Genomic DNA, 135,328 nt, shown 5'->3' with positions numbered 1-135,328 from the left:
ACACCAAATAAATACATACAAATGGGAAAAATGAAACTGCCTGGTGTAGTCCCTTTAAGGCATGCGGTAGGGCGTTTCACATGAACCTTTTTTAGAGACAAGTCTGGGTTGAACGTGATCTGTGGCGCTGCCTCTGGTGTTGTAATTGTGGACATCCTTGACGTTTAGGAAGTATTTTGTCAGGTACATGGGTATCTTAGTGGTGTAGTCGTGTATCTTGTACACCAGTATTTAGTCATGTACATGGGTATCTTAGTGGTGTAGTGTATCTTGTACACCAGTATTTAGTCAGGTACATGGGTATGTTAGTGGTGTAGTGTATCTTGTACACCAGTATTTAGTCAGGTACATGGGTATGTTAGTGGTGTAGTGTATCTTGTAGACCAGTATTTGTGGTGTAGTGTATCTTGTAGACCAGTATTTAGTCAGGTACATGGGTATCTTAGTGGTGTAGTGTATCTTGTAGACCAGTATTTAGTCAGGTACACTTGTACACCAGGTCCATTGCAAGATGCTGTACTCTGTCAGCTACCGTAAGCCACCCCACGCTTATATAATGATAAGTGGTGAGGTGAGCCCGAGAAGGAAGGCCAAGCAGGACCCTAACCAGTTTGTTCTGGGCTGTTTGGAGCTTTGCTTTGAAGGCATTTGGGGCATTGTGATACCATAGTCAAGGAGGGGCAGAATGAGTGCACCTCCTAGAGTCTTCCGCGTATTTCTATATTCACCAGCGGGGCCACCCTCTGCTAGAAATGTATTTGTTGGTTGCCTATTTTTTATTACCTTATTCATAATTTTTTCACTGGAAAGGTTTGCCTCTAAGATGCAACCCAGTTAGGAGATTTTTATCTTTTCTTGTTATTACATTATCACCCACTTTGATTGTGAAGTTATCGAAGGTTATTAATTGACCCAAAAAGGGTTGATTTGGTTTCGCCTAGGTGTATTGATAGTTTGTTGTCATTGAGCCAGTTGCAGATCTTATTTAGTTCACAGTTGAGGGCCTTTTCGACCTGCAATTTATAACTGCCTGAGACTAGAGCTGAGTCCAGGGCATACGAGCGGAGTGGAGCGCGAGCGGCCCGGAGAGCGGAGCGGGCCATATTTTAGTTGAGCGAGAGCGAGTGACTTTTCAAATGGGTCTGAGCGGCTTTGGAGCGATGAATTTACTCCGCTCCTTTGAGCACCGACCCTCCTCCACTCCTAGCCGATCCTGTTGGGGCCACGCTCCGCATGTTTCCAACAAAACAGTGCCGAGTGCAGTCTGTGGCAGTGCAGCCATGTCGCAGGAGGGAGAAAGCACCGCGGAGAGGAGAGCAAACCTTTATCAAGATTTCACTCAAGTCAAATGTATCTATATCATCCACACAAGTAGGCTATGTTTATAATACATAGCCTGCCTTGTGTCAGTTAAGTTATAGGCACACGTACCAGCCAGTCAACGGATACGATTTGAAATGCAAGTGAGACTGATTTGGCTGAATGAAAAACACACGCCACGAGTCGCCTCCCTCTCTTGGTTGTGGTGATTAATCAATAACCAACAGGATTCAATATTGCCCGTCTTATTAAAAAATACAATGCCCGATGGCGTCTTTTGTAACATTGAAGGCTGGACTGTCTGGACAGCTCTTCTTCAAGCTGAGGCTCACGTTACCGCAGGCATTTGTGTTGGGAACACACTGGCAAAGGAGAAAGTGTTTCGGACATGGTAGCAAACTACTTTTATTATTTTGGCTGCTGACTCTGATTGACGACCCTGAGCGGAGCGCGGAGCGAGAGATGTGAAAATCAAGGTGAGCGGCGGGGAGCGGAGCGGAGCGGCGGGGAGCGGCGCGGTGGCCGACCAGAGCGACAAGCGAGTGGGACAAGAGCCCTCTGGAGCACAGAGCGGCTTTTGTTCCTGCTCCACTCTGCTCGTGTGCCCTGGCTGAGTCATCTGCGAACTGGAACAGATTACACTCACAAGCAGATGGCATGTCGTTTACATATAGTATATTAGGAACAATATGGCCCAAGTATGCTTCCTTGTGGAACTCCACAGTTTACTGGGGGGGGGGGGGGGGGGGGGGGGATATCTGGTTCTTCCCTTCGGGATGTCATTGAGCCCCAGAGTTGTTAAGCGTGCACAAAACTGTTCAAACAAGGAGCCTTAGTATACTCCCGTTTCAAACATGCATGAGAATGCAGGGGCTTGGCTTCAGCCATACACATGAAATGGTTGGGGAGACTGTACATGAAGCCTTTTCAGATGGGTATGTGCACTGGGAATCCCGTGCACGATCCCATCACGTAGTGTTGTGATAACCATAAAGTGTGTCAACAAGATGTTCTGTTGGCCAGAGTGGACACGGGGCTCGTCACCTCCTGGAAAGTGCGTGCCACTCAAGCAGGACCGCCAGATACACCAGTGTGTATTGGCTGGCTGTAAATACCCTAACCATATTTTTTATTTTTTTTTACTATTCGTTGGAACAATATCCAATCAGCAACTACGTCGCCTACATCACAAGTGACATTTGGAAATACGAGTCAACTGAATCATGTCCGGACTGAGAAGCGAAGTGACAAAACAGATCCACGGAACGTAGTGTAGCAGACTGGTACCCAGGCTACCTCATGGTGGCGCTATAACAGAAGATTCACGTTTTGGCCCATAAATCTTTTTTCCCTGGATTTTGTGGGATCCTGCTGTGGGGGAGAACACACCCACTGCAAATGTAAGAAGATTTCTATTTCTCCACCTTGCTCGCTTTCCACTTCCTCAGATAGGGAATAATGTCCTTAGTGGGCAAAGAATATTGGTCCTTGAACGAGAGAAGCTTCTCTCTACTGCACTGTAATCAGGCGCCTCTGGGCGGCGGAGATTGTTGTCTACGCAACCCGCGCGTAAAAGCATCGGCCATTGCCGTCCTCTGCGCCTCGCTCCGCGCTTCCCCGGCTCCTGCAGCAATGTTCGTGTCCATGGTTCCCCGCACCTAATGATGGCGACTACCACAAGTTTGTGTAGCTGTGTTTCTTCTTTCTGGTTGCAAATGATGCAGACTCCAGTAAACTTCCAACAGCCTGGATTGTGTACAAGGCGCACTGAATGGCCAAGCTCCTCTAAACTCTCAAGCTGGCTTCAATGGAGCAGCACAACTTAGGCATTTGCCAACTTCATTAAGCACATCTACGAAACATGGTGGCTGGCCTGTAACACAGCCGTAGATGCTGCATGGAATAACCTCAAACTCTACCACAACCTGTACGAGTAGTCTGTTGACGAGGGCTTTGCAACATCAGCCATGAAAGTGCTGGAGAGGCACCTCTAGTACCTGACCGGTGAGATGCTGCCCCTGGCACTCCTCAGCACCAAGATGCCAGCTGATGAGCAGCATGTACTTCTTGGAGCATAAACCACATCATCTTCCCCTGCGAGCCCCACAGCAGTGCTTTGGCCCTGGTTTTGGAAAGCCAAAGTTTGCAGTCCTCTCACTGACCACCAGGATGGCCGACCTCGCCAACCTAGGCTGCTGGTTCGGTATGCACCAGCTGTACATTGAACCAGCATTTCTATCACTCAATATAGAGGCTCACCTCACCACTTATCATTATATAAGCGTGGGGTGGCTTACGGTAACTGACAGAGTACAGCATCTTGCAATGGACCTGGTGTACAAGTGTACCTGACTAAATACTGGTCTACAAGATACACTACACCACTAAGATACCCATGTACCTGACTAAATACTGGTCTACAAGATACACTACACCACTAAGATACCCATGTACCTGACTAAATACTGGTCTACAAGATACACTACACCACTAACATACCCATGTACCTGACTAAATACTGGTGTACAAGATACACTACACCACTAACATACCCATGTACCTGACTAAATACTGGTGTACAAGATACACTACACCACTAAGATACCCATGTGGAACGCCCAAGCACCAGGGCACCATGAAGGGTTAATCCTTCCAGGCAGGTGTGGTGAATGTGTGTGCCATCAACGGAGCCTGGGGTCAGACTTTGTGGCAGCAGCCAAGAGTGGGGGTTAGAATTAGCTCTGGTCCATCGCGTCACCTCTAGTGACGATCTGACAGACCCATCGGCAAATGAATAGACCGTGATTTCTCAGCCCCTACCAGCGCTCAACTTCAGTCAAAATAAACAAAACTATTTCACTACGCACCAAACCAAAGGTAGTTTTGCGTTGTTGAAAGTCTAATCTCTGCGGTGGTGAACCCCTCAGCACCCCACCCACTCTGTAAAATACATTATTTTTGTCATGAAATAAAATGCACCCACCTCGAGCCACCTAGCGGCCACCGCAGATACAATGGTTCACAGCCCGGAAATAAGCGGCGGTCGAATTGGATGTGTTTTATTTCATGACAAAAATAATGTATTTTACAGAGTGGGTGGGGTGCTGAGAGGTTCACCACAGCAGAGAATAGACTTTCAACAACGCAAAACTACCTTTGGTTTGGTGAGTAGTAAAGTAGTTGTTTATTTTGACTGAAGTTGAGCACTCGTAGGGGCTGAGAAATTGCGGTCTATTCATTTGCCGACGGGTCTGTCAGAGCGTCACTGCAGGTGACGCGATGGACCAGAGCTAGGTTAGAATGTGCTTGGACAGCCCGATCGTTGCTCCAGTAAAATGATGGACTGGACACGATTTTCAATTTTTTTAAGTGATGTTCAATGAAAAGTCAATGTTTCTTCTTTAATAAACACATTTTGCTCTTTTCAAAACCATCTTCTCAAAAACTATTTGTTGTCGAATCAAATTCATTAAGATTGAATTTAATATACTCACATGATACTAGGTAGGTTGGTGCAGATGTCATCGTGGAGAACGGCATGAAACAGACTGACTGACTGACTGACTGAAGAGTGAAGACCCCTCTGCTCTTTGTGGCTCACCTATTTCCTGCTTGCTTGGTGAGACGCTCACTCAGCCACACCCACACACACACGCACGCACACGCACACACACACGCACACACACACACGCACACGCACACGCACACACACAAACACACACACACACACACACACACACACACACACACACACACACACACACACACACTGTCTGTCAGTGTTAGACCGGGAACACAGTACTTTGCATAGGATATCATCAATAACAAAAGGGAAAGCAGTCATAAAGAAGAAAGAATAAAAATAAAATAACAATAAAATAAAAAGAAGTACAAGATATTTACAGTGTTAATGGGGAGGTAAGTATGGGTTTAGTCTTTTACAAGTTTTGAGTAGCAGCCGTCTCTAGGTGACTTTTCAGACCGATTTTAAAGGAAGTTAGGGATTTACACTCCTTTAAGGCCTGCGGTAGGCATTCCACATGTTGGTAGCAGGAGAACGAATTAGAGCCTTTTTTAGAGTCAGATCTGGGTTGAACGTTTTGATTGATTGATTGATTGATTGATTGATTGATTGAAGGCTTTATTAGAAGTTTGCATAGGAAAATGTACAGATTCATGACGGTACAGTTCACTGGTACAAGGTCTACTAAAAGGAGATCCATGAAAAGACTAACCTTATTTCAACAGGAAACCATTTAAGTATCTCATATAACATTGAATGACAGACAAATAGAACACAGTACTATGCAGTAGATATGTAAAGAAAAGGGGGGAAAAAAAGAAAAGAAAACAGTAAATCTAAACAAACAGTAAGTATATACAAGGGATATACAGTAAATCTAAACAAACAGTAAATATATACAAGGAATATACAAGTATACAAGTATATACAAGGAAGGGGCAGGGAGGGTAGGGTTTGGGCTAGGTTTTTTACCAGTTGCGAACGGCTGCTGCCTGTAAGTGGTTTTTCAGGGCAATTTTAAAGCATGCTAGTGATCCACACTCCTTTATGGCCTTCGGTAAGGCATTCCACATTTTTGTGGTATAGCAGAAGAACGAGTTCGACCCTTTCTTTGAGTTGACTCTGGGTTGAACGTGATCTGTGGCACTGCCTCTGGTGTTGTAATTATGGACATCCTTAACGTTTATAAAGTATTTTGACAGGTACTTGGGTATCATAGTGGTGTAGTGTATCTTGTACACCAGGCCCATATCAAGTTGCTGTACTCTGTCATCTACTCTGAGCCACCCCACTCTTAACTGGTGAGTAGCGGTGAGGTGAGTCTGATAGGGAAGGTTAAGCAGGACCCTAATTAGTTTATTTTGGGCTGTTTGGAGTTTAGTTTTAAGGGCTTGTGGGGCGTCACGATACCATACGTGGACTCCGTAGTCAAAGAGGGGCTGGATTATTGCACCAGCTATGGTCTTCAGTGTGTTGAAGTTGACCATTGGGGCGATCCTCTGTAGGAAACGAGTTCGTTGGTTGATTTTTTTTATTACTTTTGAAGTCATCTTTTCGCTGGAAAGATTAGCTTCAAGGATACATCCTAAGTAAGAGATTTCGTTTTTTCGTGTTATGACCTTGTCACCCACTTTGATTGTGAAGTCATCTACCTTTTTGAGGTTATGATTTGATCCAAAGAGGATGGACTCGGTTTTTCCCAGGTGAATTGATAATTTGTTGTCGTTAAGCCATGTGCAGATCTTACTCAGTTCAGAGTTAAGTGTCTTTTCAACCTGCAAGTGGTCCTTGCCCGAGACTAGGAGAGCCGAGTCATCCGCGAACAGGAACAGGTTGCAGTCGCAAGCAGATGCCATGTCGTTCACGTATATTAGGAACAACAGAGGTCCCAGTATGCTACCTTGAGGAACACCACAGCTTACTGGGAGGGGGGGGGACAGGGTTCCGTTAATCTCCACCACCTGTTCCCTCCCCACCAGGTAAGATTGCATCCAGCTCACTGCTGCGCTGTCAAGACCGATGGCTTTTAGTTTCTCAATCAGAATAGCATGATCCACGGTGTCAAATGCCTTCTGGAGGTCCATCATGACCATGCCACTATATTTGCCCTGATCCGCTTCGCGTTTGATTTGGTCAGTCAAATAGAGAAGGCATGTGTCAGTGGAATGGGATTTTCTGAATCCAGATTGGAACTCGTAAATCAGATTATTCTCATCGAGATATCTTGCAATCTGTTCGTAGACTATTTTCTCCATGACTTTGGATATGGAGCTAAGAATGGAAACGGGGCGGTAGTTTCCAGGGTCTAGTTTGCTACCTTTTTTGTGCAGGGGGGTTACTTTTGCTAGTTTGAAGTCCTGGGGGACATGACCCTGTTCGATGGAAAGGTTAATTATGTGGGTAATGATTGGAGCAATGGTGGCGGCTGAATCTCTGAGAAATCTAGCTGGGATTTTATCAAGGCCAGTGGCCTTGTGTTGAGGTAGGGCGCTCAATTTTTTAAACACTTCATCAGTTGTCACTGTGGAAAGTTTAAAGCTGTCTTTTCTGACGCCCAGTTTTTTGTAGAATTTTTTAACAAATTCTTCACCATACCGCCCAGATGGGGCGACCAGTCTTTCGACCAGTGAACGGGCTGTGGTGGTAAAGGTTTTGTTAAGATGGGTAGCCACTTCACCTTTGTCAGAAATGAGAGCGGCGTCCGTTTTGATGTTTATGTTGTGGCATATGGTTTTTGATTTTAAGCCTAATTGGTTGTTAAGCAACTTCCATAGGTCTCGTGGTTTGTTTTTGTATTCATCGATTTTGTCGTCGATGTCGTTTTTTTTGGCGGATCTAACTAGGGCGGTTGTCTGGTTTCTAAGTTTCTTGCATTGAGCAGTAAGATGCTCAACGTGGATTTTGAGGTCAGGGTTGAATTTTTTACTGAGCTTTTTGCAGCACTTTCGTTTTTCATCGTATTTTTTGTCTCTGAGTTTAGCTGATTCTGCAATATCTGAGTTATACCATGGCTCTTGGCGGGCTTTAACCCTGGTGGTATTCAAGGGGGCCACGTCGTCTAGAGCATTGGTCAATTTGGTTTTAAAACCACACCATTCTTCTTCGACATCTGTACACTGCAGCTCTGGGGAAAAGTCTACACCCGCTAGTTTGAGATTAAAAGCCTCACTGGAGTAGTTCTTCAGGCTTCTAGCAACGACAGTTCTGTGGCCACTAGCCTTGGGTTTGTGTATTTTTCGGGTAGAGTAGATCATATAATGATCACTAAGACCGCATACAATAGCCCCGCTAGCGGTGACGTGATCTGTGGAGCTGCCTCTGGTGTTGTAATTGTGGACATCCTTGACCTTTAGGAAGTATTTTGTCTGGTACATGGGTATCTTAGTGGTGTAGTGTATCTTATACTAGTCAGTTACATGGGTATCTTAGTGGTGTAGTGTATCTTGTAGACCAGTATTTTGTCTGGTACATGGGTATCTCAGTGGTGTAGTATCTTGTAGACCAGTATTTAGTCAGGTACATGGGTATCTTAGTGGTGTAGTGTATCTTGTAGACCAGTATTTAGTCAGGTACATGGGTATCTTAGTGGTGTGGTGTATCTTGTAGACCAGTATTTAGTCAGGTACATGGGTATCTTAGTGGTGTGGTGTATCTTGTACACCAGTATTTAGTCAGGTACATGGGTATCTTAGTGGTGTAGTGTATCTTGTAGACCAGTATTTAGTCAGGTACATGGGTATCTTAGTGGTGTAGTGTAACTTGTAGACCAGTATTTAGTCAGGTACATGGGTATCTTAGTGGTGTGGTGTATCTTGTACACCAGTATTTAGTCAGGTACATGGGTATCTTAGTGGTGTAGTGTATCTTGTAGACCAGTATTTAGTCAGGTACATGTGTATCTTAGTGGTGTAGTGTATCTTGTACACCAGTATTTAGTCAGCAGGGCAGGATTAACCCTTCATGGTGCCCTGGTGCTTGCCCTTATATGAGATAAATAAAGGTTTCCTGTGCAAATAAGCCGAAAAGCTTACTAGGATCTCCTTTTAGTTGACCTTGTACCAGTGAACTTTGAAACTGTACTTTTTCCTATGCAAACTTATAATAGTCTTCAATCAATCAAATAAGCTTAGTCTTTTCATGGATCTCCTTTTAGTAGACCTTGTACCAGTGAACTGTACCGTCATGAAACTGTACCTTTTCCTATGCAAACTTCTAATAAAGTCTTCAATCAATCAAACAATCGGGATAGATAGCACCTTAACTCTGCAGCCGCACTGAGGCGCTCCAACCAGTTATTTTAGATTTGTGCATACTACTAGTAGGGGAGAGCCGGTACTAATAGCGCAGCGGGACTGTTGCACGTCGGCCCATTTAACATGCTTCACATGAAGTGACGTAATTTCCGCCGACGCCATTCTCTTCCTCTTCGTGCGAAACCACTGGAGACCAAGTTTCATCCACGTTGGCAAAGAATTGACGGAGATATCAGCGTTAAGGTGTTTTTCCACACTGTAAGTACAATATATCCCATCTGAGTGTTTTCCGTTTGTAGGGCTGTGTGTATTTGGTGCCGAATGTTAATGGATTTCGTCTTTTAGGCAAATGTGTTGGCTAACTCCCAGTGAAGGTTTCATTGAAAAATATTCATTAGCTTTTGTGCTAGGGGGCTAAACGTAGCGGGAGACACGCTCGGGGCGATCCGCGCAAAACGCATGGTAGATGCGTAAAGCATGTATGTTGCCACTTGCCACTGCTTACAGGAGATGCCCCGGATCAGAGTGAGAAAGACCACCAGGGGTATCTACCCACCTGATGCCTTCCCCCTAGCCTATCAAGCAGTGCAGGATGGCCAGACCATCCGTGGTGCAGCTAGGCTACATGGCGTCTCAGAGTCAACACTGAGACGTTACATGAAGAGGAAGAGCCAGGACCCTGACGCACCCCTCCCAGGCTATAGAGCCCATAATAAAGTTTTCTCCACAGAGAAGGAAGCTGTCCTGAGAGACTACCTTCTCAAGGCAGCTGACATATATTATGGCCTGAGTGCTAGGGAGGTAAGATTAGATGATATAAGTGCTTGTCATAATGCATTTGGCCAATAGCTCAGTGAAACAGCACAATAGGCCTATTTTAGGCTTGTCTAAAGTGTGACCTGTTAAGCTAGTAATAATGTGCTGTTCCACTGGGTTTATCACTATGGTTTATCATGCATGATGAACAGCACTTATAAGGGTCTTCAACAGGGGGTCCAGGGCCTCTAGGGGGTCCTCAGAGTTGGCTACTACAGGGGGTCCTCCAAATCGTTCTGTGATAGAAACCTTTTATCTCCTTTTTTATATCAACCACTTGCCAAAATTAGCAGATCTACAAGCTTGCAATGCACCGCGCTGCGAGGCGTTGTGAGCTTGTAGATCGGCTGTTTTTGGCAAAGAGGTTGGGTTTGGTGTAAAATGTGTATTAAATTAGCCTATTATTATTATTATTTTTTTTTCCAACTCACTTTACTTTCAAACTCATTAGGCCTTTATATAACATTTAGATAGATAGATACCTTTACCTTTATTTATGACTATCACTGACATTTAGCCTACTTTTAATAATTCATCTTCTATGTCATCAGGTCCGAAGGCTTGCCTTTCAGCTCGCTAGGGCGCATGGCTGTAAATACCCGGAGGTCTGGGCTGCCAGAGAGATGGCTGGGAAGGACTGGATGACAGGCTTTATGGAGAGAAACAGTGCTCTCTCCATCAGACGTCCTCAGCCCACCAGCCTCTCCAGAGCCACCAGCTTTAACCCAGTCAACGTGGGAAAGTTCTTTGGGAACCTCTCCAAGGTAGGGATGGGACAATATGAAAATGTCATGTCACGATTATTCTGATAAAAAGAAAAGTTTGATTTGCTATATCGCAACAATCAAATAATGAGCTGTTATTCTGGGGGCAAAACGTCAAAAATTAGCCGCTCTACAAGCTCACAACGTGCCGTGACTCATGAGCTTGTAGGCTAGGCTACTGTAGATCGGCTATTTTTTGGCAAAGAGATAGAGTAGAGTGTGGTCAGTTTTACCATTGTAGAGAGTTTAAATGGTACCGGATATGCAGCTCGGCAAATAGAAAGTGAATTGATCCTAGTGCATGATGTGCATTTCACAATAAATCGAAATCTCCACGATACGATTATTGTGAGTGTTTATCACAATTAACGATAATAATGATTATGGTTCCGTCCCTACTCCAAGGTCCTCACTCTACACCATTTCCAGGCTAAGGACATCTGGAACATGGACGAGACCAGTACGGTCACCGTGCAGGTATTTTTTGTTTATTTCGATCCTCATCAACATTATAACAAAATATTTCACACTGTAATCTGACATTTCTGTCTGGTTGATCGAAAAGGTACCGGACAAGGTCATCGCCAGCAGAGGGAGGAAACAGGTTGGGGCCATGACATCTGCAGAGAGGGGGACCCTGGTCACCATGGCGTTCGCTGTCAATGCCCAAGGCAACAGCATCCCACCCCACTTTGTTTTCCCCAGAAAGAACTTTAAGGACCACTTTGTGCGTGATGGGCCTGATGGCTGCATTGGCACCTGCAGTGGTTCTGGATGGATGCAGGAGAAGGATTTTTTTGTTTTCCTTAAGCACTTTGTCCATCACACAAGGGCTACCAAGGACTCGAAAATCCTTCTCCTGCTCGATAATCATGCCTCCCACCTTTCAGTGGAAGGCATCGATTATTGCAAAAGCAACGGTGTGGTGCTGCTGTCCTTCCCCCCTCACTGCTCCCACAAGCTGCAGCCATTGGATCGCAGCGTCTACGGCCCGCTGAAGCGCTACATCAACACTGCCATGGACCAGTGGATGATGAGAAATCCTGGCAAAACCATGACCATCTATGATTTACCAGGTAGGGCCTATGATTTGTAATGTAGGTGTTAGCTACTGACCTGATTGGTCTGAAATATACAAAGCCAACACAAACACACAATTCACAATCATAAAGCAACATGGTACAAAACTAAATTAACACAAAGTAGCTACAATGACACACAACTCAAAACCCACAACATAAGGACATAGGCCTATTAGTCCCTGGCATCAAACATTTTCAGATGGGGGTGGAATGCATATCAAACCAGGCTAATTCAATGTTTTTTATTTTTTTCTCTTTCTGTTTGTATGTTTGTTTGTCTCAGGGATCGTAAGAACAGCGCTCCCGTCCGCTGCGACACCGTCAAACATAGTGGCTGGCTTCAGGTGCACCGGGATTTGGCCGTTTAACCCAGACATTTTTGGTGACAGAATGACGGAGTTATATCTGTTCAATGTTATATGAGTCATACATAAAGGTTTCCTATGTAAATAAGCTGAAAAGCTTACTAGGATCTCCTTTTAGTTGACCTTGTACCAGTGAACTGTACTGTCATGAAACTGTACCTTTTCCTATGCAAACTTCTAATAAAGTCTTCAATCAATCAATCAATCAATCAATCAATCAATCTCTCTGGAAGAAGTTGCACATGAACTCTGCTGGCGGACTGAGGCGCTCCAACTCGACCACTAGCTAAATGATGGGTGCAGTAAATGTATTTATCTGCATACAGCCCAATGAGCCCATAATATTAACAGCTACATGTTTGCTCCAAACATTCTGATGTATATTTCAGCCAAAGTGCCAGTGGTACAACATTAGTACAACAACAACAACAACAACAACAACAACAACAACAACAACAAAGAGAGAGAGAGAGAGGGTGGATTACCTTTCTGTGCTCTTCTTTTTTGGGAAACAAAACATATATTCCTTTCTTGGTAAGGGAAAGCTAAAGGAGTGCTCATTAACTACATTCCACACAGCTGTGTGGAGCGATGACTGGGCCAGCAGGCGGGGGAGGGGGAGAGAGAATTAGACTGGAGCAGTAGGGAGCATTTGGGTGTGTGCTGTGTGGGGGCCCCCTCTGCTGGAGGCCCCCCTGCATTGCGGGGGTTGCGTGCCCCTCCCCTACGCCACTGCACACAGTGCTGCAAAGTGCATGATGATACTCGTCAATTCTGCGCTTCTTTATTAACTAATTTACTTTGCTCCATTGTTGGCTAAATGACGTTTCATTTCGGCGTCTTTTGGGCAAATCTGAGCTGCAGTTCATCTAACTACTCTCGCCGTGGTTTCATCCACAAGCGTGGGAGGACGGAGGAGTGACGGTGGACCGGAGCGTTCAGTGTGTGTCTGTGAGCTTGTGTATCTGCTATTTTTCTATACCAATGAAACGGGAGATTAGCAGAGATATGTAAATGTAACCATTAAAGCAATAACACCACTCTGAAAACCGGACAATTAGGTGTCCGGCCAGAGGCTGAGCTGGGCAGAGGACAGCAGGGTCGAAAAAAAAAAAACAGATCTCCGATCTCATCTCATGCTTGTGTAACTCGACAGATCTCCATCTCAGTCAGTGCTTGTGTAATTTGCGGGGAATATATTGATCTGACTCTGATTACAAACCACTTGAACTCCGACTTCTATGTCCTATCATGCCAGGGGGGGAACAAACCCAATTGCGAGCTTGTTGATTTTTGGCACTGCATAGATTGGCAAAAATAGATTTGGTGTAGTGTAGACTGAATATGTGGTCAAAGTAAAGAGCAAAATTGGGTCCCGTTTTTATTCCAGAGGTTTTGAAGAGGCAGGAGTAGGCTAACTAGTTTAGATGAGGTGGCGAGGTAGCCTACTGAAGCTCCGTGCAGCCGACAGCAGCACATCGGTGCTTAATAATAAGTGAACTTTCCGACGGCGAAGTCCTTCTGATGGATTTTTATTGGCTGTCAATGTCTCTATAGTCCAAAAAATCGCTCTGAACGTGATTAAAACGATAGTGTACTGTGTACGCTGTATTAACTATATGGAGAACCGTGCATACAGCCAGGCACCAACGCCTAAGCAACTCACACACAGGAGAAAGGAAGACCACTCCCCCTATGAAACCTAAAAAGCAGGGAGGGCAAAATCGATTCGTCGTTTCGAACGACCATCACTTCGACCCTCCGTAGTAAGGTGTCGAAACATGACTTGTAGAAACAGCGAAAAAAGAGGGAGGGCTGGTGGGCTGTGGCGCTCGATTCCACATCTATGCTATGGCGAGGGCACTACATACGAGGAGACAGCCTGGCGCCGCCCGCCCATCCACCTTTTGACACATTTATCGCCTTTCCCAAACCAAAGAAGGGGGGCGAAAAAGCAACTAGCAAAGCCCACGGAAGGAGGAGCACTTGATTCCACATGATCTGCACGCTGAGCGGGGGCGGCGCCCACTGACTTCAATAGAATACGTGGAGGCAGCCTAGATAGACAGGTTCAATTTTCAGAAAATCAGAACCCCGAAGGCATTCTGCGAATATTTATTATATACAACTGTTCTAGGGGTATTAAGGGCTGCTGAATCCAAATTTGCTGTATATAATGCTCAAAAATGTTCCTAAATGGCTCAAAATTGGATTAAAGTTGGGCTCCCATCGACTTTCTATACAGGAGGAAAATACGCAGAAAGAAAATCTGCTTTAAGTAGGATGTGAGGGGTCTAACTATGGGTTTGTCATGATGCTGAATCCATTGCAAGCATTTGTTTTGCACAAAAAACATTCCTTGGCCCCAGAAAACGCCCACAAAACTGATGAAAAGTGATGACTCATTCACTTTTCATCAGTTTTGTGGGCGTTTTCTGGGGCCAAGGAATGTTTTTTGTGCAAAACAAATGCTTGCAATGGATTCAGCATCATGACAAACCCATAGTTAGACCCCTCACATCCTACTTAAAGCAGACTTTTTTTCTGGGTATTTTCCTCCTGTATAGAAAGTCGATGGGAGCCCAACTTTAATCCAATTTTGAGCCATTTAGGAACATTTTTGAGCATTATATACAGCAAATTTGGATTCAGCAGCCCTTAATACCCCTAGAACAGTTGTATATAATAAATATTCGCAAAATGCCTTCGGGACTTTATACAAGCACATTTTCAGAAATTCTGCCTTGTCTAAGAGAGCCGCCCGCGTTTATCATCAAGGGACATTTATCCACTTTCCCATGCTGACGTCACTGTCAAAGTGATTTCCAGGGGTAGGTAAAGACGTTTTGCTTTCACAAAACGTAATAAGTGAAGTCTCTGCATTTTGTGGTGCTGCTGAGTGATGAGGAGAGTGGGTAATGATGGTTTATCCAGGTTAGACTTTACTAAACAACACAGGATCACAGGTGTGACCTATTTTTGTCCTGATGATCTGCAGTCCTGTGTTGTCTGTCATTCAATGTTATATGAACAAAAGATCTGAAGGTAAACAAGCCTCAGCTTTCCTGAGCTTATCCTTTTAGACTAGTTTACCAGTGAACTGTGCTGTCATGAAACTACCTACATTGTTGTGCCAGTAGATGTCGCTGTAACCCCACAAACTAGGCTTTCCAACGCCTTAACTCCGGTTCAGCCAATCACAAGCGTATAACTCTATGCTTGATACACGCCTTTAGTTTCCAACACAGCGGAGGTTTCCATTCCAACCTCACCAGTGTGATCCGGTTTAGAGCCCGCCTTCTGTATCTGGCACTTTGTACTTCATTTACAGATACGCACCGTTTCCGTATCCGGTTATTGACGCAGAACGGATCAACAACCTGCAAAACACTCGTTGGATGTAGAAATCCATGGTGGATGAAACCGAAATTAAAGTAGCGTCAGTTTTATTCCTGTAAAACAAAGTTAATCCTAACTCTTCACGGAGAAGCAGAAGAGACAAGATGTCGGCTCGCTCTGTCTCTCATTGTTGTTTCCAAGTCACTCTGTGGACTCTGAAGTCATGGATGGTGGTTTATCCCTACATGTTATGGACCGACTGTTACAACGCTTCTGACACAGGTAGGTTTATCTTTTACAACATTCATTGATATTAGCCTACTTTTAGGTTATTAGCTGAACTCCTTTCTGAACCTGATCTCCCTCTGCTTGCTATGGCTCTCTGAGCTATAGGCAATATTATATCCACATATTATAATACAGGGCTGCTAGCCGCAAATTGCAAAACTAGATTTTTTTATAATGGGATGAATCTAGGGTTGCAATACCTCCCATAGGCAGCCGATGCATGAAAACAGTTTTTTGCTAACTGATTGTATTAAACACTTCAAACTCACCAATATTGTAGCTCTATGGAAAGCTTGGAATTTACTCTTGCTAACTGCAAAGTGTTTGTTTCTGAAAAATCCACCGAAGAATTGTTATGATTTATTTTCTGTCAAGAAATCCGAGCAGACATGGTTTATTTTCTAAGTGCTGAACTTCGGAAGCGCTCGTCTTCTATAACGCCATGTACCGCTGCCTCCTGCATAATGTGACATTTAGAACCAGGTGGTCACAGGACCGTTGAGGGATTTTCCACGAGCGCTTCCAAACTCCGGGACTTAGAAAAAATTATCACCTGAACCAAATTTCTTGGATAGAAAGTAGCTCCTAACATGTCTACTGTGGATTTTTCTGAAACACACTTTGCAGTTAGCAAGAGTAAATTACAAGCTTTCCATAGAGCTACAATATTGGTGAGTTTGAAGTCGTTTAATACAATCAGTTAGCAAAAAACTGTTTTCATGCATCGGCTGCCTATGGGAGGTATTGCAACCCTAGATTCATCCCATTATAAAAAAATCTAGTGTTGCAATTTGCGGCTACAGGGCTGCCAAGTTTCAGAAAAAGTTAGGAGTGAGACATTGGGGGGGGGGGGGGGGGGGGGCTCGGGGGTACCCTTACTCTCATGCCCACGCGGCGTGGGCGAAAAAAATCGTTTTTTTTTTCGGGTTTTTCTTTGTTTTTTCCGGGTTTCTATGGTTTCTTTTTTTTACCTGCGGTCCTTGGGCTGGAATGGTTGATGAAGTGCAGCTAACCTACAGGCTGAACAGTGAACACTGCTGCTATGCAGGGCTCCAGACAAACCAACATCCCATTTTAAACATATTCTTAATTAATTAGTGGCCAAGGCCACGAAGTGGCAAATGGCCACTCATTGATATTGGACTTCATCATTAGTGGCCAAGGCCACGAAGTGGCAAAAGGCCACTCATTGATATTGGACTTCATCTTCTTCCGCCACTTTTTCACTTGTGGCTTGACCGTGCAGTCGCTTTTTACGAAACTCGGCAGTATGGCAGAGGACCATGCCAAACGGCTAAAACGCGAAGTTCGCAACAATCGGCCAAAGGGTGGCGCTGTAGGAAGCCTTCGAAAGTGCAAACTTTGAACTGGGGTAGCTCATGCCCTGTTTCAGGTACAGCAATGAAACCTGTATACACTTATGCGTCTCCTCATGCCGAACAACTTTTACGCTCTGACTTTTGACCTCTGACCTTTACCTCTCCCACAATTTTGAATTATATGAAAAACAGTCAAAATCTATCTCCTCCTGGGACTTCCGCGTAACGTGCGCGAAACTTTTTTTACATGAACTTTGGACCAACACGGTCATCGCACAGCGGCCGGATTTTCTTTAAAGCGAAACATTATTTTTTAATAATTCACTCAATGTTGCAGTTTTATGCAAATTATTCTTCTGCCTCTAAATCATACATGCAAAGTGACACGTTCATGGCATTTGGCAAATATGTTGAGGGTTAGTCCAAATATCACTGAAAGCAATCTTACTCGAATTGGCCAAAGGGGGGCGCTATACGAAGCGTTTGAAAACTCAAACTTTAAAGGGGCATAAGTCATGCCTCGTTTCGTTTGAAGACATGCAACTTGCTTACATGCGTGCCTTGACTCAAGCTGAAGACATCTGTGTCTTTGTTAAGTAAGCTCCGCCCTTCGATTTTCCGCCTTTTGGAGCAGTTCGTAAAACACTTAAACCCGCTTTTATTCCGGAACTTTCGCGCCACGTGCACAGAACTTTTTTTACATGAACTTTGGACCAATATCTAAAGATCTGTCAGATCGGATTTTTTAAAAATTGAAACATGCTTTTTTAATAATTCAATTCATAATTACGGTTTTATGCAAATTATTCTTCTGCCTCTAAAACAAACATTCAAAGTAATATTTTCTCACTGTGCAGAGCTGTGCATAGTTCACATGGTAAGGCCTTTGTCTATCATTCCAGAAGTCTCCTGTTCAAGCCTTACCTCATGCATTTAAAATACATTTTACAACATTTTGCAGTGAAAACCCTGGTATTGCAACTAAACATGGCAACCCGACCAAACATGGCAACCCTATTAAGCAAGAGAGTATAAATAACGGTTGAGGTGAGGCCACTTCCTCCTCACTCAGTTTGTTTGGAAGCCGCATGCTGCTGCTGGATGCTGCTGGATACTCCATTCTGCGCCCATCTACTCAGCGGTGAGTTGTGGCTTGGGTGGTTAGTTTTGCTAAAGTGTGTTGAAATGTGTCTGCTAGTTGTTTGGTGATTTAGCAAAAAGGCTAACTTTAACATGGGATTTAACATGGAACATAAGCTCAAACCGATTATTTTATTCAACAAAATGGAGAACAGTACAAGTATAGTCAATACAATAGTAATTGTAACCCAGGGTTCAGATTGTATATTTTCATTTTATTTTTAAATGGAATGTTTTCTTCATTTCCACATGCAATGTTTTGGTCCCGGTCAGGGGCGTCACACCAAATTCTGGGCCCTGGGTACAAGGATTCACAGCGGGCCCCCCATGAATGTTAACTATTGAAAAATAGCAGATATACAAGCTCACAGCTTGTAGATCTGCTATTTTTGAAAAAAATGTGAAAATGTGTGCAAGAAACATATGTTTCCATGTCAGTGATGCTCAAACTTTTTCATGTGAAGGACCCCCAAAATTATATGTATTTAGCCACGGACCCCCATCTCAAAATATTTAGTTCCAGGGACACCCCAGAAGCAAAATTTGAGTTACAAATGTTCGCTTAAAAAAACATATATTCAAAGATTTGCACACATTTTCACGACTTTTCAAAAATAGCAGATCTACAAGCTCGCAGCGCGGCACCGACGCGCTGTGAGCTTGTATATCTGCTATTTTTCAATAGCTAAAGTTACTAGGGCCCCTCCAACTTGGGCCCTAGTAACTCAGTCCCACTTTCCTACCCCTTGTGACGCCCCTGGTCCCGGTACCCAAGTCACAATCAGTCACACAGCTTCCCTTTAATTGACAATCATCACCACACCCAGTATAAAACTGTCAGTCTGCAGTTTGCTCAGTGAGGTGCACATCACTGGAGCTGCTGCAGATCTGTACTGTTCATTATTTCAACAACTATTCCTATTTCTAACAGTTTTAATTCATTCAGTTTAATTCATTCACCTCAGCTCACCTCACCTCATTTTTCTCTCCCTCCCCCACCTAGACTGGCTGGAAGATAAATTGGTAAGTGAACATGTGGCTCAGAAATGTTTGTTTCTGGTTTTGGGATTGGAATGTAAAAAGATTCATTTCGGGAATGTAATTATTGCTTGTAGATAAGCTGCTAAGTTGATTATTGATGTGTTTTGAGTTCAATGGCAAGCTTGTAGATCAGCAGATTTGTCGACTTTATTTTGTTTTAAGCTTGTAGATCGGCTGATTAGTTTTTTTTTTTTTAGTTTTTTTGCCTGTGAACTGAATCTAGTTGTTTGGTTTACAGAAAAACTACATTTCCCAGAATGCAGCAGCTAAGATGGTTGCTTGTTGGGCGTCGGCCGATTGAATCCATCTGAACAGTTTGCGCAAAACACTGCTGAGTTGAGGAGGCTGTGTGCTTCTCTGTTAACCGGTAAGACTGTTTGCTTGTGTTTTGTGGTTCTATGGTTTACAGTGAGAATGTGTTTTATATTGTCAGGAGTGTTTAGTTGTGGATGATTGCCTGTGTCCACTATTGTTTGGGGTGTGGCCTCATCTCTTTCTTTAATGTAAGCATTTAACTAAAGAGATGTGAGTATTATTGCGACTGTTAGGTCGCAGTTACTATCGAAACCTCCACCGGCTGTCACTGTCCGTGTGACATCATACTTTTGCCCTATTCATATCTCCGCTACCATTGCCCTTATCCATGCCAAACTTTGCACACACTCCTTGGCTGCCTGATTTCTCATATGGCCCTCCAGCGCCACCATGAGGCCGATTCTTGCAAAACATTTTTCAACACTGCTCCTACAGATTTTGGCCTAAAATCACGCAAATTGGATGGCAAATCACAACCTCCAAATCAGCAGATCTGTTGACTTTATTTTGTTTTAACCTTGTAGATCGGCTGATAAGTTGATTTTTCTTTTTTTTTATCCAGGCCCTGTTTTTTGCATGTGAACTGAATCTAACTGATGGCTTTGTTTGGTTTTCAGAAAAACTACATTTCCCAGAATGCAGCAGCTAAGATGGCTGCTTGTTGCAATCAGTTTGATTTGTCAGCACCTGGCCGCAACACAGCTTCTCCGAGTCGGGCAATCCAAATGTTTTTGCTCTTAACCACCGAGCTCTGCTTCACTGTGTAGCTGGCTCTCGAAGGGACTCTTCCATCGAGCAGTAAGCAAAACTCCACTATGTTCTCCTCTGTCGCACATTTGCTCTGTATTTTGCCACATTGCTAATGGTGGTTCTATCTGTTCCCATTGTAGGCAAATTAGGAGCTGCATCTGAATCTTGGAAGAGAAATGGCATGTGTTAATGGAAGCAACGGCATACTGTGAAACATGTGTTTCGAATGTAACCCCTGTTAAAGGGATATTACACTTTCAAAAAACTTTTGGTCATTGTATGGTCTAATCAGGCTTGTATGAACACCCTGAACAGTTTTTAATTTGCTTCATTCAGTATTTAGATATTTGATGTAAATGTTACCAGCTCCAACACGCCCAGGCCCTCTCCACATACACACCCATTGTAACTTCAAACTCCATTTTAACCATGATAGATTCATTAAAAACACCCATTATTTTTTCTGGTGACTCATAATACCCTCCTAATACGTGAGCAGACCGTGTTTTTTCAATAACTTTTTTCATTTATTTTCAATAAAATATTATTGTATTTAATGTTTTCCATTTTCCCAAAGAATTATTAAAAATAAAAGAAAAAAGTTATTGAAAAAACACGGTCTGCTCACGTATTAGGAGGGTATTATGAGTCACCAGAAAAAATAATGGGTGTTTTTGATGAATCTATCATGGTTAAAATGGAGTTTGAAGTTACAATGGGTGTGTATGTGGAGAGGGCCTGGGCGTGTTGGGCCTGGTAACATTTACATCAAATATCTAAATACTGAATGAAGCAAATTAAAAACTGTTCAGGGTGTTCATACAAGCCTGATTAGACCATACAATGACCAAAAGTTTTTTGAAAGTGTAATATCCCTTTAAGTTCTGGAAAGAAGCATATTTTGAGTTAAAAGCCCCGGTTTTGGGAAGAACTTTATTTCATGTTTTAGGGGAACGCCCCATTGAATAAAACAACGCTTATTGCGTTTTCACCTTGAGAACTGTTTCCGTGTGCTGGTTTGGGTTCAGACTTCACAATACTTAATGTTTAAAAACTTTATTTGAAGACGTTTACTACTTGAATTATTTGAAAACATTGTGATTTAAAAGACATGCCTGAAAATGGCTAGGTTGTTAACCCTCTGTTTTGAAGGTTTACAACCTGATCACCAACTCTTCAACAACAAAGACAACTAATGAAAAAGTTGGAAAATAAAGATATTGAGTTAAAACCTTGAGGAGTTCTTTGGAACTATTTTATGTCTGTTGCATATAGTCTTTTGCATACATGTTGTGTAGAGGTCAATTTGTGCTTTTACCAATAACTATGCCGATTAGTGTAAAATCGGCAGAGTCTGTCATTTATAGTGCCACCAGAAGGCCGAAAACACTCTTCGATATTACTCCTTCAGATTTTATCCGATAATCACAGAAATGGGTACACAGTATCTCTACAGTGATGTAATCATGACGGATTTGTCCGATATCATATTCTATCTAATTGGCTAACATTGAATTCCAAGGTTTGCAGGATTGCTCCTTTTTGAACAAAATGTCTCAAACGCAGCCTGCTATTTGTGTGAGATTTTGCACACACATTCCCACTAGGCCAAGGAACAGATGCCACCCTTCTCACATTGGCCTGTTATAGCGCCACCAGCGGGTCAATTTTTGCAAAACAAATTTTTGGAACAAAATGCTTCAAATCCCGCATGCAGCGTCCGATTGCCGTGAAAGGCCCAAGAACACGTGGTACCCTTTTCACTTTGGCCTATTATAGTCACCACTAGGCCAAAAAAAAAAAAAAACACCTGACCTGCCGGAGACCTGTTCGGAAGAACACTGCTTCCAGTTTTTCTTTGATTTGTTCTTTGCTTTCCCTTGATGCCTTTTTGCTTTCCTGCTTTTTATGCCTTGGCCACTTAATCGCTGCTTGCAGCTATATTTACTATTATTGTGGGCTCGCCTATAAGGCGAGCACACTTTAGATATTGTCAATATTTATTTATCTATCAGGCAGGCAATCAGTAGACGGGATTTTCGGTTCCTTTCTACTCCTACATACTTAGTGAGAAAATGAAAATAAAAACATCAATGTGTTCAGCTTACTGTGGCGCAGTGTGCTATTATTTTTTATAGCAATCGGCCAAATGGTGGCGCTGTAGGAAGCCTTCGAAAGTGCGAACTTTGAACAGGTATAGCTCATGCTGTGTTATACATACAGCCATGAAACCTGTATACACTTATGCGTCTCCTCATGCCGAACAACTTTTACCCTCTAACTTTTGACCTCTGACCTTTAGGTCTCCCACAATTCGGAATTATATGAAAAACAGTAAAAATCTATCTCCTCCTGGGTTTTTTTCGTTACGCGCACAAAACTTTTTTCACATGAACTTTGGACCAATACGGTCAGATTTATCTCGGCGGATTTCTTTTAAAGTGAAATATCATTTTTTAATAATTCAATAGATATTGCGGTTTTATGCAAATTATTCTTCTGCCTCTAAATCATACATGCAAAGTTACACGTTCATGGCATTTGGCAAAGATGTGGAGGGTTAGTCAAAGTATCACTGAAACCAATTTTATTCCAATCGGCCAAAAGGGGGCGCTATACGAAGCGTTTGAAAATTCAAACTTCAAATGGGCATAAGTCATGACTCGTTTCGTTTGAAGACATGTAACTTGTTACACGCGTGCTTTGACTCGAGCGGAAGACATCTGTGTCGTTGTTAAGTAAGCTCCGCCCTTCGGTTTTCCGCCATTTTGAGCAGTTTGTAAAACGCGTAAACCCGCTTTTATTCTGGAATTTTCGCTCCACGTGCACAAAACTTTTTTTACGTGAACTTTGGACCGATATCTAAAGATCTGTCAGATCGGATTTCTTTAAAATTGAAACATGCTTTTTTAAATGAATTCAATGAATATTGCAGTTTTATGCAAATTATTCTTCTGCCTCTAAATCATACATGCAAAGTAACATGTTCATGGCATTTGGCAAATATGTAGAGTGTTAGTCCAAATATCACTAAAACCAATCTTACCCCAATTGGCCAAAGGGGGGCGCTATATCATTTTGAGCAGTTTGTGAAACGCTTAAACCCGTTAGGATTTTTTTTTGCAATTTGCATGAAACATTCTACACACAATCTAAGGACCTTTATCTAATATGCCTATGAAGTGCACACACACAAAAAGATTATAATAATAATGAATATAGCTGCAAGCAGCGATAAAGTGTCCAAAGCCAAAAACACCTCAAATCATGAATACAGCCTGCAATGTGCGTGAAATCTTGCAAACACATTCCCAATAGGTCAAGGAGCAGATACCACCCTTCTTACATTGGCCTGTTATAGCGCCACCAGCGGGTCAACTTTTGCACAACACATTTTTGGAACAAAATGGACCAATCTTTGATGTCAGTAACGTCAAAGAGAGCACTGCCTGCGATCTTGACATTTTGTACATTTATAGCCATTGTTTTCTGGCTTGAAGCGAGCCCACAATTGTTTCGAAGGAACAATATTTTCTAGTTATTATTATTCTTCCGCCACTTTTGCTCTAGCGGCTAGACCGTGCAGTCGCTTTTTACGAAACTCGGCAGTATGGCAGAGGACTATGCCAAACGGCTAAAACGCGAAGCTCGCAACAATCGGCCAAAGGGTGGCGCTGTAGGAAGCCTTTGAAAAATGCCAACTTTGAACAGGTGTAGCTCATGCCCTGTTTCAGGTACAGCAATGAAACCTGTATACACTTATGCGTCTCCTCATGCCGAACAACTTTTACGCTCTGACTTTTGACCTCTGACCTTTACTTCTCCCACAATTTTGAATTATATGAAAAACAGTCAAAATCTATCTCCTCCTGGGATTTTCGCGTAACGTGCGCGAAACTTTTTTTACATGAACTTTGGACCAATACGGTTAGATATGTCTCGGCGGATTTCTTTTAAAGCGAAACATTATTTTTTAATAATTCACTCTATATTGCGGTTTTATGCAAATTATTCTTCTGCCTCTAAATCATACTTGCAAAGTGACACGTTCATGGCATTTGGCAAATATGTAGAAGGTTAGTCCAAATATCACTGAAAGCAATCTTACTCCAATTGGCCAAAGGGGGGCGCTATACGAAGCGTTTGAAAACTCAAACTTTAAAGGGGCATAAGTCATGCCTCGTTTCGTTTGAAGACATGCAACTTGCTTACACGCGTGCCTTGACTCAAGCGGAAGACATCTGTGTCTTTGTTAAGTAAGCTCCACCCTTAGATTTTCCGCCATTTTGAGCAGTTTGTAAAACACTTAAACCCGCTTTTATTCCGGAACTTTCGCGTCACGTGCACGGAACTTTTTTTACATGAACTTTGGACCAATATCTAAAGATCTTTCAAATCGGATTTTTTTAAAATTGAAACATGCTTTTTTAATAATTCAATCAACATTGCAAGTTTTATGCAAATTATTCTTCTGCTTCTAAAACAAACATTTAAAGTAATATTTTCTCACTGTGCAGAGCTGTGCATAGCTCACCTGGTAAGGCCTTTGTCTATCATTCCAGAAGTCCCCTGTTCAAGCCTTACCTCATGCATTTAAAATACATTTTACAACATTTTGTTGTGAAAACCCTGGTACTGCAACTGAACATGGCAACCCGACCAAACATGGCAACCTTCTTAAGCAAGGGTATAAATAGTGGTTGAGTTGAGGCCACTCCCCCCCTCTCAGATTGTTTGGAAGCCGCATGGTGCTGGTGGTTGCTGCTACTCACTGCTACATTATGCAGCAGCTGCAGGTCTGTACACTGTTCATTATTCCAACAACTATTCCAATTTCTAACAGTTTCATTCATTATACTTACCCATACTATAATTTGGCTTTTAGATTTACCTCACCTGACCATACCTACCCGATCCACTCGATACACTAGCTGTGTGTGATGGAGGAACAATGTGACTTGGTAAGCTGACCATGTGCTCTGAAATGTTATGTTTTTGGTTTTGGGATCTAAATGTTAAACGATTTCTTTTGGAATGTAATGCTTGTATTTTAGCTGCAACGTTGATTATTGAATTGATGTATTTTGAGTTTAATGCCAATGCCTAGTTGGGCAGATTAATGGAATTATTTTGTTTCAAGCCTGTAGTGCAGCAGATTATTTGAATTTGTTGTTTTTCTATTCATTTGGCCTTTTTCTTTGATCCAGGCCAGGTTTATTGCCTAGAACTGAATCTGACAGATGGCGAGCATGCAGAAAGACTGACACAATCCTGTCTGACCTATGGTTATTGGTAGGAAAAAGCAGCCGCAGTGACACTCATTCCTAGTTTGATTTGATTTTGAAGTAATGACTTTGAGTTTCTTTATAAAGTAATGATGTTTGAGTGCATTCATTTATTCATTTATTGTTTCAAACCATGCAGGGGAAGCTCAGCCTCACATCTGAAGCCCATCTGACAATCAGCTGACAATCAGTACCAGCTCCCAGATTGCTTCATTGAAGCCGAAGAAAGGCAGTGTAAGTGGGTTCATTATTCTGAACTGTGTGGAACGGGCAGATTGAACACCTCTTCTCTACCTTGTGGCTCAACTGTAATTATTCTGAAGCTCACCTCATTTCTCTCTCCCTCCCCCACCTAGGCTGGCTGGGTTCCAACACCCCCCAATTGGAATCCATAGTCTGTTCTGCCCACAGGACAGCAGCCCCATGTGAGCCCCTAAAGTTCCAAGTTTTGACCCCCAGCCGCCTTCCCCTCAACGTTTTTCAATAAAAACAATTTAAGTTTAGTTAAGTCTGACTCTGCTAGCCACTTACAGAAAATAATGCTGCTATAATATTTTATATTTGTGTAAATAAACTGAAATTCATACTATTGCATGACTATTTCTTTATCATGTTTCACAAGCATCTGGGTCTACAATGCCAGTGGTGTAAAAGTAACTGAGTACATTTACTCAAATACTATCCTTAGTATAATTTTGAGGTATTTTATACTTCACTTGTATAGTCTTACTTCTAGGCTACTCCAGTAAATGCTCATGCGTTGCATTGCATTGTGAGCTTGTAGATCTGCTATTTTCAAAAAATGTTGATGCCAATACCTTTGTACTTTTATTCAGTATTTATCTCTATATATTCATGTTATTCCTGGCACCGCCCCTGTTATCCTGTTCATATCCTGAAAGAGGCGGAGGCTGAAAAAGCTGTCCTGAAAAACATCATTTGATTTCCTGTTGTCCTTGCATTAAAGTGTCAGTAGTTGGCGTTCTGGGCTCTGAATGTACCTGGGTTGCCATGTCTGCTTATAATAAGCAATTTGTGTCTCGTTAAGATTTTTATTTATCCAGCCCCCACCATGCAGTTTTGTACAGTGAAACCCAAAATTCAAAAATGGCAAAAATAAACTTTGCCAAAAATCTAAAAATAGAGAACTCGGGAACGGGAACAAAAGGCAAAACTCAAGAAAAAGGCAAAAATAACAAACACTGCACTAGGCTATGGGGCCCTTGCAACTCTCACAGATTTGTTCATCTCGCTCTGCTGAGCATAACGGAGTTGCCCTGGTTTGCAGCCTCCCTTTAAAGGAGTGGATCCTACCACTAACCTGGAAACCAATTACCTTGAAATGGCTGATATAGCAGCTTACAGTCTCTCTCTCTGAATACATTACCCTTTCAATAAATGTGAAAGTGTTTTACACTACATATACCACAGTATTGGCAACCTCCACCCCTATTTAAGTGGAGTGGTACAGCCCTGTTCTGTTTGACTTGCACTGTCACGACCTGGCCCATAGGCAATGACAAATTGAGGAGGACACATGGTAGGGGTATAAATAATAATAATTTATTAACTAAAAGGGTTAACTCATATTTACAAGAGTATGAGGTGTGTAAGTCAGTAATCAGTAGTGTCAGCAATGCATGTATGTGTGGTAAGTATGATGTGGGGTGTTGTAAAGAGTGTAAACTCAAAGGAACTGAACAAACAAAGGGTGCTGTCGTCTGGGGAGGGAGAGAGAGACTGGCTTTCCACTCAGTCTTTTATGGGGAGCCAGGGAGCACTGGCCAGGTGCTCCCAATGCACCTAATCATCAGGCTCCATTGGCCGACACCCATAGGCTCTGTGGAAGAAGCACAAATACAGGGATCCACCATACATAGGGCTAAGGAGTGCCAGTGACTGCAGATGATGTGTGTGCGCGTGCGTGCGTGTGTGCAATGTCTTTAAGCAGATTGCATATGTCTATAGGGCACGGGCTGCCCTGTGACAAAGTGGTTCCCAAATCCTACAGTCTTTTGCATACATGTTGTGTAGAGGCCAATTTGTGCTTTTACCTATAACCACCGATTAGTGTAAAACTTTGTATGCACACTTCCCAGAGGCCAAGGAAAAACCTGTGCCCTGCATTTTTCACATCTGCCATTTATAGCGCAACCAGAAGGCAGACTTACAGTATGTAAAACACATTCTTCGATATTACTCCTTCACATTTTATCCGAAAATCACACAAATCAGTACACAGTATCTCTACAGTGATGTGATCATGACGGATTTGTCCGATATCATATTCTATCTAATTGGCTAAAATTGAATTCCAAGGTTTGCAGGATTGCTCCTTTTTGAACAAATTGTCTCAAACGCAGCCTGCTATGTGTGTGAGATTTTGCACACACATTCCCACTAGGCCAAGGAACAGATGCCACCCTTCTCACATTAGCCTGTTATAGAGTCACCAGTAGGCCAAAAAAAACACCTGACCTGTTCAGAAGAACACTGCTTCTAGTTTCTCTTTGATGTCTTCTTTGCTTTCCCTTGATGCTTTTGCCTTGGCCACTTTATCGCTGCTTGCAGCTATATTTATAATTATTATAATAATTATTGTTGTTGTTGTTGTTACTATAGCAGCTGATAAAATATCCTGGGCAATCATTTCTATTTTTATATTGTGATTTGTGGCTACTGGCTGTTTGCCAGGCAGGCACTGCAGGCAAGAAGATGTTTTCAAGTCAAGGGCTCCTTAGCTAATAGTCCAGTCATTATATGAAAAAACCTCAAACAAATTGCAATAGTAGCAAACTCAACTGATTCTGTATCCTCATTATGTCCTTAGTGAGGGAAAAAAAGTCCCAAGGAATCCCATCGGGGCAAAGTTTTGAAAACGACCTACCTACCTTCACTTACTATAAACTACAATATAAAGGAAAAAATCTGCTTTAAGTGGGATGTGAGGGGTCAAACTAGGGGTTTTTAATTATTATGAATCCATTGCAAACATTTGTTTTGCATGAAAAACATTCCTTGGGCTAAAAACGGACCCCAAAAGACTGTGAAAATTGATTACTCATCACTAAACCATCGTTTTGAGTGGCCATTTCTTGCCCAAGGAATGTTTTTCGTGCAAAACAAATGCTTGCAATGGATTCAGAATAATTAAAAACCCCTAGTTTGACCCCTCACATCCCACTTAAAGCAGATTTTTTTTCAGTCATTTTTTCCTTTATATCGTAGTGTATAGTAAGTGAAGGTAGGTAGGTCGTTTTCAAAACTTTGCCCTGGTGGGATTCCTTGGGACTTTTTTTCTCTCACTAAGGACATAATGAGGATACAAAATCAGTTGAGTTTGCTACTATTGCAATTTGTTTGAGGTTTAGCCTAATTTTGGCCTAAAATGACTGGACTATAAAGGGAGATGAAGCAGGACCCCCACTACATATTGTATCAAAATTCTGTTGCAAATGAAATCTTAATAGATGTCATAGATAGCTACATAGACTTGTTTGACAGCACTGTGTATTTATCAAACATTTAAAACTCTCATCAGTAGGCTACTTCAGTGGTTCTCAACCTTTTCAGACTGCGCCCAAAATAATCATATTTTAACTGGGGATAAGAGTTCAGGCAACATTTTGTATAACACGGTTCTACTGTGAAAATAGCAGATGTATGTGAGCATGTAGATCTGCTATTTTCACAATGTCTGCCTCTAATACTTGACAATTTGGCCAATGTTTAATTTGTCATTTTAGAGCTATTAAAAAGTCCTTAAATTGTCACTTTAGAAATGTGCAGATACCCTCTATACACTTAAACTTTATGTTGGTTTGTTTACTGATGAGTGAGAAAACAATGTTGCACATTAAGTTAATCATGGCGACCCCCACAAAATAATTTGGGGACCCGGGGTCCCGACCCACAGGTTGAGAACCACTGGGCTACTGGTATTCTTCCCTCTAGTAGAGTAGTAGTGTTGGTAGTGTTAGTGCAAACCGCCCTCTCTCTTCTAAAGTCCTCCTCAGAATATGGGGATATTTGATTGATTGATTGATTGAAGACTTTATTAGAAGTTTGCATAGGAAAAGGTACAGTTTCATGACGGTACAGTTCACTGGTACAAGGTCTACTAAGCTTATTTCCACTGGAAACCATTGAAGTATCTCATATAACATTGAATGACAGACAAATAGAACACAGTACTATGCAGTAGATATGTAAAGAAAAACAAAAAAGAAGACAGTAAGTCTAAACAAACAGTATATACAAAGAAGGGGCAGGGGAGGGTAGGGTTGGGCTAGGTTCATTTTTTTTTACCAGTTGCGAACGGCTGCTGCCTGTAAGTGGTTTTTCAGGGCAATTTTAAAGGATGCTAGTCATCCACACTACTTTATGGCCTTCGGTAAGGCTTTCCACATTTTGGTGGTATAGCAGAAAAAAAGAGTTTGACCCTTTGTTGGTTTTGACTCTGGGTTGAAAGTGATCTGTGGCGCTGCCTCTGGTGTTGTAATTATGGACATCCTTAATGTTTATAAAGTATTTTGACAGGTACTTGGGTATCATAGTGGTGTAGTGTATCTTGTACACCAGGCCCATTGCAAGTTGCTGTACTCTGTCATCTACTCTGAGCCACCCCACTCTTAACTGGTGAGTAGCGGTGAGGTGAGTCTGATAGGGAAGGTTAAGCAGGACCCTGATTAGTTTATTTTGGGCTGTTTGGAGTTTAGTTTTCAGGGCTTGTGGGGCGTCACGATACCATACGTGGACTCCGTAGTCAAAGAGGGGCTGGATTATTGCACCAGCTATGGTCTTCAGTGTGTTGAAATTGACCATCGGGGTGATCCTCTGTAGGAAACGAGTTCGTTGGTTGATTTTATTTATTACTTTAGAAGTCATCTTTTCACTGGAAAGATTAGCTTCAAGGATACATCCTAAGTAAGAGATATTAGGGTTCAAGACAAGTGGATATAATAACCCATGAAATGATTGCGCGTGGGCTCTTTCGTGCATGCTCGCGGGAGGCAAGAGCTGGATTGTGGTCATCTTTCAATCAATCAAATAAACCTTTATTTGTCACATACAATTTAAAAACAAGTTCTAAAAAGCAGTGAAATGTATTCAGGTTAGCTCAGAGATAGTAATCAATAAAAAGACAATAGGACTAGACTAGGAAGATAAGATAATAAAAATATAAAGATAATCAACCACTAAAGTTACTTGAGTCCACATAAGAAAGCCATTTAGGTGTCCATATAGCTAACGTATAACTAACGCCATGTCCATGTATGGGTGTGCGTGTGCACTCGTGCATGCGTGCGCCTGTGCGACTGCCCCTCCTCCCGCGCATTCCTAAGCGCGTGAAGGGTAGCCCAGTCTCAGACGCGACCGGGTATTTCCTGGCCAATCTGTGCACAACGGTGGGGGCTTGGGAGTGTGGGGGACACGCACCACTGACTATTGCTGATGATGGAGAGGTGATAGCTTAGCTTTTATGTATTATGTTATGTAATGTAATCTTGCCGATTTAGTAAGAGACCCCGTCGCCAATTGCAAGATATTTAAAAGTTATTTGGGGCCATGATGAAATCCATTTCTTCACAACTAGACTAAGGATTTTATTGTCTGCGTTATTGTTTACAACCACAATTATTCACGTGTGGCAAGATCGCGGTTCACTAGTTTTTAGTAGGCTATTAGTGTAGGCTTAGAAGCCTTTTCAGAAGTTAATTTAATGTTTTCCATTTAATGATTTCCTTTATCCTCATCTATTCTTGCGCTAATGCACACAACTGTTTTTGCCATGTTTTAAGGCCGTGTTAGGCTTTTCAGAAGTTAATTTCATGTTTTCCATTAAATGATTTCCTTTACCGTCATCTTCCGCTAATGCACGCAACTGTTTTCACCAGGTTTTAAGGTCTTATTTTAGTTGTTTCTCATAAGCTCGCAACCCTCCTTGCCCATCGGCCCCCACCTTTGCGCACAGATTCACCGGGAAATACCCGGTCGCGTCTCTGACGTCTGTCTATGTCCATATCGTCATTCAGGAGCCGAATGGCGTAAGGATAGAAACTTTTTCTATGTCTCTCCAGAGTAGCCGTGAGTATACTGTATCTTTTCCCGGACTTCAGCAGCTCGAACAGCCCATGTGCCGGGTGGCTATTGTCCTCCAGTATCCGGTTACCCTCTCCACCGTGGTCCCACTGATGTTGAGGGGGGCGTAGTTCTTATTGCCCTTTAACCGGAAGTCCACTATCATCTCCTTGGTCTTGCTGGTGTTCAGGAGGAGGCTATTGTCCTGACACCAGTGAGTCAGTCTCTCCACTTCCTCCAGATAGCGGGACTCGTCCTCACCAGTAATCAGTCCAATCACAGCCGTATCATCAGCAAACTTGATGATGGAGTTGGATGCCTGGGTAGCTATGCAGTCGTATGTATACAGCGAGTACAGCAGTGGGCTCAATACACAGCCTTGTGGTGCACCTGTGTTGAGAGTGATGGTGGATGAAGTATGTCTTCCGGCTTTTACAGCTTGAGGTCTACCAGACAGGAAGTCATAAATCCATCGACACAGTGTACTGCTGATTCCTATGTCCCTAAGTTTACTGATGAGCCTGGATGGAATGATGGTGTTAAATGCGGAGCTATAATCAATGAATAATAGCCTCACGTAAATATTCTTCTTCTACCTTTCGCCTACATGGGCAAGAGTAGTGTGAAGAATATGTGCAATGGCATCATCAGGGGATCTATTGGGACGATAGGCAAACTGTAGGTTGTCAAATGACCCAGGCAGTAAGGAGGAAATGTGGCCTTTGATCAACTTTTCAAAGCACTTCATCACTACTGATGTTAGTGCTACTGGGCGATAGTCATTTAAGGCCACTAGGTTTTGGGATCTTGGGTACCGGTATAATAATGGACTCCTTAAAGCATGTGGGAATGACAGACTGGGCCAGTGATTGGTTGAATATTGCGGTGAATACTGGTGCAAGTTGGTCGGCACATGTTTTGAGCACTCGACCGGCAATACCATCTGGTCCTGCAGCCTTCCTGATGTTCACCTTGTTGAACATCCTCCTCACAGAGTGCTCAGATAATGTGAGAGGACTATCCTCTTCGTCTCTGTCCTTTGTGAAATATCGCCCGGCGTTTTGTCCCGGAGCGAGTGTGTTTCTCCACCGCGGGGGCGACGCGATCCCCAGCCCCGCAGATCAAAGCGAGAAAGCATCGCAGCCGTCTGTAGGGCTCTCCGTCTCGCTGCGTCGCCTGCATGTGTGTATGTGTAGAGGGGAGAGAGAGTGGAGGAGCAGAGCAGCTGCATTCACTGCGCTTAGAATTCTCCGTGCGACTTTTACCGAGTGAGAAAACCCCCGCAACTTTCGGGAGAGGTCGGTGGGATGGCTGTAAAAATGCGTGAGAAATGGCATGTGTGGCGTGTGGCGTGAGAAGAGGTTAAATTGCGTGACACTCACGCTCAAAGTGTGAGACTTGGCAGCCCTTTATAGAACGCCACAATACTTCATTGAAGTATTTAAGTAACTTCAACCCTCATCCGAGTCCGAGATGAGGTCCTACGGCGATAGGCGGATAGTCCAGCCTAGCCAGAAGTAGCTAGAAGTCGCTAGGGGTGGGGTGCGTGCGCACAAAAGCGCGTGCACGCCAGGGCTGGCAAGTTTCAGAAAAGGGGGGGGGGGGGCTCGGGGGTACCCTCATGCCCACCCGGGCGAAGCCCACCTGGGCGGGAAAAAAACACGTTTTCTTCAGGTTTTTCCATGTTTTTCCATTTTTTTTTTCTTCTGGTTTTTCCATGTTTTTCCCGGGTTTCTACTTTCTATGTTTTTTTTTGGTTTTTTGTTTTTACCTGCGGTCCGTGGGCTGGAATGGTTGATGAAGTGCAGCTAACCTACAGGCTGAACAGTGAACACTGCTGCAGGGCTCCAGACAAACCAACGTCCCATTTTAAACATATTTTTAATTCATTATAATTATTATAATAATTATTGTTGTTGTTGTTACTATATCAGCTGATAAAATATCCTGGGCAATCATTTCTATTTTTATATTGTGATTTGTGGCTACTAGCTGTTTGCCAGGCAGGCACTGCAGGCAAGAAGATGTTTTCAAGTCAAGGACCCCTTAGCTAAGGGAGATGAAGCAGGACCCCCACTAGATATTGTATCAAAATTCTGTTGCAAATGAAATCTTAATAGATGTCATAGATAGCTCCATAGACTTGTTTGACAGCACTGTGTATTTATCAAACATTTAAAAATCTCATCAGTAGGCTACTTCAGTGGTTCTCAACCTTTTCAGACTGCGCCATAGGGGCTTTTAAGCCGTGACATCATTTTGTAGGCAGAGGAGAATCTGCCCCCAGAGCATTTTCTGTCCCTCGCTATTTTCAACAGATCCGAGACAAAAATAACGACTAAATTATAATTCTAACACTTTCCTTTCAACAACAAAGAGAAGAAAAATGTGTAAATAGTAAAAATAGTAAAAAGATTCACGGAAACTGGGGGCAGAAATGCTCCTCTGCCTACAAAATGATGTCATACTTAACAGCCCCATAAGAGTTCAGGCAACATTTTGTATAACACGGTTCTACTGTGAAAATAGCAGATACATGTGAGCATGAAGATCTGCTATTTTCACAATGTCTGCCTCTAATACTTGACAATTTGGCCAATGTTTAATTTGTCATTTTAGAGCTATTAAAAAGTCCTTAAATTGTCACTTTAGAAATGTGCAGATACCCTCTATACACTTAAACTTTATGTTGGTTTGTTTACTGTTGAGTGAGAAAACAATGTTGCACATTAAGTTAATCATGGCGCCCCCCCAAATATAATTTGGGGACCCCCCTGGGGGTCCCGACCCACAAGTTGAGAACCACTGGGCTACTGGGATTCTTCCCTCTAGTAGAGTAGTAGTGTTGGTGCAAACCGCCCTATCGCTTCTAAATCCCTCCTCAGAAATATAGGGATATTAGGGTTTGAGTCTTCGAGACAAGTGGATACGTATAGTAACCCATGAAATTATTGCGCGTGGGCTCGTCCGGGCTCGTCCGTGCATGCGCTCGCAGGAGGCAAGAGCTGGATTGTGGTCATCTTTGTGAAATATCGCCCGACGTTTACTCGCGGAGCGAGTGTGTTTCTCCACCGCGGGGGCGGCGCGATCCTCGGCCCCGCTGATCTCTCTCTCGCTCCGTCGCCTGCATGTGTGTATGTGTAGAGGGGAGAGAGAGGGGAGGAGCAGAGCAGCTGCATTCACTGTGCTTAGAATTCTCTACTTCAGTGGTTCTCAACCTTTTCAGCCTGCGCCCAAAATAATCATAATTTAACTGGGGACCCCCCCACCCTATAAGAGTTCAGGCAACATTTTGTATAACACAGTTCTACTGTGAAAATAGCAGATACATGTGAGCATGTAGATCTGCTATTTTCACAATGTCTGCCTCTAATACTTGACAATTTGTACAGTTGACAGTTCAATTTGTCATTTTAGAGCTATTAAAAAGTCCTTCAATTGTCACTTTAGAAATGTGCAGATGCCCTCTATTATACACTTTAAATTTATGTTGGTTTGTTTAGCATACTGTTGAGTGAGAAAACAATGTTGCACATTAAGTTAATCATGGCGACCCCCCAAAAATAATTTGGGGACCCCACTGGGGGTCCCAACCCACAAGTTGAGAACCACTGGGCTACTGGGATTCTTCCCTCTAGTAGAGTACCGGTAGTAGTGTTGGTGCAAACCGCCCTATCTCTTCTAAAGCCCTCCTCAGAATATGGGGATATTAGGGTTGAAGACAAGTGGATATACGTGTAGTAACCCATGACATTATTGCGCGTGGGTTCGTTCGTGCATGCGCTCGCGGGAGGCAAGAGCTGGATTGTGGACATTTTTGTGAAATATCGCTCGGCGTTTACTTGCGGAGCGAGTGTGTTTCTCCACCGCGGGGGCCACTCCCCGGCCCCGCTAAGAGCTCGCAGCAACCGCCGTCTGTAGGGCTCTCTCTCTCTCGCTCCATCGCCTGCATGTGTGCTGTGTGTAGAGGGGAGAGAGAGTGGAGGAGCAGAGCAGCTGCATTCACTGCGCTTAGAATTCTCCGTGCGACTTTTACCGAGTGAGAAAACCCCCGCAACTTTCGGGAGAGGTCGTGGGATGGCTGTAAAAATGCGTGAGAAATGGCAAGTGTGGCGTGTGGCGTGAGAAGAGGTTAAATTGCGTGACTCTCACACTCAAAGCGTGAGACTTGGCAGCCCTGAGGTCGGTGGGATGGCTGTAAAAATGCGTGAGAAATGGCAAGTGTGATGTGGCGTGTGGCGTGAGAAGAGGTTAAATTGTGTGTCTCTCTTGGCAGCCCTGAGAGTGGGGTGGCTCAGAGTAGATGACAGAGTACAGAAACTTGCAATGGGCCTGGTGTACAAGATACACTACACCACTAAGATACCCATGTACCTGATTAAATACTGGTGTACAAGATACACTACACCACTATGATACTGAAGTATATCTGATCAGACAATAATGCATAATAATTTGTCATAATATCAAGTGTTATAATCTAAGCGTAAGTTGACCAGTCAGACCAACAAAAGGCTGGCTGCCCCCCCCTCAAACTTTAAGGGTATTTGTGTTTCACTCTATTTAAATCCTGCTCTTTGTCAAGAATGACCACCTGTAGTTAAGCAAGCATCGAGAAACCCTTTGAGGCTTGCATAGGTGTCGGAATTCTCATCTAGCTGGAGGCAAGCTTTGGGGTCTCAGCCCCTGTCCTCTTTTACATACTGTAGATCGTTTTAGCACAGTACTAATTAAGGTTTACACTCTTTTAAATTGTAAGATGCAAACACATGGTTTTAAGGGTTTTGGTTTATATACGTGAGACATATACACATTGAATATTAAAGTAGACATTACATTAAGAGTGAGTTAATTCTCAGGTTTGGGTCTGACATCTTGACATCTTGACATGAGCCACATATGGTAATCTATTTTGGGAAAAGGTCTCTACAGTCAGGGATAACCACAGGGCATCACCAAGCCATTATTTTGTTAGATGGAGATCAAATGCCTGTACCTTTGACCTATGACACAGGGGTTTAGGATCCCTCCTCTTTGTTTGATCTGTACTGTATAAAGGCTATAGCAAAATGTGTCTTAGTGAGAGAGAAACCGGCGAGAGGCGGAGAGGCTGTCGGAAAAGCCGGGAAGCTCGTGCTCCGGTAAGGTTGCCTCATGGAATCGATCTATACTCTGTCAATAAATGGACCAAGGAACAACTCCACTGCTGTCTTCATCTTCCCTCACAAATCCTTCCTGGACCCTTTTCATATTCCGTCTAATTCAGTCTAATTTACGAGCAATTCCGGACACCTCGAAATGGTACCGGAACCCCTTCTCCAGAAACATCAATACCCATGTACCTGACTACATACTGGTGTACAAGATACACTACACCACTAAGATACCCATGTACCTGACTAAATACTGGTGTACAAGATACACTACACCACTAAGATACCCATGTACCTGACTAAATACTGGTCTACAAGATACACTACACCACTAAGATACCCATGTACCTGACTAAATACTGGTCTACAAGATACACTACACCACTAAGATACCCATGTACCTGATTAAATACTGGTGTACAAGATACACTACACCACTATGATACCCATGTACCTGACTACATACTGCTGTACAAGATACACTACACCACTAAGATACCCATGTACCTGACTAAATACTGGTGTACAAGATACACTACACCACTAAGATACCCATGTACCTGACTAAATACTGGTCTACAAGATACACTACACCACTAAGATACCCATGTACCTGACTAAATACTGGTGTACAAGATACACTAGACCACTAAGATACCCATGTACCTGACTAAATACTTTATAAACGTTAAAGTTATACCATGTAACTTTTTTTATAAAACAAATCTTAAAATGGTCCTAACTGTTAAATCGCTAAAGTTTTAGAACCCCCACTACGTTATTTTCAGCTTCAAAAGCCTTCTCTTTATATGTTTTCTATGAGCCGTGAGGGGGGGAGAATTTCGCGGCAATATGACGTCATCATACTACCGGCCAATCACAGCGAGGGTTATACACTGCCGGCCAATCACAGCGCATCTTGGAGTGGTGTCGCTAGGGCGGCCATATTTGTAGTCTCCCATGTGTTTCTATACTCTGGTGCACGGTGAAGCTTGGGTGAAGGAGTGTATCTCCGGAATGGCTGAACGCACAGCAACCAGGGACCCCTCAAAAGATAGATCTCGGCGAGGTGGAGGCAGACGCGGGGGTGTGAGAACCGAAAAACGGCCGAAAGACACGGACGCGACCGAGGTTTGCTATAGAGCTACTGACCACAAGTTGAGCAACTTGCACAGTATAGCTTTAAGGATGTCCACAATTACAACACCAGAGGCAGCGCCACAGATCACGTTCAACCAGGGCTCCAGACTAACTTTTTTCACCTACGTCCCGGGACCGTCCCAAATTACAAATTGAACCGTCCCCAAATGAATGTAATCCGTCCCAAAAATAAAAATAAAAAAAATATTGCAGGTCTATTAGTATCTACTATTATAATAATATTTATTATTATTGTTGTTATTGTTGTTATTATATTGTTGTTGTTGCTGATGAAATTGGCTTGACAATCCTTTCTATTTTTATACTGTCATTGTGGCTTCTAAAAATCTTACCTCAGCCAGTTTGCTGGTGTGATTGTCATATACGGTAAACTAAAGAACCAATCATGCACGACTGTTGGAGGAATTACGGTAAAACTGGGTTTGTACTTTGTCCGTACGAACGTGTTGCGCGTTAATCTACAAGCCTACAACTAGACGCATCCTTGGGGTTTTGAGGGCTTACTCTACAGCTCACCGCACCGCACAACACCGTCGTACTGAAAGAAGTATAACCAGTGCCATGCTTGATCGAGTGGAGACTGGAGACGCGTGCAGTCTGCTTTTTGGGTCCGTTGTGCTTCACAGCAAGCTGTTCAGATGAACTGTAGCCGAAATGGAGTTATTTATTATGAGCGGACCGGTTGTTTTTGCACCACACAGCGCGGGAACTCTGTGAAATGAATGGCAGCTTGCACGGCTGGTTGTGATGAAGTTGATTAGACGAACATAAGTAACGTCTTGTATTTGGGAATATAGGCTATAGGTTTATAGAGATGACAAAAGTTAAACAAACCGTTGATTTAATTACAATGTGTCCTACTCCTATATTCAAACAACTGCTCGTGCTGCTCACTAAACGTAGGCTATGTGTCTGTGCTTGGTGCGTTGACATCGCATTCCGTTTTACATTTTCATTAATAATCACAATCCAAATCATATAACGTTACTCGTCGTGGCGAAGCAGGGGGCGCCGGGGCGGGGATGCTAAGATTTATCTCTCAGCCACTTGTAGATCGGGTATTTTCCACTAGTTGTAACCCAGATTGACAGTCTGTTCTGCTTCATTCTGCTGGTTAATCTCTTCAAATAGCGCAGCATTTTAGCAACTAAGTTCTACCTGAAAAGGATGATCAGCTCTGCCTGTGGTAACTTCTTTAACATTCTGTTTACATCATATTCATTTTCTGTGAGTCTCATGCTGCGATTTGCACACCGTGGTTTGAGCAGTGACATTGATATGCGCCGTTGGCTCAAAAAAATCCTCTACGTCCCGTCTGCGTCCCAGGGGAGATTAATTTGCGTCCCAAATATATATTTTTACGTCCCCGGGACTTCGGGAGTCCCTTAGTCTCGAGCCCTGCGTTCAACCCAAAGTCAACTCAAACAAAGGGTCAAACTGGTTATTCTGCTACACCACAAAAATGTGGAACGCCTTACCGAAGGCCTTAACTGCTTCACAGCCAAATCGCCTTCCATCGCCATTTTGAGGAGGGTGAGGCAGCCAGATCGCCAAACGTCGCCTTGGGGATCATTTTCTGATTTTTTTGGTATTTTTTTTAAATTGTTTGAGCTATAAATGACCATTCTAGGTTCATATAAGCTTAAGCTATGAAAATGCGCTGGAAATGACATCATCGATGACGTAACCCGGAAGCTGTTTGCCCATAACAAAGCATAGGCCTTTTTTTAGCATTGAAAGCTAACGTTTTTCTTATCAAACTTTACCATATTTAGACGGATTTTCATTCGGAAAAAAGTGGCAGAGTGGTAGAGTGGTCACCCAGGAGCAAAAACGAGTGTACACGGCGTGCGCACGACGTGCACGCGCTCCAGGATCGCTCCCGTTCGTCCGGACCGGGACCATAATGGCCGCCCCATAGGCGGCCATTATGGTCCACACGTGGTCCAGGCTTGCTCCAGCCTGGAAGACCTAATCGTTGGGCACACTCTAGTGGTATAGTACGTGTACTACATTCTGCAAATCATATTATCCCTGCTGGGTTTATGTACTCATAACTTGGAAATTAATAATATTCCTGGCAGTATAGGCGCACAAGCATATTGTAAATGGCTGTGTAAAGGAGTGTGGATCATTAGCATCCTTTAAAATCACCCTGAAAAACCACTTACAGGCAGCAGCCATTCGCAACTGGCAATAACGAACTTAGCCCAGCCTCCCCTGACCCTTCTTTGTATTTACCTACTGTATTTATTTTTATTTTCTCCTGACCATATCTACTGCATACTACTGTGTTCTATCCATCTGTCATTCAATGTTATATGAGATACTTAAATGGTTTCCTATGGAAATAAGCTTAGTCTTTTCTAGGATCTCTTTTTAGTTGACCTTGTACCAGTGAACTGTAACGTCATGAAACTGTACCTTTTCTATGCAAACTTCTAATAAAGTTTTCAATCAATCAATCAATCAATCAATCAATCAATCAATCATAAGAAGACCACTGTAATTACATAAACAATATATGCTAGGATTTTTGGGACATCTAGTCACCCTTGTGAATGACCGATGATGTGAATGGATAGCCAACAGTAGAAAAGCACGTATATAAATGTACCGATACAATATAGACCATTTAATCATATTGTATAAATTACTGGACTGTTGTGGACTGCGTCAAAACTATAATTGACATATTGTCAATAATTGATCTGTGTTGAATCCAGATATTATTGTTATTATTGTATTATTATGATGATTGTTATTGTTTTTATGTTATTATAACGATTATTAGAAAACTTTACTTATTAGTTATATAAAACATACATTAATCCACTCTAGCCCCATGTATACCATATATTGTGTAATTAGAGTCATTAACAGGTTGCATAAAGACAAAACAACTTAAATACCTATTTTTCAAACATGTTCTACTTTTACTTTTAGTATTTTAAGTACATGTTTTTGCCAATGCTTTTCTACTTTTACTCAAGTACATTTTGAATTCCGGAATTTTACTTGGAACAGAGTATTTCTACATTGCAGTATTGATACTTGTTGTTAATGATAGGTGTTAATGTATGTCTGAGCTATACACCAACACGGAGCTAGAAAGGAACGCCCATAAACGTCACATCCGGTTTTGTCGTGGGGGAAAACAATGCACTTTTCTCCATGTAGTTAATACAGCGTACACAGTACACTATCGTTTTAATCACGTTCAGAGCGATTATTTTGGACGATAAAACACTCGACAGCCAAGAAAAATCCATCAGAAGGACTTCTGGACGTTCACTCGCCGTCGTAAAGTTCACTTATTATTAAGATAACAAGCCTATTATGGATGACTGATTGATTGATTGAACGCACCGCTGTGCAGCATGGAGCTACTGTACCTCGCCACCTCGTCTAAACTACTACTCCTGCCTCATCAAAACCTCTGGAATAAAACGGGACCCAATTTTATTCTTTATACGTTGACCACATATTCAGTCTACTACACCAAATCTATTTTTGCCAATCTATGCCGTGCCAAAAATCAACAAGCTTGCACATAGGTTGGACCCCGGTTATGTTCTCCCTGGCATATAGGATATAGAAGTCGGAGTTCAAGTGGTTTGTAATCAGAGTCAGATTAATATATTCCCCGCAAATTACACAAGCACTGACTGAGATGTAGATCTGTCGTTTCTGTAGGCTATCCAAGTTACACAAGCATGAGATGAGATCGGAGATCTGTTTTTCTCTCCATCTACTCTACTCCCTGTGTTACAAAAAAAACATGTTTGCACATGCAGTGTTCATTTCAATCCTGGTAGAGACACTAATATTAATATGAGATATGATCAATTAAACGTGCCACAATATAAATCCAACAGCCAGGCCCATTAGTCGTCAATAGATTTGAAACGTGAATATGGTCTAAATCCATTCCCATTGCCTAATACACTTACAATGGCATCCTCCTCCTGTGTCCTTCCCGTACGTGTTCCATGAACAACATTGCTGAATTAATGGCCTTTGTTTTTTGATATTGTGATTAGTGTAATTGATCATGTTCATGAAAATGTGAAAGTGTGTCTCTTACCAGGTGATTAAATCAGTCAGATAACCATGGCATTGATCCGACCAGTCCTATAAGGACAACAATTAATCCCGATGCTACTGCAGATAGTTTTTTGTCCATTTGCAGTAAGGAATCAATGTAATTAAGTGGTTTATAATCAGACTCAGATTATCCCCCGTGCATGTGTCAGAGTTGCACAATATAAGCACCCGTGGTCCCCCTCTTCCCTCTATGCTACAAAACCTGTTTACATTATGTCTTTAATAACCTGGTAGAGACACAATTACAATATATGATCAATTAAACTTACTCTAATATCAAAAAACAACAGTCGTTAAGTCGTCAATGTTGTTTATAGAACACATCGTAGTGAGTTCAAGTAGGATAGAGACCTGATCTTTGAATATATGGCAGGATCGACGCCAGTTTAAAAGTATTTTCTGCAGGTTTGAAACTATTTAGGATAGGATTGTGTTGTGTTGTGTCAGTGTGTAAATCCTTGAATGATAACAAGCTGTTAATGGCTGTAGACAACTGGAATTCATTTAATGTGCTCTATAACCATCATTGATTAATTAATGCTTTTCGTTTTTTGATACGATAATTTTAATTTATCATAAAAAAAATGTAACAGTGTCTAATACCAGACGGATAGTCTAGATAACCCATGGTCTTTGATGATGCGACCTGTCCTTAATAATATCAGACAATATTTAATCCCAAAGCTGTTTAATTTTAAATGCATCATTTTTTGGCCATTGGAAACCAAGGAATCAATGTAAGACATTGCAATTAATTAAAACATCGCTATACTATTAAAAAATCGGATTTGAAAAACACGGAAATACCCATTCTACTAACGGGGGTTGGTGTAATGTTTTCCCCCACGCTTGACTCCGCCCCCAGCTATGACGCGCTGATGACAGAACGCTGTGTTGGTGTATGTTGGTTGTAAGTCAATGGCCATTTTGCTTACTGTCAAGTCAAATGAATGTCCTGTTCCTTGGTGTCAAATATCTCACTTTGGTCTTCCTGATCTGAACAGCTGTCTGTCTAGGCTAGGTGATTTGTGTATTCGACAATGTATGCAAAGCCATGTATTCTTGTAGTTAAAGGACAGTTACCAGCCTGTCGCACCGTGAAGGGGTCAGTGCGCTGCTCATGGGCACTCTGTGCTGTGACTCTGTACAGGCTTTTTGCTATGCTGGACGCTATTCTTGGATTATTCTGTTACTGCCTTCTAAAATAGACGCTTGGACCTACACATCACCGTTCTGGAACCATATTCTTTTAGTTATAGTTAGAGATTTAGAGTGAATTTCCTACTTAACAGTTTTGATTGAATGATTGAAGACTTTATTAGAAGTTTGCATAGGAAAAGGTACAGTTTCATGACGGTACAGTTCACTGGTACAAGGTCTACTAAAAGGAGATCCATGAAAAGACTAAGCTTATTTCCACTGGAAACCATTGAAGTATCTCATATAACATTGAATGACAGACAAATAGAACACAGTACTATGCAGTAGATATGTAAAGAAAAACAAAAAAGAAAACAGTAAGTCTAAACAAACAGTATAAAGAAGGGGCAGGGGAGGGTAGGGTTGGGCTAGGTTCATTTTTTTACCAGTTGCGAACGGCTGCTGCCTGTAAGTGGTTTTTCAGGGCAATTTTAAAGGATGCTAGTGATCCACACTCCTTTATGGCCTTCGGTAAGGCTTTCCACATTTTGGTGGTATAGCAGAAAAACGAGTTTGACCCTTTGTTGGTTTTGACTCTGGGTTGGAAGTGATCTGTGGCGCTGCCTCTGGTGTTGTAATTATGGACATCCTTAATGTTTATAAAGTATTTTGACAGGTACTTGGGTATCATAGTGGTGTAGTGTATCTTGTACACCAGGCCCATTGCAAGTTGCTGTACTCTGTCATCTACTCTGAGCCACCCCACTCTTAACTGGTGAGTAGCGGTGAGGTGAGTCTGATAGGGAAGGTTAAGCAGGACCCTAATTAGTTTATTTTGGGCTGTTTGGAGTTTAGTTTTAAGGGCTTGTGGGGCGTCACGATACCATACTTGAACTCCGTAGTCAAATAGGGGCTGGATTATTGCACCAGCTATAGTCTTCAGTGTGTTGAAATTGACCATTGGGGCGATCCTCTGTAGGAAGCGAGTTTGTTGGTTGATTTTATTTATTACTTTAGAAGTCATCTTTTCGCTGGAAAGATTAGCTTCAAGGATACATCCTAAGTAAGAGATTTCGTTCAGTGTCTAATCACCCAGAAGTAGGGATGCGGAGATTAATCGATATGTATCGTAATCGCGATACAAACGTGCACGATACGAGTGAATCGGTTCATCCAGTGTGTATCGGTACAATTGACGTCTGAAGTGATTGATTGTACCGTGAGTGTCTGGATCGGTAAATTCCACGGCTGTATCAATTCATTCTATCATGTTTTTTCCTAGGCGCCTTGAATGCACCATCCACCAGTCCCCTCCCCAAATTAAAAGCCAGTTTCTTGGCGAATCTCCGAAGGTATTGATTGAGATCATTTTGTAAAAAAAAAAAACAAAAAAAAAAACCTCGCTATATTATCTGCACACACACAACAGCAATGTTGCTGGGTGTTGTAGGACTACTGCTTGCATATAAAACATTAAAACAAGTATTTTTCACTGTTTTATAACTTTTCTGTTGACGCAATCATGCAACCCTCTTTCTCTGCTTCTGTTCTGGGAAAGAAGCCTAATTTATACTTCGCAGTACAAGGGTGTCACACCTAAATTAGCAGACCTACAAGCTCACAACGCGTCGTGGATGTGACACGCTGTGAGCTTGTAGGTCTGCTATTTTAGGTATGTTTTTAAAACATTTTGGCAAAAAATGGCATAATCCTGGATTATATTATATTATAATATCATATCATATCATATAATAATACAAACCAGGGAGGGACTTTGTTGTTTTTCAGGTCAAGGATCCCTTAGCTCAGAGAGAGATCAAGCAGGGACCCTCACTGTAGGCTAGGTATTATAGGCTAGGTATTATAGCCTACTGTAGGCTATTATATAAAACTGTATCACACAAATATGTGGCAGCCCCCCTGTAATAACCCTGCTGAACTGGGTCCCTGACCCCCAGTTTAGGCCTACTATACAGTATGATTAGTTATCAAACAATTCTACAATAGCCAGCACCTTTGTGTTCTCCCAGTAAACTATATGTTGGGTTGTTAGACAGAGCCTAGTAGTGAAACAATAAATTGCCTTGAACTTAAATGTAATGCATTTTTAGTAGCTACATACATGTTTTGTGAAATTAATGTGGGATGTGGGCTTGAATCGTGGTGAATCGTATCGAATCGGGAATTGGGTGATTCGTAATACATCGTATCGTCAGGATTTCAATGTACCGCAATTATATTGTATCGGTGGCATTGTATCGAGATGCGTATCGTATCACCACAGTGATGGAGATTCACACCCCTACCCAGAAGAGATTTATTTCTCCAGCAATTATCCCACTTATTACACAGCTACTTAATGAATTCATTCTGGTAATGAAAGTATTCCATAAGTGTGGATATCATCATATCACTAGCCTTGGTGCCAGCATTTTCGCTCCGTTCCACAATTACTTTTGTCTCTCCGCATCATAGTCTGGAAAGCCTCCTATCTCCAAGGGGAGGTGGGACATAGAACGCGGCTTTCCAGCCACCGTGGCTTCCGATTGGTCTGTGGTGCAGGGAGGGACAAATACACCAGTGTGTATTGGCTGGCTGATGACGTAGCTACTCTAACCCTACTCTGATTTGTTGGAACAACATCCAATCAGCAACGACCTCGCTACGTCACAATGGACGCTCAGAAATACGAGTCAACTTAATCATTTCCAGACTGTGATGCGTAGAGACAAAACAAATCCCGGAACGGAGCGAACAGGCTGGCACCCAGGCTATTATATTACTACACTAACTTCATTCTGTTTTTTTTTTTTTTTCTTTTTTTTTTCAGGACAACATCAGGTGATCGGGTCTTCTCATGATGTGCTGGCCAAAGAGGGAGATGATGTCATCCTTCCATGTTACATTGATCCGCCTGTCAACATGGAGGAGAAGACGGTGACGTGGACCAGACCTGACCTGAAGCCAGAATATGTGTACCTTCACAAAGATGGACGTTACGCATACAAGCATACCAACCCATTGTACAAACAGAGGACAACCCTGTTTCATGAAGAGTTGTCTCATGGTAACATCTCACTGAAGCTGTCCAGGGTGAGGCTCTCAGACGAGGGGACCTACGAGTGTTCTGTAATAACAGACGAAGTTCAACTCCAGCCCAGCAGCAGTTGGATCCAGCTCCGTGTTGGTAAGATTTAGTGTTCAAAACATGGACGGGGAACTAGAAAGCTGTCATTTACCCTTCATCCTCCATCCCATATAGAGCTATTTAAAGTGTAAGCACCATGCAATTTACCTTGCAAAACTGTTGACACACGTCTCTCAAATTCCCCCTAAGTATTTTTAACATATATTTGAGTCATATTTCTTTGACAATACATGGTTATATTTGAGGTTTATAAACTCAAGATCAACTGCAGCCATTTTGTGAAATAACTTCGGAATTAGAGTTGTCGTGGATGAATGACGAGAGGACGGGTGGACAGAGAAAGTCTCGTGTCTCTGTGAAATGCTAACTGCACACACCCATTTCCTGATCAGCAACGCCGCACATCATTGTAGACACGAGCAGTGGTGAAAAAGTACTCACATTTGTTAAGTTAAGTAAATGTCCGCGACGCATTGTGAGCTTGTAGATCGGCTATTTTCAAAAGGCCATAATGTGTATGTTTTGTAATTATAATTAAAATCTCCAAAGTATTTTTTTGAATAACTGCAGGATAGTAAAAGTAGGCTACAATGTTTTGCTCTGAGTGTAGTGGAGTAGAAATAAAAGTACTGAAAATGTGAAACACTCCAGTAAAGTAAAAGTACCTCAAAATTGTACTTAAGTACAGTACTTGAGTAAATGTACTTAGTTACTTTACTCCACTGCAATGTTCCGTTCCAACAGTACTCCATGGCTACAGGTAGTGATCGTTCTTGTAATCGTAATAAATATAATGTCCTTTAATCTTTATGCATACTGGATTAAAAGCTGCCATTTGTCGTGAGCTGAGAATGAAAGTGAATTCTGTGCGACGGTGGCTCCCGTCCTCCGTCCCTCCGTCCCACATGCACACATGTGAAACTCATGGGGCTGATTCATCAAGCACTGTGCGGCCAAATTACGCCCATATTTTGATTTTACCGGCATTTAGGACCAGTGTTGGGTGTAACGGCGCTATAACTAACGACGTTACGTATCGCCGTTAGGTTTGGTGGTAGCGGAGTAACTTAACAAGTTACTTCTGCAATTTAGTAGGATCGTTACCAGTTACATTTCCCAAAAAATAGCGGCGTTAATTTGGTATTTAAGACCTATAATTCCCTGTTTTTTCTGTTGCCACAAAGGAAAAATAAATCCATCTGACACATTTGCGCTGTTTCCTGAATGAGCTCTTCTCTCTCTGTCATAGAAGGAGCCTGAAGAGGCATGCATGCACGCATCATGGGCATTTTTACACGGAAACATGTGACCAACCAGAAATGTGTTGCCAGCCTGTGGTGGTTGCGTAGTCATTCTACAGTTTACGACAGGCTACGAAATTTGGTGTAACTTGGGGTTACTTGCGGTCATCTGACTATTAGCGAGTCAAGAAGAACTTTTTGCGTGTCTTGTTTACTTTAATTTACATGGCAGGGCTTGAGTAAGGCTGTGGAAGGATTCACACTATTTTTGGATTTACTTGGTGAAAGGAATAAAGGATAGATCAACGTCATTACACACAGCTGACAGCCACAACTATCCGGTAGGCTGCACTCTTTTTTATGTTTACCAAACTTTCTCACAGTGGGTTTTAATGGTCGGTAACGGTAACGGGTAGCTTGTTAAGTTACAATTGTCATTGGGTAGCGGAGTAACGTAACGGATTAGTTTTTCAAGTCAGTAACTAAAGTAAACTAACGAGTTACTTCAAAATGTAACGATGCCCAACACTGTTTAGGACAATTCCCAAGTTAGGGGTCAGATTCAGCAAAGTTTTTAGTCGGGAATTTAGGCTCGAAATACGTTGGTAAATACGCCACCTCAGACCATGGTGCAAATCTTGCGTGTATTTAGAATGATTATTTCTTCATGCTAAATCAATTTTTAAAAAAATCTAATAAAATATGTATGTTCCTGTAATGATGAAATTAGACAATCGTGTGCACTGCAGTCGCTCTTGCAGAAGACGGCACAGTCGCCTCCTTGCCGCTGTTTCTCTTCCCCGTTTCTCTTCCCCGCATGAAAACGACTGCCCGTGCGCATCCATTTGGTTTAATTTTACGCTCTCAAGAGTTAAGGATCTATAATAAGGGTCTGTTTGGTTACCAACTCTCCTTCATTTAACAGGAGACACCTGGGTTGAGACCCACTGCGGTACTCACTACTGTATTTGCCACTAGCCTGTATTCTTACCTCTGATGAAGAATAAAGCATATCCTATGTGGTCATTGTGACACTGGTATGTTTTTCTTTCCATTGTCTTCCTCGCACGGTCAAGTTCAAGTTCCTAGTCTGCCGGCGAGAAGGAGGGGGGCGACCGACACTCCCTTGTATTATGGGCTTTTAATTTATAATAGCCTACTGTAGAGTTGACTACTTTAGGCCTAGCCTATATTGATCACATCATCACATGAACGCTACTCACACTAACAAAATAAGTCTTACCTTGGTCTGATATAAACTCAGCACAATCATTGATTTGCCACCTTTACAACAATAGTGAGGTGCCTGGACACTCAGTCATTTCAAATTTGTGTTAAAGTTTATTTTTCACTTCCAATTTGTAGATTATGGTCTATAGAACAATTTTGGTTCGAGTGTCAAGACACCAGATTGAAGGAAAATATATATTTTTTACCCTATTAACTCTTATACCGCTTTGGACGTTCCTGTTTGCCCCAATTCTCAAGAGACCTCCGCGCCAATACGGCGCTCGTTCGCGTTCGTTCGTTTGTTCGTTTACCTTGTTGAAGCTGATGAGGGGTCGCGCCGCCGTGTACTGTAAACACAATTTTCCGCGGTGATGGTGTAAAAAATCCATTATGCGTTAACATCAACGGAGACCAATTCACTTCCTTGTTGATTTCTCTGGCTGTGAGGCTCTGTGGCCAGTGACTGGTCTGAATGTACGGCAACACATAACAGGCAAATTCACATTCATTCTCGCATGACGCCGCCCTCTGCTGCCTGGCAGACCAAAGTGCACTATTGCACAATAAAAAAAATAAAAATAAAAAAAATAAAAAAGAATGTCTATCTATCTACTATAACGTCGCAAAGGTAAGCCGCTTTTTGATGGCACCAGACCCAATAAATAAATAAATAATCTGGCAGTAGGAGAGTTAACATAACCAAAATCGGAATTAAGATTTTTTTACACGTCTTAATTTTCCCACAATTGCTTGTGCAATATATTTTTCTATTGCTATATCAAGTCAATACTGTGTGAGGAATCAACTGGAGTCAAATATTTGTTTTGAATATTCTGATATTTCACACAAATTAGACAATAACATGATTATTACACTCAACATCAACAATACAGTTACATTTGTTTTAACTGTACAACAATATAGTACCATTGGCTTTAACAACTACTAGAACAATATTTTAACAAAGAATAAACATTCTAATCTAATATACAGTCTGCTCTGGTCTAGCAAGTACTCACAAGTACATTTGCACAGACGTGTGCATTTCAACATTACTTTCATGCAACTGCACCGAGTGCAGGTTGGCATACAAGCACGTTTACAAGTGCACTTCACACTTTAATATATTCTTGGCAAGGGGCAGAGTGGTCCAAATGGGACCACTAATCCCATAATCAGTGGGACTGTGGACGGTCATCATGGACCTGAATGAATGAATGAATGACATAGTACTACAATACATATTCATGCAGATACATAGTTATGTGTTTTCGCCCAGGCGCTTGCTTGGAAGACGTTTCTGTTCAGATGTTGATCCAAAGCATCAGTTGGGGGGGAATCCTTTCCACGTCCCTAGTTTTATGTGAGAATTGTGTCATTCGAACATGATCAACATCATTGCCCACTTTTTTCAGCTTTGGAGATGCTTGTGTTGGAGTGTCAGTGAGGGTTACAAATTCTTCCATCAGGGATGGCACTTTGCGCATCACCTTGTAGCAGGATCGCTTACCCTGCCATGGATTTGAATGACGATGTGCTGTCTGAGTCAGTGAATGCATGGATAGAGCCATGCCCTTGCATGTTGTCATGCCCAGGTTTGTGGCGATGGCATTCAAGGAGATCATTCTAGTAATCTTTCCAGCTTTGAAGGAGATCCAGATTTCCGCGGCCACATTCAGAGCCTGGATGTGATTTCTGTCGAGGAGGTTTCTGTTCAGGAGGAGTTAGTTGTGCCAATTGTTTATGACTTTTGTTATTGATTGTGGAGTAGAGGTCTTCACGGGGGCCCCGACCCCGAAATTACCCGAGGACCCGAGAGACCCGTACCGGGTTCGGTCAGTGTTTTATCAGAATCACTCGGAGCCGGGTTGGAAACGGTCGCATTTCCCTCGGAACACTTCGGACACGGGACTGTAATCATCATGTGTATAACCCGAGAGGACCCGTACTGTGTGTGTGACGTGTGTGTACGTTCTGCTTTTTATGCAAGCAAGCAATCAATCAATGTGTGTGTGTGCGCGCTGGCGTGCGCTGCAGCTGCGCTATGATCAGGATACGGAACGGACTGGAGTTGAGTTTAACTTGAGTGCTGTGCTATGTTTAGGCTGACCTACGATCAGATGCAGGTCCGTTATTAGCCGCGAGGCAGCGACATGAAGAATGGCTGTAACTGTGAGTTGATAATGCTGGTCTAAGATTTGGTTTGTTTTTGTAAGTTGATTATTTCGGAACCGGTCGGAATCGGTCGAAATTTGACGGTACTTTTCGATTTCGGTTTGCTTTTTGGATGTCTACATTACTGCAGGTGATCAAGTCCACCACATTGGAAACAGTCCACCAATGGATCAATGCAACCATGAGGAAGCTGACACTTGTGTCCTAGTAGGCCTACATCTTCTCTATGCCCTCCAAACATCAGCACTTGGGATGGTGCATACTGGTGACACAGATGTTGTTGTATTGCGTCTGTGTAATTTTCATCACATCCAGGCTCTGAATGCGGCCATCTCTCTCTAGGTCGTCCTCAGACGAGCCTTCCATCGTCGCTTCCAGTCATCCCGGTTTTCCATACATCCGGCCAGCTTGCTGGTGCTTTGCGCTCCTACGTCTTTCTTGAGTACATCCACATACCGGTATGTTAGTGTGGGACGTCCTCGTGACCGGTGTTGGTTCCCACAGCACCAGTTTGCTGGCTGGCAGCTCCTGGTGTCTTTGTCAGTGTCCTGCAAGTCTCATTCTCCTGGCTGCTATTTTATCACTCACCCTTAAAATGTGGAACTCTTGCTGATGTTGAGCACTACACATAACATTCTGGTGTAGCACCCGTCTAGAGACTTCTGCAGAGCAAGGTCCAGCATTCACTGCCATATAGGAGAACAGACTCTAACATCGCATAGAAGAAGCTGAGTTTGGTTTGTCGGGGGAGGTTTGAGTTCCATACACTAGCCATGCCATTAAGGGCCCTCCATGCAAGTGCCTTCCTCACTTAAAGATCTTGCTCTGTTGAGTTGACCCATGAGCCCAGGTACTTGAAGTCCTTGACTCCCTTCAGAGCAGTGCCTCCTGTTGAATGACACAATCCTCACAGAAAACTAGGGATGTGGAAATAATTCCACCCCCAACTGATGCTTTGGATCAACATCTGAACAGTCTTCCAAGCAAGTGCCTGGGCAACAGCACATATGCATGTATCTGCATATGTGTAGTACTCTACAATCAAAACCTCCACCGGCTGTCAGTCTGTCTGTCAGTCACACGTCACACTTTTGCCCTACTCATATCTCCGCCACCGTTGCCCCGATCCATGCCAAACATTGCACACACACTCCTTGGTTGCAAAACCACAACCTCCACCCCTCATTTCTCCCATGGCCCTCTTCTAGCATCACCATGAGGCCGATTCTTTCAAAACACATTTTTGGACACTGCTCCAACAGATTCTGCCCTAAAATCACACAAAGCGGTACACAGTATCTCTATAGTCATGTCATCAACATTGATCAGTCCCATTTCCCATATTCCCTCCTGATTGGCTACCTTTGCCTTCTAAAGTTTGTGTATGCGACATGACAGTCACTTATCTCCCGATTAGGGAGTCTTACTGGTTCATTCAGGTCCATGATGCCCGTCCACAGTCCCACTGATTATGGGATTAGTGGTCCCATTTGGACCACTCTGCCCCTTGCCAAGGATATATTAAAGTGTGAAGTGCACTTGTAAAAGTGCTTGTATGCCAACCTGCACTCGGTGCAGTTACATGAAGGAAAAGTTGAAATGCACACATCTGTGCAAATGTAGGCCTACTTGTGAGAACTAGCTAGACCAGAGCAGACTGTATATAGGTGTTAGATTTATTTTGTCTTTGTTAAAATATTGTTCTAGTAGTTGTTAAAGCCAATGTCACTATATTGTGTTACAGGAAAAAAAATGTAACCGTATTGTTTTGTATGAGTAAAGTCTCCATGGCGTGACTAATCAATAGGAAAAAAAAGTCATTTTGGGGGTGAACTACTCCTTTAACATTAACAAAGTGTAAAAAAGGCCAATATGTATTAAATTCCTTTATTACTGTGGGAGAGTGCAATCATTCAATGAACCAAGCAACAATGGTGAACACCAAAAGAACAGTATTGCAGCCAGGCCTGCCAGGTCATTTTGAAGATTTTTGGAGGGGCGCTACCCACACGTTTGGCTGTGTTACTCATTCCATGAATGCCTGATGCTTACAAACTGTACCTTGTTGTAAAGGTGACGAATCAACAATAAAAATGATATAAAACACAATACAAATTGGTATTATGAAAGGAGAGATATAATGGACCGAAGTCAAGTTTCCTTTCTTTTTGTGCTGAGTTTATATGAAATGTTGCTGTTCCGATGTAGGACAGTGATGAAATATTAATCCCCCCCCCAAAAAAAAAATAATAATAAAAATAAAATAAATCAGTCCAATGGAAATGGGTCAGCCAATAAAAGCGAATAAATTATGACGTTCTGGTCCATTGTCCTCCAAGTTAACATTTTCCCCTGCCGCTTAGTCTCGCGTAGCCAGACAACTATTCCACAATCTCCGAGTGCTATATATAGTGTCTGGAACTAGCAATAGAAGCTGGCATTTCCATTCACAAAAATATATTTTAAAATGTAATTTCTGATGAGCAGCAAGCTAAATATGCTTCATGATTTGTATTTATAAACTGATGAATGTGTGCGATGTGAGACTCATCTTACTACGTTATTCCAGACTTTATGACGGGAGCATTTCCAAATTGCGGAATCAACATTCTGGCCACGCGAGACTAAAACGTCCATTGTATTAGCATTAGCCCACAAAACAAACTGTCTATGAACTCTGTGTGTAAATTCCTCCCGTTTCACAACGTGCCAGCTGTAGCTCTTTACAGACTGTTGTGCAAAGACAACCTCTGACAGAACTTAAAATGAAGATTTGTTCAATGCAAACTTATAACACAAAGTGTCTCAGTATCACGTTCAGTCTCTGTTTGTGTTGTTTGTTTGTGTCACTCTTCTACTTCTAGTGACATCATCACATTGCGCGTTCTTCTTCTGCAGTTATATAATGTCATAGGACTGAAAAGGTGCGCCACCTACTACTTTAAGACGAACTAACTACACTAATTTGAATGACACCCGCAGATGGAAACAGGTGTAACGGGTTGGGAGCGTTTCGCTGTTACTACATGTCATCTTTTCGACACCCGACTCTAACCCTCACCCTAACCTTAACCTCCGTGGAGTGAGTTGCTAACCCTCCGGTCGAAATGATGGGCATTCGCAAAAGCGAGATTTCCCCTAACGGGTGTGCCTAGCTCTACAGTCTAACTGGCTGGCTGCACATCCGTTAACCCCTGATGACCTCTGCGTTGTGTTCTGGTGGTGGTGTAGGAAGGAGGGACACAGACCACAGGTTGCTGCTGGTTGCACTTTTACTGGCAATAGATTGGTGGCGCTGTACAGTCAAAATAAAAACACACACTGTGAATATGCAGTCTTCCAGGTACACAGGTTCAGCTACTGTACACACAGAAACCCTGTGACATTGGGAAACACATGTCTTCTATAAACATTGCAAAAGCATTTACAACTTTATATTCAACCACAAGACACCTCTGCATAATCACAAGCTTAATAGTAACATTTGTAGTTGCATACTGTTGTGTATCAGTAGTTTCAAAACAAAATAAAAACATGAACTCTGATGGAGCAAACACAGCATACCTCCTCCTCTCAGTGAATCCAGCATTTTTGTTTTCTTCTTTTTGTTTTGTTTGTTTCTTTTGTCAAGTGATCTGTTGTCTAATGTCTTTGTCCTTTTTTTCCTCTGATTTTGATTTTGTGTTTTAGTTTTGTTGTCATTATTGTCTTTCTGTTTTGTTTTGCTCTTGTTGTCTTTTATTTTTCCTTGATTTGTTTCAGTTTGTTTGTTGTCATTATATTTTCTTCTAGTGTGAAGCTACTGAATGACACAAAGGGTAGGCACAATAAGCTTAAGCTTCAGCTCCTTGTCTGTTTATTATTTATGTGAATGAGATGAATGAAAATGTGTTGCATTATTCCAATGACCAAAAATAAAACTACTACTACTACTAACTACTACTACTAGCATGAACTGAAAAGCAGGCACAGCTGTGTGACGTCATTAGCTCTCGACTGCAGTAAGTCTTAACTCATACCCTGCCAAAACGACGGCCTTCCCTGCCAATCGTTTTTCAAAAAAAAAAATAATAATAAATTGGACCTCCAACAATGTATTAGGCATGATCGCGATCGCGAAATTGCATGTTTAACCCCCGTCTTTTAGCACATTTCTGATCATTCGCCTCCTATTTTCGAATAAGCTTCATGGAAACACAATTAATGTTACTGAACAAACACTATAGCAATGACTGCTGTCACAATATAGAGCTATTTAACACTGTTACTGAACAAACACACTAGCAATGATTACTGTCACAATATAGAGCTATTTAGCACTGTTACTGAACAAACGCTCTATAGCAATGATTACTGTCACAATGCAGAGCTATTTAACACTGTTACTGAACAAACACTCTATAGCAATGATTACTGTCACAATATAGAGCTATTTAACACTGTTACTGAACAAACACTGCAATGATTACTGTCACAATATAGAGCTATTTAACACTGTTACTGAACAAACTCTCTATATCAAAGATTACTATCACAATATATCTGCCATTCATTTTCCCCATAGACTTTTATCAGTATCTTAGGTTTTTGGATTTGTCACAAAGACAACATACTTCATTAATTCAAGGTCTTCGTGGAGAGTTATTGAAATAGTAATAATAATCTTAAAGTAAATTATTGCTTTAAGCCTGGGGTTCCTATATTTAGGTGAAAATATCAGATCTACAAGCTGACAAGGCATCTCATTTTCAATGCAGCCTGGTGTGAGCTTAGATCATCTTCTGCTGTTGTACTGGGAACTGACCAGTAAAACCACAGTCTTCTACTGTTGTACTGGGAGCTGACCAGTACAACCATAATCTAGTCGCGTCGCAGTGAGCTTGTAGATTGGTTAGTTTCCAGAACATCTTTGCTCAAGTGAGGTTTTTAGCACACAGCTAAATAATAAGTCCCGGTCAGAAGACCCTGTTGTTGACTGCTTTAAATGTTCACATTGACTGAAATAATCTTCTCTCCACAGCTAAAGGTGTGATTTACATTCCACCACAAGGAGTCCTTCGCCTGCTTCCAGATCCCAGCTCTGTTACTGAACCCATCACTAGCATCCTGTGGAAACATGGACCCAATAAAGCAGCAGAATGGGATCAGGTTCTTGGTCCTGGTGTGGATTACTACGGGACATTTAAAAAACGCACAGAACTGGGTAAAGAAACTGGACAGTTGGTCATCAACAATATGACCATAGAAGATGGTGGAGAATACTCTGTGCACATCAACGGTCGACTGCTGTACAAGACTTACATGGTTAAACAGATGAGTGAGTATGAACTGTGTCTATGAAGGTCATGTGTCATCATGGGTCTATCATAATTAAGTGTGCCTGCCATGCAATGGCAAAACACTTATTGTAATCCACCATACTTAGTTCACAATAATAATAATGATCTTGCAAATTTCTGCACGTAATAACTGCTGCACAATTTACACCACCCCCGCCATATATATATATATATATATATATATATATATGTGTCAAAATTATCGCGTTAACGGCGGTAATTAATTTTTGGGATTAATTGCGCTAAAATATTTAACGCAATTGACGCATGAACCGGCCCATTCACTGCAGCCGAGAACACAGCCTGCCCTGCAACGCATCCTGCTCCCCCCTCCACACACACTCAGTCACTGAGCAGACAGCAGAGAGGGGGAGACGATAGCTGCCTGAAAAAAGTTGTTAAAACCGCTTGGAAACCATTCGCTGCCACTGGATTAATAACTGATCATCAATACATCTCAAATAGGGATCTACTACTACCTTTGAATGTTCAATTGGAGAGGACAACAGCAACACATTGAAATCCACGTTTTTAGGCTCCAACTGCTTGCATTAGATCCAGAGAAATGGTTGCGATGTGATGCGTGATCATTTGTCTTCAACACTGCGCATATTTGCCAGCTATCCTAGGCTGTGTAACATAGGTTAACGAGGCTTGTTGACCCTGATTTGACCGGGATTTGACATAGGCAATAGGCACAGTTCTGGCTTGTGCTGCGTCTGTCGACTGAATGAATTATCTGTAGCCCAGATATATTGTGGGGTGGCATAGCTCAGGGGTAGAGAAACCGTTTTAAGAGCATGAAGGGTTCCCAGTTCGAATCCGGGCTCCCCCTGAGTTAATGTCGAAGGGTCCTTGGGCAAGACTCTGAACCCCACATTGCTCCCGATGAGCTGGTTGGTGCCTTGCATGGTTTCCTCCGCCACCGGTGTATGAATGTGTGCGTGAATGGGTGAATGTGCCCAATCTCTGTAAAGCGCTTTGGATCATATAAATGCTATATAAATGCACCATTTCTTTTTTTTTATCAAGTAATCATGATCTCCCCCTCCTGCTAAAATTACTTTTAAGTTCCACTTCTCCCCAAAATGTATTTTCCATCATGAATGACAAGCCTATACTATTGTTGCATTTAGGCTCTTTATTAAACTATAAGCCTGTGTTTTATTGCTACACAATAATGGTAAATAAGGTAGCTACTCTAAAATAATCCATCCATCCATCCATCTTCAACCGCTTATCCGGCATCGGGTCACTGGGGTAACAGTTCCAACTGAGATTTCTAGAGTTCCTTAATAATAATAATTAAAATAAACAATACTAATGATTATAATTGCGACCGTCAGGTCGCAGTTACTATGAAAACCTCCACCACCTGTCTGTCTGTCCGTCAGTCTGTCTGTCTGTCACGTCACATCACACTTTTTTGCCCCTATTCATGTGAAATTTTCCACACACAATCCTTGTCTGCCAATCCACAACCTCCACCTTTCCAGGGACCCCCGCAGCTCCAGGGACCCCCGCCAAAAATTTTAAAACACATTTTTGAATACTGCTCCTACAGTTTTTACCCTAAAATCACACAAATCGCTACACAGTATGTCTACACTTATCTCATCGACTTGGATCTGTCCCATATAGCGCCACCATCAGGTCGATTTTTTAACACATTTTTGACCTAAAATCACGCTGCAACCTTACGGTCGCTTATCATACATACATACATACATTCAGTACATACTGTATAAATGTATCCGCCTTATTCCGCCTTTATCTTTCCATTTCCACAACAATATACAGACAGAAATGGCATATTAGTTCATAGTTCGATTCGTGATTAATCATGATTAATTAATTTGTTATCATTTGACAGCCCTAATATATATATATATATATATATATATATATATATATATATATATATATATATACACACACACACACACACAATATGGGTTAGATTATGTTTCATAGAGTCTGTTACTGACTGTAGAACAGCGGTGGCCAGTCTGGCCTGTGTGATGTTTTTCAGAAAAGTAAAAACAAACAACCTTTAATGATGCCACTAACCACCCACTGCTTCTATAGAAAAAGAATATAAATATATCTGCACCATAACCCTTAGATCACACAGCCACCGTTTTGTTTTAACTGCAGTCTGGAGACAACATCAGCACTAAGTTATATTCATTGTGTTTCCTCAACAGAGGAAGTCCCAAAGCCACTGGTGAACACCAGGGAACCTTGTGATTTTAACTCCACCAGCTGTGAAGTGGTCTGTTTGCCTGCGCGTGAGGACGTCACAGAGTCAGGGCCAGTCACCTATCTCTGGAAGAAAGATGAAGGGGAATGGATGGTGTCTGACTCCGGACCAAACTCTAATCGGCTGATTGTCACCAAGGATAAAGATGGGAAAGTTAAAACATTAACATGTGAAGTGAAGAACGAGTTCAGCATGGAGCGGAGTGTTCCTCAACTCAACCTGCTTTATGAAGGTATGTAGTTTACTACATCATGTGAACACATTGAATCACTGTTGCAGTCTTCATCATGAAGGTATGTAGTTTACTACATCATGTGAACACATTGAATCACTGTTACAGTCTTTATCATGAAGGTATGTAGTTTACTACACCATGTGAACACATTGAATCACTGTTACAGTCTTTATCATGAAGGTATGTAGTTTACTACATCATGTGAACACATTGAATCACTGTTACAGTCTTTATCATGAAGGTGTAGTTTACTACATCATGTGAACACATTGAATCACTGTTACAGTCTGCAGTGTTGACCTTTTGACATATTTAGGCTCCTAACACAGAAATCATAAAACCTCTACTCCTACACTCAAAGTAATAGGAAATACTTTGTTTTGTTGTTACTTTTGGATCAATGTATGAATTAATGTATTAGTTAACTGTGTAAAGTAAAGCATTACACGCCTCTGCTTCGCCTCAGGATTTAATTATCCTGTCAGGATTATTTCTCAAGGTCAATAATTATCCCTTCATAAAGTCTAGTCTTCATCCATGTGTGAAGCTGCTTTTAAATGAACTCAGAACAAACATTACAGTACATTTATATGGAGATCAGGAATCAAACCTGTGACCACAGGACTGTAACCTTTTTAACTCCCCTGTTGATTTGATGGATTTCATTGTATAATGTTTACAGTTGTGACATACCTGTGTAATTCAGAGGATATGCTTCCCACAGAGGGAGGATCAACTGGAGCAGTGATTGGAGTGATCTTTACACTGATCATCATCTCAGTGGCAGCAGGACTGGGATATAATTACTGGAAGAAGAAGAAGAAGCACCCTGGTGAGTCTTTTTCATACCTTTGTGAAGTTGGCACCTCATATGATGAAAACATGAATATAAATTCTTTAGTAATTTCGATATTTTACACACAACCACTGTTTAGTACTCCTGCTATGTAACTTTGTTCTACTAGAGTAGTACTGGTGCTCTACACCGCCCTCTGAAGGGAACGCCACTGTACTGCTAGCTAGGGCTGTCCTCAACTCAGGATTTATGAAGTCGATGGTTCCGCGCTTATGAAGTAAACAGATGAGAGACCGGCATAGGACCTTTACTTTTTGGATATAATGTTCACAAAAGGCAAGAAGCGTTCGAGAACGGCGGGGCTTTATGTTTTACTACAGACTAGTGGCCTAGCTGCGAGATACGCTATAGCGTTAGCTTCACGCTAGCGCTGGCTGTTTATTATGAGAAGCAGTGGCTAACGGCTAACGCTAACGTTAGCTAGCGCTAGCTGCAGGCTAACGCAGGCATCGTATACACAACTGGAATTGTTGCTCTATTGTTGCTCTTCTACAAGCTCACAACGCGAGGCGGTTAAGCCTGTCAGAACCGTCAGATTATCCTTCTGACTGAAGTTACACAAACACTGATGATGTTACAATTTCGATAGGTCACGAGTTACGGTGTTGCGCACGTGCATTCCCGTAGAGCAACGTGGACTGACGAAAACTGGTGCCCCATCGAACTTTGTGCCTTTGTGGTTAATGTATGTTTTGGACTATTAAAATCAAAATCTACAAAGCAATAACTAAAGTTTAAAACATACATAAACCACTTTAGCCCTATGTTATACCAAGGCTATTTGAAAATAGCCGATCTACAAGCTCACAACGCATTGCGGTGCGACGCGTTGTGAGCTTGTAGATCTGCTATTTTCAAAAATGTTGTACTTTTACTTTTGGTACTTTAAGTACATTTGGATACCAATACTTTTGTACTTTTACTCAAGTAATTTTTTTATTCTGGACTTTTACTTGTAACAGAGTGATTCTACATTGCAGTATTGATACTTTTACTTAATTATAAAATGTAGGTACTTTTGTAATACACTATTTTAGTGAAAAATAAAAACTACAAAAAGAAGAAAATGACAGAATGAGCATATAAGGAGGGGAGGAGGTAGAAAAGACCACTGGCCACTATTTCTGACATGGCTGCAAGCACTATAGCACAATATATGACCACAGGTCTACTACTAAATAGTAGTTTTAAATAATTGTAGTGGAATAAAAGTACATTTGAAGTTGACAGCTATACCACTGTGGGTGTGGTTTGACTTGGGGGGAGTGATTTAGGGGTGTAGGTAAGTACCTATTGTCCCTCCCATTGTCACACCCACTTCTGGCTACCTAGAGGTGTCAAAATGTTCCTTGCATTCAAATGGCTTTTTAAGCACTTTGGGTTTTATGGTGCAACAAGTTTAAAATGTCCATAACTTCTTCAAATATGCTCCAATTTCAACAAATGATACATCATATGAAAGCTTAGATTCTGTACTTGGATAATATGTACAAAGAAGAAAAATGACCAATGCAGACATAAGGAACAAAGTACCAGACCTAGTCACATATTAAGGGTGGGGAAGTTAACACGTTATTAACTAATTAACGCAAAATCCTTTAATCGGCGATATTTTTTTTAACGTGCGATTAACGCGGACCGCGGTAGTGTTTTAAGTTTGAACCTTCGCCCACTCCGTAGTTTGGGGAATCAGGAAGCGAATGCAGCGAGCTAGAGGCTAGTAGTAAACAAACCTGTGAAGTGAGTGCAGTGTGAGCGGCCTGACCACTGAGCAGAATGGAAAACACTAATAGTTCTTCCATTTTGAATGGAAAGTTCAGCTTCAAAGCCCTGCCAGATGGTTCTCTCGACAGGACAAAAGTCATCTGTATTTACTGTAAAGCTGAATTGAGTTACCACCGGAGTACTAGCAGTCTGAAGTACCACTTGTCTGCCAAGCATACAGCTGATGCAGAGAGCCCTACGCCCCCCCCCCCCCCCCCCCCCCCTCCTCGCTTGAGGCAAACCACGCTGGATACGTCTTTGCCACGGAGACCAATGGACTCCTCTACCACCCGTAAACTTTCAACAGCGATCGCCAAATGGGTGGCTACAGCTTGCAGGCCGATTAATATTGTGGAGGACGAGGGTCTGCGTGACATAATACGTATCGCATCCGGTGACTCGACGTACGTATTGCCTTGAGAGACACTATTGTAGTAAGGATCCACGACTTGTATGAAGCAGAGAGAGCCAAAGTGGGGGAGGCTTTGGGGGGGACAAGCTCACCGTCGCTCACAGGCGAACATTGGACTTCATTCAGTAATGACAGCTACCTCGGGGTAACAGGACATTACATTGACGGGGACTGGGAACTACAGTCACATGCGTTGACTGTTATGAAGACGGAAGAGAGGCACTTCGCCAACGCTGTCGCGGAGCACTTCATACTCGTAGCCCGAGCGTGGAACATTGAAAACAAAGTCAGCACGTTGACCACCGACAGTGCACGCAACATGATTGCAGCAGCGAGGGAACTCCCGTTTGAACACATGCCTTGTGCTGCACACATGCTCCAACGATCCATCACAGTTGCTTTACAGAACAGCCCGTTTGATAACGCTCTGGCAAAGTGCAGGAAAGTAGTGGGGCATTTCAAGCACAGCCCACCGAATCAGGCAGAGCTTGAGGAGCAGCAAGTTGAGCATCGTCTAAAAAAAGAGGTGCTCAAACAGGACGTGTCAACTCGATGGAACAGCACCCTGGACATGATCAGGAGTGTTCTGAAAAACCAGGAACCTCTCAGAGCTACCCTGGCCTACATGCAACGAAGGTCGCTATGCCTACAGCAGCTGAGCTGGACAAACTGCAGAAGCTGGAGACAGTGCTGGAGCCCTGCAGGTAAATTATTGATATTTTATTCTAATCTGTAATGTAGTGTGTGTGTGTGTGTGTGTGTGTGTGTGTGTGTGTGTGTGTGTGTGTGTGTGTGTGTGTGTGTGTGTGTGTGTGTGTGTGTGTGTGTGTGTGTGTGTGAGAGAGAGAGAGAGAGAGACAGACAGAGGTAGGGAGAGAAAGGAGACAGACAGACAGAGAGATAGAGAGCGAAAAGGGTCTGTGTGTGTGTGTCTGTGTGTGTGTGTGTGTGTGTGTGTGTGTGTGTGTGTGTGTGTGTGTGTGTGTGTGTGTGTGTGTGTGTGTGTGTGTGTGTGTGTGAGTGTGTGTGTGTGTGTGTGCGTGAGAGAGAGAGCGAGAGCGAGAGAGAGAGATGGGGGCAGTGAGAGAGATGAGGAAGGGGCAAGAGAGGTGAATCCTCAGCCCTTGTGTGGGTGAATGTAACATATTTCTAACATTTTCTCTCTATTACTGCAGGTACATCACTGAACTTCTCGGAGGAGAGAAGTTTGTGTCGTGCTCAGTGGTGCTGCCAGCCTTTTGCCATCTCTCCAGAGTCATGGAGGTTTCCGAGGATGACCCAGCGTACCTGATTAAATTCAAGGAGACCTTGTCAGCTGACCTGGAGCAACGCAAGACCAACACAAACATGAAATGGCTGAAGGTTGCAACAGCTCTGGACCCGAGGTTTAAGGAACTGAAGTGCATGCCAAAACCTGACAGGGCTGAGGTGTGGGGTTCTATCACTGCCTTGCTCAGGCAGGAGAGGCCTGCACAGCCAGAACCCACACAGGTCTCAATGCAGTCCTCCTCTTCATCGTCTGAGCCCCCCAAGAAGAGATCGGAGACCATGAAGGGGCACACAGCTTGCTGGCCAGCCTTGCACGCAAGTACTTGGCAACACCTGCCACCTCCGTGCCATGCGAGCGATTGTTTTCACTGTCTGGGCATGTTGTTCAGAAGAAGCGAGCCTCCCTGTCTCCTGAAAATGTCAATAGGCTTGTCTGTTTGAGCAACTGGCTCAGTCCAAAGAAAAAATAACTGTGTTGTTTCATGTTCATTTTGTCTGATAAAAAAGAAGATGAGAGACTGGATGTTTCAGTCTCTACTGAATACTATGACTATGGGTGACTATGGATGACTATGGGACAGACTATGGGTCTGACAATGGCTGACTGTGGATGACTATATGGGACTGACAAAGAATGACTATGGGACTGACTATGGATGACTAAACAACTGTTTATTATAGGCTACAGCCTAACTGCACTATACAGTTATAATTTGAGTCCTGTTCTGTATTGCACTCCCCCTGTTTGATGCACACTTTATTTATTGATTTTATTTAATTTATTTTGTGTTAATGGCTGCTGAAAGAAAAGTTCAAGTTTAAGGTGAAGTGCTAGTAACTTTTATTTGAGTGTGTTAGTAATCATTACTATGTAATGTTACAGTTATGCCCATCTGTTATTTGTTGGGCTTGAGTATAATTTCAGCTTTTTTTTCTCTTCTTTTTACAATGTGCACCTTCTTTTTTACATCTTTAGTTACTTGGAGATTCTGAACAGTATTTGTTATTGTTGCAATAATAATTAATAAACATGCTGTATTTGCAGAAAGAAAGTATGCGTCTACTACTCCCATATTGATCTGAGTAAAAATATCTGTTTACGGTAGATTTAGAGAAGATAAAAAATATGCGATTAATTTGCGATTAATCGTAATTAACTATGGACAATCGTGCGATTAATTCGATTAAATATTTTAAGCCCTAATATATATATATATATATATATATATATATATATATATATATATATATATATATATATATATATATGGCACGATTGATGATTTCAACAGCACAAATTAGAGCACATCCAGCTCTAAAGAACGAGACAATTTATTTCAGATTTGGAGCCAAAAAATTGGGGGTGCAAAGCTCAGCAAACCTATAACTGAAATATTTCAAAAATGATACTAGTACAAACTAGAAATACTGTTCCTAAGAAACAGTGTGGGCTCGCATGGAACACCATGCCTACACCTCTGCCTTCGTACTATATACAGTACAGTACAGAAATTTTCGTCGCCACAGGTGGCTGCAGGTACCTCTGGCCACCCACCCGTCTCTCTGGAGATGGGTGTGTCTAAAAATAGGAGGCCGTCCTTTCAGCTTATCTTCTGCAATACAGTTAAGTGACACTAGATGGCATAGCAGAGCAATTAGTTTAACTATTTTGCTGAGGATTGAAATGAACCACAGAAGAGACTAGATACTAGAGAGTAATTATACTTTACATGGTGTAAAAATACATTTTGGCATAGGACTTTTTCATTAAATGTTAATTAAATGTCTCATTTGTATTTGTAAGGGTCCATTTAAAAATAAACACTGGGTCATTTTTGTTTCCTAGATTTTGTTTTTCATTATTATTTCAAAACATTTTCAAATCATTACCAATAATTTCATGAAGAAGAAACTAAGAAATCACATAAATTATAAAACAAGTGTTTAAGAAGTTGTGAAAAATAGCTGATCTACAAGCTCACCACACAAAAGCAACATGTTGTGACTTGTGAGGTGCTGTTTTCTCTAACAGGCTCACAACGCCAGCCGTTGTGAGCCTGTAGATCGGCTATTTTCAAATAGTCTGCAGGTATAAAATGTACTATGTTTTATAATATAATAATGTATATCTGCAAAGTAACTAGTAGGCCTAACTAAAGTGTCTCTCTCTCTCTCTCTCTCTCTCTCTCTCTCTCTCTCTCTCTCTCTCTCTCTCTCCCCCCCTTCTTTGTATATACTTACTGTTTGTTTAGACTTACTGTTTTCTTTTTTGTTCTTTCATTTTCTTTTCTTTACATATTTACAGCATAGTACTGTGTTCTATTCGTCTGTCATTCAATGATATATGAGATACTTAAATGGTTTCCAGTGGAAATAAGCTTAGTCTTTTCATGGATCTCCTTTTAGTAGACCTTGTACCAGTGAACTGTACCGTCATGAAACTGTACCTTTTCCTATGCAAACTTCTAATAGTCTTCAATCAATCAATCAAAACTCTCTCTCTCTCACCCTATCCTAACGGCACACTTCACACTGAACAAACACAATAGTGTTTAAAAATAATTTTTGGCATAAAAGCTTTTTCATTTCAAGTAAATGTTGTCTCATTTGTATAGACACACTTTCAAATACACTGTCAGAGTTACAGACTTGGGGTCCATTTAAAAATAAACACTGGTTTTAGATTTTTCATTATTTCAAAACATTTTCAAAGCATTACCAATAATTTCATGAGGAAATCAAAGAAGAAACTAAGAAATCACAAATTGTAAAATAAGTGTTTAAGAAGTTGATCTACAAACTCACAACACAGCACACAAGCAACATGTTGTGAGCTTGTAGATCTGCTGTTTTCTCTAGTTTGGGTCCCGGGCAAACTTATAATTTCTACTTTGGCTCTTGAGCTAAAAGGTTTGGGAACCACTGCCTTAAAAGAACTCCTATAGAGTCCCTGGAATCCACTTTGAGAACCACTGTTCTACAGTATAACCCAGTGCTTATTATTATTATTATTATTATTATTATTACCCTTTTAATTTAAATGACATTGTCTCATATTTATTGTTTTTGTTTACTCCTTTACATGGGTTTACAAACACAATACCGGCTATACTTTTACAATATAGAACTCAATTACAATTAAGTCTGGTATTCAGAATTTACTTTGGTCAAAGTATTGGCATCAACTTAAACTCTGGTGTGTGGAGGAGATTGAGAGGGCCCGTGGGGGGTAATCAGTGTCCTTTTGTTATTTATGCTATTCATCTGACACCTCACCTGGATGTGGTAGCATATACATTCAGTCTCTCTATCGATGGATGCATTGCCCTGCTTCATCTCTCTCTCAGCTAAGGGGTCCCTGCTTTCTCTCTCAGCCAGGGGTCCTTGCTTTCTCTCTCTCTCTCAGCTAAGGGGTCCCTGCTACATCTCTCTCTCTCAGCTAAGGGGTCCCTGCTTCATCTCTCTCAGCTAAGGGGTCCCTGCTTTCTCATTGTCAAGTTGTAGATCTCCTGTTTTCACTAGTTTGGGTCCAGGGAAAACATCTAATTGTTCTTTTGGGTTTCAACCAAAAAGGTTTGGGAACCACTGTGCTAAACATGTACCCTCATAGGAGTCCTGGACCCTCTGTTGAAAACCCCTGGCTTAGGAAGCGAATGACCCCCTACCGGCCCTATATCATCACACTGTACACAGAGAGCTACACTTTTATACTTTGACTAGTAAAAAGAGTAAATTCTGACCACTGCTCTACATCTGTGAGCCAATTGTAGTTTTACTTTAATTAGTTACTAGTTACTTTGCAGATATGATTATATTGTGAAACATACATTAATCCACTATTTCCACATTTTAAACATAGGCTATTTCGAAATTGCTGATCTACAAGCTCACAATGCGTTGCGTTGGGACACATTTTGAACTTGTAGCTCTGCTTTTTTCAACAATTTGTACCTTTACTTTTGGTACTTTAAGTATATTTTGAAGCCAATACTTTCATACTTTTGCTCAAGTACATTTTGAATTATGTACTTTAACAGAGTATTTCTACATTACAGTATTGATACTTTTACTGAAGTAAAAAAAAATGTTTTGATTACTTTTTCCACCACTGGGTATGAGGGCAAATCTATTTACTGCAGTGATTCAATTCTGTCCTGGCCTTCTGGGAGGCCGGGACAATCCCTCCCCCGCGCATAAGTGAAACCGGTTTTACCAAGTATTTGCATTTACTGGTGTGACTACAAGCGAGTCTTGACACTTTGTATTTTCACAAGTGGCACATGAAACATCTGGTAGAATATAAATAATTTTAGGAGCACAATGAAAAGTTATCAAATAATGTTTTCTTTAATCAAGTGATAAGAGGAGGCTATACAAAAAATGGATAATAAAGTCGTATTTGCACTGCATTTTTTATTAACTATGTTCTACAGTAGTGCTTCTCAAACTTCCAAATTTCAAGGTCTCTCTCCCCTTAACTCTGACTGTGTACAAATGACAACCCCCCTAAATGAACCCACAGAGTCTCTGGAAATTAGACATTTTCCCAGGAAACAAACTGGTGAAAACAGCTGATCTACAAGCTCACAAAACTGAACCAAAATAGGAGTATAGGCTACGGTTGACCTGAAAGTTCTCTTAAAGTTTATAAAGAAAAGTGTATGTGCTCAGAGACTAAAAGCAAACATGATATCTATGGTGAGACATGAGCCTTTTAAAGTGAAATAGCCATTTAACAGTGTTGTTTGACACAGATAGACAGCGTTTTGTGTTCTGAAGCAAATGAGTCAATGCAAAGAGAGACCCAGCTATGAGGTGTGAAGAGGGGGAAGGGTAGTCTCGGGAGACACCTTAAGCTACTGTGGAATCATGTGGGAAAAAAAGTTCAATAAGAAAAATACACTAATACAGGGGTCTTCAACGTTTTCAGATCAAGGACTCCTTAGTTGAGAGAGAGATGAAGCAGGGACCCCCACAACCTTTTGTACCTCAACCTCTGTGCTTAGTATGCTCTTTTTTCCCCTCCACACCTAAAGTATTTGCCGAAAATAGCCAATCTGCAAGCTCACAACACTTTGGAGTGTGAGGTGTTGTGAGCTTGTAGATCTGCTATTTTTGACCAAAGTTCTCAGAATATGGATGCTAGAATTCAAGTGGTTAATATAAAGTTTTCTATCACACAAAGATTTAGAGGACCCCTTAGAGTAACTCTGAGGACCCCCCAGGGGTCCCAGACCCCCTGTTGAAGACCCCTGCACTAATACAAGTTAACAAGGGGAGCAGCTGTCCAAAAAAAGGAGAAAAAACAGGCTATTTCACTTCACTGGCTCACTATCTGATATACAAAGGTGTCCACTGCAATCCCCTCCCCCCAACTCTCTTCTCTCCTTTTCTGTCAAACTAAGCGGACATAGACACATGATAACATAAGTAAAATACAAACAATTCTCTCTCTCTCTCTCTCTCTCTCTCTCTCTCTCTCTCTCTCTCAAACTTGGGACTTTAAGAGACAGAGTGTTTCTGTTTCATTGTGGTATTGATACTTTTATTTAAGTAATACATTTGACTGCTTTTTCCACCACTGATTTTAAGATGTTTACTTTGAACTAATTTAGCCTCAGTAAAAGTAGCGTTTTGACCGCAAAAAGTATCATTGTATTATCATGACCTGTGGTGATATACTGTGGACTCTGTGGCCTAGTGGATAATGTTTTGTCTTTTCAAACCATGCGCCCCGGGTTCGCGTCCCGCTTAGCCACTACTTTCTGCCACCACAGACAAGATAACCTCAAGACAACAATACTGATGTAAAATCACCCAGTGGATATCGGTAGCCTATAACATGATCCTATAATCCTTTTTTGCGGTCAAAACGCTACTTTTACTGAGGATAAGGTTAGGAATAACTATAAGTTTAGGTTTTAATTTAGGCATAATTTTACTGTAGTAAATGTCACGTTTTTAGGGGAGGGTAAATATATTTTTTAATGCTTTTACTCCACTATTTGTACAACTTAAGTTACTAGTTACTTTGTAGATTTAGAATATTATCATAACACATAGGCCTATATTAATCTATTCAGCCTTGTCAAACTAAGCGGACAAGATAACATAAGAATAAAATACACAACATTCTCTTTCTCTTTCTCTCTCAAAATTGATACTACAGGAACAGTTTATAATGTATTTTATATTTGTGGCCTGTGGAAATGGAAATACTTATAATATAATACTTACATTATACGGGGCCAGGGCTCATCCCTTTATTTTAAGTTCAGTTGATTTTGAGGGTTGTGGATTCATTTGGCTCTGATTTCAACAATATATACAAACAATCTCCATTTAAGCAAGGCAATTTTATTTACATTTAAACAAATAATTACAATTTGAGTGCAAAAATAACTCACAGAAAAGAAAATAAACTATTTACAAGCTCACAATGCAGATAGAGATAACAAGTAACCAACAAGTAATAGACTCGAATAGTCGACTCATATTGAAGAATCGCCACCCCGTGGCTGTACAGCCACACTACACGTTGAAATACAATATCACATTTCTAGGGGGCGCGGCTAAGAATTTGGAGGCGTGTTTGACAGAGGTACCTCTAGGTGTCGCGAGGTGTCTACTGGTGTCATTTTAGACTTGGCGACGCTAAATGTTGTCCTCCACTGTAGAGATTTGGGAGAACATAGCCTACTTACTTCTTCTAAACATTACTTCTGAGACTCCTACAGAGATTTCATGTGGGTGATGGTCATGAAGTGTGGGTCATGACCCAAAGTATAAGGTCGCGGGTGCAAGCGGCCGAAATGGGTTTCCTCAGACGGGTGGCTGGTATCTCCCTTAGAGATAGGGTGAGAAGTTCAATCACCCGAGAGAGACTTGGAGTAGAACCGCTGCTCCTTCACTTGGAAAGGAGTCAGCTTAGGTGGTTGGGGCATCTAGTATGGATGCCCCCCGAGTGCCTTCCTAGGAAGGTCCTCTATGCGCGTCCCACTGGGAGGAGACCCCGTGGCAGACCAAAGACCAGATGGAAGGATTATATCTCCAAACTGGCTTGGGAACGCCTCGGTATACTCCCTGAGGGAGTGGAGGAAGTTGCTCAGGATAAGGAAATATGGAGGTCTCAGTTGGAACTGTTACCCCCACGACCCGATTCCGGATAAGCGTTTGTAAATGGATGGATGTTGTTGTTTATAAAAGGTCACACTTGTTGGTGATGATGTCACGATGATGTCACTGACGTGGTCAGGCTCCTACGCAAGTCTAACTGTCCCTCTGACAGCATCCCCCCCCCGCCTTCTGAAAGAGGTATTTGGTGCGGTAGGCCCGAGTGTCCTCTCACTCATAAATTCCTCCCTCAAATCTGGTTCTGTCCCCCCTGTTTTTAAACATGCTGTTGTACACCCTTTATTGAAAAAGAAAAACCTTGACGTTGCCACCTTGTCCAATTTTAGGCCCATTTCCCAGCTCCCATTTTTATCAAAGGTTTTAGAGAAAGTTGTTTATTCTCAATTACAGTCTTTTTTACAGTCTCATGGCCTCCACGAGAAATTTCAATCAGGCTTCAAACCTGGACATAGCACAGAGACCGCACTTTTAAGAGTTTTTAATGATCTAATTTTAACAGTGGATGATGGTACACCCGCTGCGCTAGTTCTTCTTGATCTCTCGGCGGCCTTCGATACGGTCGACCACAGCATTTTATTATCACGTTTAGAAAACCTTGTTGGAATCTCAGGCACCGCCCCTCACCTGGTTCCAGTCCAGAGAAGTTTCTCTGTACACCTCTGTGAATTTGCATCACCGGCTGCCCCCCTTTCATGCGGAGTTCCCCAAGGCTCCATACTAGGTCCTATTTTATTTCTTTTATTTACCACTTGGTCCAATTTTAGCTAAACACGACATGGCCTTTCATTGTTATGCTGATGACGTGCAGATCTATCTTCCCCTCAAACCCAACTCTAATAACCCATTCCAACCACTCCTCAATTGTATTCATGATGTCAAGACCTGGATGCACGCAAACTTCCTCACTCTCAATGAAAACAAAACCGAAATCATAATCTTTGACCACCATCCCACCCTACCCTCTGACTCTCTAGGCTCTTTTAACTCTAACATACGCTCCTCCGCCAGAAACCTTGGTGTTATCCTGGACAGTGATTTTAAATTTGATAAACACATTAGCTCGGTAGTGAAAGCCAGCTTTTTCCAATTGAGAACACTTTCTAAGGTCAAACCCTACCTTCCCCCAAAACAGCTGGAGATGGTCATCCATGCTTTTATTTCTTCAAGACTTGACTATTGTAACTCACTGTATACCGGCATTGACCAGGCCTCTCTCAAGCGTCTACAACTCGTCCAGAATGCAGCAGCCCGCCTCCTCACCAATACCAAAAAACGTGACCATATTACTCCTGTCCTTGCTTCATTACATTGGCTCCCTGTTAGATTTAGAATAGATAGATAGTTTTTAAATCCCTTCATGGCCTGGCACCTACTTACCTCTCAGACTTAATTCACCTCTATGTCCCAGCCAGGACCCTAAGGTCCGCAGATAAGATGCTGCTGGTGCCCCTTTCCACCAATAAGAGGAGCAGGGGAGACCGTGCTTTCGCAGCAGCGGGCCCTACGCTCTGGAACTTGCTGCCCCTCTCTAGATTAGATTAGAGTTTATTTGTCATTGTAACAATACAGTACAGGTACAGGCACAGTTTCATTGTCAACGATCAACTCATTTCCAAAGTACAGTACACATACAAGCACCTTCACAGTACAACGAAATGAATTTGTGCATTTAAGGGTGCACGGCTGCTGCCATTGAACGGCGCTGCCACTAGCCCTTTCTTGCTTAAAGGAAAAAGATTTTGAGAGAGGGGGGTGCAAGCTGTGCGTGTGGGTGAGGGGGGGGGGGGGGGGGTGGGTTGCAGGAATGCTTGGGCGATAAAAAACACTGCTCTCATACAACACCTCCTGATTGTGGAGGAACTGCCTGGGAGAAGGAAAAAAAAAGAAGCCCTGACAAAAACGTTGGGGGGGGGGGGGGGTCAAGGCGGGTGTATGGATGTGTGTGTGTGCATGCGTGTAAGTCTGGGATTCATGTTTGTGTTAGCGTTAGAAGTGTAGAAGCTTCCAGATAGCAGCTAGGTCAAAATGTATTTTCGCTGGTGTCAGTGCGATAACACAGCAAAGCCGTGCAGACGTCCTTGGCTCGGCCCCAACCCGAAAGTCAAAACACCAGGTGTCCGTGAGGGAGTAGGCATGATGGGGGTGGGGGGTGGGAAAGGCTTCCTTTCACAGTGTCTTCTTCTTTGGGGGAATGCAATGTGGGGGGGGGGGTCCAATCCGTTTAATTCAACTTGATTTAGAGCGAGTGAATACAATAGAATATTCCCTCTAGTATCTGTTTCCTGGTCCTTCAAATAGGGCAGAGAATCTCTCCATCAGAATGTTGAGTTTCCGATCAATCTCCATGTCGTTGTCTCCGTAACGCCTCAGTTCAGCGATCCACGTAGTGAGTCTGTCCAAGATCATATCCAGCCGTCGATCCATCTCCAGAATCTTTTCCCCATTGCGTTTCACTTCAGTGTTCGCATCAGCCTGGGAGCTCACGGCCTTCTCTAGGATGGTCTCTGTATCACGTTTCAGTTCATTGATCGCCCCGGTCAGAGACCCCACAGCCCTACCAAGGTCAATTAGCATGGCAGGCAGCTTGTTGGCTCCTTGAAGTGCTACCGTCTTGCGAATCTCACGATAAACCAGGGTAATGCCCGTGCCAATCAGCAAAAAACCTGTTATCAAAAGTCTATCAGATCGGCTCAATCGATAGGTGTTTTTAAATCTTTACTTAAAACACATTTTTTTCTCCATTGCCTTTGACTGTATATAGTTTTTGTTTTTGTGATGTTTTTAACTATTTTTGCTTTGTTTTTGTGATGTTTTTAACTATGTTCAGCACTTTGGTCAGCTTTGCTGTTGTAAATGTGCTATATAAATAAAGATTGATTTGATTTGATTTGATTTGATTACTAAGTATCTCTATAGTAAGGGAAAGTTAGCCGAGTATTAAACCAATCTGGGAACTAAATCTAAATCAATATCTTTCTTCACAAATCTGTTCATAAAGGTGTCTACCACAGATATAAAGATGCCTCTTTCGCCTCTGCAGTTAATTGGAGCGATGTGCAAAAGTTCTTGTCCGGACCTCCTGGAAAAACGAAGGGAACGCTGTCAGTCAAAGTGACTACTGGCCAATCACAGCGTGACTTTTCCGGGACTTATCCAAGGACCACAATTCAATTCAACAGAACCAGTTCCGATGTTGCGCGGCTCAGCTGTTCTCACAGGCTGCGTACGTAAAGACCCGCCCCCACCTGCCTCTGATTGGCCTGTCAACTTCCCTATGTCGCACGCGGAAGCAATGAAGACAGAAGTGATGAAGATTCCCTTAGTTGCTAAATGCATACGCCCCCTAGCCGAAGGAGGCGTCTACCTTTCTATGTCTATGGTGTCTACTATCACCTCTGAACTTTCTCAATCACAACTCCCTTGGGGAACTTTGTGGGAACCAATCAAAGTCGGGGGTATCGGGATACCTGGGCCTGGGATTAAAGGGGATAAAATAAAATAATTGCCAATATGAGCATATGGGGTGTGTAATTAGGGTATTTTTGGGCTGCTGAATCCATTCCAACCATTAGCTTTCAGTTTAAATGACTCCTTGGCCATAAAATAGGCCTAATTGGCTAAGGCTTAGCCAATCATGTAATTCGAGTTCACCTGTGTCCTGTTAGTCCCTATGCTTTAAACCCTTTTGAGTGTTCCTTGTCAGATTGTATCATGTTATCATGTGTGTCATGATGTGCGCTTAGCCGCTTACCCGCCTGATCTTGAATAGTTTTCATGAATTCAAACCCTACTCCAAGCATTTTTTTTATTGCCAATATTATATGTCTCGTGGACACAAAAAGGTAGTTTGTTGTGGCCTATTTTATGGCCAAGGAGTAATTTTTACTGATAACTAATGGTTGGAATGGATTTAGCAGCCCCAAAATACCCTAATTACACACCTCATACGCTCATATTGGCCATTTTTTATTTTTCCCCTTTAATCCCAGGCCCTCGGTATTCCCCCAACTTTGATTGGCTCCCACAAAGTTTCCAAAGGGAGTTGTGATTGAGAAAGTTCAGAGGTGATAGTAGACACCTTTATGAACACATTTGTGAAGAAAGATATTGATTTAGATTTAGTTCCCAGATTCGTTTTGAATCTGGGTCATTTGAAAATAGACGATCTACAAGCTCACAATGCGTCTGCCGTTTGCTATTAATAGAGTATTTCTATATTGCAGGATTGATACTTTTTTAATTCATTTGAGTACTTTTTCAACCACTGCATATAGCTGTGGCAGACATACAGCACAACAGCGACTTGAACGTTGCTCTTCTCCCTCCAAATATGCGCTGCCCTGCGTTACTTCACAATAGGGCAAAATGTATGAGGGGCCAATATAATTTGTGATATAATCCATGTGCAGGGATGCGCTCGCCATGAGCACGCGTATCAATTTGACTTGGTGTACATGCCAGTGGAGAGACGGAGCTCTGTCTGTTGACAAAAGACAATACAAGCTTTACTTCCTTACTAGAAACAGTTCGTTTTCATTGGATTCAGGAGCTATGACGTCATTGTATGCAACTATACATTACTTTAGGAACAGTCTACGCATTACTAGTTACGTTGTGCCTTAGGCAGTCGTGGTGCAACACCTGTTAGTAACTCACTTAGTTACAAACCAACTAGTAGTTACTAAGCCTCTAGTAAGGACTTTACTTTGGTTCTGGTGGTGCAACCTGCCCCTGGCCCCCAAACTGTGGAATAAACTCCCTGTCACACTTAGAACCATAGACTCACTCCCTAGCTTCCATTAGAACTGCAGACTCACTCCCTAGCTTCCATTTAGCCTGGGATCACTTCACTTTTCGGGTTTGTAACCGGTCTGGAGCGGAAACCACAAAACGTCATGTAGTACTCAAAGGACTACAATTTGCCGGAAAGATCAAACCTGATTCAGTTTTAACCCCAAATATTCCCCTGCGCTCAAGGACACACCTTTAGGGCCTACCTAATAAACTCCTTGATGCGGAGTAGTTTTGCTTTTGAAAAATTCGTTTGGTATATGCATCTTTTAGGCCAACTTTTAGCCACTGGCAAGACTACACTAGGCTACTCGAGCATTTTAATAGGGATTTGGGAAACAAACGGAGGGAACCAAATCAAAGCGACGCCGCTTCTTATAGTGGTTTCCGCGCTTTAGGCGGAAACCAAACGGCCTGTAGTGAACGAACACCATTAGCTTCCATTAGAACTGCAGACTCACTCCCTAGCTTCCATTAGAACTACAGACTCACTCCCTAGCTTCCATTAGAACTACAGACTCACTCCCTAGCTTCCATTAGAACAACAGACTCACTCCCTAGCTTCCACCGTGGACTGAAGACTCACCTCTTCAGACTAAACCCATAGCACTACTGTAACACTCCCCCTTCCCTCAATGACCATGCATGAAGCTAGATAGCATTTTTAGGTTTTAGACGTTTTTTACTGATTAGGTGCGTGGTCTACTGTACCTATGTTATTGTTTTTCTAGATTGATATTCCTATGCATTTGTTGATTGATATTCCTATGCATTTGTTATATTGTTGTTAAAGTACTGACATATTATCTTGCTTATTATAGTGATATGTATTACCTGCTTATTATAAGTCGCTTTGGATTAAAAGCGTCTGCTAAATGCCTAAACTGTCACGCTGAGTACCGGGCAGGACCCAAAAGCAGACTAGCAGGCAGTAAAGTTCAACTCAAAAGGTTTATTTAGCTAGGCAGAGTGAATAACAGAACTCAAAGTATCAAACACATACATGGACTCATGCAACATAAGTCTACGGACCAACAAGGTAACAATGCACAAACAGGACTTAAATAGACAGGGGGTAACTACACACAGGTGAACTCAAAGACAATCAACACTAGGATAGGCTGAGGGACAAACAGGATACAGGTGGAGAACATAACTAACCAGGGGGAGGTGAGACAAGGCAGGTAAACAGAACTACAGGGGCTGACAGGAAGACACAGAACATACTACAAAATAAGATACAGAACAACAAGGTAAAACAGTAAACCTAGACAAATACAGATACGAGTACAGAATAACAGAACAACAGAAAATACTGATCAGTCAGATACGGAAAAGCAGAAACTAGTACGGTAAGTCCAAAACCTAAATAAGGCGACAGTCAAAGACTGAAGTCTGAGGAGCAGACTGACAAATGCAAAACATACTGAAATGGCTGAAACGTAATGTCCAAAGCACAATACAGACACTAGCAGAAACATCATTAAAGACCAAAACACAAAGTGGACAGTCATTATCCCAGGTCCGCGACGTGGACGTGACAGTACCCCCCCTCCAAAGGGCGGCTCCCAGACGCCCAACACAGACCACCAAACCAGGGCGGGTGGAGGGGGTCCGGAGGAGGGAGTCAGAATCAGGGAAAAAACTAAACAGAATTGGCAGGGCCAGAAGCACTGGGCAAAAACAAAAAACTTAACTGGCTGTACTGGCAGGGGCAGGACAGAACAGAGCACTAACTAGTAAAGGGCATGGGGCAACACAGAAAACGGACAGAAAGAGAGAAAGCAGGAAAAGACAGAAGCAGACAGACAGGCAACATACAGTACATACAGACAACACGAGAGGACAAATACAAAACATTCACATTCAACCAGACAAAAAGACAGAAACAGTCAACAGACATCACACAGACTAGCTGACGGACAGGCAGCTGGCTGTAATGCTGAAGAACCGGACAGATTAACAAAACACAGACGGACAGAGAAACAAACTAACAACCAAGACTGAACCGTAGTACACATCACACAGACAGACAGAAAGAGAGACAGGAGAACACACAGAAATACACATCATACATACAACATGGCAGAGGTCAGGGAGACAGAGGAAAACACAATCACACACCAGGACAGACTCACAAAAGGCAGGTGGGCTGACACACAGACACGCACGCAGAGAGACACATAGATAGGCAGACAGGCACCAAATGAGCCAAACCCATAAACAAACACACTAACTGACACACAGACATGCAAGCAGAAAAACAGGTGACTTCACACAACAACAGGCGGAAATACAAGTCAGGGGAAAGTTTGAAGGGTTGGGGATTAAACAGGTGGACTAGCTGACTAGCAGACAAACTAGCAGATAAACATAGGGGAAGACATGCTGAGAGACAGGCCGGGAGAGAGGAGAATGGGCAGTTAGGCTGGCCAAATAAACCTCTCACTGAGGGGGAGGACATTAACAGAGAAAACAGAGGGGGCTGGTAAGGGGAAGTGGATTGGGGAAACTGAGGGCCAGCTACAAAAGGGACAGAACTACATACCTTGTCGGGGACAGGGCTACATAAAGGGTTGGGAATGGACTTAGGTTTGGGGAAAGAAGACCGGGGATGCAGGGACTGGGGTACCTGAGAACCAAGACCAAGTGGCTGAATAGCAGACCCGGGGTCCAGCGACTGGTGTGCAAGCCCAGAACTCGACACTTGGGGTGCCGGTCCGGGGTCCAACCTCTGGAGTGCAGGCCCAAGGCCCAACGACTTGGATATGGGCCCAGGGGGCAACGGCTGAAGTCCTGCTGTTTGGTACAGCTGTGACAACCACTGGCAGTCAGAAAGTTCAGCCAAGTCAGCAGGGGAAATGGACAAGGGTACAGACAGTTCCTTAGGGATGGCTGGCAAAGGTTCAGATGATTCAGTGACAGTCAACAGGGGTTTTAACGAGACGTTGGTGGGGGCAGCTGACAGAGGATCAGGAGAGATGTCGGCGGGCACAGCTGACAGGGGTTCAGGTGAGATGTCGGCGGGGGCAGCTGACAGGGGTTCAGGTGAGATGTCGGCGGGGGCAGCCGACAGGGGTTCAGGTGAGATGTCGGCAGGGGCAGCCGACAGGGGTTCAGGTGAGATGTCGGCAGGGGCAGCCGACAGGGGTTCAGGTGAGATGTCGGCAGGGGCAGCCGACAGGGGTTCAGGTGGGACAGACTGGACATCGGCGGGGACAGCCGACGAGGAGATCAGGACATCGGCGTAAGCCGCAGGCGATGACGCAGAGTGCACCGGCAGGTCGTCACTGTAGACGGCTGACGAGGGCTCTGGCAGGTCATCAGCTGGCACAGCTACCGATGGGTCAGACGGAGCTTTGGCGGGGACAGCCAATGCAGAATGGGACGGAACGTCGGCGGGAACAGCCGCCGTGGGATGAGACGGATCGTCGGCGGGGGCAGCCGGCGCAAATTCAAACAGAAGGCTGGCAGGTCCAGCCCACAAAGGTTCAGACAGAAGGCTGGCGGGACCAGCCAACACAGGTTCGGATTCAGACTGAAGGCTGGCAAGGCCAGCCAGCACAGGGTGTGTACACTTGTCACCGGATGTTGGTGCACGCTGGTCGACGGACGTTGGTGCACGCTGTTCGCCGGACGTTGGTGCACGCTGTTCGCCGGACGTTGGTGCACTCTCGTCGCCGGGCAGTGGTGCACTCTCGTCGCCGGGCAGTGGTGCACTCTCGTCGCCGGGCAGTGGTGCACTCTCGTCGCCGGGCAGTGGTGCACGCTGATCGCCGGGCAGTGGTGCACGCTGGTCGCCGGGCAGTGGTGCACGCTGGTCGCCGGGCAGTGGTGCACGCTGGTCGCCGGGCAGTGGTGCACTCTCGTCGCCGGACAGTGGTGCACGCTGGTCGCCGGGCAGTGGTGCACGCTGGTCGCCGGGCAGTGGTGCACGCTCGTCGCTGGGCTGCAGTGAAGGCTCACCGTCGCAGGACGTCAGTAGTGGGGACTCGCCGCCTCTGCCACCACCCTCGGACGGCAGCGGAGACTCCCTGTCACCGCCACCATCACTGGACAGCAACAAAGACTCGTCGTCACCACCACTGGATAGCAGTGGAGCCTCCACGTGGCTGGGCAGCAGTAAGGGCTCATCGCTGGACCGCCGAGAGTGTTGGTGGCGGCGCGAGCCATGTCGATGCCGTCCCCTTGCCTGGTTCCCCCTGACGATGGCCAACCGAGACCCACTCCATGGAGTCTTATTGTAGACCGGCTCAGGGAACACAGGGTCAACAGGGGCGGAAACAGGAACAGGAACTGGACTGGCAGGCTGGTTGCTGGCTGGTTGTAAAACGGGCAGAGGGCTGGTAAGGTGGTTAACATCCGGCAGGCTAGCTGGTTGGGGAGCAGGTGGGGAAGTAGGCTGAAGGCTAGCGGAAGCCCTGGACAAAGTAGCCCACAACATCTTAATGGTCCCCTCAAGTTCACCAGCAAGGTTCCGTCTTGAATAAGCCACTCGGAGAGCCCCCTTCAATGCCTCAATTCTTAGTTCTTGGTTGGAGGAGGGCTGCATACAGAGTTCCAAACAAGACTGGATGTAACGCAATACCTTCTTTAAGTCAGCCTCTGCAGTATCGTCCGGGTGTTCCATAATTGGTCAGATTATACTGGAAAAGGCAAAACCTTGTCCGCTGGGTCCTTAACTGGTTGGTCCGTACTGTCACGCTGAGTACCGGGCAGGACCCAAAAGCAGACTAGCAGGCAGTAAAGTTCAACTCAAAAGTTTTATTTAGCTAGGCAGAGTGAATAACAGAACTCAAAGTATCAAACACATACATGGACTCATGCAACATAAGTCTACGGACCAACAAGGTAACAATGCACAAACAGGACTTAAATAGACAGGGGGTAACTACACACAGGTGAACTCAAAGACAATCAACACTAGGATAGGCTGAGGGACAAACAGGATACAGGTGGAGAACATAACTAATCAGGGGGAGGTGAGACAAGGCAGGTAAACAGAACTACAGGGGCTGACAGGAAGACACAGAACATACTACAAAATAAGATACAGAACAACAAGGTAAAACAGTAAACCTAGACAAATACAGATACGAGTACAGAATAACAGAACAACAGAAAATACTGATCAGTCAGATACGGAAAAGCAGAAACTAGTACGGTAAGTCCAAAACCTAAATAAGGCGACAGTCAAAGACTGAAGTCTGAGGAGCAGACTGACAAATACAAAACATACTGAAATGGCTGAAACGTAATGTCCAAAGCACAATACAGACACTAGCAGAAACATCATTAAAGACCAAAACACAAAGTGGACAGTCATTATCCCAGGTCCGCGACGTGGACGTGACAAAACTGTAAACTGTAATCTTTCTCTTCTATTCAAGGGTCCTCCTCCCTGAGCCAGCCATACATCTGGCCGCATACCAATTCACTAAAAAAGCAAAAAACTAAACAAAATAGAAAAGAAAACTAAATAGTAAATGACACAATAAAAATTGTAGCTATGATAGCGCATTCCATAATTTAACTGCCCTAAAGATAAAAGATCGACTTCCCATAACAGTTTTTATGTTAGGTAAAAAATAGTGATCTTTATGTCTTAATCTTGTGTTGACCTTGCGCTTATCACGTAAAGATATCAATTTATTTTTCATGCTAACTGGCTTGTTAGATATTTTGATTTTAGAAATTAAAGCAACAGACTGTTGTCTCACACATTCATTTACAGTGGGCCATCCCATTATACTGTGAAGTTGGCTCGTACCTGTTTCGTACCCACATCTTAAAATCATTCTAGCAGCTTTGTTTAGTGATATTTGCAGCCTTTTCATATATTTTTGATCTGCGTTTCCCCTACTGCACAGCAATAATTTATGTGACTGGTAAGATCTAATGCATACAATCAACTACTGTACTGCTTTGTTATTTTACTATGATTACATCTAATAAATATGGAGCCCGGGACATATGACGTTTTCTAGTTTTATACTCAATTCATCGTCTAGCAGTCTTGTAGCTCCTGCAGTTCATTGCCACTAGAGGGGGACAAAGGTCTCGCACACACGTGCGCGCACACACACGCACGCACGCACGCACGCACGCACGCACGCACGCACGCACGCACGCACGCACGCACGCACGCACACACACACACACACACACACACACACACACACACACACACAAACACATGATGGCTTGGAGCAGCCGTGCATGAGAGCGTGTGTGTGAGCATGCGGCAAGTGCAAACACTCGCATGATGGAGGCGAAGCCACCCGAACTTCTAGTACTAATACATTTCTCTTGTTTTGTTTGCCAGATCCTAACATCCAGCACCCTGGTTTGTGGTGTGACGGCTGTCAGATGGATCCTATCGTGGGGACCAGGTATCAGTGTACTGTGTGTCCTGACTATGACCTGTGCTCTGCCTGTCAGTCCAAGGGGCTTCATAAGGAACACCTTCTGAGGTCCATCCACTACCCAGTCCAGGTCAGAATATAATCATTGCTGTTGGCAGAAACCTCATAATTCCATAATTATGTAAATTCTTTCCCCCCCACCACCCACCCCTCCGTAAATGAATGTCATACTTCACCATACTAGTATCACATAAAGGTAGCACAAATAGCCGATCTGCAAGCTCACAACGCACAGCGTTGCAAAGCGTTTTGAGTTTGAAGTTCTGCTAGTTTTGCTTTTGTGTTTGTGTGTGAAAGTGGTTAAGTGTGTCTGTGCATTTTATAAATATTCAACCAATGAAAAGTATTAATATGAGCTTGTGTGAAAATAATAGCTATATTGGATCCATTGCAGTGATGTTATTAGGTTTTCAATATAATGGGTCCCGGAACCCACGGATGGTCATTCAAGTGGGTCCCAGAAAAAAAGAAAAATGTATGGGTCCCAATAAAATGTTTTTGAGCGTTGTGAGCTCGTAGATTGGCTATTTATAAAATGTTTGTCTCTTTCTTATATTTTTACAATTTGGCTAATGTTTGAACAGTTTTTTATAATGCAGTGCGTTGATTACACAGTAATGGTCTTTTTTATTTTCTTTCTTGTGGTAGGGCCTATTAAAAAGGTATTAAGTAAGCTACCCTATTTAAAATGTGAAGTAATGAGGACTAGCCTATCTATTGTGAGAATGAGTTTAGGTCACACACTGTAAAAGACTGTTAAATTAACAGTATTAACAGCTTAAAATGAACGCACGCACACACACACACGCACGCACGCACGCACGCACGCACACGCACACGCACACGCACACGCACACACACGCACACACACAAAATAATACATTTTCTCAGCAAAGCAAATAGATTAGCAAACACATTTTTAACAATACTTGGGGCTGCAAATCTGCATGGGGACCTATAAATTAATTTCAGAAGAAATTCCAGAGCATACTTGTTAGATTAAAAAATATGCGTGTCTGACGCAGGACGCAGGGTTATTAACATCACTGCATTGGAACACATGTAGTTAACTATGAAAACGTAATGCCTCAATATATATAGCTGCTGACCTGTTGTGACAACATTGTTGTGACATCACATTCTGCCCATATGGAGATTAAGGATGCAGAGATTAATCGATACGTATCGTAATCGTGGTACAAACATGTGCGATACAAGTGAATCGGTTCATTCAGTGTGTATCGATCGAACAGTTGGTGGCTGAAATCGTGGTGTATCGTTCGCTGCGTGTCTGGATTGGTAAACTCCACAGTTGTATCGGTTTGTTCATGTAGTATTTATGTAGTTTCTGAATCGCATTGTATCGCATCGTTTTGCATTGTGCAGGATTGAATCGCAGACAAATCGCATTGAATCGGGAATCATATCGGGAACAGGGGTGAATCGTAGTGCATCGTATCGGCAGGACTTCAATGTATCGCAAATATATCTTATCGCCGGCAGTGTATCGAGATTTGTATCGAATCGCCACAGTGATGGAGATTCACACCCCTAATGGAGATCCCTGATGTCATCAATATTAAGCCCATATATGGACATATTGTATGAGTCTCATGTGGTCTATAAACATAAGACATCTATGATGTCAGACGTCAGTCATATCCATATTTGGGAAGATATTTTGTCCAACTTAAACAACCAACCACATCTCGATTCAAACTTGCAAATGAATTCCGTGCTGTGCAAATTCCAAGGGTGAGGCCGTTTTTTGCCCTTAAGCGTCTTACTGGTTATTATTAGGGCCTGAGCACTGCACAGTAGTGCAAAGCCCTATTGTAATCGCAAAGATTATTATTATTATTATTATTACCCATATTATTATTATTATTATTCCTGATAATGAATCGCATTCCTTTTGGCGCAAAACGTACTGCAAAGGCTGTACTACTTTGCACACATCACCATCACATCACAAGTGGTTGAAAATTACGTATTATAATTGTTAAAAAGGGTTGTGGCCTAATGGCTCAATTTCGCAATTGCATTTTCTGCATTTTCACAGGTCATACTTTAACGAACTCCTCCAAGAGGGATAATCAGATCAACCTCAAACTCGCTCAGAATACACAAGACACATTTTAATGATGAAAAGTTATCAAAAGCCTTAGTTTTCTTAAAATGGTGTGACCATAGCAAAGCGTCAAACTTCTTCTGATTGGTCCATACTTGATTGTTCCTTTTTTGGCAATAACTATTTGTTCAGAGAGCAGAAAAAGAGCAGAAGAGCGACCAGGAAGAGGGGAGCGACTCTGAGAGGATAGAGATGGAGACGACCCCACTGCAACATGATGGAGACACCAGGGAGGAGAACCTACTGCCCCCACGGAGAGAAGGAGAGATGGAGATGAAGCGATTGGAGGAAGGACTGCTAGATGGTGGAGACACCAGGGAGGAGGGGCTCAACCAGGAAGACCCCCACCAAGAGGAAGTAGGCCCACTCACCAATGACAACACATCTGCATCTGAACACCAGGTGTGTTATTTAATTATAACTTTAATATGAAACATTATGAAGATCTTTAACCAAGAACAAAAACGGTTATTTAACTCACGGTTTCCCAAACAGTCGGTTGGAAACCATGTGTGGGTCACATGGAACTGCACAGTAGTGCTGAGCCCTATTGTAATTGCAAAGATTATTATTTTAATCTTCCGTTTTAATCGGATCAACCTCAAATTCACTCAGCATACACAAGACAGCTTAAAGGAGAAGGTTGGGGGAAAACGATGTTCCTACCTTTTAAAAGTATCTTTTAGAAGCTTCCAGGATGTTTCAGCATTTTGTCCGAGCCGTCCTACCCAAACAGGGCTTAAAACAGGGACTATAGGATCGATTGTCAGTTGTTTTTTGGGTTTTTTGGCTTCAAAGTCCATTTTCTCGCTACACATCAGTCATAGACACTGTTAGCAACACATACAAGGATTGTTGTTAAAACGCTGAACTCTGAACTCCCCTCCCACTCCTCTAAAATCAAAGTGGATGAGACGTGGAAGTAGCGCGAGACTTGGTGTCTTGCGGTACTTCCACGACTATATTTCTTCTTTGGAACAAACAACTGCTGGAACATCCTGGAAGCTTCTAAAAGATACTTTTAAAAGGTTTAACGATGAAAAGAGACACAAAGGTGACTCTCAGGAATGTGTTCAACAGGATGGTGGTGATGATGATGATGATGATGATGATGAACACCAACTTGGTAAGCTCCAGATGCACTATTTTTTATTATTTATTTATTTATTTAAAGCCGGTATCACTTTAATTCAAAAGAAAAATGTTAGTCTTATAGAGTGGACGTGTTTCTTCTAGACACACCTGCTATCATAAGCTCAGCCATTAGAACAATACTCATAAACAACATACATTATACTGAATAAATATGGAAAACTATATACAATATCACAAAATTGTGTCTTGGCCATACAGTATATGGAGCATGAGGTGTGACAGACAGATGGACATGAGCTACAAGTTTTCATACTAAATAGCGACCTACGGTCGCAACAATACAATCCACATGGACATTTTAATGCAGCCAACCTGATAATATTATTGTCTCCACCAGCCGAAGGCTGAGGGAGAGTATGTTTTCCCCTCCGTCTGTCCGTCCGTGCGTGCGTCCGTCCGTCCGTCCGTCCGTTTGTCCGTTACCAGCTAATCTCCGGCGCCGTTGGCCCGGTCGCTGCCAAACTGTGCACACACACTCCCTCGACACCAATTCAGAACCTCTGCCCCAAATATTTCACATGGGCCTGTTCTAGCGCCACCAGGAGGCCGACTTTTGCAAAACTAACTTTTGCCAGTACTCCTACAGATTTTGTCCAAAAATCACGTAAATCAGTAGACAGTATCTCTACAGTCATGTGATCGACATGGATGTGTCAGATTTTCCATATTCCATCCTGATTGGCTAAAACTGGCTTTCAAAGTTTGCAGGATTGTTCAGTTTTGAATAAAATGCCTGAAATCCTGAACGCAGTGTGCGATTTTGGTGAAATTGTGCATGCACATTCCCAATAGGCAGAGGAATAAATGCCACTTAAGAAAAATCAAATCAGCCTCATGGTGGCGCTATAACAGGCCGATTCATATTTTCACCTATAACTCCACCGATTAGTGTCAAACTTTGTATGCGCACTCCTTAGAGGCCAAGGTAAAACCTTTTCCCTGCATTTTTTACATCAGCCTTTTATAGCGCCATCAGGAGGCCGACTTATGTAAAACACATTACATGCCTGACCTGGTGGAGACCTGTGCTCGGAAGAGCACTGCTTCTAGTAATTGTCTCCACCAGCCGAAGGCTGAGGGAGAGTATGTTTTCCCCTCCGTCCGTCCGTCCGTGCGTCCGTCCGTGCGTCCGTCCGTCCGTCCGTTTGTCCGTTACCAGCTAATCTCCGGCGCCGTTGGCCCGGTCGCTGCCAAACTGTGCACACACACTCCCTCGACACCAATTCAGAACCTCTGCCCCAAATATTTCACATGGGCCTGTTCTAGCGCCACCAGGAGGCCGACTTTTGCAAAACTAACTTTTGCCAGTACTCCTACAGATTTTGTCCAAAAATCACGTAAATCAGTAGACAGTATCTCTACAGTCATGTGATCGACATGGATGTGTCAGATTTTCCATATTCCATCCTGATTGGCTAAAACTGGCTTTCAAAGTTTGCAGGATTGGTCAGTTTTGAATAAAATGCCTGAAATCCTGAACGCAGTGTGCGATTTTGGTGAAATTGTGCATGCACATTCCCAATAGGCAGAGGAATAAATGCCACTTAAGACAAATCAAATCAGCCTCATGGTGGCGCTATAACAGGCCGATTCATGTTTTCACCTATAACTCCACCGATTAGTGTCAAACTTTGTATGCGCACTCCTTAGAGGCCAAGGTAAAACCTTTTCCCTGCATTTTTTACATCAGCCTTTTATAGCGCCATCAGGAGGCCGACTTATGTAAAACACATTACATGCCTGACCTGGTGGAGACCTGTGCTCGGAAGAGCACTGCTTCTAGTTTAGAATGTGTTCCTGGGGCCTCAAGAAAGCTCTACTGAGGCTGGATTTGGCCCGTGTGCCACCACTTGAATACCATTCATATAGACACATTTTATATTACTATATAATGATATAACAATATGTCAATTTATCATTGCATACTGGAATGTTCTTTTCATACATTCACAATATGTTTAGTTATTGCTCCAACTGATCTGCTGAAGGTTATGAAGGTATGTTTTAAAGGTGCATCAGTGATGATAATAATAGTGTCTGATTATTATGAATGTATTTATTAATGATGATGAGTTCACTCTAGTCCTCTGACTCCACATATAGAGAGCAGGGAGTAATGAATACCATAACCTCCAGATATAGAGTAATGAATTCAGACCAGACCATAACCTCCAGATAGGGATGTCAAAATTGGACCTTTATCAAAATCGATTATTCTATAGCAATAATCGATTATTAATCGATAATCGATTATTAATTATTATTATAAAAAATAAAAAATGTTTTTCGTTTTTTTTACTGGATTGCAATGCACATTTATGTACAAGATGCCTCTTCTGGTAATTGGTAGCCTATAACTACCGGGGTACTACTCTTTTTAGTGTGTCAGTGACAGTGTACTGTTCACCTAATCTCTCAAGAACAGATTCTCTGATGCTTACAATGCAGAGAGGGCGCTGTTTTCCCTTTTCTTTGATGATGGCTACAAACCAATCAACCAAATCAATCACACATGTATCTGAGACGGGGTAGTAGTGTAGCGGAAAGTTGACATGATAGTTCAGTTGGTGATAGAAGCATGAAATTTGGCATAGATGACCTTCATATGACCCTAATTGATAATCAACCTCTGGCCACGCAAAATTCCAACATTTTTCAAGATGGCCGCCAGTCTTCAGAATGGCTGCAACTGGACCTACGTTTTGGACTACATAACTTTGCTGGGGCTGTAAATCTCTGATTCTCAGCTCATTTTGATCTAGTTATAATGTTCTAGAGGTATTTCAATCAAACAAGATAAAAAATTACATTAGGTTCCAATATGGCGGCAGATACATTACAGAAATGTACATCTGCTCATGGTTAATCCACAGTTGGTGATACATGCATGAAATTTGGCACAGATCACCTTTAGACTACCCTAATTGATAATCAACCTCTGGCCACACGTAATTCCTCCATTTTCGATATGGCCACCAGTTTTAATGGCTGCATTGCAACTGGGCCTACGCTTTGGACTAGATCACTCTGTTGGTGCTGTAAATCTTTGATTTTCCCCTCATTTTGATATAAGACAATATGTTCTGGAGGTATTTCTACCAAAGAAATACTTCTATAAAAAATACCATTAGGTTCCAATATGGCGGCACATTTTCCAATATGGTTGCCAATAAATTGCAGAATGTACATTTACTGCTTATGGTTAATCCATATGAGCTTGTAACACATATTTGTATAAATTACCATTCACAGAATCCCTTTATGGCACATTTTAAAGTGATTCTGTAGCTTTAGAATGACCTATAGGTTCAAATAGGTTGACATGTTTTTAAATATGGTCACCATACACAAACTTAGATCTTATAAAATGGAGCATTCATTTTGTTTTTTTATTGTATTAATTATTTATTTATTTATTTTTGCTTTTTTTTTTTATCAGGCAAACATTATAAACACATTCTCATTTATAATGGTGGCTGGGAAAGTGAAAGGCCTGTGTGCTAGCAACTGCAACCACAGAGGGGTGTGTAGATTAGTCCAGAAGTTTTTGTTGCGTCCAGAACATTCCTTTTTACATTGACATCGCGTCAGCTCCTGGCATGATTTGGCCATTGCTGGAAGATCCATCCATTGAGGGAGCCAGGTTCTGTCCCTCTGGTGCTATCCCAAGTGAATTGGACTTGGCAAAACAGGTTCAGGTTCAGGTTCAGGTTTATTAGTCACATGCATATCCATACAGGTACAGACATACAATGAAATGCTTGTGCCAGGAGCACTCTCAGCCTTATTACACACAAAAAACATCAGCCCACAACAACAAGACAACAACAAGTCACCCAAGACAACCCAAAAACAACAAAAACCATACAGTGTAACAGTGTACAGTTTAAAAACTGCGTACAGTGCACATGACTACCTAGGTCTCGCTTTCATCTCTTCGTTAAGCAACCTGATTGCTTGAGCATAAAAACTATTACTGAGACGGGTGGTGTGCGATGAGATGCTCTGGTAACGTTTTTTGGATGGGAGGAGATAGAACAGGGAATGGACGGGATGACTGCTGTCCTTTAAGATGTTCTCTGTCTTTTTCTTACAGCGTGTGTTATAGATTGTGTGTAGCTGTGGTAATTCTGTGCCAATGATTTTGGCAGCTCTCTTCACAATTCTCTGTAACTGTTTACTGTCTTGAACAGTCACGTTACCAAACCACACTGTGATGCATCCTGTCAAAACACTTTCTATGGTACAGCGATAGAAATTTACAAGAGCCTTGGTGCTCAGGCCAAATCTCCTGAGGCGCCTCAGAAAGTACAATCGCTGCTGCGCTTTCTTAAAGATACCTTTGCTGTTTAGAGACCATGTGAGTGAGTTTGTTATGTGAACACCCAGGAATTTGAAACTGTCCACTATGTCTACAGGTGAACCATTTATGGTTAAGGGACTGTGATTGACTTTAGACTTCCTAAAGTCAACGATGATCTCTTTGGTTTTACTAACATTTAGAGAGAGATTGTTATTCTGGCACCATAGGGTTAGCTCTTCAATTTCCCTCCTATAGGCCCTCTCATCATCGTTGGATATTAGTCCTATAACCGTGGTGTCATCTGCAAACTTGAGAATAGAATTATTGCCACACCTGGCAACACAATCATAGGTGAACAGACTATACAACAAGGGACTGAGGCAGCAGCCCTGGGGCGCTCCAGTCCTGGTCAATATCTTAGATGAATGCTTGTTCCCTATTCGTACAGATTGTGGCCTGCCTGTCAAAACTACAGACTACATACATAAGAGTGACAGGCCCCATATATGTCCTGCTTGGAATGCCAGATCTCTTGCAGTGTTCTTTCAGAGCAGCATGTTGATACATTCATATGATCACTGCTTTCTTGCAAACAAGTCCAGTCGTGCCTCATTCACTTCCTTGTAGGAACTACTTCTATCGTACATGAGTACTACAAACTCCTCGATGATTTGCATGTCTTCATCAGTTACTGCAACAGGTCTCAAACACGTTCCATGTCTGCCATGCTGACCGTCCATGGAAGGACAAAACTGTATCGCATTCCCTGAATGCATGAAAGAACCTGATGACTTTGATCCCATAGCAATTTCATGAATTGGGATCTATATGTGGTTCTTCCCCTTTCCAAAGTCAATCCACAGATTTTTCAAGCCAAGTGAACAATTGAAATAATAATTAAAACGGTTACCTACCCCTCCCGCGAGGGAAATTCAGTATTTTCAGCCCAACCCAGCTGATTCGCTGCCCACAAGGAGCGCGTGAGCAATTAGGGGTTAAGAGTTTTGTTCAGGGACACAGATCGACATTGCTGGCCTGGCCTGGAATCGAACCTGGGACAACCAGGGACTCTGGTTCCCCAGGCGGGCTCCCTAACCATTCAGCTATGGCTGAAACTGAACATTAGTATCTGAGCTACAGATGATGGCAGCTGACACACCATGATTCGCAGCATAGGCTGCATAAAGGAACATCCTTGTGTCAGCTTCCTTGTGAGTGCAACCTATATGTATTCACTAATAGCTAACATCGAACCCCATGCGACTAGTGTGCTATAGTGTCAACCAGTGTGCCCTGGTAGTGCAGTGACACTACACAATATAAAAATCAATTAGGCTGGGCAGCGATTTTGAAAACAGGTGGCCATCTTGAAAATTATGGAATTTTGCGTGGCCAGAGGTTGGTTATCAATTAGGGTAAGATAAAGGAGAGCTGTGCCACATTTCATGGTTGTATCACCAACTGTGGATTAACTATGAGCAGATGTACATTTATGCAATTTATCGGCAGCCATATTGGAAAATATGCCGCCATATTGGAACCTAATATTATTTCTGAACTTGCCTGGTTGTAATACCTCCAGAACATATTCTCTTATATCAACATGAGAGGGAAATCAAATATTTACAGCACAAGCAAAGTGATATTGTCCAAAACCTACGTCCAGTTGCAGCAAACTGTCTGGCCATCTTGGCAAATGTTAACATTTTGCGTGGCCAGAGGTTGATTATCAATTAGGGTAGTATAAACGTGATCTGTGCCAGATGTAATGGTTGTATCACCAACTGTGGATTAACCATGAGCAGATGTATCAATTTATAGGCAGCCATATTGGAAAATATGCCGCCATATTGGAACCTAATATTATTTCTGAACTTGCCTGGTTGTAATACCTCCAGAACATTCTCTTATATCAAAATGAGAGGAAAATCAAAGATTTACAGCCCAAGCAAAGTGATATTGTCCAAAACGTATGTCCAGTTGCAGCCATTTTTCAAACTGGCTGGCCATCTTGAAAATGTTGGAATTTTGCGTGGCCAGAGGTTGATTATCAAGTAGAAAAGAAAATTTCTAAGAAATTGTAAGTGTGCCTGCAGCTCGCTAAGTCTGTGCAACCTTGTGTAGCGGTTGGTGTTAGTGTTTCGTTTTGAGAGGGTCGTTCCCCCTGAAAAACACGTTTTGGCATGAAACGGTTACGTTTTGCGCGTTTGTGGTGCCCCCTATGGGTCGAAGTGGAAATGCTTTTGGGTATATGTTCAGTATAGCGCCCCCCACTTGTGGTTAACATTTGGTGTTGACTGGATGTTTCGTTTGTGATTTATGGCTACTTCTTACAAAACGGGCTCCTCCCGCTAACTTTGGAACCCTGTTACGGAAGAACGGTATGGACTATCAAAATATCGTTTAAATATGTTTATCGCATGAGTCCATAGATCGTGTGTATCGATTTTTGTGACATTTGGAGAAAATATGTAGGAAAAGGAGCAAAAAGTGTGTTTTGAAGAAAATTCAAAATGGCGGAAAATCTATCCTGACGCAAATGGCGTGGCCTATATGGGGAGATGCGTGATGACCCAAGGAATCCAGGGAAAAAATAATTTTAATTTTTCGACCCACGGTTCAAGAGTTATAGGCCAAAACGTAAAGTGGACTGTTATAGCGCCACCATGAGGCCAACTGACGAAATTATTTTTTATTTAATCCTTGATAAATCTCGTCTCCAAGTTTTGAAACTGTAGCCCCTATGGTTTGCGAGAAAAAAAATATTGAATGTGAGTTTTTGCGATTCCCATTATAAGTCAATGGGTAAATGAATTCACTAATAAATTAATATCAATTAAACGATACAACTTTTCTCTTAGAAAAGTAATAGCACACCATTCCCGGCCGAGCCGCACGTTTTGATGTATATATTGCGGCGGTGGCATAAATCGTGCGGCAGTTATTACGGCTCCAAATTTGTGGGATCATTATTATTATTATTAACTAGAAAAGAAAATTTCCAAGAAATTTTAAGTGTGCCTGCAGCTTGCTAAGTGTGTGCAACCTTGTAAAGCAGTTTTACATCAGCATTTTTATCATTAGCTTTAACATTAATATTTTTTTAGCATTAGCATTATCATAGATTTGTTTTCCTTTAAACATTAGGCATTTGTTAGCATTAGCATTTGTTAGCATTAGCATTAGCATTTTTAGCATTAGCATGTGTTAGCATCTGCATATGTTAGCATAGCATTATCATGTGTTAGCATTAGCATATGTGTTAGCATTAGCATTTGTTAGCATTAGCATTAGCATTTGTTAGCATTAGCATGTATTAGCATTAGCATTTGTTAGCATTAGCATATGTTAGCATTAGCATGTGTTAGCATTAGCATTTGTTAGAATTAACATTAGCATTAGCATTTGCTAACATTAGCATTCGTTAGCATTAGCATATGTTAGCATTAGCATTTTTAGCATTAGCATTTGTTAGCATTAGCATGTGTTAGCATTAGCATTAGCATTTTTAGCATTAGCATTTGTTAGCATTAGCATGTGTTAGCATTAGCATGTGTTAGCATTAGCATTTGTTAGCATTAGCATTAGCATTAGCATTAGCGGTTAGCCGTTGGGACTGTGGGACCACCCACCGAGTTTGTGACCAGTAACGTGTTGGGAAGTGGAGACATGGCTGTTTAAAGCCCAGCCAATAGGAAGGCAGAGGGGGCGGGGCTTAAGCATTTACAGATAGTTCCTATTTGCCATGTAAGTACACACATCGAGTTTCGAGACGGTACCATGCTGCAAACTGGAGATAAAGCTGTTTAAAGCTAAGCCAATAGGAAGATAGGGGCGGGGCTTAAGAGGGGGCTGGGCTTAAGTAATAAGTCCCTATTGGCCGTTTAAGTCCAGACACCAAGTTTCAAGACGGTACCATGCTGTGAACTGGAGTAGTGGCTGTTTAAAACCCAGCCAATAGGAATACAGAGGGGGCGGGGCTTAATCAATTACAGCTCATCCCTATTGGCCGGAAAAGACCAAAGTTGTGTGTGCATTTTAAAGTTTAAATCACGTTGCTAGGCAAAATTATGGCAGAGTTATGTGGCGCCAAAGTTTCTGGGTTTTCTGGGTCCCCCATTCAAAGTCAATGAGGGTTTTTGCGCGTAGTTTTTTACGAATTACGTTGCCATGGTAACGCGGATCGGAAAGAAAAGTAATAGCACACCATTCCCGGCCGAGCCGCACGTTTTGATGTATATATTGCGGAGGTGGCGTAAATCTTGCGGCAGTTATTACGTGCCGAAATTTCCCCCATTCTAAGTCAATGGGGTTTTTGGGCGTCGTTTTTTGCGAATTACGTCGCAATGGTAACGCGGATCGGAAAGAAAAGTAATAGCACACCATTCCCGGCCGAGCCGCACGTTTTGATGTATATATTGCGGCGGTGGCGTAAATTGTGCGGCAGTTATTACGTGCAGAAATTCGTGGCGAAAGACTTAATGACTTAATGACTTAAGTATGGCGGATTACAATAAGTGTTTTGCTATTGCATAGCAGGCACACTTAACTAGAAAAGAAAATTTCGAAGAAATTTTAAGTGTGCCTGCAGCTCGCTAAGTGTGTGCAACCTTGTATGTGTTAACATTAGCATCTTTGTTAGCATTAGCATTTGTTAGCATTAGCATGTGTTAGCATTAGCAATATGGTTTCTTGTTTTTAAGAAATAGGCTCCTCCCACAAGTTCCGCAAGGCGATTACGTTGTCCCGTCGCTCCCGAGATCGTTTGTGTTTCGTTTTGAGAGGGTCGTTCCCCCTGAAAAAACACGTTTTGGCATGAAACGGTTACGTTTTGCGCGTTTGTGGTGCCCCCTATGGGTGGAAGTGGAAATGCTTTTGGGTATATGTTCAGTATAGCGCCCCCCACTTGTGGTTAAAATTTGGTGTTGACTGGATGTTTCGTTTGTGATTTATGGCTACTTCTTACAAAACGGGCTCCTCCCGCTAACTTTGGAACCCTGTTACGGAAGAACGGTATGGACTATCAAAATATCGTTTAAATATGTTTATCGCATGAGTGCATAGATCGTGTGTATCGATTTTTGTGACATTTGGAGAAAATATGTAGGAAAAGGAGCAAAAAGTGTGTTTTGAAGAAAATTCAAAATGGCGGAAAATCTATCCTGACGCAAATGGGCGTGGCCTATATGAGGAGATGCGTCATGACCCAAGGAATCCAGGGAAAAAGGAATTTTAATTTTCCGACCCACGGTTCAAGAGTTACAGGCCGAAAGGTAAAGTGGACTGTTATAGCGCCACCATGAGGCCAACTGACGAAATTATTTTTTATTTAATCCTTGATATCATTATAAATCTCCTCTCCAAGTTTTGAAACTGTAGCCCCTATGGTTTGCGAGAAAAAAAATATTGAATGTGAGTTTTTGCGATTCCCATTATAAGTCAATGGTTAAAATTAATTCACTAACTAGAAAAGAAAATTTCTAAGAAATTTTAAGTGTGCCTGCAGCTCGCTAAGTCTGTGCAACCTTGTGTAGCGGTTGGTGTTAGCATTAGCGTTATTAACATTAGCATTTTTTTGCACAAACTTTAACATTATTGTTCTTCATATGACACCACCCACATGTCTGTACGACAAACGGTTCACGAGAAAACAGGTCACTTCCTGTTTGGTGAGGGGCACTTCCTGTTTGGCGAAATAGGCCCCAATTAAGTTTAAGGACTCTTAATCTTGTCATTTGACGCAACCCGCGTGTCTGTATGACAAACGGTTCACGAGATCAAGGGTCACTTCCTGTTTGGTGAGGGGCACTTCCTGTTTGGCGAAATAGGCCCCAATTAAGGTCATGGACGATTAATGAATTAAAGCTGCAAGCAGCGATGACCGGGCCCTCGCAGCTCTACCCACGTCACAAGGCCAGCAGCCAATCAGAAACCAAACAGGAAGTCAGCCATTTCGACTAATTAGTGGCGTTTTGGCGCATTTTTGGCCGTTATCACGGGTCGCACTTTAACAACAGTTTTGTGAGAAAAAAAAAGTTTTTTGAGAAAAAAAAAAGTTTTTTGAGAAAAAAAAAATAGAGAAAAACATTTTTTTGAGGAAAAAACATTTTGAGAAAAAAAAATTTGAGAAAAAAAAATTTGAGAAAAAAAAAATTTTTGAGAAAAAAAAATTTGAGAAAAAAAAATTTGAGAAAAAAAAAATTTGAGAAAAAAAAATTGAGAAAAAAAAATTTGAGAAAAAAAATTTTTGAGAAAAAAAATTTGAGAAAAAAAAAATTTTTGAGAAAAAAAAATTTGAGAAAAAAAAATTTGAGAAAAAAAAAATTTGAGAAAAAAAAATTGAGAAAAAAAAATTTGAGAAAAAAAATTTTTGAGAAAAAAAATTTGAGAAAAAAAAAATTGAGAAAAAAAAATTTTTGAGAAAAAAAAATTTGAGAAAAAAAAAAATCTTTGAGAAAAAAAACATTTTGAGAAAAAAAAAATGTATGACACCAGCCGCGAGTCTGTACGACAAACGGTTCATGAGATGTAGAAGCACTTCCTGTTTGGCAAAGGGCACTTCCTGTTATAGAGGGGGCGGGGCTTAATCAATTACAGCTCATCCCTATTGGCTGGAAAAAGACCAAAGTTGTGTGTGCATTTTAAAGTTTAAATCACGTTGCTAGGCAAAAGTATGGCAGAGTTATTTGGCGCCAAAGTTTCTGGGTTTTTTTCGGAGTCCCCCATTCAAAGTCAATGGAGTTTTTGGGCGTCGTTTTTTGCGAATTACGTCGCAATGGTAACGCGGATCGGAAAGAAAAGTAATAGCACACCATTCCCGGCCGAGCCGCACGTTTTGATGTATATATTGCGGTGGTGGCGTAAATCGTGCGGCAGTTATTACGGCTCCAAATTTGTGGGATCATTATTAATTAATTAACTAGAAAAGAAAATTTCGAAGAAATTTTAAGTGTGCCTGCAGCTCGCTAAGTGTGTGCAACCTTGTATGTGTTAACATTAGCATCTTTGTTAGCATTAGCATTTGTTAGCATTAGCATGTGTTAGCATTAGCAATATGGTTTCTTGTTTTTAAGAAATAGGCTCCTCCCACAAGTTCCGCAAGGCAATTACGTTGTCCCTTCGCTCCCGAGATCGTTTGTGTTTCGTTTTGAGAGGGTCGTTCCCCCTGAAAAACACGTTTTGGCATGAAACGGTTACGTTTTGCACGTTTGTGGTGCCCCCTATGGGTCGAAGTGGAAATGCTTTTGGGTATATGTTCAGTATAGCGCCCCCCACTTGTGGTTAAAATTTGGTGTTGACTGGATGTTTCGTTTGTGATTTATGGCTACTTCTTACAAAACGGGCTCCTCCCGCTAACTTTGGAACCCTGTTACAGAAGAACGGTATGGACTATCAAAATATCGTTTAAATATGTTTATCGCATGAGTGCATAGATCGTGTGTATTGATTTTTGTGACATTTGGAGAAAATATGTAGGAAAAGGAGCAAAAAGTGTGTTTTGAAGAAAATTCAAAATGGCGGAAAATCTATCCTGACGCAAATGGGCGTGGCCTATATGAGGAGATGCGTCATGACCCAAGGAATCCAGGGAAAAAGGAATTTTAATTTTCCGACCCACGGTTCAAGAGTTACAGGCCGAAAGGTAAAGTGGACTGTTATAGCGCCACTATGAGGCCAACTGACGAAATTATTTTTCATTTAATCCTTGATATCATTATAAATCTCCTCTCCAAGTTTTGAAACTGTAGCCCCTATGGTTTGCGAGAAAAAAAAACATTGAATGTGAGTTTTTGCGATTCCCATTATAAGTCAATGGGTAAAATTAATTCACTAATAAATTAATATCAATTAAACGATACAACTTTTCTCTTAGAAAAGTAATAGCACACCATTCCCGGCCGAGCCGCACGTTTTGATGTATATATTGCGGCGGTGGCGTAAATCGTGCAGCAGTTATTACGGCTCCAAATTTGTGGGATCATTATTATTATTAACTAGAAGAGAAAATTTCTAAGAAATTTTAAGTGTGCCTGCAGCTCGCTAAGTCTGTGCAACCTTGTGTAGCGGTTGGTGTTAGCATTAGCGTTATTTCATTTGACGCAACCCGCGTGTCTGTATGACAAACGGTTCACGAGATCAAGGGTCACTTCCTGTTTGGTGAGGGGCACTTCCTGTTTGGCGAAATAGGCCCCAATTAAGGTCATGGACGATTAATGAATTAAAGCTGCAAGCAGCGATGACCAGGCCCTCGCAGCTCTACCCACGTCACAAGGCCAGCAGCCAATCAGAAACCAAACAGGAAGTCAGCCATTTCGACTAATTAGTGGCGTTTTGGAGCATTTTTGGCCGTTATCACGGGTCGCACTTTAACGACAGTTTTTTGAGAAAAAATTGTTTTGTGAGAAAAAAAAAATGAGAAAAAAACTTTTGAGAAAAAGAAATTTTGAAAAAAAAATTGTGAGAAAAAAATAATTTTGAGAAAACAATTTTGAGAAAAAAATTTTTTGAGAAAAAAAAAATTTTGAGAAAAAAAAAATTGAGAAAAAATTTTTTTGAGAAAAAAAAATTGAGAAAAAAATTGAGAAAAAATTTGAGAAAAAAAAAATTTTGAGAAAAAAAAAATTGAGAAAAAAAAATTTTGAGAAAAAAAATTTGAGAAAAAAAAATTTGAGAAAAAAAAAATTTTGAGAAAAAAAAATTGAGAAAAAAAAATTTTTGAGAAAAAAAATTTTTGAGAAAAAAAAAATTTGAGAAAAAAAATTTTTGAGAAAAAAAATTTTTTGAGAAAAAAAATTTGAGAAAAAAAAATTTGAGAAAAAAAAATTGAGAAAAAAAAAATTGAGAAAAAAAAATTTGAGAAAAAAAGAAAAGGTATGACACCAGCCGCAAGTCTGTACGACAAACGGTTCATGAGTTATAGAGGCACTTCCTGTTTGGTGAAGGGCACTTCCTGTTAAAGAGGGGGCGAGGCTTAATCAATTACAGCTCATCCCTATTGGTCGGAAAAAGACCAAAGTTGTGTGAGCATTTTACATTTTAAATGACGTTGCTAGGCAAAAGTATGGCAGAGTTATGTGGCGCCAAAGTTTCTGGTTTTTTTTCGGAGTCCCCCATTCAAAGTCAATGGAGTTTTTGGGCGTTGTTTTTTGCGAATTACATCGCAATCGTAAAGCGGATCGGAAAGAAAAGTAATAGCACACCATTCCCGGCCGAGCCGCACATTTTGATGTATATATTGCGGGGGTGGCGTAAATCGTGCGGCAGTTATTACGTGCCGAAGTTTCCCCCATTCTAAGTCAATGGGGTTTTTTGGCGTCGTTTTTTGCGTATTACGTCGCAATGGTAACGCGGATCGGAAAGAAAAGTAATAGCACACCATTCCCGGCCGAGCCGCACGTTTTGATGTATATATTGCGGCGGTGGCGTAAATTGTGCGGCAGTTATTACGTGCAGAAATTCGTGGCGAAAGACTTAATTAATGACTTAATGACTTAAGTATGGCGGATTACAATAAGTGTTTTGCTATTGCATAGCAGGCACACTTAATTAACTAGAAAAGAAAATTTCTAAGAAATTTTAAGTGTGCCTGCAGCTCGCTAAGTGTGTGCAACCACCCACAGCCATTTCGACTAATTAGTGGCGTTTTGGCGCATTTTTGGTCGTTATCACGGGTCGCACTTTAACGACAGTTTTTTGAGAAAAAATTGTTTTGTGAGAAAAAAAAAGTTTTGTGAGAAAAAAAAAACGTCTTTTGAGAAAAAAAAATTTTTTGAGAAAAAAAAATTTGAGAAAAAAAAATGTTTGAGAAAAAAAAAATTAGCGAAAAAAAAAATTTTGAGAAAAAAAATATTTGAGAAAAAAAAAATTGAGAAAAAAAAATATTTTGAGAAAAAAAAAATTTGAGGAAAAAAAAGAAAATTTGAGAAAAAAAAAATTTGAGAAAAAAAAATTGAGAAAAAAAAATTGAGAAAAAAAAAATTTTGAGAAAAAAAAATTGGAGAAAAAAATTGAGAAAAAAATTTTTTTGAGAAAAAAAAATTTTGAGAATAAAAAATTTGAGAAAAAAAAAATTTTGAGAAAAAAAAAATTTGAGAAAATAAAATTTGAGAAAAAATTTTTTTTGAGAAAAAAAAATTTTGAGAAAAAAGAAATTTGAGAAAAAAAAAATATGACACCAGCCGCGAGTCTGTACGACAAACGGTTCATGAGTTATAGAGGCACTTCCTGTTTGGCGAAGGACACTTCCTGTTACAGAGGGGGCGGGGCTTAATCAATTACAGCTCATCCCTATTGGCTGGAAAAAGACCAAAGTTGTGTGTGCATTTTAAAGTTTAAATCACGTTGCTAGGCAGAGTTATTTGGCGCCAAAGTTTCTGGTTTTTTTTCGGAGTCCCCCATTCTAAGTCAATGGGGTTTTTGGGCGTCGTTTTTTGCGAATTACGTCGCAATGGTAACGCGGATCGGAAAGAAAAGTAATAGCACACCATTCCCGGCCGAGCCGCACGTTTTGATGTATATATTGCGGTGGTGGCGTAAATCGTGCGGCAGTTATTACGGCTCCAAATTTGTGGGATCATTATTAATTAATTAAGTATGGGGGAGTACAATAAGTGTTTTGCCATTGCATGGCAGGCACACTTAATTAAGTATGGGGGAGTACAATAAGTGTTTTGCCATTGCATGGCAGGCACACTTAATAAATTAATATCAATTAAACGATACAACTTTTCTCTTAGAAAAGTAATAGCACACCATTCCCGGCCGAGCCGCACGTTTTGATGTATATATTGCGGTGGTGGCGTAAATCGTGCGGCAGTTATTACGGCTCCAAATTTGTGGGATCATTATTATTAATTAATTAAGTATGGGGGAGTACAATAAGTGTTTTGCCATTGCATGGCAGGCACACTTAATTAAGTATGGGGGAGTACAATAAGTGTTTTGCCATTGCATGGCAGGCACACTTAACTAGAAAAGAAAATTTCGAAGAAATTTTAAGTGTGCCTGCAGCTCGCTAAGTGTGTGCAACCTTGTATGTGTTAACATTAGCATCTTTGTTAGCATTAGCATTTGTTAGCATTAGCATGTGTTAGCATTAGCAATATGGTTTCTTGTTTTTAAGAAATAGGCTCCTCCCACAAGTTCCGCAAGGCGATTACGTTGTCCCGTCGCTCCCGAGATCGTTTGTGTTTCGTTTTGAGAGGGTCGTTCCCCCTGAAAAACACGTTTTGGCATGAAACGGTTACGTTTTGCGCGTTTGTGGTGCCCCCTATGGGTCGAAGTGGAAATGCTTTTGGGTATATGTTCAGTATAGCGCCCCCCACTTGTGGTTAACATTTGGTGTTGACTGGATGTTTCGTTTGTGATTTATGGCTACTTCTTACAAAACTGGCTCCTCCCGCTAACTTTGGAACCCTGTTACGGAAGAACGGTATGGACTATCAAAATATCGTTTAAATATGTTTATCGCATGAGTCCATAGATCGTGTGTGTCGATTTTTGTGACATTTGGAGAAAATATGTAGGAAAAGGAGCAAAAAGTGTGTTTTGAAGAAAATTCAAAATGGCGGAAAATCTATCCTGACGCAAATGGGCGTGGCCTATATGAGGAGATGCGTCATGACCCAAGGAATCCAGGGAATAAGGAATTTTAATTTTCCGACCCACGGTTCAAGAGTTACAGGCCGAAAGGTAAAGTGGACTGTTATAGCGCCACTATGAGGCCAACTGACGAAATTATTTTTCATTTAATCCTTGATATCATTATAAATCTCCTCTCCAAGTTTTGAAACTGTAGCCCCTATGGTTTGCGAGAAAAAAAACATTGAATGTGAGTTTTTGCGATTCCCATTATAAGTCAATGGGTAAAATTAATTCACTAATAAATTAATATCAATTAAACGATACAACTTTTCTCTTAGAAAAGTAATAGCACACCATTCCCGGCCGAGCCGCACGTTTTGATGTATATATTGCGGTGGTGGCGTAAATCGTGCAGCAGTTATTACGGCTCCAAATTTGTGGGATCATTATTATTATTAATTAACTAGAAAAGAAAATTTCTAAGAAATTTTAAGTGTGCCTGCAGCTCGCTAAGTGTGTGCAACCACCCACAGCCATTTCGACTAATTAGTGGCGTTTTGGCGCATTTTTGGCCGTTATCACGGGTCGCACTTTAACGACAGTTTTTTGAGAAAAAATTGTTTTGTGAGAAAAAAAAAGTTTTGTGAGAAAAAAAAAACGTCTTTTGAGAAAAAAAAATTTTTTGAGAAAAAAAAATTTGAGAAAAAAAAATGTTTGAGAAAAAAAAAATTAGCGAAAAAAAAAATTTTGAGAAAAAAAATATTTGAGAAAAAAAATATTTGAGAAAAAAAAATATTTTGAGAAAAAAATATTTTGAGAAAAAAAAAATTTGAGGAAAAAAAAGAAAATTTGAGAAAAAAAAATTGAGAAAAAAAAATTGAGAAAAAAATATTGAGAAAAAAAAATTTTGAGAAAAAAAAATTGGAGAAAAAAATTGAGAAAAAAAATTTTTTGAGAAAAAAAAATTTTGAGAAAAAAAAAATTTTGAGAATAAAAAATTTGAGAAAAAAAAATTTTTGAGAAAAAAAAAATTTGAGAAAAAAAAATTTGAGAAAAAAATTTTTTTGAGAAAAAAAAATTTTGAGAAAAAAGAAATTTGAGAAAAAAAAAATATGACACCAGCCGCGAGTCTGTACGACAAACGGTTCATGAGTTATAGAGGCACTTCCTGTTTGGTGAAGGACACTTCCTGTTACAGAGGGGGCGGGGCTTAATCAATTACAGCTCATCCCTATTGGCTGGAAAAAGACCAAAGTTGTGTGTGCATTTTAAAGTTTAAATCACGTTGCTAGTTAGAGTTATTTGGCGCCAAAGTTTCTGGGTTTTTTTCGGAGTCCCCCATTCTAAGTCAATGGGGTTTTTGGGCGTCGTTTTTTGCGAATTACGTCGCAATGGTAACGCGGATCGGAAAGAAAAGTAATAGCACACCATTCCCGGCCGAGCCGCACGTTTTGATGTATATATTGCGGTGGTGGCGTAAATCGTGCGGCAGTTATTACGGCTCCAAATTTGTGGGATCATTATTAATTAATTAAGTATGGGGGAGTACAATAAGTGTTTTGCCATTGCATGGCAGGCACACTTAATTAAGTATGGGGGAGTACAATAAGTGTTTTGCCATTGCATGGCAGGCACACTTAATAAATTAATATCAATTAAACGATACAACTTTTCTCTTAGAAAAGTAATAGCACACCATTCCCGGCCGAGCCGCACGTTTTGATGTATATATTGCGGTGGTGGCGTAAATCGTGCGGCAGTTATTACGGCTCCAAATTTGTGGGATCATTATTATTAATTAATTAAGTATGGGGGAGTACAATAAGTGTTTTGCCATTGCATGGCAGGCACACTTAATTAAGTATGGGGGAGTACAATAAGTGTTTTGCCATTGCATGGCAGGCACACTTAACTAGAAAAGAAAATTTCGAAGAAATTTTAAGTGTGCCTGCAGCTCGCTAAGTGTGTGCAACCTTGTATGTGTTAACATTAGCATCTTTGTTAGCATTAGCATTTGTTAGCATTAGCATGTGTTAGCATTAGCAATATGGTTTCTTGTTTTTAAGAAATAGGCTCCTCCCACAAGTTCCGCAAGGCGATTACGTTGTCCCGTCGCTCCCGAGATCGTTTGTGTTTCGTTTTGAGAGGGTCGTTCCCCCTGAAAAACACGTTTTGGCATGAAACGGTTACGTTTTGCGCGTTTGTGGTGCCCCCTATGGGTCGAAGTGGAAATGCTTTTGGGTATATGTTCAGTATAGCGCCCCCCACTTGTGGTTAACATTTGGTGTTGACTGGATGTTTCGTTTGTGATTTATGGCTACTTCTTACAAAACTGGCTCCTCCCGCTAACTTTGGAACCCTGTTACGGAAGAACGGTATGGACTATCAAAATATCGTTTAAATATGTTTATCGCATGAGTCCATAGATCGTGTGTATCGATTTTTGTGACATTTGGAGAAAATATGTAGGAAAAGGAGCAAAAAGTGTGTTTTGAAGAAAATTCAAAATGGCGGAAAATCTATCCTGACGCAAATGGGCGTGGCCTATATGAGGAGATGCGTCATGACCCAAGGAATCCAGGGAATAAGGAATTTTAATTTTCCGACGCACGGTTCAAGAGTTACAGGCCGAAAGGTAAAGTGGACTGTTATAGCGCCACCATGAGGCCAACTGACGAAATTATTTTTTATTTAATCCTTGATATCATTATAAATCTCCTCTCCAAGTTTTGAAACTGTAGCCCCTATGGTTTGCGAGAAAAAAAATATTTAATGTGAGTTTTTGCGATTCCCATTATAAGTCAATGGGTAAAATGATTTCACTAATAAATTAATATCAATTAAACGATACAACTTTTCTCTTAGAAAAGTAATAGCACACCATTCCCGAACGAGCCGCACGTTTTGATGTATATATTGCGGCGGTGGCGTAAATTGTGCGGCAGTTATTAGCGCACCAAATTTGCAAGAACGTTACTTACTTAAGTATGGGGGAGTACAATAAGTGTTTTGCCATTGCATGGCAGGCACACTTAACTAGAAAAGAAAATTTCGAAGAAATTTTAAGTGTGCCTGCAGCTCGCTAAGTGTGTGCAACCTTGTATGTGTTAACATTAGCATCTTTGTTAGCATTAGCATTTGTTAGCATTAGCAATATGGTTTCTTGTTTTTAAGAAATAGGCTCCTCCCACAAGTTCCGCAAGGCGATTACGTTGTCCCGTCGCTCCCGAGATCGTTTGTGTTTCGTTTTGAGAGGGTCGTTCCCCCTGAAAAACACGTTTTGGCATGAAACGGTTACGTTTTGCGCGTTTGTGGTGCCCCCTATGGGTCGAAGTGGAAATGCTTTTGGGTATATGTTCAGTATAGCGCCTCCCACTTGTGGTTAAAATTTGGTGTTGACTGGATGTTTCGTTTGTGATTTATGGCTACTTCTTACAAAACGGGCTCCTCCCGCTAACTTTGGAACCCTGTTACGGAAGAACGGTATGGACTATCAAAATATTGTTTAAATATGTTTATCGCATGAGTCCATAGATCGTGTGTATTGATTTTTGTGACATTTGGAGAAAATATGTAGGAAAAGGAGCAAAAAGTGTGTTTTGAAGAAAATTCAAAATGGCGGAAAATCTATCCTGACGCAAATGGGCGTGGCCTATATGAGGAGATGCGTCATGACCCAAGGAATCCAGGGAAAAAGGAATTTTAATTTTCTGACCCACAGTTCAAGAGTTACAGGCCGAAAGGTAAAGTGGACTGTTATAGCGCCACCATGAGGCCAACTGACGAAATTATTTTTTATTTAATCCTTGATATCATTATAAATCTCCTCTCCAAGTTTTGAAACTGTAGCCCCTATGGTTTGCGAGAAAAAAAATATTGAATGTGAGTTTTTGCGATTCCCATTATAAGTCAATGGGTAAAATTAATTCACTAATAAATTAATATCAATTAAACGATACAACTTTTCTCTTAGAAAAGTAATAGCACACCATTCCCGGCCGAGCCGCACGTTTTGATGTATATATTGCGGCGGTGGCGTAAATTGTGCGGCAGTTATTAGCGCACCAAATTTGTGGGATCGTCATTAATTAAGTATGGCGGATTACAATAAGTGTTTTGCCATTGCATGGCAGGCACACTTAATTAATTAAGTATGGCGGATTACAATAAGTGTTTTGCCATTGCATGGCAGGCACACTTAACCCTTAAGTGCTGTTCTGGTCATTTTGACCCGTTTTACATTTTCATTTGGAAAAAAAAGGTAGAAGTTAAAAATATTTCCACCTGAAACTCACTGGCCTTAAAGATTCTTCTGAGATGAACATGTAAAAAAAATATTTTTGCACTACACCCATGCTACACCCCCCTCATATTTTTTGAACCTTAAGTGCTGTTCGGGTCATTTTGACCCGGAAGCACAGAAATACACAGTATTATGCCAAAACACAGACACACAGTCACCCCCACTTCTAACACCCCCCTTCCGAAGCCCCATTCCGAACCCTCCCCCCCTTCCTATAAGCATGAGCAATATTGCCCAGTATTAAATTAAATTTTTTTTTTTACATGGATTTCAGCTAAATCAGTAAAAACGCCTAGCTCTTTCAGTGTTTAATGTGATAGAGCAAAGCAGAAATGCAAACATTTACCAAATATATCATATGAATTGTTTGGTATTGAGTCAAAGTCAATGTATCATGATGATTTGTTAAGTTAAAATGTATATTAGTGTTGTTTTTTTTAAACCAAATATCCACCGGGTCAAAATGACCCGAACAGAACGAAGGTGTAGTGAATCTGAACAGAACTTAAGGGTTAATGACTTAAGTATGGCGGATTACAATAAGTGTTTTGCCATTGCATGGCAGGCACACTTAATTAAGGTCATATGAAGGTCATTTGTGCCAAATTTCATGCTTCTATCACCAACTGAACTATCTTGCATTGAAATCAGCATCTTTCCGCTACACTATAGGGGTGTGTGTAGCAGGCAGCTGCCACTCTGCTGTGCTCCTCCTCTCTACACAGTAGGTCTTATCACTATAGTTTACAGCTGGTGCTGGTGTGAATAATAAATCAATGGCCATTTACTATTATCATTAATACTATTATTAGCCTATATTTTGGTTGAAACAAACTAACTAAGCCATAAAATAGTATTTAAAAAATATATATTCTTTTTTTTTTTCGATTTTCGAATATGAAATATTAAAATCGATTATTGATTAATCGATCGATTAATCGAAAATCGATTAATCGTTGACATCCCCCTAATAGAGAGCAGGGAGTAATGAATTCAGACCAGACCATACCATACCATACCATACCATACCATACCATACCATACCATACCATACCATACCCTGACCCTGAGTCAAAAGAGACTGTACCATCTACAAACAAGGCTGCCGCTGGTGGGTTCTTAATTCTTATACTATAGGCTATCACAGTCAAATCCTCAGTGTTAATGGAACTCAGTGTAAACTCGGATCTGCAAAGGTCCCATTAGTCAGGGAAAATTAGCTGAATATCTGTCAAATCTGGGAATAAATTCCTTACCAAACAATTTCTTCACCAATGTGTTCGTAAAGGTGTCTAGTAACATATCTAACAAAGATTGAAATTCCACATCCCTAGCAAAATGTTTGACAGCTAGGGTAATTCTTGGTCTCATTCACTTACTATATATACACTGTACTTAAATGGACCCCATACACCTTGTGAAAAGTGATGACTCATCACTAAACCATCGTTTTTTTGCATCTGATTTTGGCCCAATGAATGTTTTTGGTGCAAAACAAATGCTTGCAATGGATTCAGAATAATTAAAAACACCTAGTTAGACCCCTAACATGCTACTTAAAGCATATTTTTGGGAGTGATTTTTCCCTTTTAGTACAGTGTATAGTAAGTGAATGAGACCCAGAATTACCCTAGCTGTCAAACATTTTGCTAGGGATGTTGAATTTCAATCTTTGTTAGATATGTTACTAGACACCTTTACGAACACATTGGTGAAGAAATTGTTTGGTAAGGAATTTATTCCCAGGGTTTTATTAAAATTCCCTGACTACATGTAGAAACATGTTACTATAATTCCCTAACTCTCCCTAACTTTCACAGGCTCTAAAGTCACTGAGAAGCAGCTGAGGCGGGTGGCTAATCTAATTGGAAACATATGGAAGTCGATTGGCACAGAGCTGGGTGTCCCTGGGGTTAAGATGGAGCAGATCGAGCTGGACAATCAAGGGAACCATGGGAACAAAGTTTTTAAAATGCTGCAATACTGGAGCAAATGCCAGAAGAAAAATGCCACCGCTGCCAACTTATACTCTGAGCTTGAAAAGATTGGAGAGTCAGACCCAGACCTGGCACTTGATGTAGACTTCCTACTGGAGGAAGACTGAAGCCCTCACTGCCAGATACCAGCTCCTCATGGATTTAAACCATGGCTTTTGGACATTCTATATAAGCACAAAAACATGCATTCCAGAGACACTTCATTCCCCATTTATGGTGGAAATATCTCTTTATACCAATGTTTTTATGGGTTGTGGGATGTTGGGCCTAGCCCCCTTTTATCCTAACTTGTGTGATATGTTTTGTTTTGTTCAGGAGGACACCGCTAGTTTGTTTTGACCCATCAGGTCTTACGTCCAGTGGCCCTATTATTATGCATGGTTTTATTCATTTCTTTGATTTAGGGCCCCTGAAATCCCTGGCCAAATCAGCCAGACCAGAAACCCACCAAAGAAATAGGACACCCTTTTTGTGTCCTCTCTCTATTCTTTTTCTTCAGCCTGTCTCTATTACAGTGACACATAGTGTTCAGAACTAGCTATGAGGTGTTTTGATGTTAGGTGTGATTGTCTTGCTTCATTCCCCATTTAGGGTAGAAAAATGTATTTTATACCAGTGTTTTTATGGGTTGTGGGACTTGCGAGTAAATATCCAGTTTTTATTTTTATTTAGTGCCCGACCGATACCATTTTTTCCGACCGATACCGATATCCGATGTTGGAGAGTGCTAGAGCACCGATACCGATACCGATGTTTTGTAAAAAATCATTTTTTATTCATTTAAGATCATTTAATTGACTGCTCGCCTTTTTTTTGTGCTTTTCATGTCAAACTTTGAGTTTGGTCGCAGTTATCAATTTCTATTGCTTGTTGGATAATAATACTCTTTTAATTTGGGGGTTCTGCTGTGTTTTGTCTCGTTTATGAATTAATATGTGTCTTTTATCCAAACGTAAAGTTTGATTCGCTCATGGATTCGCACGGCGGCTCTGCAAAGTGCAGACAGCCGCCATGCATTGCCAAGCAATTAAACAACACAAGTTCTATAGTCTATAGTCAGACAGCTATATTTCTCTGTGGATTTTCACATAGGCCTACACACCTTCCTTCACCGCAACATGAAAAATCAGACTTAGACAGTGCATGTGGTGAGTGAACGACACACGAGAGACAGCAGCTCCAGTAGTGTTGGCTTGCATCTTGGACTATTATACTGCACTCTGCTGGATAATTCTGGTATTGCCCACACATAGGCCTATATAACTCAGGGTTTCATGCTCTATCCACAGACACGTTACAGACAATTAACTCATTGAGTGCCTATCCCGAATTAGTTCGGGATATATTATCGCATCCCAGAGTGCCTATCCCGAACTAGTTCGGGATATAAAAAAAAAAAAAAAAAATTGAAAAAATTTTTTTTTAATTTTTTTTTTTGGACCCCATCAAATCTAGTGAACATGATTTCAATCGCGATTTTGCATGTTCCACCCCCATACAACCCCATCTAACATACAGGGCAGCCATGTTTGTTTACATAACATGGATAACATAATGGCGATTATCTCAAGAATGCCTGAACGGATTTCCAATCGGATTTTTTTGTTTGAAAGCTGTGAACAAACTGCACAAATCCACTCCAATGCAATCCAGGATTGCATTGGATTTTTTAGAGCTCATTCTTCTCTGTTTTTTTCCCATGCATGAGGTGTGCAAGGTTTAATCATGGCTAAGTTGACGAAAATAAGGCTTCTAAAATGCTTGGTAGCCAATAGCTAACTTCAAGCTAACTTCATCCTCTTCCTGTACATGCACAAAGGAAAGTGTTCAGGCAAGTCATGGCTGCAGGGCTTCTGCATATACCAGCATATCTCTATGGGATTTTCTATGGCCACTGGGCGCCCTCTAGTGGTGAAAGGGGTGGCACTAAATGAGTTAATATATCGGATATCGGTGGAATAATTCACCAATGTTCGATACCCTTCCGATTGCTCCAAAACAACCGATATATCGAATTGACCGATATATCGGTCGGGCTCTAGGGTTCTAGGGCGTTCGTGACGTCATTACGTCTCGACGTCAAACATTTTGGCCACTAGGTAGTGGCCAATTTCCCCCAGAATGCACCTGGATTAGCTACATGCTAGCATGTAGCTGTTGCTTCAAAACGCCACTGAGCACTTGCATTGAAATGATAGTGGGGGCGGGGCTGGTCCGCTCTCTATTTTATATATACTCTATGGTTTGCACCAGATGGAAAATAAAAGGGAGACCTGCATAAATTAACCCAAAATACTAATTATTTTTACAGACTTCAAACTAAATAACAAGTTTAATCACTTGGGAGACTGTGTGGAGCATCTCTCTGCTCTAGTGGAGGATCAAGGCTGGGGATTGACTCTCAGGTAAGGGAAGACACGCTGCCACTCAGTGGCACCAAATATAGCAGATCCGTAAAACATGACATGGGGCGGCATAGCTCAGGGGTAGAGAAACCGTTAATAGAGCACTAAGGGTTCCCGAAGGGTTCCCAGTTCGAATCCGGGCTCCCCCTGAGTTAATGTCGAAGGGTCCTTGGGCAAGACTCTGAACCCCACATTGCTCCCGGTGAGCAGGTTGGTGCCTTGCATGGTTTCCTCCGCCACCGATGTGTGAATGTGTGCGTGAATGGGTGAATGTAATGCACAATCTATGTAAAGCGCTTTGGATAAAAGCGCTATATAAATGCACCACTTACCCTTTGTGATGCATGAGCTTGTAGATCTGCTATTTTAGGTGAATGTTCCCCCCAGGATAGGGATGCTGGGGTTTGAGTGGTTAAACGTCACTATTTTGAGGGGACAATAAAATTACACTGTTATCCAAGCTGTACACTGACTACTTTACATCGTATCAAAGTGTCATTTATTCAGTGTTGTTCCATGAAGAGATATAATTCTGGTTGGCTTAAAACAGTGGTAAATCAGTCAACAACCTTGAGTTGGCTCATGGACCCCGCCCACTGTTGTGTTGCAGTTGTATAACTAAATAACCTTGCAAGTTACAACTGTGGTTTCTTTAATTTATATGGTAGAAGTGGTAGAAAAGCAATTTACCATTCGAGGGTGGTGGACTCGTGGGTTGTTGTTTGACACTCGGCTTCACCTCGTGCCACAACCCTGAAACAGTGGTAAATCAGCCAACAACCCACTCCCTCTCATGGTAAATGGCTTACAAAGGATGAAATAAAATAAAAGTCCATATATGGGTATTCCCAGATGATGCCCTGTTAGGGGAACCACACTAACAGAATCCATGGGGCGAGGTCGCTTTAGCCCTTAGGCGCCTTACTGTTTATTATACAATGATGCTGGTTGCAATGGAATCTGTAATATTAACATCAAAACAAAAGCCATAAAGGGAGATTTATGTGTTAGATCAGTCTCATGTTAAGAAAACAATAAACAATAAAGTCAACTTCAACTCAACTTTTTACCGAGTTGAGTTGACTTGCAGAAATCACAAGTCGTTAATGCCCTATGACATACTGTATGTTAGTGTTTACATATTTGACATAAATGTAAGGTACTGTAATGTAACAATGTAATTCATGGGTGTCATGGATATGCTATAGACTATGAAGGCCTGACGTTGTCTCTCTTCCTCCTACAGTGTGGACCATGGTGGAGAGGAGAGGCTGAAACAAGGTGTGAGGAAGTGTAAGTGTTTATTCTGTTTTATTCATGAAATCAAAGCAGCACCAACAGCATGTGACATTCACTCATTAACATCATACTGTGAATGAAGACCATCATAAGAGTATTTAATTACTTTAATTAATGTTAACTTCTCTGTAATGAAGCAGAGCTTGATGTTTGTTTTAATAGTTTTCCTATTCTGGGAAATGTTTTGGTGAAGAGGTTGATGCAGGCGGAAAAAAGATCAGACCAAGTACAGAGCCAAAGGTCAAGTTTACTAAGTATTGAGGGGTTACAAGTTCAGATAGTACTGCTGCTGCGTTTTTCGGGCCGAATATCGGAGTGAATTTCGGAGCGCGCAAATAAAAAAAAAACAACCTCACGTTATGTCAGTCACGTTTGCACACTGCCGCCCGTTTCGCGCACCACTCGGTCCCTTGCTCTATCTCTCTCTCTCTCCTTGCCCTGAAAAACGCATTTCGCAACGAAAAACACAGCAGTGTGCAAAGACCTTTAGTGTGCTTTTAATGTTTTTAAAGAAAAAGAAAGAAAAAAACTACTTTAAAAATATATATTTTTCACACTTTTAGAGCATATCTGTAGTGATAATATAGCCATACCTATCACTGGATGCCAAAGAAAAGTGAAAGATTACCCTGAAATGTGCTCTGTAAAATTGCATTCAAATGACAAAATGGCCTCCCTATGGAGAACCACTGCTGCTCCAATGTGTTGGATTTGACACAGCACCTCTGGTGGTAGGATTTGACACAGCACCTCTGGTGGTAGGATTTGACACAGCACCTCTGGTGGTAGGATTTGACACAGCACCTCTGGTGGTAGGATTTGACACAGCACCTCTGGTGGTAGGACTCCAGGGCTCTTATGTGTCAGCTGTAGTTGGTCCAGAATGGACCATTTCATTTCAAGTTATTTCAAATGTCAAAACATTTTGTCAACTGCTTTTGAAAATGGCGAGTAAAAAACCGAGTAAAAAAAAAAAAAAGTATCCAATTAAAATATAGCTTACAGATGTAAACGTATGCCGGCGTCGTCACATATATTTTCCGACAGCACTAAATTAATTCTGTATTATATTTACTAGATATCTCCATATATGGGCATATGGAGAACGCGCGTGCCCGTGGGACGAACGGTTCTCGAGATATGCGGATTACATACATAATACATACACACTCACAGAGATTTTTTGTTGACTCATGTGGCGTACGTGATGTCAGAGCCTTTTATGAAGTGATGTCACAATGAGTCAGAGCTTTCGCCGATTTCCTCCGGAACAGCCTGATGTCAACAATCAACCCCGCATAAGGAGATTCTGAACGTTTCGCACCGGTTCGGGAAAACCGCGCGTCGGGTCGGGTCGAGACCCGGCACTGCACTCCGTGCCGCGGCGGGGAACGCGCGTGCCGAATCTGAAGCCGGTGGGACGAACGGTTCTCGAGATACGCGGATTACAGACAGACAGACACGCAGAAACTTCTCGTTTATAGATAGATTATGCTTGTATACTGAGTGAGTGAGTGGAGCGCAGTTCTGCTAAGTGTTGACAGCTCGCTGCTCGAAGTTTAGTGCTGCTGCGGCAGCGACTCTACTAACTGTCCTCTCCTCCTGTCCTCTTCATTCAATCACAACTGGACAACTAACACTGATTGTTTTAGGGCTGACCTTTGATAGAATCTTTTGCAATCGAAGCTCGTTCGACGAAATCGAGCGAACTTCGAAGCTTCGATGACGGCGACCGGGGGGGGGGGGGGGCACAGCGCAAGCTGCCGCTTGTGCGAGGCGGCGCTGCATGCGCGGCAGGCCTATTAAGGGCTGCCCTCTACATACAGTGGATGGAGATACTTTGATTACAATAATAATAATAATAGGCCTAATAATATACAGCAGTTGTACAAGTAGGCTAATGAGAGACTTAGGCATAACTGGATTTACTAAAGCTCCTTTTATTTATTCCGATTTGAGTCAAATATCTTGCCAAAGAGAAACACATGGTAAAACTTCTAATCAATTCTTCAATCAATCAATCAATCACCATACCAACTTTGATGAGGCAGTATTGTTTTGTTGTAAAAATATGATTTCTGCCCGACATCATAGAAATTAATCCGGCAAGCTCTCATAATCTACACAATTTGTCGCTTTGTAGGTCGACTATTTTCGCTATTTTTGAGTGTTTGATGCTATATAATTATTACATGTGTGGCCTGATCTGTGGCCTGTTTCATTAATTTTACTACTTTTTTAAACTTGTTATTTTCTGTATATGCTCAAAGCCAAATAAAAAAATAAATTGTAATTGTCAACTAATATGTCATGATCATGACAGCCTTGGCCTACTGTATGTTTGGTTTTGTTTAATATGATAACATAATCAACTAGAAAAATATTGTTCCTTCGAAACAATTGTGGGCTCGCTTCAAGCCAGAAAACAATGGCTATAAAAGCACAAAATGTCAAGATCGCAGGCAGTGCTCTCTTTGACGTTACTGACGTCAAAGATTGGTCCATTTTGTTCCAAAAATGTGTTGTGCAAAAGTTGACCCGCTGGTGGCGCTATAACAGGCCAATGTGAGAAGGTTGGTATCTGTTCCTTGACCTATTGGGAATGTGCTTGCAAGATTTCACGCACATCCCAGGCTGTGTTCATGATTTGAGGTGTTTTTGGCTTTGGACACTTTATCGCTGCTTGCAGCTATATTTATTATTATTATTTTATAATTTTTTTGTGTGCACTTCATAGGCATGTTAGATAAAGGTCCTTAGATTGCGTGTAGAATGTTTCATGCAAATTGCAAAAAAAATCCTAGAATAAAAACGGGTTTAAGCGTTTTACAAACTGCTCAAAAATATATAGCGCCCCCCTTTGGCCATTTGGGGTAAGATTGGTTTCAGTGATATTTGAACTAACCCTCTACACTATTTTGTCATGAAAATGTGACTTTGCATGTATGTTTTAGAGGCAGAAGAATAATTTGCATAAAAATGCAATATTGTTTGAATTATTTAAAAAAGCATGTTTCAATGTTAAAGAAATCCGATCTGACAGATCTTTAGATAACGGTCCAAAGTTCACGTAAAAAAAGTTTTGTGCACGTGACGCGAAAATTCCAGAATAAAAGCGGGTTTACGCGTTTTACAAACTGCTCAAAATGGCGGAAAATTGAAGGGCGGAGCTTACTTAACAACGACACAGATGTCTTCCGCTTGAGTCAAAGCACGCGTGTAACAAGTTGCATGTCTTCAAACGAAACGAGTCATGACTTATGCCCGTTTGAAGTTTGAATTTTCAGACGCTTCGTATAGCGCCCCCCTTTGGCCGATTGGAATAAAATTGGTTTCAGTGATACTTTGACTAACCCTCCACATCTTTGCCAAATGCCATGAACGTGTAACTTTGCATGTATGATTTAGAGGCCGAAGAATAATTTGCATAAAACCGCAATATTGATTGAATTATTAAAAAATTATATTTCACTTTAAAAAAAATCTGGTTGATCAATCTGACCGTATTGGTCCAAAGTTCATGTGAAAAAAGTTTTGTGCACTTGACGCGAAAATCCCAGGAGGAGATAGATTTTTACTGTTTTTCATATAATTCCGAATTGTGGGAGACCTAAAGGTCAGAGGTCAAAAGTTAGAGGGTAAAAGTTGTTCGGCATGAGGAGACGCATAAGTGTATACAGGTTTCATGGCTGTATGTATAACACAGCATGAGCTATACCTGTTCAAAGATCGCACTTTCGAAGGCTTCCTACAGCGCCACCATTTGGCCGATTGCTATAAAAAATAATAGCACACTTCGCCACTGTAAACTGAACACATTGATGTTTTTATTTTCATTTTCTCACTAAGTATGTAGGAGTAGAAAGGAACCGAAGTTCCCGTCTACAGTATGATAGATAAACAAATAAATAATGACAATATCTAAAGTGTGCTCGCCTTATAGGCGAGCCCACAACTAGAAACATATTGTTCCTTCGAAACAATTGTGGGCTCGCTTCAAGCCAGAAAACAATGGCTATAAAAGTACAAAATGTCAAGATCGCAGGCAGTGCTCTCTTTGACGTTACTGACGTCAAAGATTGGTCCATTTTGGACCAAAAATGTGTTGTGCAAAAGTTGACCCGCTGGTGGCGCTATAACAGGCCAATGTAAGAAGGGTGGTATCTGTTCCTTGACCTATTGGGAATGTGCTTGCAAGATTCACGCACATTGCAGGCTGTGTTCATGATTTGAGGTGTTTTTGGCTTTGGCCACTTTATCCCTGCTTGCAGCTATATTCATTATTATTATTTTTTTGTGTGTGTGCACTTCATAGGCATATTAGATAAAGGTCCTTAGATTGTGTGTAGAATGTTTCATGCAAATTGAAAAAAAAAATCCTAACGGGTTTAAGCGCTTCACAAACTGCTCAAAATGATATAGCGCCCCCCTTTGGCCAATTGGGGTAAGATTGGTTTTAGTGATATTTGGACTAACACTCTACATCTTTGCCAAATGCCATGAACACTTTGCATGTATGATTTAGAGGCAGAAGAATAATTTGCATAAAACTGCAATATTCATTGAATTTATTTTAAAAAGCATGTTTCAATTTTAAAGAAATCCGATCTGACAGATCTTTAGATATCGGTCCAAAGTTCACGTAAAAAAAGTTTTGTGCACGTGGAGCGAAAATTCCAGAATAAAAGCGGGTTTACGCGTTTTACAAACTGCTCAAAATGGCGGAAAATCAAAGGGCGGAGCTTACTTAACAACGACACAGATGTCTTCTGCTTGAGTCAAAGCACGCGTGTAAGCAAGTTGCATGTCTTCAAACGAAACGAGGCATGACTTATGTCCGTTTAAAGTTTGAATTTTCAAACGCTTTGTATAGCGCCCCCCTTTGGCCGATTGGAATAAAATTGGTTTCAGTGATACTTTGACTAACCCTCTACATCTTTGCCAAATGCCATGAACGTGTAACTTTGCATGTATGATTTAGAGGCCGAAGAATAATTTGCATAAAACCGCAATATAGATTGATTAAATAAAAAAAATATATTTCACTTTAAAAGAAATCCGGCGAGACTAGTTTGACCGTATTGGTCCAAAGTTCATGTGAAAAAAGTTTTGTGAGCATAACGTGAAAATCCCAGGAGGAGATAGATTTTTACTGTTTTTCATATAATTCCAAATTTTGGGGGATCTAAAGGTCAGAGGTGAAAAGTCAGAGCGTAAAAGTTGTTCGGCATGAGGAGACGCATACGTGTATACAGGTTTCATGGCTGTACGTATAACAGAGCATGAGCTCTACCTGTTCAAAGTTCGCACTTTCGAAGGCTTCCTACAGCGCCACCATTTGGCCGATTGCTGTATAAAATAAAAGCACACTTCGCCACTGTAAGCTGAACACATTGATGTTTTTATTTTCATTTTCTCACTAAGTATGTAGGAGTAGAAAGGAACCGAAGTTTTGAGGAGAACTTGATATGACAATATCAAGTTCTCACTAGAAAAATATTGTTCCTTCGAAACAATTGTGGGCTCGCTTCAAGCCAGAAAACAATGGCTATAAAAGTACAAAATGTCAAGATCGCAGGCAGTGCTCTCTTTGACGTTACTGACGTCAAAGATTGGTCCATTTTGTTCAAAAAATGTGTTGTGCAAAAGTTGACCCGCTGGTGGCGCTATAACAGGCCAATGTAAGAAGGGTGGTATCTGTTCCTTGACCTATTGGGAATGTGCTTGTAAGATTTCACGCACATTGCAGGCTGTGTTCATGATTTGAGGTGTTTTTGGCTTTGGCCACTTTATCGCTGCTTGCAGCTATATTCATTATTATTATTTTTTTTTGTGTGTGTGCACTTCATAGGCATATTAGATAAAGGTCCTTAGATTGTGTGTAGAATGTTTCATGCAAATTGCAAAAAAAAATCCTAACGGGTTTAAGCGTTTCACAAACTGCTCAAAATTATATACCGCCCCCCTTTGGCCAATTGGGGTAAGATTGGTTTTAGTGATATTTGGACTAACACTCTACATCTTTGCCAAATGCCATGAACATGTTACTTTGCATGTATGATTTAGAGGCAGAAGAATAATTTGCATAAAACTGCAATATTCATTGAATTTATTTAAAAAAGCATGTTTCAATTTTAAAGAAATCCGATCTGACAGATCTTTAGATATCGGTCCAAAGTTCACGTAAAAAAGGTTTTGTGCACGTGGAGCGAAAATTCCAGAATAAAAGCGGGTTTACGCGTTTTACAAACTGCTCAAAATGGCGGAAAATTGAAGGGCGGAGCTTACTTAACAACGACACAGATGTCTTCCGCTTGAGTCAAAGCACGCGTGTAACAAGTTGCATGTCTTCAAACGAAACGAGTCATGACTTATGCCCGTTTGAAGTTTGAATTTTCAAACGCTTCGTATAGCGCCCCCCTTTGGCCGATTGGAATAAAATTGGTTTCAGTGATACTTTGACTAACCCTCCACATCTTTGCCAAATGCCATGAACGTGTAACTTTGCATGTATGATTTAGAGGCCGAAGAATAATTTGCATAAAACCGCAATATTGATTGAATTATTAAAAAATTATATTTCACTTTAAAAGAAATCCGCCGAGACTAGTTTGACCGTATTGGTCCAAAGTTCATGTGAAAAAAGTTTTGTGCGCGTAATCCAAAAATCCCAGGAGGAGATAGATTTTTACTGTTTTTTATATAATTCAAAATTCTGGGGGATATAAAGGTCAGAGGTCAAAAGTCAGAGCGTAAAAGTTGTTCGGCATGAGGAGACGCATACGTGTATACAGGTTTCATGACTGTACGTATAACAGAGCATGAGCTCCATCTGTTCAAAGTTCGCACTTTCGAAGGCTTCCTACAGCGCCACCATTTGGCCGATTGCTGTAAAAAATAATAGCACACTTCGCCACTGTAAGCTGAACACATTGATGTTTTTATTTTCATTTTCTGTCTAAGTATGTAGGAGTAGAAAGGAACCAAAGTTTTGAGGAGAACTTGATATGACGGTTAGATATTGTCACTAGAAAAATATTGTTCCTTCGAAACAATTGTGGGCTCGCTTCAAGCCAGAAAACAATGGCTATAAAAGCACAAAATGTCAAGATCGCAGGCAGTGCTCTCTTTGACGTTACTGATGTCAAAGATTGGTCCATTTTGTTCCAAAAATGTGTTATGCAAAAGTTGACCCGCTGGTGGCGCTTTAACAGGCCAATGTGAGAAGGTTGGTATCTGTTCCTTGACCTATTGGGAATGTGCTTGCAAGATTTCACGCACATCCCAGGCTGTGTTCATGATTTGAGGTGTTTTTGGCTTTGGACACTTTATCGCTGCTTGCAGCTATATTTATTATTATTATTTTATAATTTTTTTGTGTGCACTTCATAGGCATGTTAGATAAAAGTCCTTAGATTGTGTGTAGAATGTTTCATGCAAATTGCAAAAAAAATCCTAGAATAAAAACGGGTTTAAGCGTTTTACAAACTGCTCAAAATTATATAGCGCCCCCCCCTTTGGCCAATTGGTGTAAGTGATATTGGAACTAACCCTCTACACTATTTTGTCATGAAAATGTGACTTTGCATGTATGATTTAGAGGCAGAAGAATAATTTGCATAAAAATGCAATATTGTTTGAATTATTTAAAAAAGCATGTTTCAATGTTAAAGAAATCCGATCTGACAGATCTTTAGATATCGGTCCAAAGTTCACGTAAAAAAGGTTTTGTGCACGTGACGCGAAAATTCCATAATAATAGCGGGTTTACGCGTTTTACAAACTGCTCAAAATGGCGGAAAATCGAAGGGCGGAGCTTACTTAACAACGGCACAGATGTCTTCCGCTTGAGTCAAAGCACGCGTGTAACAAGTTGCATGTCTTCAAACGAAACGAGTCATGACTTATGCCCGTTTGAAGTTTGGATTTTCAAACGCTTCGTATAGCGCCCCCCTTTGGCCGATTGGAATAAAATTGGTTTCAGTGATACTTTGACTAACCCTCCACATCTTTGCCAAATGCCATGAACGTGTAACTTTGCATGTATGATTTAGAGGCCGAAGAATAATTTGCATAAAACCGCAATATTGATTGAATTATTAAAAAATTATATTTCACTTTAAAAGAAATCCGCCGAGACTAGTTTGACCGTATTGGTCCAAAGTTCATGTGAAAAAAGTTTCGTGCGCGTTATGCAAAAATCCCAGGAGGAGATAGATTTTTACTGTTTTTCATATAATTCCAAATTGTGGGAGACCTAAAGGTCAGAGGTCAAAAGTTAGAGGGTAAAAGTTGTTCGGCATGAGGAGACGCATAAGTGTATACAGGTTTCATGGCTGTACGTATAACACAGCATGAGCTATACCTGTTCAAAGATCGCACTTTCGAAGGCTTCCTACAGCGCCACCATTTGGCCGATTGCTGTAAAAAATAATAGCACACTTCGCCACTGTAAGCTGAACACATTGATGTTTTTATTTTCATTTTCTCACTAAGTATGTAGGAGTAGAAAGGAACCGAAGTTTTGAGGAGAACTTGATATGACGGTTAGATATTGTCACTAGAAAATATTGTTCCTTCGAAACAATTGTGGGCTCGCTTCAAGCCGGAAAACAATAGCTATAAATGTACAAAATGTCAAGATCGCAGGCAGTGCTCTCTTTGACGTTACTGACGTCAAAGATTGGTCCATTTTGTTCCAAAAACTTTGTTGTGCAAAAGTTGACCCGCTGGTGGCGCTATAACAGGCCAATGTGAGAAGGGTGGTATCTGCTCCTTGACCTATTGGGAATGTGTTTGCAAGATTTCACGCACATTGCAGGCTGTGTTCATGATTTGAGGTGTTTTTGGCTTTGGACACTTTATCGCTGCTTGCAGCTATATTCATTATTATTATATTTTTTTTGTGTGTATGCACTTCATAGGCATATTAGATAAAGGTCCTTAGATTGTGTGTAGAATGTTTCATGCAAATTGCAAAAAAAAAATCCTAACGGGTTTAAGCGTTTCACAAACTGCTCAAAATGATATAGCGCCCCCCTTTGGCCAATTGGGGTAAGATTGGTTTTAGTGATATTTGGACTAACACTCTACATCTTTGCCAAATGCCATGAACATGTTACTTTGCATGTATGATTTAGAGGCAGAAGAATAATTTGCATAAAACTGCAATATTCATTGAATTTATTTAAAAAAGCATGTTTCAATTTTAAAGAAATCCGATCCGACAGATCTTTAGATATCGGTCCAAAGTTCACGTAAAAAAAGTTTTGTGCACGTGGAGCGAAAATTCCAGAATAAAAGCGGGTTTACGCGTTTTACAAACTGCTCAAAATGGCGGAAAACCGAAGGGCGGAGCTTACTTAACAACGACACAGATGTCTTCCGCTTGAGTCAAAGCACGCGTGTAACAAGTTGCATGTCTTCAAACGAAACGAGTCATGACTTATGCCCGTTTGAAGTTTGAATTTTCAGACGCTTCGTATAGCGCCCCCCTTTGGCCGATTGGAATAAAATTGGTTTCAGTGATACCTTGACTAACCCTCTACATCTTTGCCAAATGCCATGAACGTGTAACTTTGCATGTATGATTTAGAGGCCGAAGAATAATTTGCATAAAACTGCAATATTTATTGAATTATTAAAAAATTATATTTCACTTTAAAAGAAATCCGCCGAGATTAGTTTGACCGTATTGGTCCAAAGTTCATGTGAAAAAAGTTTTGTGCGCGTATCGAAAAAAACCCAGGAGGAGATAGATTTTTACTGTTTTTCATATAATTCCGAATTGTGGGAGATCTAAAGGTCAGAGGTCAAAAGTCAGAGGCTAAAAGTTGTTCGGCATGAGGAGACGCATACGTGTATACAGGTTTCATGCCTGTACCTCAAACACAGCATGAGCTATACCTGTTCAAAGTTCACACTTTCGAAGGCTTCCTACAGCGCCACCATTTGGCCGATTGCTGTAAAAAGTAATAGCACACTTCGCCACTGTAAACTGAACACATTGATGTTTTTATTTTAATTTTCTCACTAAGTATGTAGGAGTAGAAAGGAACCGAAGTTTTTTGATACTTGATATGCCTGCCTGATAGATAAATAAATAATGACAATATCTAAAGTGTGCTCGCCTTATAGGCGAGCCCACAACTAGAAAAATATTGTTCCTTCGAAACAATTTTGGGCTCGCTTCAAGCCAGAAAACAATGGCTATAAAAGTACAAAATGTCAAGATCGCAGGCAGTGCTCTCTTTGACGTTACTGACGTCAAAGATTGGTCCATTTTGTTCCAAAAATGTGTTGTGCAAAAGTTGACCCGCTGGTGGCGCTATAACAGGCCAATGTAAGAAGGGTGGTATCTGTTCCTTGACCTATTGGGAATGTGCTTGCAAGATTTCACGCACATTGCAGGCTGTGTTCATGATTTGAGGTGTTTTTGGCTTTGGACACTTTATCGCCGCTTGCAGCTATATTCATTATTATTTTATTTTTTTGTGTGTGTGCACTTCATAGGCATATTAGATAAAGGTCCTTAGATTGTGTGTAGAATGTTTCATGCAAATTGCAAAAAAAAATCCTAACGGGTTTAAGCGTTTCACAAACTGCTCAAAATGATATAGCGCCCCCCCTTTGGCCAATTGGGGTAAGATTGGTTTTAGTGATATTTGGACTAACACTCTACATCTTTGCCAAATGCCATGAACATGTTACTTTGCATGTATGATTTAGAGGCAGAAGAATAATTTGCATAAAACTGCAATATTCATTGAATTTATTTAAAAAAGCATGTTTCAATTTTAAAGAAATCCGATCTGACAGATCTTTAGATATCGGTCCAAAGTTAACGTAAAAAAGAGTTATGTGCACGTGGAGCAAAAATTCCAGAATAAAAGTGAGTTTACACGTTTTACAAACTGCTCAAAATGGCGGAAAATTGAAGGGCGGAGCTTACTTAACAACGACACAGATGTCTTCCGCTCGAGTCAAAGCACGCGTGTAACAAGTTGCATGTCTTCAAACGAAACGAGTCATGACTTATGCCCGTTTGAAGTTTGAATTTTCAAACGCTTCGTATAGCGCCCCCCTTTGGCCGATTGGAATAAAATTGGTTTCAGTGATACTTTGACTAACCCTCCACATCTTTGCCAAATGCCATGAACGTGTAACTTTGCATGTATGATTTAGAGGCCGAAGAATAATTTGCATAAAACCGCAATATTGATTGAATTATTAAAAAAATATATTTCACTTTAAAAGAAATCCGCCGAGACTAGTTTGACCGTATTGGTCCAAAGTTCATGTGAAAAAAGTTTTGTGCGCGTAACGCAAAAATCCCAGGAGGAGATAGATTTTTACTGTTTTTTATATAATTCAAAATTCTGGGGGATCTAAAGGTCAGAGGTCAAAAGTCAGAGCGTAAAAGTTGTTCGGCATGAGGAGACGCATACGTGTATACAAGTTTCATGACTGTACGTATAACAGAGCATGAGCTCTATCTGTTCAAAGTTCGCACTTTCGAAGGCTTCCTACAGCGCCACCATTTGGCCGATTGCTGTAAAAAATAATAGCACACTTCGCCACTGTAAGCTGAACACATTGATGTTTTTATTTTCATTTTCTGTCTAAGTATGTAGGAGTAGAAAGGAACCGAAGTTTTGAGGAGAACTTGATATGACGGTTAGATATTGTCACTAGAAAAATATTGTTCCTTCGAAACAATTGTGGGCTCGCTTCAAGCCGGAAAACAATGGCTATAAAAGTACAAAATGTCAAGATCGCAGGCAGTGCTCTCTTTGACGTTACTGACGTCAAAGATTGGTCCATTTTGTTCCAAAAATGTGTTGTGCAAAAGTTGACCCGCTGGTGGCGCTATAACAGGCCAATGTAAGAAGGGTGGTATCTGTTCCTTGACCTATTGGGAATGTGCTTGCAAGATTTCACGCACATTGCAGGCTGTGTTCATGATTTGAGGTGTTTTTGGCTTTGGCCACTTTATCGCTGCTTGCAGCTATATTCATTATTATTTATTTTTTTGTGTGTGTGTGCACTTCATAGGCATATTAGATAAAGGTCCTTAGATTGTGTGTAGAATGTTTCATGCAAATTGCAAAAAAAAAATCCTAACGGGTTTAAGCGTTTCACAAACTGCTCAAAATGATATAGCGCCCCCCTTTGGCCAATTGGGGTAAGATTGGTTTTAGTGATATTTGGACTAACACTCTACATCTTTGCCAAATGCCATGAACATGTTACTTTGCATGTATGATTTAGAGGCAGAAGAATAATTTGCATAAAACTGCAATATTCATTGAATTTATTTAAAAAAGCATGTTTCAATTTTAAAGAAATCCGATCTGACAGATCTTTAGATATCGGTCCAAAGTTCATGTAAAAAAAGTTTTGTGCACGTGGAGCGAAAATTCCAGAATAAAAGCGGGTTTACGTGTTTTACAAACTGCTCAATATGGCGGAAAATTGAAGGGCGGAGCTTACTTAACAACGACACAGATGTCTTCCGCTTGAGTCAAAGCACGCGTGTAACAAGTTGCATGTCTTCAAACGAAACGAGTCATGACTTATGCCGGTTTGAAGTTTGAATTTTCAAACGCTTCGTATAGCGCCCCCCTTTGGCCGATTGGAATAAAATTGGTTTCAGTGATACCTTGACTAACCCTCTACATCTTTGCCAAATGCCATGAACGTGTAACTTTGCATGTATGATTTAGAGGCCGAAGAATAATTTGCATAAAACTGCAATATTTATTGAATTATTAAAAAATTATATTTCACTTTAAAAGAAATCCAACCAGACAGTTTGACCGCATTGGTCCAAAGTTCATGTGAAAAAAGTTTTGTGCACTTGACGCGAAAATCCCAGGAGGAGATAGATTTTTACTGTTTTTCATATAATTCCGAATTGTGGGAGACCTAAAGGTCAGAGGTCAAAAGTTAGAGGGTAAAAGTTGTTCGGCATGAGGAGACGCATAAGTGTATACAGGTTTCATGGCTGTATGTATAACACAGCATGAGCTATACCTGTTCAAAGATCGCACTTTCGAAGGCTTCCTACAGCGCCACCATTTGGCCGATTGCTATAAAAAATAATAGCACACTTCGCCACTGTAAACTGAACACATTGATGTTTTTATTTTCATTTTCTCACTAAGTATGTAGGAGTAGAAAGGAACCGAAGATCCCGTCTACTGATTGCCTGCCTGATAGATAAATAACTAGAAAAATATTGTTCCTTCGAAACAATTGTGGGCTCGCTTCAAGCCAGAAAACAATGGCTATAAAAGTACAAAATGTCAAGATCGCAGGCAGTGCTCTCTTTGACGTTACTGACGTCAAAGATTGGTCCATTTTGTTCCAAAAATGTGTTGTGCAAAAGTTGACCCGCTGGTGGCGCTATAACAGGCCAATGTAAGAAGGGTGGTATCTGTTCCTTGACCTATTGGGAATGTGCTTGTAAGATTTCACGCACATTGCAGGCTGTGTTCATGATTTGAGGTGTTTTTGGCTTTGGCCACTTTATCGCTGCTTGCAGCTATATTCATTATTATTATTTTGTTGTGTGTGTGTGCACTTCATAGGCATATTATATAAAGGTCCTTAGATTGTGTGTAGAATGTTTCATGCAAATTGCAAAAAGAAATCCTAACGGGTTTAAGCGTTTCACAAACTGCTCAAAATGATATAGCGCCCCCCTTTGGCCAATTGGGGTAAGATTGGTTTTAGTGATATTTGGACTAACACTCTACATCTTTGCCAAATACCATGAACATGTTACTTTGCATGTATGATTTAGAGGCAGAAGAATAATTTGCATAAAACTGCAATATTCATTGAATTTATTTTAAAAAAGCATGTTTCAATTTTAAAGAAATCCGATCTGACAGATCTTTAGATATCGGTCCAAAGTTCACGTAAAAAAAGTTTTGTGCACGTGGAGCGAAAATTCCAGAATAAAAGCGGGTTTACGCGTTTTACAAACTGCTCAAAAAGGCGGAAAATCGAAGGGCGGAGCTTACTTAACAACAACACAGATGTCTTCCGCTTGAGTCAAAGCACGCGTGTAACAAGTTGCATGTCTTCAAACGAAACGAGTCATGACTTATGCCCGTTTGAAGTTTGAATTTTCAAACGCTTCGTATAGCGCCCCCCTTTGGCCGATTGGAATAAAATTGGTTTCAGTGATACTTTGACTAACCCTCCACATCTTTGCCAAATGCCATGAACGTGTAACTTTGCATGTATGATTTAGAGGCTGAAGAATAATTTGCATAAAACCGCAATATTGATTGAAGTATTAAAAAATTATATTTCACTTTAAAAGAAATCCGCCGAGACTAGTTTGACCGTATTGGTCCAAAGTTCATGTGAAAAAGGTTTTGTGCGCGTAACGCAAAAATCCCAGGAGGAGATAGATTTTTACTGTTTTTCATATAATTCCAAATTGTGGGAGATCTAAAGGTCAAAGGTCAAAAGTCAGAGCGTAAAAGTTGTTCGGCATGAGGAGACGCATACGTGTATACAGGTTTCATGGCTTTACCTCAAACACAGCATGAGCTATACCTGTTCAAAGTTCGCACTTTCGAAGGCTTCCTACAGCGCCACCATTTGGCCGATTGCTGTAAAAAGTAATAGCACACGTCGCCACAGTAAGCTGAACACATTGATGTTTTTATTTTCATTTTCTCACTAAGTATGTAGGAGTAGAAAGGAACCGAAGTTTTTTGATACTTGCACTGACTGCCTGCCTAGTATAGAAATAATGACAATATCTAAAGTGTGCTCGCCTTATAGGCGAGCCCACAACTAGAAAAATATTGTTCCTTCGAAACAATTGTGGGCTCGCTTCAAGCCGGAAAACAATGGCTATAAAAGCACAAAATGTCAAGATCGCAGGCAGTGCTCTCTTTGACGTTACTGACGTCAAAGATTGGTCCATTTTGTTCCAAAAATGTGTTGTGCAAAAGTTGACCCGCTGGTGGCGCTATAACAGGCCAATGTGAGAAGGTTGGTATCTGTTCCTTGACCTATTGGGAATGTGCTTGCAAGATTTCACGCACATCCCAGGCTGTGTTCATGATTTGAGGTGTTATTGGCTTTGGACACTTTATCGCTGCTTGCAGCTATATTTATTATTATTATTTTATAATTTTTTTGTGTGCACTTCATAGGCATGTTAGATAAAGGTCCTTAGATTGCGTGTAGAATGTTTCATGCAAATTGCAAAAAAAATCCTAGAATAAAAACGGGTTTAAGCGTTTTACAAACTGCTCAAAATTATATAGCGCCCCCCTTTGGCCATTTGGGGTAAGATTGGTTTCAGTGATATTTGAACTAACCCTCTACACTATTTTGTCATGAAAATGTGACTTTGCTTGTATGTTTTAGAGGCAGAAGAATAATTTGCATAAAAATGCAATATTGTTTGAATTATTTAAAAAAGCATGTTTCAATGTTAAAGAAATCCGATCTGACAGATCTTTAGATATCGGTCCAAAGTTCACGTAAAAAAAGTTTTGTGCACGTGACGCGAAAATTCCAGAATAAAAGCGGGTTTACGCGTTTTACAAACTGCTCAAAGTGGCGGAAAATCGAAGGGCGGAGCTTACTTAACAACGACACAGATGTCTTCCGCTTGAGTCAAAGCACGCGTGTAACAAGTTGCATGTCTTCAAACGAAACGAGTCATGACTTATGCCCGTTTGAAGTTTGAATTTTCAGACGCTTCGTATAGCGCCCCCCTTTGGCCGATTGGAATAAAATTGGTTTCAGTGATACCTTGACTAACCCTCTACATGTTTGCCAAATGCCATGAACGTGTAACTTTGCATGTATGATTTAGAGGCCGAAGAATAATTTGCATAAAACTGCAATATTTATTAAATTATTAAAAAATTATATTTCACTTTAAAAGAAATCCGCCGAGATTAGTTTGACCGTATTGGTCCAAAGTTCATGTGAAAAAAGTTTTGTGCGCGTATCGAAAAAAACCCAGGAGGAGATAGATTTTTACTGTTTTTCATATAATTCCGAATTGTGGGAGATCTAAAGGTCAGAGGTCAAAAGTCAGAGGCTAAAAGTTGTTCGGCATGAGGAGAAGCATACGTGTATACAGGTTTCATGCCTGTACCTCAAACACAGCATGAGCTATACCTGTTCAAAGTTCGCACTTTCGAAGGCTTCCTACAGCGCCACCATTTGGCCGATTGCTGTAAAAAGTAATAGCACACCTCGCCACTGTAAACTGAACACATTGATGTTTTTATTTTCATTTTCTCACTAAGTATGTAGGAGTAGAAAGGAACCGAAGTTCCCGTCTACTATATGACTGCCTGATAGATAAATAAATAAATAATGACAATATCTAAAGTGTGCTCGCCTTATAGGCGAGCCCACAACTAGAAAAATATTGTTCCTTCGAAACAATTGTGGGCTCGCTTCAAGCCAGAAAACAATGGCTATAAAAGTACAAAATTTCAAGATCGCAGGCAGTGCTCTCTTTGACGTTACTGACGTCAAAGATTGGTCCATTTTGTTCCAAAAATGTGTTGTGCAAAAATTGACCCGCTGGTGGCGCTATAACAGGCCAATGTAAGAAGGGTGGTATCTGTACCTTGACCTATTGGGAATGTGCTTGCAAGATTTCACGCACATTGCAGGCTGTGTTCATGATTTGGGGTGTTTTTGGCTTTGGCCACTTTATCGCTGCTTGCAGCTATATTCATTATTCTTTTTTTTTTTTGTGTGTGTGCACTTCATAGGCATATTAGATAAAGGTCCTTAGATTGTGTGTAGAATGTTTCATGCAAATTGCAAAAGAAAATCCTAACGGGTTTAAGCGTTTCACAAACTGCTCAAAATGATATAGTGCCCCCCTTTGGCCAATTGGGGTAAGATTGGTTTTAGTGATATTTGGACTAACACTCTACATCTTTGCCAAATGCCATGAACATGTTACTTTGCATGTATGATTTAGAGGCAGAAGAATAATTTGCATAAAACTGCAATATTCATTGAATTTATTTAAAAAAGCATGTTTCAATTTTAAAGAAATCCGATCTGACAGATCTTTAGATATCGGTCCAAAGTTCACGTAAAAAAAGTTTTGTGCACGTGGAGCGAAGATTCCAGAATAAAAGCGGGTTTACGCGTTTTACAAACTGCTCAAAATGGCGGAAAATTGAAGGGCGGAGCTTACTTAACAACGACACAGATGTCTTCCGCTCGAGTCAAAGCACGCGTGTAACAAGTTGCATGTCTTCAAACGAAACGAGTCATGACTTATGCCCGTTTGAAGTTTGAATTTTCAAACGCTTCGTATAGCGCCCCCCTTTGGCCGATTGGAATAAAATTGGTTTCAGTGATACTTTGACTAACCCTCCACATCTTTGCCAAATGCCATGAACGTGTAACTTTGCATGTATGATTTAGAGGCCAAAGAATAATTTGCATAAAACCGCAATATTGATTAAATTATTAAAAAATTATATTTCACTTTAAAAAAAATCTGGTTGATCAATCTGACCGTATTGGTCCAAAGTTCATGTGAAAAAAGTTTCGTGCACTTGACGCGAAAATCCCAGGAGGAGATAGATTTTTACTGTTTTTCATATAATTCCGAATTGTGGGAGACCTAAAGGTCAGAGGTCAAAAGTTAGAGGGTAAAAGTTGTTCGGCATGAGGAGACGCATAAGTGTATACAGGTTTCATGGCTGTATGTATAACACAGCATGAGCTATACCTGTTCAAAGATCGCACTTTCGAAGGCTTCCTACAGCGCCACCATTTGGCCAATTGCTGTAAAAAATAATAGCACACTTCGCCACTGTAAACCGAACACATTGATGTTTTTATTTTCATTTTCTCACTAAGTATGTAGGAGTAGAAAGGAACCGAAGTTTTTGATACTTGATCTAGTATATAAATAAAGAAATAATGACAATATCTAAAGTGTGCTCGCCTTATAGGCGAGCCCACAACTAGAAAAATATTGTTCCTTCGAAACAATTGTGGGCTCGCTTCAAGCTGGAAAACAATGGATATAAAAGCACAAAATGTCAAGATTGCAGGCAATAAAATGGTAATTGAATTACAATGCAGACAAGCAGAGTTATTACATGAACTTAACAGTATGGACAATTAAATAAAACAATATATGTATACAGTAGCTGCAACAGTGTTCCTGAACCTTTCATGACAATTGGATGCTGTATGTGTTATTTTAAAGCATTTTTTTTTTAAATGTGTTGTCCTGCTGGTGGCCAATGTGAGAAGGGTGGCATACCATTTTTTTTTTAGTGGAAACCAGTGAGATACAGTACATGGGACATTTGTAGTTGTTTAAAACAAAGCTACACAGAATACTTTCAAAATACATATTTGAAATACCTGATACAAACATATATATAGATGCATTATGAGTTTCTACTTTCTAGATCATATTTCATCATTTCAAAAAGAATATAGGTGGTCAACAAGGTCACTACTAGAGGTCTTCACGGGTCCAATTTGAACTACCCGAACCCAAAAGGACCCGGGGGAAATGGACCCGGACCCATATGGCCCCGTCTATCATTTGGAATTTGAGAACCGTTACCCGATCAGCCCCGAGACGTGATGGATCCGATCCGAACGGCCCCGCCTGTTATTAGAAAAATTGGATCCGATACCCGAGCAGAACGAGAGATCCGAGACCCGAACCTGTCGCCCCGAAATGAAAGAATGCCAACGTTATTATATTAAGAGTTGTATCAGACATATTTCTTACCTAACGTCGCCACGGTGCTGCTGTTGCTGTCAGCGGCGCTGTGCCTCTCGCCAAAAGATGATCTTTTCCCAGACCAGTAAGTCAATGCGGACAGTTTGTAAATACAAATAAATCCATGTTTTTATTCCTTCTTCTTTGGTTAGCCAATGCTAATGCTATCGTTTTCTGTCGCATGTGTTGTGTTGTTCATTATATCTTTCTGCTTTGAGTGTCCATTTTGCTCTGCAGAGCATGACAACACGCAATGACAACTCCATTGTAAACCGTTAACCAAAACGTTACGTTAATATCTTTGATAATAATAACAATCCAACTGATACAGTCAGTGTTGTTGTGACTGAGTGAGTTATACTTCTCAGTTCTCACAACCAATGCAACAGATTACATGCTGCATCTTTAGTGCCATCGTGTGGCGTTATCTATTTGGTGCAGTTGTTGCGTTCGCTTTCACTTCAATCTCGGCCTGTCTCGGCTCCACTCGGGTAACAGGAGATACCCGGGGAACCGGGGCAGACGGCCCCGGCCCCGGCCCGCCCCGCGGTAAAAGCTCGAAAACGGCCCCGTTACCCGGCTCGGGGCGGTTCGGATCGCGGGTAATTTCGGATCTCGGGCAGGTCCGAAGACCTCTAGTCACTACACATCTAAGATGTGTTGTGAGCTGCTATTGCTTAAAAATAGATCTATTTTAATGTTTGTTTCTACATTCATTCTCAATGATTGACAATCATGCAAATATAATATAATATCACAGTAATTGGCTGACATTCTTGTGAATTGAGGAAAAGAATGCAATACATATCAGTGGATGGACATGAAAGGTACCTCCCCATGATCCCATCTCTCTTGTTTGTAATAGTCTCTGATTTTGACTTATAGTATATCCCTCTTTCAGGAAGATATTAGCCATGGACATATAGACAAGACTTCTGGGAGGGAATGGAGTATCTCTTGAAGTCATCTTTGTCAGACTGGTATCATTATCCAAAACTGTATGCAAGTTGACTTTTCATGTATATAGTCAATGGCAAAATAAATTGTTTTCAAAATAATTAGGTCTGGACATTGTTTTTACACTTCTACTGTAAAGGCTGTTAAATGGATTTTGACATTAAATGTTCTCAGAATTTGTGATCTATTTGTTCACATTTGAACTGATACAGTATTTATCAGTTTTGTTGGTAGATGGAAGCTCATATGCACAGATGGTTCTCTTTACAGTGTGTTAAGGGCAATGGCAACATGTTTCATTATAGAAGCATATGCAGTCAAAACTTCCCCTCCAGCTGAATTGAGCCTGTGAAATATGTACTGATTAATGCTTAGCCATTTCGGTCTACAATGTATTTATTGTGCATTTTCCAAGTTAGATAAATACATGTATAGATAAAAGTTTGTATTGTATCTATATAACAATTTGAAACTGACAGAATGGTGCATTCGACATACCGACGACTCAAAGCAGTCCAATTGGCTATGACTGATCATGTGACACATGTGCCGACGTCCTCACGCCGACGTCCTCACATCTCACACCAGTGCCATACAAAAGTCAACACAAGGCTAACAGTTAGCTAAACAAATGATGTACTGACGTTTGCAGAGTCAATAGCACTACTGTCCACATTCCAGTACATCACTTAGGCATGAGTCCCGATCACATTACCATAATCTTCATGTATGTCCTGCTGTTAAGTATGACATCATTTTGTAGGCAGAGGAGAATTTCTGCCCCCAGTTTCTGTTAATCTTTTTACTATTTTTACTATTTACACATTTTTCTTCTCTTTGTTGTTGAAAGGAAAGTGTTAGAATTATACTTTAGTCGTTTTTGTTTAGTCGTTTTTTGAAATAGCGAGGGACAGAAAATGCTCTGGGGGCAGATTCTCCTCTGCCTACAAAATGATGTCACGGCTTAAAAGCAGGATAGGGTAGAGTGGGGGAATAGGCCCCCCTGGGATAATAAGCCCCCCAGCTGTATTTGACTACAGAACTACAAGGTGGCAACTTTTTTGATTTCAGCACATTCCTGGCATCCTTAGCTCTTCATGGATACAACATTTCATTGTCTCACCTAATCCAGGTCATAATTATCTTGCTCAAACACATTTATGATACATTTATCTAATTCTAACCCATTATATCACATAACTGCTCCTTAAGGTGTTGGCTATCTTGAAAAATGGGCACCATCTTGAAAATTCAATTTCCTCTGACAGTACAGTACAGTACAGTACAGTACAGTACAGTACAGTATAGTACGGTACAGTATGGTACAGTACAGTACGGTACAGTACAGTATGGTACGGTACAGTATGGTATGGTACAGTACAGTACAGTACAGTACGGTAGAGTACAGTACACTACGGTACAGTACAGTAAAGTACAGTACAGTACAGTACAGTACAGTACAGTACAGTACAGTACAGTACAGTATGGTAGAGTACGGTATGGTAGAGTACACTATAGTACAGTATGGTACAGTACAGTACACTACAGTATGGTACGGTACAGTATGGTACAGTACAGTACAGTACAGTACAGTACAGTACAGTACAGTACAGTACAGTATGGTACGGTAGAGTACACTACGGTACGGTACAGTACAGTACAGTACAGTACAGTACAGTATGGTACAGTACAGTATGGTACAGTACAGTACACTACAGTACAGTATGGTACAGTACAGTACAGTAGACACTACAGTACAGTATGGTACAGTACAGTACACTACAGTATGGTACACTACAGTACAGTGCAGTACAGTACAGTACGGTACGGTACGGTACGGTACAGTACAGTACAGTACAGTACAAGTCATCAAAGCAATTTCTGTAGGATTACTTTTAGCTTGTTTGTAAATCCTGCTACAAGTTTAAAAATAGTGTGTTTGTCAGGCTGCATGTATGTGTGCCTTGTAGATGTCTCATTCACAGAGCTTTTCATGCTAACGAGGCGAGGGGGCCTAGATGTGAGCGGCGCATAGCGCCGCGAACCTCTAGTGCCTTACAGTTCAAGATGCCAAAATGTGAAGTGGCCTCCTGATGTTACTGTAAATGCAAAGTGTATTGCCGATTGGTCCCATGCTGCGGCTGCCTGGGATTAACTGCTCACAGATAGACAGACAGACAGACAGACAGACAGACAGACGTTAAACAATCCACCCCTCCTGACCATTCTGGTCTGGCAGAGATAATAATTGTACAATCGTATAAAGACAACTAAATTATGAAATCCATTAATCAGAAATGTGTCTACTCATGTTATAACTCAACATACTGTTCTCTTAAATAATATATTGTAAATATAAAAATATATGAAAACGTTGTCGTATTTCATTGATCAAAATTCATTAAAGATTACAATTGCTTAATCACAGTGTGTTATCACTGAACAATAAGACAAAGACACAAAAGGAACTATAGCCTACATTTGACATGGTCACCCTAACAACCCATATTCCTTGTTAAGTAGTGTAGTACAAACTTAAAGCAGTGATTACAGATGATCACTGCTTGTAATGTAACACAAATAAACACAATAAATATCAAAGCACATCGACCATTTATGAACCCTCATTATCATACATTACAAAGTGTATGCATATGAATGCATGGGTACTTTCAAGAGCCATTGACTCACCGAGACAAAAAACTGCAAACTGGTTCATAAACTTGGACCCCAGTCAACAATGTGGCTTCACACTTCATGTTCTGTGCACTAGACATAACCACAGTCATGTTGCCTCATTTAGTTACTCAAAGTAACAATACATATCGTAACAATAAACCAACAGGCACATACAGTCATAGAGCAAGGCAAACTTCATTTCATTGATTGATTTAACAACTGGACTGGTGTGCGACATTTTAACATGGACCAGGATCACGGCGTATGCTGTTTTGCACCTCACAGCGCTCACACGCTGTCACTGTCAATGCTGACTGTGAAACCAACCCATGGTAGCCTGGTGGCCGAGGCTAATGGTAGCCTACAGTTAAATAAAGGAATTTTCCAAAGTGTACGTTTTTAGAGACATTATCAAAGCAAGCCAAACTCTACACCAACGCTACTCACCAGGGTAGGCCTACTTGGTCAATATTGCCCATAATCATTCTCTTTCGGGGTGCATATCAACTCGGGGAAAAGCTTGCAGCAGCCTCTCTCGAGGAAGCGTTTGTCTCAACAACCGTGTAGAGATGGGACGTTCGCGAACGAATTGAGTCTTTTGAACGGCTCTTTGAAATGAACGATTGGATCCGGTTAGCAGTATAGGGAGGGAGCCGTTCCTTTGTAATAGTTGTGGAAAAAGTACAAACATTCTTTACATTATGTAATAGTACCAATTCTGCAACATGGAAATATTCTGCCATAAGTAGAAGTTTGGAATTAAAAAGCACTTGAGTAAAAGTACAAAAGTATTGGTATCAAAATGCACTTAAAATACCAATAGTAGAACATAGTCATTAAGTAGAATGTCCCATTTCACGGGTTTTCCAATGTAGAAAATGTAGAAAAATCATTTGAAAATAGCAGATCTATAAGCTCACAATGTGTTGCAATACGATACGATGCATTGTGAGTTTGTAGATCTGCTATTCTCAAATGGCTGAAATGTAGCCTATATATATGGCTGAAATGTATAGGGTTGAAGTGAATTTGTAATTATTATCAAAATCTTGAACGGTACTTGAAAGGAACGGAACCCAGGGATCAGGCTCACTTCATAGAACCATAAATCCCATCTTTACAACTGTGCCTCCTACCGGAGCCACACCGACATTGTACCTCAAGTTACTATACTATATATATATATAATACAACATGTTTCACAGTATTTTCTTTGTTTACTGTACAGTAGGTAGCATTGTTAGAATGGGTTATTCAAGGAGAGTCTGCGTACTTTGTTTCATCATTATAGTGTATTATACATAACAAATGCACAGAGATGTGGTTGAAAAAAAGTTTACTTCTAAAAAATATAATGTATACAGTTGTATAGAGTGGTGTGTGAACCTGCCATGTGTAACACAGTGAACCCAGGGGTATGTCAGTGGTGCTCAAACCTTTTCATGTGAAGGACACCCAAAATGATATGTATTTGGCCACGGACCCCCATCTCAAAATATTTTGTTCTAGGGACCCCCCAGAAGCAAAATTTGAGTTACAAATGTTTGCTTAAAAAATACATATATTCAAAGATTTGGACACATTTTCATGACTTTTCAAAGTCATGAAGTATAAAATAATTCCAGGCCCCTCCAACTTGGGCCCTAGTAACTCAGTCCCACTTCACCCCCCCCCCTTGTGATGCCACTGTGAACAGGTATTTTATAGGCATTATCTTCTCTTGCTATGCGCTGGATGTTTACTCCTGCACACTAGTCATACTATGTAGGTGTGAGATTTTTGATCTAAATACCACATGAAATAAAACAGTGCTCAATGGGTGAACAGATGAAGGTTCCCACACATCTTAACCAATTAATTTCCAAAATATTTCCAACATTTTCCATAATATTTAACACGATTTCCAGGAATATGTAACAATAATTCAGGTCAATAATGAGTCGCTTACTCCTATGCCCAATGCCCAAAATGTTTTCAGGCTGTGACTCCTGAAATAATCATGTTTGAACTGGGGACCCTGGACCCCTGACAGGCACTAAGAGTAGAGGAATTTTGTATAGCATGGTTTTATTGTGAAAATAGCCAATCTACATGCTCACAATGCCTTGTGTTGCGAGGTGTTGTGAGCATCTGCTTCTAATATTTGACAATTTGGGTAATGTTTAATTTGTCATTTCAGGTATTAATTAAATCAATAACCAAAGACAGTGCATAGCTATTTTA

At 41.3% G+C, this 135,328-nt stretch overlaps 1 protein-coding gene and 1 long non-coding RNA gene across 2 annotated transcripts; one reads left to right on the top strand and one right to left on the bottom strand.

The window, feature by feature from the left end:
- Positions 1-15,612: 15,612 nt before the first annotated feature.
- LOC308301979 (uncharacterized protein) lies at positions 15,613-107,103 on the top strand (the record flags this gene model as incomplete). Its single annotated transcript, XM_080746124.1, has 9 exons — positions 15,613-15,744; positions 46,073-46,429; positions 56,057-56,353; positions 58,583-58,870; positions 59,598-59,705; positions 81,425-81,594; positions 83,788-84,057; positions 84,736-84,781; positions 106,820-107,103. Exons 1-9 carry the CDS (start codon positions 15,627-15,629, stop codon positions 107,101-107,103), a joined length of 1,938 nt encoding a protein of 645 aa, XP_080602250.1. The 5' UTR covers positions 15,613-15,626.
- Positions 28,175-33,813, bottom strand: LOC308301691. Its single transcript, XR_013962905.1, has 2 exons — positions 33,693-33,813; positions 28,175-28,301 (listed from the first exon to the last, which is right to left on the bottom strand). It is a non-coding gene; the product is annotated as an uncharacterized lncRNA (long non-coding RNA).
- Positions 107,104-135,328: the final 28,225 nt, after the last annotated feature.

Source organism: Nannobrachium achirus, assembly GCF_963921795.1.
Source record: "Nannobrachium achirus genome assembly, chromosome: 17".
In the NCBI taxonomy this organism is placed as follows: domain Eukaryota; kingdom Metazoa; phylum Chordata; class Actinopteri; order Myctophiformes; family Myctophidae; genus Nannobrachium; species Nannobrachium achirus.
This window is presented reverse-complemented; position numbering and strand designations above follow the sequence as displayed.